We start from the raw sequence: 144,179 nt of genomic DNA on the forward strand, positions 1-144,179 counted from the left end.
GATGATAAGGGTATTTATAGGCTTCAAGTTGATTCAAACTTGGAGCCTAAAAACATCTCATCCCGGGTTCACCGAGCACAGGCGGTACCACTGCCTACGCTGGGAGGTACCACCGTATAGTGTCGGTCTTCGCTAACACTACCCTAAGCGGTACCACCGCCCAGGTCTGGCGGTACCACCGCCCAGGTCTGGCGGTACCACCGCCCAGGATACAGTGCTGGGCGGTACCACCGCTTGGCACCTTGCCAACGGCGGTACAACCGCCCAGACTAACAGTACCATCGCTTGACATAGTCTCGAAGACTATGCCACGACGGTGAGTCTTCTTGGGGCATTGTTTGGGCCTCTTATTGGGCCCAAAATAGTTTTTACATGGGCCTAGCTGGACCCTAATTGGGTTGACCCAAATCCAATCCCAATTACGTGCTAACTATGATTCCTAAGACATATTCTAAGCTAAACAAATCCTTATGTCAATTCTTCCGGCGATCTTCCGGCGAACCTCCGACGAACTCTCGGCAATGTTCCGGCGGACTCCCGGCAAGCTCTTGGACTTCACGACTATCTTCTCGGCAAGTTCCGATGAGTTTCTCTGGCAAGCTCCGCGACTTCTCGGCTGGTTCCCGTAGAACTTCTGACGAACGTCCGGACTTCCGACGAACTCTCGAACTCCCAACGTGATCTCGATCTTGACTTCGGGACTTCATTTTGCTTCATGTCTTGCTATCGTAGTTAATCCTACACATGTAAAACACACTTCGATCTAGACAATTAATACTAAGCATTAATCAAGTTGTCCGGCATGTCATTGATCCCTCGACGCTTCGTCCGATTCTTCGACGCATCGTTCTCTCCTACGGCCTATTGCCCAATCGACCAGTTGACTCTGCAACTTTGATATCCTTGGTGCAATACCCGCTCTTCTTGGCCCAATGCCCGAATCCACGGCCCGAAGCCTTTTGTCGATACGTCGGCCGATCCATCGGCCCGACGTCCAATCTTCTGACATGTTCCTCCGGCCCAACATGATTTTTCCTGCTTTAATTATTTCATCTTGATCGAAGCATCTTGCGTCACTCAAAATGCAGATTAAAACATAAACACATATCGATTGGTTTCATCATCAAAATCCGAGATTCAACACCGGCAAGCTCCCGGACTTTATGACGAACTTCATGGTGAGTTCCGACGAGCTTCTTTGGCAAGCTCTTGGACTTCTCGGTTGATTCCGGCAGAACTTTCGACGAACGTCCGGACTTTCGACAAACTCTCGAACTCTCAACGAAGTCTCAATTTTGACTCCGGCACAACACCTGCTTTACGTCTTACTACTATCATAGTTAATTCTACACACTTTTCTCAACATATAGATTAATTAGATCAAACAATTTATAATTGATTTCATCATCAAAATTCGATATTCAACATATATATATATATATATGTATATAAATATATATATATATACATATATATATATATAAATATATATATATGTATATATATATATATGTATATATACATATATATAAATATATATATATATACATAAACACATATATATATATATACACGTATATATGTGTATATATATACATTTGTATACATTTATACATATATATATATACATATAAATATATATATATATACATATATAAATACATATAGATATTCATATACATATATATGTGTATGTATATATATATGTATAAATATGTATATATATATATATATGTGTATGTATATATATATGTATATGTATGTGTATGTATATGTATATATATATATATGTATATATGTATATATACATATATATATATATATATACATATATACATTTGTATATGTATATATACATAAATATGTATATGTATGTATATATGTATACATATGTAGGTATACATATATACATACGTATATGCATATATATGTTTGTATATATGTATATATATACATTTATACATACATATTTATATACATATATATGAATCCAATCAATAATTTTTTTTAAATCTCCACCCTGCGCTTTTAATCAAGATATATTTCTAACATAACTAGAAGTGATATCATGTCTAAGATAAATTATGAAAAATATTCTCAATTGATTTTAACCTAAATTTAATTAAAAAAACTCCAAAATAACCCGAGATAAGAAACCAGGTATAACACGTGATCTGTGGGTTGAAACAGCCTAATTCAAAATAAGAATTTTCAGAAAAAAAGGTGCCTTTAGATAAGAATCAATTATGTAATACTGAAGGTTTTTTTAAGCTAAAATGCTCTATCATTTTTAATTATAAAGTTGAAATTAGTGATCAAATCAATCCTCGTATAAAATCGTGTTGCATCATATGTTCTTGGACATCTTGAATTCTCGATCGCCTCTTTGTAAAAGGACCTTCTGATAACCTCTACTTGCTTGGAAGAGGGGCGAGGATGAATTGTCAACGTTCCTCGTGGTGGCTACAGTCCATAACTTAAATAATACGTTGATACCTCGTTGGCGGCGGTAAAAAAGAAGAGCGAGCTGAAGGATGGAATCCCTGTAATGCATCAATCTCTCATCGAGAACTGACAGCTGATGCTGATCATCGATGGAGGAGAAGGAGCACTGTTCTTGGAATTGGTTCCTTGCTACCGCTCCCTCCTCCGCTCCTGTGCTCAGGGTCGCACGCATCCCTGCGCCGGCTACGGCCTCCACGGGGCCGCCATCAAGTCTGGCCTCCTCCTCCTCCTCTCCGCCCCTCTCTTCCATATGTACGCCGCCCTACGCCCCTCTCCCGCCACCCCCATCCTCCTTCACGCCTTCGCCGATGTCCCCCGCTCCGCCCGCTCTGCCCCCGAGTGGACCGCCCTCATCTCTGCCCTCCCTCCCTCCTCCCTCTCCCTCCTTCTCTTCCGTTCCATGCTCCGCGACGCAGTTGCCCCCGACACCGTCACTCTCCTCGCCCTCCTCTCAGCGTCTGCCCGCCTAGCCAACCCCGTCGCTGGCGCCTCCGGCCACCTCCTCTTCCTCAAGCTGGGCACCCCCTTCTCTACCCCTGCCCGCAACGCTGCCCTCCACATGTATGCTACTTGCGGTCGCATGCCCGACGCTCGCCGCCTATTCCTCGAGATGCCCCAGCCGCCAACCGTTGTCGCCTGGACCGCTCTTCTCGCTGGTGCACTGCGCTGGGAGGGGCTCTCGAGCGGCCAGGAAATATTCGACAAAATGCCTCACAAGAACGAGGTTTCGTGGACTGTCATGGTTTCTGCCTGCATCGAATCCGGTCTTCCCAAGGAAGCCCTATCGCTGCTTGCCCAGATGCTCTTCTCTGGTGATGATTACTATTTGGCCATAAGAAATCTCAATCACATTACCCTCTGCTCGCTCCTTTCAGCTTGCTCTCAGGCCGGAGATCTAAGAGTTGGCCGCTGGATCCATGCACACTTCACCAAAGCTGGTGGCATTTTGGATGGCAAAGATAACGATCTTGTCAAGGTGGGTACTGCTCTGGTTGATATGTATAGCAAGAGTGGAAAGGTCGATTTGGCACATCGAGCTTTTGAGATGATGCCGCGTAAAACTATTGTGACTTGGAATGCAATGTTGAGTGGGCTTTCAATGCATGGGATGGCTGCTGAGGTGCTGACATTGTTTAATCGGATGGTTGTGCATGAAGCTCAGCAGCCTGATGATATCACTTTTGTGAACATTCTTACTGCTTGTAGCCGCTCAGGTTTTGTGGATCAAGGTCGTAAAATTTTTCATGATCTCTACCCAGTTTATGGTCTGAAGCCCAAGCTTGAGCATTTTTCCTGCATGGTCGATCTTTTGGGCAGGGCAGGTCAGTTGGAGGAAGCTGAGGCTCTGGTTAGAAAGATGCCCTTTCAGCCGAATGTGGTTATTTTGGGTTCCCTCCTAGCTTCTTGTGTCCTTCACAGAAGGCTAGAATTAGGGCAACACCTCATGGATGAGCTAGTGCAGATAGATCCTTATAATACTGAGTATCACATGCTGCTATCCAACATGTATACTTCATCAGGTAGGCATGCAAAAGCTGATAATCTTAGAATGACAGTGAAGAAAAATGGGAGAAGGAGATATCCTGGAATTAGCTATATAGAAATTGATGGTCATGTTCATTGTTTTAGTGCTGGTGATAGATCACATCCTCGGACAGAGGAATTGTATATGATGTTAGATGAGGTGGTTCAGAGGTTGCAGTCGGCTGGGTACATTCCTGATGCAGCCTCTCAAGTTTCATGTGTTCCTGATAATTACCTAGAAAATGGTGATGGGCAAGAAGAGCGACAGCAGGTGTTATTAGCTCACAGTGAGAGGCTTGCCATATGTTACGGTCTCATTAGCACAAAGCCTGGCATGCCTCTCTTGATATTTAAGAACCTTCGTATTTGCACTGATTGCCATGTAGCAATAAAGCTTATTGCAGACATATATAACAGAGTCATTACCATCAGAGACCGGAACCGCTTTCATTGTTTTAAGGAAGGTGCCTGCTCCTGTTCTGATTATTGGTGATTTGTGATTGACGTCTCTATTGTTTCATGAGAAAGCCCTGAGAATTGTTGTTTCCCTGAGACCTTGAATCAGGTCCTGAAGAGACTATCACTATCAATTCAAGCAGGGTTAAGAGTGAAAAACTGAAGATGTGAAGTCAGTCTTCTCAGGCCTTATTATTCTTTTTATAATCAGAAATTTTGAGATTAATATGTACGGAAAAGGTAGAAAGGCCCAACAGCAGATGAGAAATGTAGTCAGATGATGGATTTCTCAAGTTGTCCCTAAAGGTAGCTTTCTCTTATAGACTAGGTTTATGCAACAATAAAAGAAATGAAAATGACTGTCAAGACAGAGTGTCATATTCTATTTGATAATAAATTATGAGATTTCATTGCAAAAGATGTTGATAAATGAAAGATCAAAAGAGGCCCTTGGATAGACATTCAGATGAGATGTATGTGTTGCCTTTTCTGCCACTGTTTTCATAATCTCAAGTTTAATCAAAATATGTTGCATAGCAAATAAACAGATATTGTGACTACATGTTATTTCCACCAGTTTAATTTTAATCAATATTGTTTTGCTGAAGGACAACTAGATTCAAGCAATCTTTGTGAACCAGGCATGTCAAAAGCCTGGGAGGCAAGATGCCTGTTGGTGTCGAGGATACCGTTGGAGTAAATGCTGATGTTGAATGTGAATATCCTTATAGACTGTCATTTACTTGGCATAAAGACTTCAGCAGCAATATATTCCTGTTGGAAAGCTGAGAACTTGTGAATAGTCCAGAGTGATGTGCAGGCTTTGTGAAGTTTCGAATGGATTGCTGGCTTTGTGGATAATTTAAAATTGGTTTCTGCTTTAAGTCTACTTCAATGCTGTATTATGTTGGATCTCTCTGTAGAAAGGAAAATGTTTTGGACACATGATTTACTGTTGATCTCTTGAAGATGGATATTCACCATTCTGTTTGCATAGTTCAAGCATCCAAAAAGATATCCAAATCTTTTTAGTTCTCTGTTACATCAGCTATCCAAATCTCCCTCGGTGAAATTCTTCTTTCTAACAACTTGGGTGTCTCAGGGACAACTTATTCCCATCTCGGGTCCAAATCTGGTTGTATCATTTTATTAGTATCATGTTGAACAATGGATGATCCACTTTGAGATTATCATTATGTCCTTTGTAATATTATTTAATAATCAAGAGATTCATTGAATCTGAGCAAACGGAAGAAAATGTAGGGGGAATTTTTAGCTTTGTCAAACTACCACTAGAGAAATAAAAATTGTTCTCAGTATTAAGAGTAAGAGTTGCATCTCTTTCTAGGAAACTTAAGGGCTTCGATACTAGAACGGCATATTAAATAAACATGTTTAAGACAAAGTTACTTCCTCTCTTTCTAGGAAACAAATTACCCGCCAGGAAAGTAATTAAAATTAAAAAGTATTTATCTTATTGTTACGACAAATTTTGTAATTGGAATGGTTGGGCTTGTGAAAACATTGAATGCTCAATTGATGGGCGGTTGTTGTCCATGATAAAAGATTTATGAAATGGAATAATTGACGATAGAACTGATTAATATTTTCCATGACTTGAAAAAATTATTGAATATAAAAATGGTAGAAGATGCAAAATGATGCTTTGACAACCTTAGAGTTTGGAAAAAAACAAAGCATCTTCTTCATTTCATTAACTGTCAATATATAAACAAAATATTTCTCTATAATATAGTACATTTGAATTCATATTTTGCTTTCAATACCCTTTTTTTTTTTTATATATCCATCTTTCTTTTTTTCCCTTAACTTATTTGAGCTCTTCTTTTCATATCTATTATTTTAAGGGAATTATATATATGTTTCTTACATTTTTCCCACATTATGGAAAATGACCTGATATTACTCTTCCCATTCCAGTCGGTAAAAAACACTTAAAATGTTAATGAGCCCCCTACATGAATGCAAATTCTATGAAGTGTTCCATGCATGTCAGATTTATTTTTTTTATAGACAAAAGAAATTAAACTTTACTAATTCTAATGAAAATAAACATGATTTTTTCGCATCACAACAAACCAAAAAATTGAACTCTAAGCAAAAATTAGTAGTTTTGGTGGTCCAAAGGATGCCAACTAATTAGCTACATCATTTTCTTCTCTAAATATATGAAATGTATTACAATTATTAAAAAATGATAAAAAATTTTAAATCTTCACAACCAAAGATTGGATTCTCTAACGAGGGGTGTGTTAAATTAAGATGTTGGTCAAGACTTTTGAGTTAGTCTCAATATGTAATATAGGTATATCCTCCTAAATGATGAAACTTTAGGGTTTTATCATAGAAGAAAAGAGAGAAAAGAGGATGATCACTTTGAGGGGATCGACTTCCTTGATCACTTCAAGGGGATTGACCTCCTAGGATTTATCAAAAGACTGAATAATATTTCATTGATTGTTGACCTCCTTATTTATAAAGTTTCACCTAGAGTCCACCTTAGACTCTTAATAAATAAATAATATCAAATACATTTTTATCCGACTCTTACTAGACTAGATCGACTTAATAAAATATTTATTCAAAGCTAAAAAAATAAAAGGATTCTCACAATTTCTGTCTCTTCAAATCAGCCTTATTCTCAAGTCTTAGAAGTATCAAACTCGAGGAGCTTAGTAGCACTTCAGTCATAGGGACTCGGCGGCGCATCACAACTTGTTAATCAAGTAAGTACGGTCTCCACTTTTTTATAGTGTAAGCAACGGCCTTTCAGTGTAGTAATCATCGCAGTCTTCTAAAGAACCTTCTTCATTTGATGGCTAGTGACAATTGTGACTTTACTTCCATGTTTTTCCTTTAGGATCACCTGCTTTTCATTAATAAAATACTTCATTATTAATTTAGAAAAAAATTTAAAAAATATCACCTAGGGTTGATAGTCATTCAATTCGAGCACCACTTCAAAGTCTTCCAAGGATAGCAAAATGAAGTCCACAAGTAACTCTTGGCCTTGTATACTCAATTTTAACTTTAAACATTTGCTATCACAAGTTAAAATCCATCCATCAACGACCTTTACTTAAATTTATCACAACTTTCAATGTGGTAGGCCAATCTGTCAATAACCATACTATCCATAAAATTGTTAGTGCTACCAGTATCAATCAAAACTGTAACATGTTGATATTCCAAAGTTCCTCCAACTTTCATAGTTTATGAGTTAGAGAAGCCGACTAATGCATGTATTGTATGTATGATAGGTCTAACATCTTCATCAGAATCCATACCTTCATGATCGGAGTCCACAATGCATTGTTACTTTCTAGTTCTTCCTCGATTAGTTCAATCATCAGAAGTTGCCCTTGTTTACATTGGTGCTTCTTCACTTTTCATCATAGTGCTAGTACAAACCCTTTGCTGATCTTTCCTTGAGTTCTTCTCGGGTTAGTCTTCAAGTGTTAGGGTTTTGGTTGGGAATAGATGAGGCGAGTGGCTTGCTAATCATCTATTTATTGTCACTTTTATTTTGATGATTTTCCCTACTGATTATCTCTTTATAGAAACGTGCAAATGAGATTATAGCTATCATAATGCGGGGTTGGCAAGCTTTAATTTCACACTAAATATCTAGATTAAGTCCTTTAATAAATGTTCCCACCAATTATCGTTCGGACTAGTCTCTCGCTTGATTTGACAATCGTTCAAATCTACTATGATATGTTAGGATCTAGAGCACTAAGAGGGGGGGGGGTGAATTAGTGCAGCGGAAATCTTACAGCAATTTAAAAACCGAAAGGTGTGTTCGTTCAATAAAATCTATTATGATGCAAAAGCCGATTCACAGTTTGTATTTAAGCGCAGTTTGCGTCTAAGCGCAGATTGCGTCTAAGAGCAGTTTACGTCTAAACGCAGTTTGCATCTAAACGCAGTTTTACGTCTAAACGCAGTTTTACGTCTAAACGCAGTTTTACGTCTAAACGCAGTTTTCGTCTGAACGCAGTTTTGCGTCTGAACGCAGTTTTACGTCCGAACGTAGTTTTACGTCTAAACGCAGTTTTGCGTCTGAACGCAGTTTTGCGTCTGAACGCAGTTTTGCGTCTGAACGCAGTTTTGCATCTGAACGCAGTTTTGCGTCTAAACGTGGTTTTACGTCTAAACACAGTTTTGCGTCTAAACGCAGTTTTACGTCTAAACGTAGAAACTGAACTTTGAAAATCTTTTTGTGAATGTGCAGAAAGCAGTTCGCAGTTATGAATGGAATCAAAGCGTAAGCGTAAACTGCGATGTAAAGATCGTACGAAAACACTGATTTACGTCTCAATGCAGATTCGGAAAGATCTGAACTTAGAGAATCGTTCGTAAAAGCGCAGAGGGCAGTAGCTATGTAGGAGGTTTGCAGTAATGATAAAGTGCTCAAAAATAAACGCAAACCAGAGATTTAGAGTGGTTCGGTCAGTCTTGACCTACTCCACTTTTGGCTTCCACCACCGATGAGGTTGCCGACGTCAACTAGAGGCCTTCCTTCAATAGGCGAAGGCCAACTGCCCTTTTACAGTTTCTCTCCTTTTGACAGGCTCAGGAGACAACCTTTACAGATCCTTTCTCTCCTCTCTTTACAACTGAAGACTTTGAAGAACAGAAAGAGGAGAACTTTTGGACTTTACACAATTTTGAGCTCTTAGAATCACAGAAAAGATCAAGAATTCGGAGTGGATCTGTATCCTTTCTGTGCTGAACGGGTGGGGTATTTATAGGCCCTAACCCAGTTCAAATTTGGAGCTCAAAACGATCAAATCCCGGAATTCCGGGATCAGGCGGTTGCACCTCTTGACTAGAGAGGTTGCACCGCCTGGCAGAGCTCGAAGACTGAGCTCAGGCGGATGCACCTCTCTATCAGGGGTGGTTGCACCTTTCTGCCAGAGCTCGAAGACCGAGCTCAGGCGGTGCATCTCCTGACCAAAGAGGTTGCACCTCTTTGCCAGAGGTGGTTGCACCTCTCTGCCAGAGCTCGAAGATCGAGCTCGGTGGTTGCACCTTTTGGCAGAGCTCGAAACTTGAGCTCTGGCGGTGCTACCTCTTGACAGAGGAGGTTGCACCGCCTAGTCTCGCTTGGAGACTGAGCCCTGGGCGGTTGCACCTCTTGGCTGGGGCGGTTGCACCGCCCAGTCTCGCTGGGAGACATAGCCTGGGCGGTTGCACCTCTTGGCTGGGGCGGTTGCACCTCTTTCACTATTCCAGCTCACTTGGTTTGGCTCCAAACTTGGTCCAAACCAGTCCGAACTTGGGCCTAATTGGCCCCTACTTGGGTTATAGGATTAACACCTAATCCTAACCCTAATTAACGTGCTAACTATGAATTTAAAGACATTTTCTAAGCTATTACAAAGTCCGCAAGTCAAGACTTCTTCTGGCGAGCTTCCGACAAACTTCCGGCGGTCTTCCGATGATCTCTCGGAAACCATTCTGCGGACTCCCGGCAAGCTCCTAGACTTCACGATTTGATCTTAGCGAGTTTCAATGAGCTTCGTCGGCAAGCTCCGATCTTTCTCGGCGAGCTCCGCGAACTTCCAACGAACCTTCCGGCGAGCTTCCGAAAAACCCTTCGGCAAGCTCCCAACTCATTCTCGGCTAGTTCCGGTAGCATTCCCGACGAACCTTCGGACTTCCGTCGAACTCTCGAACTCGCAACAAATCCTTCGCGCTTGACTCCGACACTTTGTTTCGCTTTATGTCTTCATTGTTATCATAGTTAATCCTGCACAATTAAAACAAAACTTCGATCGAGACAATTAATCCTAAGCAATTAACCAAGTTGTCCGATATGTCATTGGTCCCTCGACGCTTCGTCCGATTCTTCGGCGCATCGTCCTCTTCTGCAGCCTATTGCCCAATCGGCCAGTTGACTCCGCAACTCCGATATCCTTGGCACAATACCTGCTCTTCTTGGCCCGATGCCCGATTCCACGGCCCGAAGCCTTCTGTCGATACGTCGACCGATCCACCGGCCCGACGTCCAATCTTCTGACATGTTCCTTCGGCATAACATGATTTTCCTGCTTTAATTGTCTCATCCTGATCGAAGCATCCTGCGTCACTCAAAACGCAGATTAAATCATAAACATATATTATGTAGTTTCATCATCAAAATACGAGATTCAACAATCTCCCCCTTTTTGATGATGACAACCACTTGATGACGGAGTTAAACTTAACTCCCGGAGTTTAAACAAACTCCCCCTATCAATATGCCATATTGATAGAACCTTGAATTCAAACTGAATTCAAGTCATTGCAATATTCATCATGAATACTTGCAACACGTCAACATGAACATATGCATAAACTTTATGCATCACATGTCATGTCATCAACATACTTCTCCCCCTTTGTCATCAACAAAAAGGAGAAGTATCACAATTAATCGTTTGTGTGTGATATTGGTTCAACTCATTGCATGAAAATCATAATATCAAGTTTTATCATCATGCAATCTTGTAGCTAGAAGATTTAGCAAGTGTTACATCATGCTTAGAACATTCATGCTATCAAGTTTTAGATATGCAAGTTTTATAGCATATAAGATAGCACTTTTGGTAATGTTCAAGATAGCAAGTTCTACATCATGCAAGCTAGCAAATTAGAGATGTTCAAGAAGGCAACTCTTGCTTCTTGAAAATTTTGCTCACTTTGCTAGATGCGCAAGTTAGCATTTTTGCCTCTTGAGATAGGCAAGATAGCACATTTGCTTCTTTTGAGATAGCAACTTTTTGCTTCTCTTTAGACCAACAAGCTAGCAATTTTTACGATATACAAGTTTCACAATATATAAGCTAGCAAAAATTTCGAAAGCAAATGCAAGATAGCTTTCTTGTGTAAGCTCATGATTCTTGCTTCCTATTGCAATGTGCAAATTGCAAGTTTTGCTTCTTGAGATATTCAAGATAGTGATGTTCAAGAAGACAATTTTTCTTCTTGAAATAAGCAAGTTAGCAATCTTTGCTACTTAAAATAGGCAAGCTAGCAATCAAGTTTTTGCATCTTCTTGACTTGTACAAGCTAGCTATCTCCCCCTTTGTCATTGTAAAAAAGAAAGAGAGAATACAATTTTGTAGTTCTCTTTTCCTTTTACAACGATTTCAAAATCATGACAAATGATGAATAATCAAGTTATGAATGTCAAGACAATTTTTCATCATGAATATTTTATCATTGCATGCATCATTATTGAAGTATTACATGCATGATATCATATCACCATTCATAATTACATTAATGTTTCAATATAACAATTTCTTCTCAAAATGTGTAACTTGGCACTCATAGCATTTTAAATCATGATTTACATTATATGCAATACATCACATCATAATTAGAAAGCACAAGTATTGCATGCATAATTGCACATCATAAATGTTTCATATCATGATGGTATCAATTTTGTCAAATTATATCCTACCATGCATGATCAAAACTTCTCCCCATTTTATCATTGAAAACAAGAAGAAAGTAGGGGGAAGAGCATAAAAGTGTTAAATATTTCAATCATTTCAAAGCATTTACATCATAGATCAAGTCATGATTCGTGATTCATCATAAAGCAAGTTAGTTTTCAATCATCACATAAGGCTTTTAAGGAATTTTTGAAACATAGAAGAATGATTAATTTAAGCATACAATGTTTCAATCCATGAATACCACAAGATATTATTTGTGACTTCAATTTTGCAAGATCAAAATTATGATTTAGATAAAACTTATTCAAATCAAATCATTAACTTGAAATTCATAATCAAGTCATTAAAATTAATTTCGAGATTCACAAAATATCATGAAATCATTAATCTCGATCAGATGGGAAAAGCATTTTTTTTTTTTTAAGAGATTCTTTTTCATCTAAGCATGCCTTAGTCTTTATATGCCAAATTAAGATAAGCATGAAAGTTCAAGACATAAGGCAAATAAATCTTGTATTATGAAATATATAATATCAAGGCTCATGATTCATTCAAAAAGATATAGTACAAAGAGCAACTTGAAACATTCTTATCAAGATCACATTTTAAAATATTCCAAGTTTCAAGATATCAATATGACACTTCATTGAATTGCATTTCATTTGAAGAAACCCTTTTTGATAAATGTAGGGAGCATAATGAACGATCTTGATTTATAAAGAGCTTCATGTTATAATTATCAAGATCATGATTATGATTATTCTCTTTAGCAAAGAATCACAAAAGCACTTTATTTTTGCATAAGAAATCTCATTGTATTATGATTTATAAATTCTTTTTCTGCACATGAATCATAGGAGATATGAATGTGAAACAAATCTTTGCAAGCAAAAACACTATCATTCATATTTCAAGATGAAATTTATAAGCAGGAATCATTTCATCAAATCTATTTTAGAAAAATATTTTTTATAAGTGTATGAGAAAATCTGATTGTTAGGATATCAATTGTTAAGTGAATCCGAGAATGAAATTAACATTTTCATATATTCAGACATGATTTTTGCTATAGATCTTGAAATTAAATCAAGAAGATTAAACAAGCTCATGATCATGGATAACTTAAAATCTCATGCATAAAATTGTTAATAACCATTTAATATTACATCTTTATGCATTACTTTAAATCAAACGTGATTTCATTCAACAATGTTAATCAAACATGATAAACATTATTACTTCTTAACCATGATCAAAATCATTTTATTTGTTTATCATGCAATATTATCATTTTCGAAATTATCAGCATGATCATAATTTTTTGTATTTTTATTTTTAAACATGTAATTTTCAAGAAAATTAATTCTAAAAGAAAATATATCATGAAAGCATCAAGTAATTTTAAAATAAACCAAAGGCATTTTAATTACCTCAGTGTCGTAGGCTAGTAAGGCGTAGTTTGCCGCCTTGCTTTGGTTGACTTTCTCGTCTTCAGATGAGCTCGATTCATCCCAATTTTTGTTCTTCTTCTTGCGTTTAAAGCAAGTAGTTCCATTCTTTTTGCTTTTTAATTTTCGTTTCATTTGTAGTTTAAGTTCACCATCACTTGAGCTTACGCTCGAGTGGTCTTCAAATGTTCTATGTCCCAAATCCTTCCTGTTCTTTGGAAGGTTGGTTTGTTCATCATTGTCCTCATCACTTGAGTCATCGCTCAAGTGGCATTCATTTGTCCAGAGTTCCAAATCCTTCCTGTTCTTTGGAAGGTGATTGTGTTCAACATGTTCATCATGTGCATTGTGCACCATTTCATATGTCATCAATGAACCAATTAGTTCTTCAAGTGGTAAGTTGTTTAGATTTTTAGCTTCTTGTATTGCAGTTACTTTTGAATCCCACTTTTTAGAAAGAGAACGCAAAATCTTGTTTACGAGTTCAAAATCCGAAAAACATTTTCCAAGAGCTCTTAAACTATTGACGACATCCGTGAAACGGGTGTACATGTCGCCTATAGTCTCGCTTGGTTGCATTTGAAAAAACTCAAAATCATGCAATAAAAAGTTAACTTTCGAGTGTTTGACTCTACTAGTTCCCTCGTGCGTGATTTCAAGAATTCGCCAAATGTCAAAAGCCGTTTCACACGTAAAAATCCAATTGAACTCATTTTTGTCCAATACGCAAAATAAGGCATTCATAGCCTTTGCGTTTAAAGAAAAATTCTTCTTCTCCAAATCCGACCATTCGTTCATCGGTTTGGAGGGAAGTTGAAAACCGTTTTCAATGATACTCCATAGGTCTAAATTCGTAGAAATCAAGAAAACTCTCATTCGAGTTTTCCAATAAGTGTAGTCCAATCCGTTAAACAACGGTGGACGAAAGACCGAAAAGCCCTCTTGAAGAGCCATTTCTCTTAGGTGTAAATCCGAAATGAGAAATACCCCGCTCTGATACCAATTGTTAGGATCTAGAGCACTAAGAGGGGGGGGGGGGTGAATTAGTGCAGCGGAAATCTTACAGCAATTTAAAAACCGAAAGGTGTGTTCGTTCAATAAAATCTATTATGATGCAAAAGCCGATTCACAGTTTGTATTTAAGCGCAGTTTGCGTCTAAGCGCAGATTGCGTCTAAGAGCAGTTTACGTCTAAACGCAGTTTGCGTCTAAACGCAGTTTTACGTCTAAACACAGTTTTACGTCTAAACGCAGTTTTACGTCTAAACGCAGTTTTACGTTTAAACGCAGTTTTATGTCTAAACGCAGTTTTGCGTCTGAAAGCAGTTTTACGTCTGAACGCAGTTTTACGTCGGAACGCAGTTTTGCGTCTGAACGCAGTTTTGCGTCTGAACGCAGTTTTGCGTCTAAACGTGGTTTTACGTCTAAACATAGTTTTGCGTCTAAACGCAGTTTTACGTCTAAACGCAGAAACTGAACTTTGAAAATCTTTTTGTGAATGTGCAGAAAGCAGTTCACAGTTATGAATGGAATCAAAGCGTAAGCGTAAACTGCGATGTAAAGATCGTACGAAAACACCGATTTACGTCTCAATGCAGATTCGGAAAGATCTGAACTTAGAGAATCGTTCGTAAAAGCGCAGAGGGCATTAGCTATGTAGGAGGTTTGCAGTAATGATAAAGTGCTAAAAAATAAACGCAAACCAGAGATTTAGAGTGGTTCGGTCAGTCTTGACCTACTCCACTTTTGGCTTCCTCCACCGATGAGGTTGCCGACGTCAACTAGAGGCCTTCCTTCAATAGGCGAAGGCCAACTGCCCTTTTACAGTTTCTTTCCTTTTGACAGGCTCAGGAGTCAACCTTTACAGATCCTTTCTCTCCTCTCTTTAGAACTCAAGACTTTGAAGAACAGAAAGAGGAGAACTTTTGGACTTTACACAATTTTGAGCTCTTAGAATCACAGAAAAGAACAAGAATTCGGAGTGGATCTGTATCCTTTCTATGCTGAACGGGTGGGGTATTTATAGGCCCTAAACCAGTTCAAATTTGGAACTCAAAACGATCAAATCCCGGAATTCCGGGATCAGGCGGTTGCACCTCTTGACTGGAGAGGTTGCACCGCCTGGCAGAGCTCGAAGACTGAGCTCAGGCGGATGCACCTCTCTGTCAGGGGTGGTTGCACCTTTCTGCCAGAGCTCGAAGACCGAGCTCAGGCGGTGCATCTCCTGACCAGAGAGGTTGCACCTCTCTGCCAGAGGTGGTTGCACCTCTCTGCCAGAGCTCGAAGACCGAGCTCAGGCGATGCATCTCCTGTCCAGAGAGGTTGCACCTCTCTGCCAGAGCTCGAAGACCGAGCTCGGTGGTTGCACCTTTTGGCAGAGCTCGAAACTTGAGCTCTGGCGGTGCTACCTCTTGACAGAGGAGGTTGCACCGCCCAGTCTCGCTTGGAGACTGAGCCCTGGGTGGTTGCACCTCTTGGCTGGGGCGGTTGCACCGCCCAGTCTCGCTGGGAGACATAGCCTGGGCGATTGCACCTCTTGGCTGGGGCGGTTGCACCTCTTTCACTATTCCAGCTCACTTGGTTTGGCTCCAAACTTTGTCCAGACCAGTCCGAACTTGGGCCTAATTGGCCCCTACTTGGGTTATAGGATTAACACCTAATCCTAACCCTAATTAACGTGCTAACTATGAATTTAAAGACATTTTCTAAGCTATTACAAAGTCCGCAAGTCAAGACTTCTTCTGGCGAGCTTCCGGCAAACTTCCGGCGGTCTTCCGATGATCTCTCGGAAACCATTCTGCGGACTCCCGGCAAGCTCCTAGACTTCACGATTTGATCTTAGCGAGTTTCAACGAGCTTCGTCGGCAAGCTCCGATCTTTCTCGGCGAGCTCCACGAACTTCCAACGAACCTTCCGGCGAGCTTCCGAAAAACCCTTCGGCAAGCTCCCAACTCATTCTCGGCTAGTTCCGGTAGCATTCCCGACGAACCTTCGGACTTCCGTCGAACTCTCGAACTCGCAACAAATCCTTCGCGCTTGACTCCGACACTTTATTTCGCTTTATGTCTTCATTGTTATCATAGTTAATCCTGCACAATTAAAACAAAACTTCGATCGAGACAATTAATCCTAAGCAATTAACCAAGTTGTCCGATATGTCATTGGTCCCTCGACGCTTCGTCCGATTCTTCGGCGCATCGTCCTCTTCTGCAGCCTATTGCCCAATCGGCCAGTTGACTCCGCAACTCCGATATCCTTAGCACAATACCCGCTCTTCTTGGCCCGATGCCCGATTCCACGGCCCGAAGCCTTCTGTCGATACGTCGACCGATGCACCGGCCCGACGTCCAATCTTCTGACATGTTCCTTCGGCACAACATGATTTTCCTGCTTTAATTGTCTCATCCTGATCGAAGCATCCTGCGTCACTCAAAACGCAGATTAAATCATAAACATATATCAAGTAGTTTCATCATCAAAATACGAGATTCAACATGATATTCTAGCAATGTAGAAATCTAGCGAATTTAGCAAGCTGCCCATCAACATTCTCATATTTAGATGGTCCAAAGTGAATGAGAAGCCATTTCTTGAATTGCTCCCACGAGGGGACCTCGTGGCAGGTTTCGTACTAATCATACCATTGGATTGTATCTCTATCTAGTTGGATTGAAGCTATTTTCACCTTGAATTATTCTAGAGTTATATGAAAATAATAAAAAAAATTTGCCCTAGAGATTCAACTGGTTGGATCTCCATCTTCCGTTAGGACTGTATCGGTGTTAAATCTCAGATTTTGATGATAAAATCAATTGGTGAATTAATGATCTAATCCATATGTTGAGATAAGTGATGCGGGACTAACTACGATTGTGAGAAAGGCGAAACGATTAAAGTAGAATCGAAGTAGGGCCGAAGCCCCTATCCCCCAAGGTGTCACAGACAAACTTCTAAATAGGATGTTTGATGTAATGCTTATGTATGTCCGTGTCTTTTGGTATATTCATTCTTTGCCTAGTATGTAGAGGGACAACCGAAGGCTTAATAGTCTCATTTTAGTTGGGTTTGGTGGCCGCTTTAGGCTTGTAAATAAAGGTTGTGTCATGTGGATACTTGTGAGAGATTTTCGATCTATAGTGAACCATTTTGACCCTTTGTTGTGTAATTGTTCAGAGCTTATAAAGTTTGTTTATAATTTGCATTGTCTATGAAGTGTTTCTTAGAATGTTTGCTTGTGGATCCCGAGTGAGGCGCTTTCTCTAACCCGTTTTCTCTTTTGTGGGTCCTAAGGGACCATAGGAGGCTTCGGGGAGGCTGATCTTTGCAGATGGACACGCAAGGGTGCCGCACGACTTAGACAAAACCAACTAAGTCCGTGATAGATGGTCTCAGAGTGGGACAAGCACTTATAGAAACACTTGACATGCAAACGTGGGGGACCTAGCGGGGCTGCGTTGAGGCAGTCAGCACACGCGCTATCGTTTATGAGAAAAATGGGCATAGAGATGTAGGGAAAAGGAGTCGCTAAGAGGAGCGGGCATCTGAGATCGGCATTCAGAGGAATGGCCAACCCTTCACGCAAGAGGCACCACGAGAACAAGCAAGCTTGGAAGAATATGGAGCGCACAAAGGTTGGGATGGCTGAGTCTGAGCTACGGCTCAACGTTGACAACCATACTTGTTGGTGCTCAAGGCAAACAAGGCGCTTGGTAAAAGATGAGACCATGCAATATGGAAGTAGTTGCTCAGCGACCGAAAGAGTTGTGTAAAGCTCATAGAGGCGAGGGAAATTATTAACTCGAAGAATTCGGTACTCATGCATGGGCTTGTATACGGACGATGGAATATTCGCAGCCATCCCAAGGTGATCGAAACTCGATGCCATGGAGCATTGAAACATTCTCTTTGGCATATGAAGGATACGTCCAAAGGAGGCTGAAGTGTGCAGCAAGTTCAGCATGTTGCTAGGCCTTATGTGGTGCAACGGGAACTGTATTGACGTAGAGTCGCAATCTAGCAAGTGCGTTTGCAGGAGGCAGAATAACGCATAGTTTGTTCAGCAAATCGGAGTAGTCCAAGGGGATGGTGGTCTCCAAAACGAAGAGAGATGTTGCTCCAACGAGACAGTTATCCAGGAGGGATAAGTCCCGGCTCTCTAGAGGCAGAATCATGTGGGACAAACTGCACATATTGAGGAGGAGTACCTCAATAAATAGCAACTCCACGAAGCTCAATGGATCGAGCAAGCGGCGAGGAGTGGTCGCATGATCTCGCTTGAGAGAATGAATTGGTGGATGCATTGCGAGATCAAGTGGGAGAGCGACCCAAAGCAACACAAATGTAGGCACACTTGGAGTCGATATGGAGACCGGACTCAAGGGAGGGCTAACCCGTGGAATGGTGGGCGCGAGGGCCACCATCAACTCAATGCAAATAGAGGAGCGGAGCTACTTTGGTGTAACTTGGCGAAGTACCCAAGCTACATGAAGGGAGCCAACATAGAAGATGGTACATGGAGCAGAGGCACAGTGTTTTCCTTGGACAGAGGTCAAGGACATGAACTCTTGTAGAGGCAAGAGCAGGATCATGTTGTTCCATGGGCCCTTCATTCTGACGGAGCAGACTCATCTTGCAATGTGCTAAAGACGAAGGGAGCTTCTGGGCACATGCACCTTATCTCGGAGAAGCATTTGATGGAGGAACTAAGGTGACTCAACTTGCAGAGGCGAAGTTAGGATCAGAAGGCCTTGACACGGGACAAGAGGACGCGGAGGCGGGTACTCTTGAAGAATATGCCATAGTGTTACCAGTCAAGTTGCTAGGCAGGAAGCAGTGCGTAGCAAAGATTATGTTGGTAGGGGCAAAGGCCCAGGATCCAGACAATAGTACACCATTTTCAACGAAGTCAGTGGACTTCGGGAGCTACTAGGCAATGAACTGTCCTAGAATGGTGCTTCATCTAGGTGTGATCCAAGAGTGGGTGGATGAAGGTCGATTGCCAAAGGAACGAATAAAATCGAAGGTGGAAGAGACCCTGCGATGTATTAGCAAAGGCCACACATAGAGGGATCACAATTCGAGTTCATCCCACATGGATCATAATGCAATAGAGATGTCACTAGGAGGCGACATGGTGCAGCGGATCGTGGTGGAACAGTTCGTGGCAATGCGATACACATGACATAGTCCTGTGAGGGACTAGATCATACGGAGGTATGATCGGGAGCTATTAGAAGCTCCACTTTGGTAAACAACACGACGACAAGAAGGGCTATGGATTCAAGGAGTGAAGGCTATGGTACCACAGAGGCAGGTCTTCCGTGCATGTATCGAATTTTGCATCGGATGAAAGCCTTAGTCATCAGCATATGGGGGTTGTGTTCCACCAAGGAAAAAGTTTGAATGCATGTACTGTTAGGATCGGAGTGGCACTAAGAGGGGGGGGTGAATTAGTGCAGCGGATTAAAACGTTGATTTCGACAAATTTTTCGTACGATAAGAACGGAACTTGAAAAGCTTAACTTGAAAGCGTATTCTTAAAGTTGCGCAGCAAAGGTAATGATGAAATAAAGCAAGTAAGAAGATTTGCAGTAATGTAAATGACAATAAGAAATGCAAACCAGAGATTACGCCGTTTTTAAAGTGGTTCGGTCAAGTGACCTACATCCACTTGCGAGGCCCCTCTTCGATGAGGCTTCCACCTTCCACTAGCAAATCTCTTGAAAGTGAAGGGTGAATACCCCTCTTACAACTTTTACAAGCGGTTCACTCTCTTACAGATTTTCAACAAGAAAGAAGGAGGTGAACACTAGCAAATTGAAAACAAGACAAGCTAACACTTTTCTAAGGCTTTTCTCTCAAACACTTGCTGCTCAAAAAGTTGTTCTCTCAGCTGAGATTTGAGGGGTATTTATAGGCCTCAAGAGGATTCAAATTTGGGCTTCAAAATTTGAATTCTCTTTGGGTTCCCGCTGTTGGAGGTGCCACCGCCCAGCCAATACAGAGCTAAACCAGCTCTCGGGTGTTGGGCGGTGCCACCGCCCAGCTAGGCGGTGCCACCGCCTACAGTGTTTTCAGCCCGACTACAGTGTTTTCAGCCACTAGTTGGGCTTCAATCTTGGCTCTCTAGTTCGCTGGTTTAGCTTAATTTTTAGCCTAAACCAACTCTGACTTTGGGCCCAGTTGGCCCCTAACCAGGATATAGGATTATCTCTTAATCCTAATTCTAATTACAAGTGGACTACATAACCAAAACACATCCTAAGCAAATTTTCAACCGCGAACGTCGAGTCTTGTTCTGGCGAGCTTTCCGACGAACTTTCTGCTGACGGGCTTCTAGCAAGCTCCCGAACTTGTGATGACTTTAATGAGTAGCCGAGCCTTCTCGGTGATCTCCGTGAACCTCCGACGATCTCTTCGGCGAACTTCCGAAAATTTCGACAAGTTCCCGATTTCTTCTCGGTTGGTTCTGGCAGCATCTCCGACGATTCTTCGGACTCTTAAACGTCCATCGAACTTGACTCCGGTATTCTCGCTTTGTGTTTTCTGGTTATCGTAGTTAATCCTGCACACACAAGCAAACACTCTACTCCGATCTAGACAATTATTATAACGCAAATTGACATTCTGTTGCCCGGCACGTCATTGGTTGGCGCTTCATCCGATTCTTCGGTGCATCGTCCTCTCTTGCGGCTTGTTGCCCAATCGGTGGTTGACCTCCGCAACCCCGATATCCTTGGCGCAATTTCGCTCTCCTTGGCCCGATGCCCGACGCCCGAAGCCTTCTGCCATCCAATATCCTGACGTGATCTCCTCCGACGCAACGTCAATTCCTCCTGCGTTAATTGTCTAATCCTGATCGAGTAGACCTGTATCACTCAAAATGTAGTCAAACATTTAAACACAATCAATTAGTTTCATCATCAAAATCCGAGATTCAACATGTACCATTGAGTCCCATGGGAGGGACTTGATCATGCAGAGGTATGATCGAAGCAACTAGAGAGTTGGATTGCTCTAGAGCTTATATTCACTTAAGGGAGCCCGGCAAGTCAGAGGACAAGGTCGAGTAAGCGAACGTTGCTACCAAGGAAGCTAAGGAGAACAGAATCGATGCAAATCCTATAACGTGATAGCAGAGGCCATGCATGGGAGTTGTAGTTTGTCTTTCCATCGACCAAAGGGAGCTACTTGGAGAACTCAAAGGTGTTGAAGCAGGGGGTCGAAAGGGGTGAGGAAGCGACGATGAGTCCAGAGGGACTTAGCTACCCAAAATCAAGCATCAGTTAGAACGGAGGTAGACTCGGAGGAGTGCCATAGAGACATATCTACTGGTCGTGAAGAAAAGGGATGCAGATGCAAGACGACGGATAGTAGGGCCATGGGTATGGCAGCGCCATGGTACCGTAGAGGCGGGACTTCCCTGAAAGTTATTGATCCCTTGCTCTCATGGAGGGAGAGTGCTTGGTCTTGAAAGGGGTCGAGGAGGTGGAGCATGCAAAGGCAAACTCCAAGTATCGAGACAAGGCTGAAGGGCAGAGGCCAAGAAACTTCATAAGATCGGTGTCAACGAGCTTCTCATCAAGATAGCCGAAAGTGAAGAACTTCGGGTTATGCAATAGTGCACGACCAAGGAACGAAGCAAGCAGTACGCGGTGTTGTACCTTTGCTACTCAGTAGAGTAGGCGGCAGGGTTGATGGAGAAGACGGTACAATCCCAGTGGCGACCAAATCTATTAGAGAATTACTCTAAGTTGGGGTGAAAACTTCCTGCATTCCAGAAGTTTGATGGCATTGAGAAGGTGAATCATAGTAACTAACTCAACGCAAGGAGTGCAAACACTTCAAGTGCTTCAGAAGTGTGAGCAAAGAGCAAGCAAAGGCCAATAACCAGCTCGATGCATGAAGTACAACCTCGAGGAGGCGGGCAAAGTTGAGTAACCTTTGCCTTCTCAACTCTTAAGAGAATGGGCGAAACCGAGTACCCTAATTCTCTTATCATCGCTAGAAAGGAGGACAGTTGACTTTCTTCATCCTCTCCCATAGATCTATAAGTTTTCAGATATATACGATCTCCTTAGGTAATACATCTTTCTTATACGCGTAGTTTTCGATTTTGTAGGTTTTTGCGCACTAATCTTTGCATGACGATGAAACCTTCTTTTTCTGTAGGAAATTTTAGGATTTCATTTTCTATTCTTCCACTACACATGTGATGCTGTCCTAGATTTCCCTATTGAATCTCGAATTTTAATGATGAAACTAATTGATAGTATTTATGATTTGATCTGCATTTTGAGTGACACAGGATGCTTCGATCAGGGAGAGACAATTAAAGCAGGAAGAATTATGTTGGGCTAGAGGAAAACATGTCAGAAGATTGGACGTCGGGCCAAAGGATCGGTCGGCATATCGATAGAAGGCCTCGGGCCATAGATTCGGGCATCGAGCCAAGAAGAGCAAATATTGCACCAAGGATATCAGAGTTGTGGATGTCAACTAGCCAATTGGGCAATAGGCCGCAAGAGAGGACAATACGCCGAGGAATCGGATGAAATGTCGATGGACCAATCATGCTAGATGACATGATTCATGCGTAGTAATAATTATCTAGATTGAAGTGTATTTTTACATGTGCAGGATTAACTACGATAGCAAGGCGTAAAGCGAAATAAAGTCCCGGAGTCAAGAACACGATTTCGTTAGGAGTTTGAGAGTTCGTCGGAATTCCGGACGTTCATCGGAAGTTCTGTCTGAATTGACCGAGAAGTCCTAGAGCTTGCCAAAGAAGCTCATCAGAACTCGCCAAGAAGATCATCATGAAGTCGAGGAGCTCACTGGAAGTCCGCTGGAACATTGACGAGAGATCGTCGGAAGTTCATTGGAAGATCGCCGGAAGAAACCTAGACTTACGGACTTTGTTTAACTTAGTAAATGTCTTAAAATTCGTAGTTAGCACATAATAGGGATTAGAATTGGGCCAGCCCAATTAGGGGACAGTTTGGCTAAGTTTGAGCTATGTTGGGCCAAGAGAAAGGCCCAAATAGTGACCAAACAAGTGAAACCATCATGGGACAGTCTCCGAGACTGTGTCAGGCGGTGGTACCACCAATCTGGGTGGTGGTACCGCCTAGACTCAGTCTCCGAGACTATCTAGGTGGTGGTACCACCCAATGTCAGGTTGTAGGTGGTGGTACCGCCCAATGCAGGCGGTGTATCGCCCGTACCCTAAAATTTCGGGGGTTTAAATTTTGGGTTCCAAATTTGAATCCATTTGGGGCCTATAAATACCTCAACTATTCTTGCATAGATAAGCAAGAAATATTGAGCAAAACCCTGTGATTCTAAAGTTTTAAACCTTAGAAAGTTGAGTTCCCTCCTCTCAAAGCTTAGAGAGAGTTCTAAAGGAGGTGTGAGAGGGATACCATGTAAAAGAGGGTTGTAAAAGGTTGTCTCCTAAACCTGTGAAAAGGAGAAGAGGGGTGTAAAAGGGTAGTTGGTCTTCGCCATTGAAAGAAGACCGATAGTAGATGCCAGTGGCCTCGATGAAAGAGGAATCGACAAAGTGGATGTAGGTTACAACGATCGAACCACTATAAAAATCTGGTTTGCGTTTCTCTTGTGCAATTTACTTTACTGCAAACCACTTTACTTTCTTTACATCCACTATGCTCTTCCATACGCTTTCAAGGTTAATACCTTTATGAAATGGTTTTTCATCGAAAATGGATTTAATCGTAATGAAGTTTTGAACCGACATAATTTTTACCGCTGCACTAATTCACCCCCCCTCTTAGTGCCGACTCTTTTCCTAACAATTGGTATCAGAGCCTCATATTTCTCATTTGGTTTAACACCTAAGAGAAATGGCTCTTTTCGGCTTCCAAGAGGGTCGCTCTCTCATTCATCCTCCCTTTTTTAATTGGATGGATTATAGATATTGGAAAACTCAAATAAGAGGTTTCTTGCTTTCTTTGGATTTGAACTTATGGAACATTGTTGAAAATGGTTTTTGAAGGTCTTCTCTTCCAATGAACCATTGGAATGATTTGGAGAAAAAGACATTTTCTTTAAATGCTAAAGCTATGAATGCTCTATTTTGTGCCTTAGACAAAAACGAGTTTAATCAGGTTTCTACTTGCGAAACGACTTTCGATATATGGAACACTCTCGAAATCACACATGAAGGCACTAATAGAGTAAAAGATTCTAAAATAAATCTTTTAATGCACGATTTTGAACTATTTCGAATGAAGCTGAGCGAAACCGTTGTTGACATGTACACCCGTTTTACGGATGTCGTCAATGGTTTAAAAGCTCTTGGCAAATGCTTTTCTAATTTTGAGCCCGTTAATAAGATTTTACGATCCCTTTCTAAGAATTGGGATTCGAAAATAACGGCTATATAAGAATAAAAAAATTTGAATATTTTTTTTATTGAAGAACTTATCGGGTCTCTGATGACCTATGAAATGATGTGCAATGCACGTAAAGAACTTGAGAACCACCTTCCAAAGAACACGAAGGATTTCGAACTAAGAATAATTGAGGACCACTTGAACATAAGCTCAAGTGATGGTGAACTTTAACTCATCACTATGAAATTTAAAAAGTTCATGAAACAAAATTTAAAGAACAAAAAGAATGCAACTACTTGTTATGAACACAAGAAGAGGGAAGAACTTTGGGATGAATCAAGCTCCTCCGAAGATAAGGGCGAAGTGGCAAACTACGCCTTAACGACTTTCTACAACGAGGTAAACAACTCAAACGAAACTCCCTTAGTTTACTTTGAAATTATTTGATGTTCTTCATGAGTTGTTTTTAATTTAGTTTTCAAAAAAATTTATCTAAATTTCTTTTTAAAAATTACATGTTTAATAATGTAATGAAAATGTAAAAATTGGGATCATGCTAGTAATTTTGAAAATGATAATGAAAATTACATATTTTATGTTAAAGGAATAAAATATTAGATTTAAATCTATTAATAATCCTATGTATGTTTTTCAACAAGAAATAATGTGTATTTCTGATGTTGATTGAAATCATGCCTGATTGTTTAATGATGTAATAATGTAATAAAATATTAAATATAAATCAAATGCTTGTACACTTAACAAGATTAATCATATTGTTTCTTAATTTTAATTAAAGATGCTCTATGATTAATGAAATCAAGTTTTATTTGAAGTAATGATTTGATATCATGCTCAATAAGTTTATGTTTCGAATTTATGCATGATGATTCTTGAAATTTCTTATGCATAAATCAAGATACTGTATCATTTGATCCCTTATGTTTCTTTTTACTATTTATAAAAAAAAGAGATTTGATGAAATAAATCATGTCTTATGGCATTCATGATTTAATATTATTATCTTTCATAACATGATGTGTAAATTCCTTTGTATTTGTGGTTGCAAACCTCATGTTATAAGTAGAGTATTGATGTAAAATTTATATTCCACTCTACTTCTTCCTTATTTATAATAACAAAGGGGAGAAAAAAAATTGCTAGCTTAAATGAGAAACTTAGATATGTTAGATCTTCAAAATGCATAAATTCTTCTTATATATTTTCCTGATTATGATCATAATCTCTTAAATTTTAGACTTGATCTTTCATTTTTTATGATTGAAATAATGACTGAAACATTGATGATATGAATGCATGAAATACTCATAATATTGTTTTGATGCTCTAAAATAATATAAATTTGCTAGCTTATGAGTATCATATATAATATGATGATTGATTTATTTTTAGTATCATGCATAAAGTAAGGATGATATGTAAAGTTTTAAAATTGTGCATGTTGTAAATTGAAACTATAATAATGCACAAATATATTGAAATAATGATTGAGTAATTATGAATGATAATTTGATATTATGCATGTAATATTTCAACTTATGATAATGATGCATGTAATGATAAAATATTCATGATGAAAAATTGTTTTGACATTCATAACTTGATTTTTCATCTTTGATTATTCATCCTTTGTCATAATTTGAAAATTATTGTAAAGGGAAAAACATATACAAAATTGTATTCTTCTCTTCTTTTTTACAATGACAAAGGGGGAGATAGCTAGCTTGCACAAGTCAAGAAGATGCAAAAACTTACTTGCTTGCTTGCACATCTAAAGAGAAGATGCAAACGTACTTCATATAGCTTACTTCATGTAAAACATTGTATCTTGCTAGCTTGTTATCTTGCATTATTTTTCAAAAACTTGCTAGTATTCTTACTTCAAATAGAAGTAACATATGCCAAATTGCTAGCTTGATTGTTGTAAAATAATATAAAATTTTACTAGCTTGCACTTTGCAAAGGAAGCAAAAATAGCACTTCTCAAAAGAGAAGAAAGAGCTTGTGTTGGGTCCAAGCTCACATAAGCTTGTGTTGGGTCCAGCCCATATGTGGGCTTGGACAATTGGGCCTATTGAGCCCAAATCAGCAAATGAAAGAAATTAAAAAGAGAAGAGAGAAGGTGAGGAAAATAGATCAGATTGCAGCGTGCCGCAGTGTAGAGAAAAGAGGAGAGAAAAATAGAGAGAGAACAATTAGGTTTCTGAGTTTTCTGCTTGACGATCGGTGGCCAAATGTTATCAATTTCGGCCCAAATTTTATGTGGAGAATCCTTGTAGCAAACTCTACAATCCTAACGGTGTTGATCTGCAATTTACCCTCTCTAAGGTACTTTCCTGTGATATCCACTTTGTGAGACCTAGAATTCTCTTTTGAGGAGATCCATCATATATGATGAAGATATGCTATTCTTGAGCCAAGATCTATGATCTTGATGTTATTCTGATTCTCTAGTTATTCTAGAGAAGACCTACTATAAACCTGTTATCATTATTATTGATAGTGGAAGTTTGAGGTGGACTACGGTCCCGTGGTTTTTCCCACATTGGGTTTTCCACGTTAAAAAGATTTGGTCTCACTGTGTGATTGATTTTTGCTCTATTGTTTATGCTGTGCTGGTTGATATTTTCATTTGGATATCAAGTTGGTATTTTGATGAGGAACCTATTTTGATACACAAAGAGGGAAAGAATTATTCCGCTTTAGTAGGATTCTTCCCAACAAGTGGTATCAGAGCAACAGGTTGTTTGGTGCTAGTTTTCTTGTGTGATTGAAATGGAGTCTGATGGTATGATTAAATTGAACTCATCAAATTATTCAACTTGGAGGCGTATGATGGAAGATTTGCTTTATTGCAAAGATTTGTATAAGCCCATCAAGGTTAAAGATAAACCTTCTACTATTGACGATGAAGAATGGGAAGTTCAACATAGAAAAACTATTGCCTATATTAGAAGATGGATGGATATAAACTTGCATGAGCATATTTCTGATGAAACCAGAGCTGATGTTGTTTGGCAAATGTTAGAAAACCTCTTTGTGAAAAAGACAGTGGGAAATAGAATTTCTCTCCTCAAAAGGCTTGTAAATTTGAAGTATAAAGATGATTGTAACATTATTGAGCACATAAGCCTATTTCAGAGTCTTGCAAACAAGTTGGTTGCTATGAAAATGAATATAGATGATGAGATGTAGGGATTATTACTTCTCAACTCTTTACCAAAAAGTTGGGAAACATATGTGGTGACTATTTGCAACTCCACACTAGAGGGAACTCTAACTATTGATATGGTTAAAGACAGTTTACTAAATGAAGATGCCAGAAGGAAAGAACAGGGTGAATCTTCTTCTAGGGCATTTGTTATTGAAAAACAAGAAAGACGTGGAAGAAGTCATAGTAGAAACCCACATAGATATAGAGGAAGATCCAAGTTTAGAAGAAATATCAAATGTTTTCACTGTAATAGGCCAGATCACATGAAGAAAGAGTGTAGGTTTTGGAAGCGAGAACAGAATGTAATGAAGAAAAATGAGAAAGAGATCAATACAATTAGTGTTGAAGGTAATATCACTATTGTCTGTGATGAAGGTTGTGTTAGCCTTGTAGCTCAGGACAGTAATTGGGTAATTAACTCTGGTGCTTCATTTCATGTCACTTCTCATGGTGATTTCTTTATATCTTACACTGTTGGTGATTTTGGTAATGTCAGAATGGGAAACAATGGTACATCTAAGATTATGGGTATTGGAGATATTTGATTAGAGACCAGTATTGAGAGCAAATTAATACTCAAAGATGTAAGGCATGTTCCAGATATTCGTCTTAACTTGATATCTACAGGTAGGCTTGATGATGAGGGCTTTGCACATTATTTTGGTGAAAGTAAATGGAAACTCACTAAAGGTTCTCTAATTGTGGCAAAAGGAAAGAAGATTAACTCTTTTTATGTCATGGAAGCTAAGCTACACAAAGGAGAGATTAATGCAATTCAAAAAGGTGAAAGTATAGATCTTTGGCATAAGAGGCTTGGACATATCAGCGAGAAGGGACTTCAAACTCTTGCTAGAAAGTAGTTCTTACCAGAGTTGCAAGGTACATCTCTTAAATCTTGTGATCATTGCTTAGTTAGAAAAACACATAGTTGCATTTCAGACATATCCATCATCTAGAAGATCAGATGTTATTGATTTAGTTCATACTGATGTTTGTACTATGCAAACTAGAACTCTTGGAGGTGCTCTTTATTTTGTTACTTTTATTGATGACCATTCTAGAAAAGTGTGGGCTTTTGCTTTGAAATCTAAAGACTAGGTACTCGATGCTTTCAAGGAGTTTCATGTCAGTGTTGAAAGAGAAACTGGCAGAAAACTAAAGTGTATTCGATCAGATAATGGTGGCGAGTACAGGGGTCCTTTTGAGAATTATTGCAGGTTTCGTGGTATCAGGCTTGAGAAAACAGTTCCTAAAACTCCTCAGCAGAACGGTGTGGCAGAAAGGATGAACATAACCATTGAAGAAAGGATTAGGTGTATGCTTTCCCACGCCAAGTTACCGAAGTCATTTTGGGGGGAGGCTTTGAGAACTACAATTGACCTGATAAATCTTTCTCCATCAGTTCCTCTACAAGGTGATGTTCCAGAGAGAGTATGGAGAGGAAAAGATATATCTTATAATCACTTAAAAGTCTTTGGGTGTAAAGCATTTGTTCATATTCCTAAAGATGAGAGGTCCAAGCTTGATAGTAAAGCTAAAGCATGTATCTTCTTGGGATATGGTCATGAAGAGTTTGGTTACAGATTATGGGATCCAGTGAACAAGAAGATTATTAGAAGCAGAGATGTTGTGTTTCTTGAAGACCAATTGTTTGATGATGGTGATAATATTGAGAAGCCAGAAACCTCTGTTTATATTCCTTGGAGTTTGGGTCTAGTTCCTTCACCTATAGTTCATGATGATCATGGGGGAGATGAACAAGAAGATTGCGGTAAGAATACCAGTGATGATACACCTACAGTTGATGATGCTGAACCAACTGAACCAGCACCTCCACCACCAGTTGAGATTCCATTGAGAAGATCTACTAGAGAGCGACAACCCTCTACCAGATATCCTCCACATGAGTATGTTATGCTTACTAACGAGGGAGAGCTAGAAACTTACCAAGAAGCTATTCTACATGAGAATAAGAATGAGTGGGTTAAAGTCATGCAAGAAGATATGAGATCCTTGCTTGAGAATCACACCTATGACTTGGTAAAGTTGCCTAAAGAGAAGAAAGCTCTCAAGAATAAGTGGGTTTATAAATTGAAGGCTGAAAATAATAGCTCACAATAGAGATACAAGGCACGACTAGTTGTGAAAGGATTCAGTCAGAAGAAAGGTATTGACTTTGAAGAAATATTTTCTCCGGTTGTAAAAATGTCCTCTATCCGAGTTGTTCTTGGTTTGGTTGCCCGCTTGAATTTAGAAGTTGAACAACTTGATGTAAAAACAACATTTTTTCATGGTGACTTAGAAGAAGAAATTTACATGGAGCAACCAGAAGGTTACAAAGTCAAGAGAAAAGAAAATATGGTGTGTAAGCTTAGGAAAAGCTTATATGGACTCAAACAGGCACCTAGACAATGGTATAAGAAGTTTGATTCCTTTATGATGAGCCAAGGGTATGATAGAACCACATCTGATCATTGTGTGTTTATGAAGAAATTTTTAGATGATGATTTTATTATTTTACTGCTATATGTTGATGATATGCTGATTGTTGGCCATGATGTTGGAAAAATTGGAAAGCTTAAAAGAGAGCTAAGTAAGTATTTTGCCATAAAAGACTTGGGATCGATGAAACAAATACTTGGCATGAAGATTCTTCGTGATAGGAAGAAAAGAAAGATTTGACTATCTTAGGAGACTTACATTGAAAAGGTTCTTGAAAGATTCAATATGAGTAAAGCCAAAGCAGTTTGTTCTCCGCTTGCAGGTCATTTCAAGCTGAGTTCGAAACAATGTCCTACAAGTGAGAAAGAAAAAGAAGAAATGTCCAGAGTGCCTTACTCATCTGCAGTAGGCAGTTTGATGTATGCTATGGTTTGTACTAAGCTAGATATAGCTCATGCAATTGGAGTTGTCAGCCGATTTCTCTCAAATCCTGGAAAGGAACATTGGGCAGTAGTGAAATGGATATTAAGATATCTAAGATGTACTTCCAGGTTGTGTTTATGTTTTGGCAGTGATGAACCTGTGTTAGAAGGCTACACAGATGCAGACATGGCAGGTGACACTGATTCCAGGAAGTCTACTTCGGGATTCTTGATGACATTTGCAGGAGGAGCAGTCTCTTGGCAATCTAAGTTACAGAAGTGTGTTGCTCTATCAACCACAGAAGCAGAATATATAGCAATTACTAAAGCCTACAAGGAAACTTTATGGATGAAAACGTTTCTACAGGAATTGGGCTTGAAACAGGAAGGATATATTATTTACTGTGACAGTCAGAGTGCCATTCACCTCTCCAAGAATTCAACATATCATTCTAGATCCAAGCATATTGATGTGAGATATCACTAGATTCATGATGTGCTTGAGTTGAAAGAATTACAGTTGGAAAAGGTGCATACCAATTATAATGGTTTAGATATGTTGACAAAGTATTTGCCTAAGGAGAAGCTTGAAGCATGTAGGCGAAGAGCGAGCTTGGTACAGCCCACCATATGAGCTGGAGGGGGAGAATTGTTGGGTCCAGCCCATATGTGGGCTTGGACAATTGGGCCTATTGAGCCCAAATCAGCAAATGAAAGAAATTAAAAAGAGGAGAGAAGGTGAGGAAAATAGATCAGATTGCAGCGTGTAGGGTGCGCCGTGTAGAGAAAAGAGAAGAGAAAAATAGAGAGAGAAAGATTAGGTTTCTGAGTTTTCTGCTTAACGATCGGTGGCCAAACGTTATCAGTTTCGACCCAAATTTTATGTGGAGAATCCTTGTAGTAAACTCTACAATCCTAACGGTGTTGATCTGCAGTTTACCCTCACTAAGGTACTTTCCTGTGATATACACTTTGTGAGACCTAGAATTCTCTTTTGAGGAGATCCATCCTATATGATGAAGATATGCTATTTTTGAGCCAAGATCTATGATCTTGATGTTATTCTGATCCTCTAGTTATTCTAGAGAAGACCTACTGTAAACCTGTTATCATTATTATTGATAGTGGAAGTTTGAAGTAGACTACGGTCCTATGATTTTTCCCACATTGGGTTTTCCACGTTAAAAAGATTTGGTCTCACTGTGTGATTGATTTTTGCTCTATTGTTTATGCTGTGCTGGTTGATATTTTCATTTGGATATCAAGTTGGTATTTTGATGAGGAACCTATTTTAATACACTCCGCTTTAACAGGTTTCTTCCCAACAGCTTGCTATCTTGAACATCACTATCTTGCCAATCTTAAGAAGTAAAACTTGCAACTTCCACATTGCAATAGGAAGCAAGAATCGCAAGCTTACACACTTCAACAAGAAAACTATCTTGCATTTGCTTTCGAAATTTTTGCTAGCTTGTATGTTGTAAACTTACTATCTTACTACCTTACATATCTAAAACTTGATAGCTTGCATGATGTAACACTTGCTAAATTTTCTAGCTTACAAATTGCATGATGATAAAACTTGATATTATGTTTTTCATGCAATGATTTGAACTTATATCACAAACACTTGAGAGTTGGAACTTCTCCTTTTTGTTGATGACAAAGGGGGAGAAATCTGATCATGTTATGCATGATGATGTGTTGCAAATATTCATGATAAAATTTGCAATGACTTGAATTCAACTTGAATTCAAGGTTATATTAATATGGCATATTGATAGGGGGGTTTATTTAAACTCCGGGAGTTAAGGTTAACTCCGTCATCAATTGGTTGTCATCATAGAAAAGGGGGAGATTGTTAAATCTTGGATTTTGATGATGAAACCAATTGATAGTATTTATGATTTGATCTATGTTTTGAGTGATGCAGGATGCTTCGATCAGAGAGAAACAATTAAAGCAGGAAGAATCATGTTAGGCCAAAGGAAAACATGTCAAAAGATTGGACGTCGGGCTGGATGATCGGTCGACATATTGACAGAAGGCTTTGGGCCATGGATTCGGGCATCGGGCCAAGAAGAGCGGATATTGCGCTAAGGATATCAGAGTTGCAGAGGTTAACTAGCTGATTGGGCAATAGGTCATAAGAGATGACAATGCACCGAAGAATCAAACAAAGCGTTGATGGACCAATGACATGACGGACTACATGATTCATGCTTAGTAATAATTGTATAGATTGAAGTGCATTTTTATATGTGCAGGAATAACTATGATAGCAAGGCATAAAGCAAAATAAAGTCCCAGAGTCAAGAACACGATTTTGTTGGGAGTTCGAGAGTTCATCAGAATTCCGAACGTTCGTTAGAAGTTCTGTTAGAATTGATCGAGAAGTCCCAGAGCTTGCTAAAGAAGCTCGTCGGAACTCGCCAAAAGGATCATCATGAAGTCCAAGAGCTTGCGGGAGTCCACTGGAACATTACCGAGAGATCATCGGAAGTTCATTGGAAGATCGCTGGAAGCTTGCTAGAAGAAACCTAGACTTACAACTTTGTTTAACTTAGTAAATGTCTTAAAATTCATAGTTAGCATATAATAGGGATTAGAATTGGTCCAACAAAATTAGGGGATAGTTGGGCCAAGTTTTGGCTGTGTTGGGCCAAGAGAGGCCGAAACAGTGACCAAACAGGTCAAATCGTCGTGGCACAATCTTTGAGACTATGTCAGGCGGTGGTACCGCTAGTTTGGGCAGTGGTACCACCCAGACTCAGTCTCCGAGACTGTCTAGGCGATGGTACCGCTAGTTTGGGTGATGGTACCGCCCAATGTCAGGCTGCAGGCGATGGTACCACCTAGTGCAAGCTATGGTACCGCCCGTACCCTAAAATTTCAAGGGTTTAGGGCTTCAAATTTGAATCCATTTGGGGCCTATAAATACCCCAGCTATTCCTACATAGATAAGCAAGAAATATTGAGCAAAACCCTGTGATTCTAAAGTTATAAACCTTAGAAAGTTGAGTTCCCTCCTCCTATAGCTTAGAGAGAGTTCTAAGGGAGGTGTGAGAGGGATACCCTGTAAAAGAGGGTTGTAAAAGGTTGTTTCATAAACCTGTGAAAAGGAGAAAAGGGGTGTAAAAGGATAGTTGGTCTTCACCCATTGAAAGAAGACCGATAGTGGATGCCGATGGCCTCGATAGAAGAGGAATCGGCAAAGTGGATATAGGTCACGACGACCGAACCACTATAAAAATCTGGTTTGCATTTTTCTTGTGCAATTTACTTTACTGCAAACCACTTTACTTGCTTTACATCGACTACGCTCTTCCGTACGCTTTAAAAGTTAATACCTTTATGAAATATTTTTTCGTCAGAAATGGATTTAATCGTAATGAAATTTTGAAGCGACGTAATTTTTACTACTTCACTAATTCACCCTCCTCCCTCTTAGTGCCGACTCTTTTCCTAACATTCCCAACATGTATAATATGCTAAAAACTTCATAATTGTGCTAGATATGTGGTTGATTTTTAAAATCTTGATCGAGGTCTTTTAGGGTCAAATTAAGTTGGTATTGGGCGAAAACCATGCCAACTTGTCAAGGAACCCATTGGGCTCAAACCAAGATCGAATTAGGTCTATTAGAAGCTAAATCGATAACCTAAAGTATGCCTAAGTAGCGATACCGCCAAGCCCAGGTAGTAGTACCGCTTGAGTTAATCGAAAATCATTGTTTGTATTTTTTTTATGGTAGTACCACCTAGGGCGGCGATGGTATTACCTTGGCCTATGGTAATACCACCAAAGCCTTGATTCATGGCCTCATTATAGTAATAGTACCGCTAGTACCCTAAAATTTTTGGAATTTAAAATTTTTTTCCTCCATTCTTGTAGCCTTTTGCCCAATAAATACTTTTCTCATGCTTGATGGATGGAGCACTAATTCCTAAGTACAAAAGTATTGTAGACTATCTCTTTCAACATTATTTGAGTCTCTTCCTCCTTGAGATTAGAGGAGATTCTAAGTTATAGAAGGTAAGAGATTTTATAAAAGAAAGATTATGAATGTTCTCTCCAAAGCCTATTAAAAGCAGAAAATCTGTAATAAGGATAGTTGATCTTCACTTGTTTGAAATAAGATCGGTAATGAAAACCGATGGCCTCGACGGAAGAGGAATTGGGAATAGACATAAGTCGGGAAGATCAAACCACTATAAATTGGTTTGCAATCCTTTTCTTCCTTATGATTTGTTGTTGTTTACTCATTTATTTTACTCACAACCTTTACTCACATTCTTAATTAATTATATTTTCAATATGGATTTATCGATCAAACTTTGAAATCAGTTCAAATTTGCTATAACACTAATTCAACTCCTCCCTAGTGCCATTAAGATCCTAACACCCACTGCTATCACTTTCACTTTAAAATAATATAATGTTCTTTTGGTTTTTGGGTTAAAAGAAATCCCTACAAGTTATTAATAATATGAGTTGAAGTATCAAAATCTATCCACCAAGCATTAGAAGGGATTTTAGTAATGCTTAATTCAAAATGTACAAAGGTAAATATTTTACCTCATTTTTCAAACTAAGCTTTACATTTAGTGTAGTCCTTCGTATATCCTTTCTTACCAAAAAAAAAAAAAAAGTTGACACTTTATTATAAAGACTTTTTTTTCTTAAGTCTAAGCAAAATTTTTAAACCTAACAAACTTCTTTGACCTTTTCTTGTTACCAAGTCTTTGAGAAATAGTTAAAACATCATGAGCCTTTTTGTGCTTCAATCTTAATTCCTCTTGCTACATATACTTATTAACTCATTCAAGTTCCATATTATAGTGGATCTTAAACAACCCAAATTATGAATGAAAAGAATTAGGAATAAATTATATAAGAAAAGACTTAGCCAACATTCATGACTAAGGAATTAATCTTGTCAAATTTATTAGCCATATAAAGATATGATCTCTAGTTTTTTAGTACCATCATATTGAGCTATAGTCAACTCCTTCATCATAGTGCTAGATAATGATTTATTAATAATTTTGAAACGTTCTTCAATAGTCTTTAAGTATTTCACAACGCTATTTATCAATGATAATCAAATCTTCATATTATTTACAATTATCATTTTTAGAATATCAGACTAAGCTTATTAGATCTTTCCCAAGTATTAAGATCCAATACATCTAATGTAAACTACACATGCTAAAGAAGAATTACTAAAATTATAAATATATTTTTTTTGAGTTATCAAGTTATAATGAACTATTTATATTATAAATATTTCTCCTTTCAATGAATATTGATATATTTAATATTCACTTAATATCACAATTATCAAGAAATCCATGTCTTCGTGATGTTACCTTTAGGAATATAACCCTAATATGCCTGGTTATTCAAACAATAATATCCTTCCTCATCATATAATTAATTAAAAAATACTATCCTTGAAATTATCTAAATCTCTTAATTATGAGTATTATTATAAATATTATTTTTTTAATATAATTTTATTAATTTAGACCATTTTATTGACTATAAGATTAATAAAAATATAAAATAAATAATAAATTATTTATTTAATTTATCTCTCAAAAGTTTATCATCTAATGTCACTTTGATAACTACCAATCAAACAAAATTTAGAAATATAAACTATAAATAATATTCACTTATTTTTTTTAATACTATTATTATGTAAAATTTATTCAATAAAATATCATAATAATAATTGAATATAAATATTAATAAGCACAATCAAGTAATCAAGAATAAACAAAAGGCTTTCGTGTGAAACTAAATAGTATTTCATAAATTTCTTTTATACTCATATATTTAATAACTGCATAAATATCTATAATAATAATAGTAATAATAATAATAATAATAATTTCTAAATAATATAAATAATCAAATTAAACAATAATAAATTATGTTACATGGCTAATAATAATAAAAATAAAACTAAAATATCTATAATTTATTTTTCTTTAATTTTGATAAAATTATTTATCAAATTTTTTATGACATAATTTATATTATTGTTGATGAATTATGGCTATGGAAGAATGATGCTAAATCTGAAGGGCAAAAATATAAACAAAGGATATTGACAGAAAATAAACTATTCATAAGGGTCAGATTCCAATTTTGTCATTAAGGACATACTTCAAAATTAGATAATATCGATCGAAAACAAAAAAATTAATAAGGGTAAGATTGGAATTTTGTCATTAAGGATATAGATAAAAAATTGTTAATTTTGAAGGACAAAATTGAAACTAAGGATATAGATTGAAATTAATTGATTCCGAAGGGTAAAATTGACCTTAACCGGGCGGAAACTGAACCCACTTTTCTCCCAACCGCTACCGCAGCCCTAGTGCGATTCCCACGCGCGAGTCTCAACTCTTACGCACCATCGCCGGCGGATTGGCGCTGCCAGCCGACCATCACAGCACTTTGGACCACCGCGAGCAAGCCCGCAACTTTTGCTAGCTGTCGTCGTCCGTCACCTGCCTGCGCTGTGCAGGCCTACTTCACCCTCCGCGCGTGCCGTCAACGCAGCACCGCCGTCCGCAGTCAGCAGCGCACCCCGGGAGGGCCGTCGGAAGCGGCCGCCCTCAACAGGGCTGTCGCATCCGCCGTTGCCCACAGCAGTAGTCGGTGCCGCCAGCGCAACCGCTGCACGCGGCAAGGCCGACGACCAAGGCAGACCGCGGCTCTTGACAGTCCTGTCGCGTGCAGTAACAACCGCCCACAATAGGGCCGCCGCCCGCAGCAACGCTACGAAATCAATAGATCCTATGATGCGAACACCAAAATCGGAATAGAAAATATCTTTTCCCAAGCGAAGATGATAATAAACATATCTAATAAAAATAAATAAATCTTTTTACATGACTATTTTACGATGTGATTCAAATGATTAAATGATAAATAAATTTAATCACATACATAGATCTCAATTTTTTTTATTACATAAACTAAATAGATTTCATTAACTTATGATTCTGATATCATATCAATTGTTAAAAAATAACTATAATGTGAAAAACAATTATACCAATGATAGAAATTTGTTTGAGAAAAAGATGTCAACTTCGTCTCCGCTTATATCCAATTCCTCTCTGACGATTGTTATCGATGAAGTTAGGCTCTGCCTATTTTTAGGCAAGAAGACGGAATGCATAAAAGGAGGAGAAAATGTTTAAAAAGGTATCTTTGAATATTCTTTTCATCTGTATCAATATTTAATATTTAGATTTACATAAATATTAATAATTAGATATTTGATTAGAATTCAATCATAAATTTTAAAATATTTTATTTATTAAATTACGAGCCACATATGATTAACAGCTTATTATTCGATAAAATGATATGAAAATTACTTTTGTCTACTCATTCTCATCTTATATATATATTTTTTTAATTGATTAATTGTGACAACCGCAATAGATTCTGGATTTCGGAACAACAGTCACTAGCAAGAGCGAGAGAATGGTTATAACATCAATGCAAATTACGTTGTTCCAGTAAAATAAAAGACATCAGCAATTGAAATCCACAGCTTTCAGCATCAGATGAGTTTTAAGTACATCATCAGCACAAGTAACCCGAATACAGTGCAGTGCATTTCAGTCGAAGGAGAACAGCATCCCAAGAGAGGAGATAGGATTTAAGAGGGTAGCTTCCTTCTTGTTCCTTCTTTTGGTTAGCCTACCTCCCCCGGATAAGAGCCTTCTCGGCGGCGTCCACCTCTTCCAAGATGCGGGTCTTGCGCTTGGCGGGGATGGGCGACGTGGGGCCGAAGCTGATGTAGTGGCCGGAGACGGCATTGAGAGCGGAGTACATGTCTCTAAAGGAGGCCCGCCCCAGCAGCGCCTTCTCCCTCCGGTACTTGGCCACCCATGAGTTGGACGCCTCCCGCAGCTCCGCCACGGCCGCGGCCACGTTGGCGTCTTTCTTGTCCATGCCGATAGTGATCCGCAGCTTCCCGATCATATCTGCCGTCTCCCTAACGTACTCCTCGTCCGAGGCCGCGAACGCCGATGGGGGCACCGGGACGAGCAGCAGCGCCACCGAGGACGACAGGATCACGGCGAGCTCCCGGCGGCTTACGGCTTGGCTGCTGCCCGGAACCGCATTGGCTATGGTGGCAACGAGGGATGGAGATGGAGAGGCTGCAGGTCTTGAGGAAAGGGAGGTGGGTGCAGCAAGCAGCGAAGAACAAGCCATCCTGCTGTGCTTCGTAGAACATTGGATAGAGAGGATAAACGGGAGAGAAGGGTTACGAGTGCCACGTTGGCTTATCTTGTTATCCTGACTCACCGAGTTGGAATCGTGGATGTGGATCATGTGGATATCCAGCATTGTAATTAGGTTGGATCGTGAGCTGCTTCAAAGCATTATTTTTATCAAGGGTCATCTAAACAGCTAATTATTTGGAAATAATAAATACGTATACATCTTTTAAACTGGTCATCTTTTACTGCGTAAGTCATGAGAGTTTGAAAGAGTAAAGAATGTAATTACGCTCATGGGAGAAGAAAAGGCTACATTCCACGGGATGCTAATGGAAGATGTCTGCGGACTGGACACTAGTATGTCCAACATAAAAATCCTTGAAGCAAATCCAACTCAAGACAAATCCCGTCTTCAAATCGTAGGCGAGCTAACTAGCTTGGAATTTTTGTTAATATTTTTTTTCAGAAGATGTTAGCTACCTTAGCTAGCAAAGGCTTTAAAAGTTTTGACAGATTAAGTCAATATCCTGATATCAAATTCCCTTTCACCACTTACCCATTGTTAAAAAAAAAAAAAAAAAATCTAATTCTAGTCAAATTTTATGATACTCAGAATTTTGATGGATGGATAAGGCTCATTATTTTGTCTGCATTCACTAGTTTTGATAATCCAATCAAGCCATCATCTGCATTATCTCCTAAACTCTTTAGAAATAATTATTTGTGGGTGAATCACATTCCACCCGTGTTGCTTCTCCTTTGGATAAATGCCAGTAGGAACAACTTGCAATAGGATACACACAACACATTCATTCGTGAAGAAAGATGGAGGAGACCCTTCAACTTAAGCACATAATGTACCATGCAAGACACGAAATTACTACATCGGGCCATTAATGCTTTCTTGCAGTTCCTTTTACCAATGATCCTTTCATCTCTCACTAGCAACTTGAAGACTTCACCCATGCTGAGAAGAAAACCATCTCATATGGTTCTTGATAATGAGCCTCAGAATTTTTGGCAAGAACATTATAGAAATGGTAATGTTTATGACTCCTGCCAATCTTTTTCCTCGACCCAGTGGGAGTTAGAACTTCTGAGGATTCCTTATACCAGATGGACTAGGAACATTGGAACTCATGCTTGCAGTTCTTAGTAACTTACGGAATTCAGACAAGCTAATCTTTCAGTCTTTGTCAATATCAGCTTCCTCTAGTAATGGTTCGGTAGAACCCCTCAACCCTGTATGCTGCAAATGAAACACAATAGCCAATTAGAAGTTGTTTCTGACTAAAATACTGGTCCAATTCTTGGTCAATAAGTAGACTGACTTCTATTTAGGAGGAAGTTTCATAAGGTATAGAAATTTTTTTTTTCTAGAGTTAAAAATTTTATGGTGGCAGATATTGACAAACTATTATATTTTGGCATAATTCTTCAACATTAAGATGCATGAAGATGGAACCATACAAATATATATATAATTGTTTTTCGTTCTTTTGCATAACAACAGAGGGGATGATCCCCCAACCTACACAATTTCTAGGCGAACCACTTAAGGACCACCCCTAAAATTATTTGAAATTGAAAGCTCTTCAAAGTGAATAGGTAACCCAAGAACCCAACAACTAGGACAAGATTGCTCGACGAAGAACTATGTTGCTGGAGCACTCTATGGAACTCTAAATAAGGACTATACAACCAAAATTTACCATTCTAAGTTCCTCTGGTGTAATATATCCATCTCCATCCACATCAAATTTATCAAAAGCAGCTTTACAATGTAAATGCCATTTCTCAGAATCATGTTACTCCATCTGATGCACATGCAAAGTTGCTGCAACAAATTCAGTGAAGTCAACAAGTCCGTCGGTATTGCTATCAATCTGCAGAGTAACATTAGCAGTCCATTCATCATCACAAAATTAAATATATAATACTGAAGCAGAGACACTTAAATGCATTAAAATTAAATGGCTATCAAAATTCATGGATCTGAAGAACTGAACAAAATCTTGAATCTTCTTAATACCATTAGCATATAAAAGTGGAATTTTAAAAAATGAAGTGATAAATATCTTTACTACATAAGTGTGACAGCACTTCGTAATTTCTCTTCTTGGCACATCTTGCGAAACTTTGCAGCACAAGTGATAACTAACAGAAACTAAGAAGTGAAAAAGCAAAGTATTGCCAATGTTAACAAAATCTGAGGGCAATATCTGATGGTACTTGCTGGACTAGGAGGCAACCCAAGAGGGATAAATTGAAAAATAAAAGATAAGAATCTCAATTATTGTTCAATTACACATGGAATGAGCGAGAAACAAAAACAAAACTACTAAGAAATGAAGGGGAAAGAAGGGGCAAAATAGTCAAGGAAAAAAAATCAAAGACAAGTTGATTTACAGTGATTGCTAATCAACCAAACAAGTTAATTTATCGTTGTCACTATTCTGAAACGCAAACTTGGGATCCCACAAATAGACATTTAAGTAAACACCTTATATGGAATGCAATATGCAAAGATAACTTCGTAGGCTCTCAATAGTTGCGTCACAAAGGGTCCAATACAGTCCACCGCGTACAAACGTCCTTATGCACAAGTGCCCCAACGACACCACCAAAGAACCAAACAAGTTTTCGGGTGGTAACGGGGCAGAAACAGCCCCAATCGACGGTACCGCCCAATAGCGAGCAGTCCGCATACCGATCTACTGGCGAACTGGGCAATATCATTCGAAATTAAAATCCTTGCCTTCGGATAATCCGAGAGTGGAGCACCCCTCTTGTTTTATAAGCTTGAGGAGTAGAGTCCTAACTAGGTTAGGACTCTCTAGTTAGGACTCTCTCCTAGTGATTAAAAGGATGGTGTCCTAACTAGATTAGGACCAGTGTAGTAAAAAATGATAGGCGCCAAAAGGAGCCATGGTCCCAAAATGCCCGAGGCGCTAAATGCTCGCTTAGCACTCATCCGAGCGAGGCTAGGCGATCCCGAATATTATAATTTAAAAATTATATGTCATGATTAATAAAATTAAACTAAAATTAAAATAACACATCAAACATGCATCCATTTAAAGTATCAAACTACATTGTCCATATCCAATAGCAAAAATGACAAAATAAAACAAAATTAACATCAAGAATCATTAAAATTTAGTTCATCATCGTCAATCTTGTAACCATCTTCCTCTTCTTCCTCTCCGGATGATTTATATTCCTCTTCTTCCTCTTCTTCCACCTCTTCCATAATAATAGACATTTTACTTATTCACTACAGCAAAGATGGTACTGTTAACTACAGCAGAGAGCTGCAGTTCTTGTAAAACCAGATGCTTTTTCCTCTAAAAGCTATGCACCCAATAAACGATAAGTAATAAACCCTCATTTCATACGTTGCAGATTCTTGTAAAACCAAATTCCAAGCCGATTACCCGAAAACTCAAGCATAAAAACATCCAAAGAAACAATTCCAAAATCTGCAAATTTGACACACAGGGAAGAGCGAGGAACATAGGGCAGTAGGAGGGAAGCAGTGAATGGGGAAGAGGGGGAAGAGGGAAGAGGGAAGAGAGAAGAGAGAAGAGTGATTGGGGATGAGGGGGGAGACGGGGGGCTGCGGTGACACTATACGAGGGCTGCGGTGAACATTGGAAGATTGTGGTAGAGGGAAGAGGGAAGAGAAGGCTGAGGACTGCGGCGGAGGGCTACGGTGAACATAGGAGGGCTGTGGTAGAGGGGTGAAGAAGGAACATGAGAGGGCTGAAGAGGGAAGAGGGAAGAGAGGAGCGATTGGAGAAGAGGGGGAAGAAAGGGGGCAGCGGTGACACCATACAAGAGTTGTGGTGAACATAGGATGGTTACAGTGAACATAGGAGGGTTGCAGCAAATGGGGCAAAGGTAGGAGAGAGGAGGGAAGGGAAGAAACTGCCGCGGGAGGAAGACCCGCAGCTACCACCGAAGGAAGATGCCACTGCTGTCGCTGCTGCCATCATTTGCCGATGTGTCATGGACTTAGCTGGTTTTGCCTAAGTCGCGCGGCACCCTTGCGTGTCCATCCGCGCACTCTTGCGTGTCCGTCCGCAAAGGTCAGCCTCCCCGAAGCCTCCCATTGTCCCTTAGGACCAACAAAAAAGAGAACGGGTTAGAGAGAACGCCTCACTCAGGATCCACAAGCAAACATCTCCGAAAACACTTCATAGACAATGCAAATTACAAACAGACTTTACAAGCTCTGAACAGTTGCACAACAAAGGGTAAAATGGTCTACTATAGACCAAAAATCTCTCACACGTGTCCTCATGACACAACCTTTATTTACAATCCTAAAGCAACCACCAACCTAACTAAAATGGGACTATTAAGCCTTCGGCCGTCCCTCTACATGCTGTACAAAGCATGAACATACCAAAAGACACGGACATACATAAGCATTACATCAAACATCCTGTTTAGAAGTTTGTCCGTGACATTCTCCCCCACTTATTCCTTCAACGTCCTCGTCGAAGCCTTTGTCGACACTGCAACTCCTCGCCTTTGCTGAGTCTTTAATCTTCTACTCCAGCTGCAATGCGCCTCTTGGCTCCCAGCTGCTCTCCGCTGCTGTTTTTGAGTAGTCGAACCTTTAATCCACTATGCTGCTTCAACTCGCCAATGACTCTGACTCTAGTGTGGGGTTGGCTGAGTTGTGTTGATCCCTGTTGGTTCCTATGGATCCTCCGGATGAAGGAAAAGACCATCCTTACTATGCGTTAGTCTCTCAAATGCTCTTGCTGCTTGAACTAGGTGGATGCTTGTTGGAGCTTTAACGAGCATCGTCTCGCAAACTTCTGAAGTTTTTGGGTCCTTCCTCCACAAAATTTGCCCATTGACTCTTCTTTCACTTAGTTGTCACTTCCAAGTAGGTTCACATCACTTCCGTTTTCGATTGGCAGTTCGTTGGGAAATAAAGCGGACAATCTACTCTCAGTAGCACTGATCACCATTGGTGAGGATTTGACAACTATTGTCTTCTATTATCTTCGAAGGGTTTTTGAACATGTGCAGAGCTCCTCTGCTAGATAGATAAGAGAATTGGGGTACTCGATTTCGCCCAGTCTCTTAAGAGTTGAGAAGGCAAAGGTTACTTGACTTCGCCCGCCTCCTCGAGGTTGTACTCCATGCATCGAGCTGGTTACTAACCTCCGTCTGCTCTTTGCTCACACTTCTGAAGCACTTGAAGTGTTTGCACTCCTTGCATTGAGTTAGTTACTATGATTCACCTTCTCAATGCCATCAAACTTCTTGAATGCAGGAAGTTTTCACCCCAACTTGGAGTGATTCTCTCATAGGTTTGGTCGCCTCTGGGATTGTACCGTCTTCTCCATCAACCCTGCCGCCTACTCCACTAAGTAGCAAAGGTACAGCACCGCGTACTGTCTACTTCGTTCCTTGGTCATGCACTCTTGCCTGACCCGAAGTCCTTTACTTTCGGCTATCTTGATGAGAAGTTCATTGACACCGGTCTTACGAAGTTCCTTGGCCTCTGCCCTTCAGCCTTGTCTCGGTACTTGGAGTTTGCCTCTGCATGCTCCACCTCCTCGGCCCCTTTCATGACCAAGCGCTCTCCCTCCATGAGAGCAAGGGATCAATGACTTTCACGGAAGTCCCGCCTCTGTGGTACCATGGCGCTGCCATGCCCATGGCCCTACTATTCGTCGCCTCGCATCTGCATCACTTTTCTTCACGACCAGTAGATATGTCTCTGTGGCACTCCTCTGAGTCCACCTCCATTCTAACTGATGCTTGATTTTGGGTAGCTAAGTCCCTTTGGACTCGTCGTCACTTCCTCGCCCCTTTCGACCCCCTACTTTAACACCTCTGTGTTCTCCAAGCAGCTCCCTTTGGTCGATGGAAAGACAGACTACAACTCCCATGCATGGCCTCTGCCATCGCATTATAGGATTTGCACCAATTATGTTCTCCTTAGCTTCCTTGGTAGCAACATTCGTTTACTCGACCTTGTCTTCTGACTTGTCGGGCTCCCTGAAGCGAATATGGGCTCTGGAGCAATCCAACTCTCCAGCTGCTTCGATCATACCTCTGCATGATCAAGTCCCTCCCATAGGACTCACTGGTACTTGCATTCGAACTTTTCCCTTGGTGGAACACAACCCTCCTATGCTGATGACCAAGGCTTTCATCCGTTGCAAAATTCGATGCACGCACGGAAGACTCGCCTCTGCGGTACCATGGCCTTCACTCCTTGAATCCATAGCCCTTCTTGCCGTCGTATTGTTCACTGAAGTGGAGCTTCTAATAGCTCCCGATCATACCTCCGTATGATCTAGTCCCTCACGGGACTATGTCGTGTGTATCGCAGTTGCCAAGAACTGTTCCACCACGATCCGCTGCACCATGTCGCCTCCTGGTGACATCTCCATTGCATTCTGATCCTTGTGGGATGAACTCGAATTGTGATCCCTCCATGTGTGGCCTCTGCCAATACATCGTAGGGTCTCTTCCACCTTCGATTTTGTTCGCTCCTTTGGCAATCGACCTTCATCCACCCACTCTTGGGTCACACCTAGATGAAGCACCACTCTAGGACAATCTGTCGCCTAGTAGCTCCCCAAAGTCCCCCGACTTCGCTGCAATTAGTGCACCATTGTCTAGATCTTGGGCCTCTGCCCCTACCAATACAATCTTCGTTGTGCACCGCTTCCTTCATGGCAACTTGAATGGCAACATTGTGGCATATTCTTCAAGAGTACCCACCTTTGTGTCCTCTTGCCCCGTGCTAAGGCCTTCTGAACCCAACTTCACCTTTGCAAATTGAGTCGCCTTAGTTCCACCATCAAATGCTCCTCCGAGATAAAATGCATGTGCCTAGAAGCTCCCTTTGTCTTTGGCACCATGCAAGATGAGTCCGCTCTGTCAGAATGAATGACTCGTAGAACAACATGATCTTGCTCTTGCTTCTACAAGAGTTCATGTCCTTGACCTCTGTCCAAGGAAAGCACTGTGCCTCCGCTCCATGTTCCATCTTCTATGCTGGCTCCCTTCATGCGGCTTGGGTACTTTGCCAAGTTACACTAAAGTTGCTCCGCTCCTCGTTTTTGCATTGAGTTGATGGTGGCCCTCGTGCCCACCATTCCACGGGTCAACCCTCCTTTGAGTCCGATCTCATATCGACTCCAAGTGTGCCTTCATTTGTGTTGCTTTGGGTCGCTCCTCCACTTGATCTCGCAATGCATCCACCAATGCATTCTCTCGAGCGAGATCATGCAACGACTCCTCGCCGCTTACTCAGTTCATTGAGCTTCGTGGAGTTGTTGTTTGTTGAGGTACTCCTTCTCAACATGTGAGGTCCGTCCCACATGATTCTCCCTCTGGAGAGCCGGGACTTATCCCTCCTAGATAACTATCCCGTTGGAGCAACATCTCTCTTCGTTTTGGAGACCACCATCCCCTTGGACTACTCCGATCTGCTGAACAAACTGTGCATTGTTCTACCTCCTGCAAACGCACTTGCTAGATTGCGACTCCACGTCAATATAGCCCCCGCTGCACCACTCAAGGCCTAGCAACATGTTGAACTCATTGTACCCTTCAGTCTCCTACGGACGTATCCTTCACATGCCGAAGAGAAAGTTTCAATTCTCCATGGCACCGAGTTTCGATCGCCTTGGGATAGCCGCGAACATTCCATCGTCCGCATACAAGCCCATGCATGAGTACCGAATTCTTTGAGTTAGCAATTCCCCTCACCTCTGTGAGCTTTCCACAACCCTTTCGATCGCTGAGCAACTCATACCACCTTGCATGGTCTCATCCTTTACCAAGCGCCTCGCTTGCCTTGAGTACCATCAAGTATAGTTGTCAATGTTGAGCCGTAGCTCAAACTCAGCCATCCCAACCTTTGTGTGCTCCGCATTCTTCCAAGCCTTCCTGTTCTCGTGGTGCCTCATGCATGAAGGGTTGGCCATTCCTCTGAATGCCAATGTCAGATGCCCGCTCCTCCGAGCGACTCCTTTTCCCTACATCTCCATGCCCGTTTTCCCCCCAAACGGTCGCGCGTGTGCTGACTGCCCTCAACGCAGCCCCGCTAGGTCCCCCACGTTTGCATGCTAAATGTTTCTATGAGTGCTTGTCCCGCTCTGATACCATTTGTCACAGACTTAGCTGGTTTTGCCTAAGTCGTGTGGCACTCTTGCGTGTCCGTCCGCAAAGGTCACCCGCCATTGTGAGAAACATAGTGGGAGAGAGGACTTCAGCGTTAGGGCACTCATGAGTGGGTTTCTATGTTATGGCACTAGCAAGTGGGTTTCTACGATGGATACTTGGTTCGATTGAACCAGATGAGTATTTTGGTTTGACTCAGGCCTGAGTTAAACTAGGTGAGTGCCTAGGCCGTGCCTGAGTTAAGTCGCTCACCTAGCCCAATAGGTGGGCGCTCAGGCCTTGCCTCGCCTCGCCTAGGTGCCTAGGCGAGTGCCCGGGCACCCCGTGACTTCATTGGTCAAGACTCTCTCTTCCTAGTGCTTTTAGAGATGGAGTCCTAAGTAGGTTAGGATTCTCCCGTGCAAGGGCCAACGCCCCAAGCTCTCTTGCTCAATTTGGAAGCCTCCCCCCTCTCCCAAACACAGATTTGTTGAATTTGACTTTTGGGCTTGGAATTGAACTCGAGTTGGGTTCAGTAGGATGGAGATTGAATCAGATTGATCAACACTTGGTTTAAGTTGAACCCGAGAATTAAACTGTGTATGATCTGGTCCATGAGCTCAGATTTGAGTTGGAGCTTGGTTCAATTAGATCATGATCAATTTAGAGTTTGATTCAAACTTCGATTGAGCTGATATGCAGTTTGACTCGACCTCAACTTGATCATCCCTGATCATAGCTCCCCCAATTGGGTGATTCAACTCTTGTTGAATCTTAATTTGAGGTTTTGCTTCTCGCCATCAGCGGGTTTGAGCAACCAGAGGTTTTGCTTAGGTCCGTTATTGTGATCGACGTGGTCACACCCGACCATGCCATCTTCTTGTGTCGTTTCAATAAGGTTCTCCTTGTTGCCTATCACCGTCGACTTGAGGGGTCTCGTTTTTCAGACTTCTCGAAGCTGCAAGCTCGCTGCTACCCCTCTTGGTTTCTCCTCTTTTGTCATTTTAGAGATCAATTTTAGTTTCTTGCGTGCCAAATAGAAAGCCACAAGCTTTTAGCAAGCGTTCACCATCCTTTTTTTCTAGGCCAATGGTTTCCTCCATCGAACCAAGCAGATCTCAGATGACGAAAAACTTCCTTCCATCCATCTATAGTCGATACTTCTAGGCTCGACATAAGTAAAATCCCAAAGGTAGGGGCTCCTAAGGATGCCTTAACAAATGTCGAAGTGGTGCCACTTTGCACATCACCTCATTGATGTATTGACTTGTGATAGTGAAGCATATCTTGCATTGTCAGTTAATCTTCATCTTCATATCCTCATGGAGTAAACCTAAAGGAGGATATGGGTTTGGATGTGATGTTGTCCATAGGTTGAGCTTTTGGAGTAAGCTCGTCGAGACGAGGTTCTTTTGACAACCGGTATCGAAGATAGTGCTATCGACCTTTTGCTTCACTGAATCTTTATAGTGAAGAATTGTTCTCAAAACTTTTGGACCGAGGGATGGACTTAAGTCTATAACCTTAGGCCGTGCATCAACAATAGACTCGGATCTGCATGAGATACTGGTGCAAGTTCAGTGGAGATATCGCCAACTAGCGTAGTCATTATCCATTGACTTTGGTCATTCTTCATCCAGTTTTTCAATAAGAGTTTCGGGTGAAACTTTTAGCCCTTCTTCTTGACATGACTTGCAATTATACAATGATAGTAGAATAGGTCACTTATTTCCGATGACAAAGAATTCTATCGTTCCCTAAATTTTTCTTAGCTTTCAAGGAGCCCTCTTTAGCCTTCTCCACAACCTTCTTGATCCAGGTTATATTCTTCTTCTTGATTGTCATAGTCGTCACGCTAGTGCTCGAGATGTCATAAGTCAATTTGGTGCTAATTTGATTATGCAAACAAGTGATATATTTCATGATTGTCGAGTGGTCGTCAAAGGAAAACATGCACACCACCGCTTGTCAAAATTCAATGCAGTCTTGCAACGATTAGTCTCTCCCTTAGCATAAGCTATGTCATCTTCTCCACCAATCTTTAAGGTAACCCATTAGATAGAATTCTTCTCAAATGAGTTTTAATTGTCCCCATGTCACCACTTCGTTGTTATAAGATTGAAAGTATGTGTTCCACCATACAAGCGCATGACCGATCAACTTGAGTAGCACAAGCGCAACTTTATTTTCTTTGTTGTACCCATAGAGAATAAAATAAGTCTCTAGTTGATCAAGTCATGCATCTAATACCTCAGCATTGATGAAGTCTTCATTGAGGGTATGTCAATCTAGACTTCAATTCGGAAAGGTCAAACCTTGTTGCTACCACCAAAATCGCAGCATCATCGCCATTGTTGTCATTGTGCATCTTCAACAAACTGATTTCGGAATTTGACGATGATGGCTCCTTCTCTCAAGCTACGACGTGCTTGTCTCGATCTTCTTTCGTTGTTAGATTGGCTTGAGATTGAATCCAAACCATCACAACCTTCATTTTTGCGAAGGTGTCATGACTCGGGCAGCAAGGCCCGCCAGGGCTGCTAGATTGCTCATTATTACGTTGTCTCTTCTTTTCGTTGGAGATCGAGGTTGAAACTCTAACTCTTGTGGTTCTTTGCCCAATGCCTTGTATCTTTGCCTAGCGGTAACCATTAACAAGTGAAGGATCTTTGATCTGACACCACCTAATCCATATGGGGAAGGACTTGACCACGTCGAACCTCCCTCCAAGTGGATTTATGTCTTTGTGGAGGAGTTGCATCTTTTGCTGCAGAATACAGAAATTTGGAAAGGGAAATCGATCTACTTTACTTCAAAACAGAAGTACTTAAACACAGAACTAATTAAAAGACTTCATGAGTGACAAATGCTTGGACTTCTTGCACACAAGTGCAGATTAAAGAAGTCGTAGCTTGTTGCCAACTTCTCTCCCTTTCTCTCCTTTTCTTCTCAACTGACAGCACCTCTCCGTAGTGCTGCGGAAGGGGCTACTTCTGTCGGAGTTGTTGATGCATCTTTTGATGTCGGAGACGAAGACGAAGCTATTGTTTAAATGGTTCTCTGCTGTAAGGTTCTATCGTAGCAGAGGAAGAAACTGGAATAGAACTCTCGTTGTTGCTACGAGGAAGAAGATGAAGCTTCGGTTGTTGCTTAAAGAAAGGCTGCTAAAGCTCTTCTCCTTCTCTTCTTGCTGTTGCCCAAGGCTCCTTTTGCAAGTTATTAGGGCCAACTAGCCCTGATGCTAAGGTTGTTGAACCCTCTTCTTTTGTCCCTTCTTCTCTCAGCTTGGACTCTTCCTAGGGTCAACTGGGACTTGAGGAAGCTCTCGACTTCTTATACCTTCAGATGGTCTAAGAATGGTGCACCTCCCCTTGTTTTATAGGCTTGAGGGGTGGAGTCCTAACTAGTTTAATACTCTCTCTTCCTAGTGCTTGTAGGGGTAGAGTCCTAACTAGGTCACGACCCTCTCTTCCTAGTGCTTTTAGGGATGAAGTCCTTACTACATTGGGACTCTCCCTTGCTACGATCAGTGCCCCTAGCTCTCTTTCTCAATTTAGCCACCTACTCCTCTCCTAATCCAAGTGGGACTTGGATTGAGTATGTTGCATGTTGGAGTTGAGGTTGGAGCTGGTTCAATCTGACTTCTGGGCTTGAAATTGAGCTCAAATTGGGTTCAGCAGGATTGAGATTGAATTGGAGTTCGACTCAAACTCTGGCTGAGCTACATTGAACTTCGACCAAAACTTGGTTTGAGCTGAACTCAAGCGAGAAATAAGTTGTGTTTGATCTTGTCCTTGAGCTTAGATTCGAGCTTGAGATTGGTTATATAGGATTAGGATTGATTTGGAGTTCGACACGAACTCCGATTGAGCTGAATTGAAGTTTAACTCAAATTTGGCTTGATTGTCCCTTATCACATTAGGAGGTATAGAAAGCATTGGATAAGGGACAACTCCTCAACTCAATAGATCCATGGTGTCAGTCCCAGGATGTGTTTGGTTAGAGTTATATCGTTATCATATTATGGCTAATATAAAGAAGACACGAGTCATTAATCAGAAAACCGAAGTTACCTATTTTTAACCCCAATTTGGAAACCTTTAAGGCACAATAATTTTGTTCCTTAAAGAATATCAATGAGCTTGATTGTCACTACCAAGTCAGCATCCCGAAGTTGCTAATTTTGATCCTTTGGAAGAACTTTAACAAGAGCTAATAAGACTTTTACCCTCATACACATGACTACCATGAGCTCTAAATATTATATGCGACAATGAAAGCAAAGAACATAAGATGATCTTATGGGGCATGAAAAACATTCTTAACATTGATCAGGAGAAGTGAAAAAGACATTGGTAATAGAACATAGTTATGATGGAACCAAGGTTCCTTCTTTCATCCAGACTGATATATATATACAAGGCGACATTTACCAGTACATGTGTCAGTCAAGATTCAAATTGCCCCTTGTTAGGTGGTCTGGTCCCGTTCATTCCTTTGCTATTCTAGAGTTAAATAGTAAGCCTCTCTCTCTCACACACATCAGCCCACCCATTTGTTGTTCACACAGCCCACTAGTGGGTGCTCCTCTTTCACTTCTTCTCCTTCCCTCCTCCCACTTTTGTTACTGTGTTATGTGCCAGCATACCAACCATGGTATACCAGTCCATATGGCTCTAGCTAGGGACCAATACAGGTCTAGTACCTGAGATCTCAAACAATGGATATGAGTTAACTATGGTGCTTATTATCCTAGCAGCATGAGGAGGCTATTATGTATATAAATGATCTTAGCACATACTAAACAAGCTTATTGACCTCAATAGATGCCTGTATATACAGAGTTTTAATAGGGAATTGACAGGTTTCTAAAACAAGGATACTTGTATTTATATTATGGTATCAAAACAATTTGACAATGGAGAAAGACCATTTGATAATGGCACAATGTGTAGTATCATTATACCATTCCTTTGATCATAAAATCAACCATATTTATATGATGACTACAACATTAACTTGGCATGCAACCCCAAAACTTAGTACCACTGACTTTCAATATGGAGATAGACTCATATTGTTTCTAGCTGATAGATTGGAAAATTATCTTAAAGGGATGCATTCATCTTATTATTATGATTTTACCCTTTACAACTACAATATCTGTAATAATTTCTAAAGTTGGCATACTTTATTGAATGTCTCTATGTTTATTTTTCTTCTCATTTTAAAAACTTAGGCCACATATGATTTATTATTTGACCATATATAATCCAAGAGCCATATTAGAAATTTGCATTAGGGTTTGACCTGTGTTTTTAGTTTAGAAGATATGTATTCTCAAAATCTTGAACATATAAATCCATGACATATTTTACACCATAATTTACACAATTTACAACAAGAAAGTCAAAATCTAGTTGTGCAGCCCCAACAAATACTCAAACTCTATTGGCATGGCCTCAAAGCTTCTCCAATTAATCCCTAATCCTGGTAGAACAATTCAGCAAGTTCTATGTGTTAGTTTGGCAAGTCTCATAGTCCCACATCGGGAAAATTAGACTTGTTGTCTCGTATTGGAACTATAAATAAGGATCTGGGCTTTGAAGTCAAATGCACCACAAGTGACACCACAAGAGGCACCACAAGAAAAACCTAAGTGTTTACTTTGGGTTTAAGTCCACACTCAGCTAAATAGTTTGGGCTTATAGTTGAGGTTTTTCTTGTTTAGTATTTTCGGGTGTTTTATGGCCTAGGAACATCTTCCTAAGGCATTTGTAATTCCCTTTTTTATAGTAGTGATTTGCTCCTCTTTCGTCCGTGGATGTAGGTCAAAGTCAATTGATCGAACCACGTAAATCTGGTGTTCTTGTCGCTTTTATCTTTTCCGTTTTATTGTCTATGTTGGGTTGCCAAAATTATCCTTTGGTAAATTTCCTGGGGCTAGCTCTAACAAACTGGTATCAGAGCCTGGTTTCGGGATCTTTTGGCAACGATGACAATAACAAATAGTGTTGTCGAGAAATTCGACAGAAATGTCAACTTCGGCATGTGGCAACTCAAGATGGAGGTCATTCTGGTTCAAGATGGAGTTGATTTGGCACTACAAGGAGCTGAGAATATTCTAGATGATACATCAAAGAAAGATCTTGCGGCAATAGATAAGAAGGCCCGATCAAGCATCATTCTAAATATCTCTGACGAGGTTTTACGGGAGGTAGCTACGGAGACTACGGCTAAGAGCATGTGGGACAAGCTTAAAGCCTTGTACATGAAGAGGACAGTGGAGAATCGTCTCTACTTGAAGCAGAGTTTGTATATGCTTCGGATGACTGAAGGTACATCTATACTCTCACATCTTGATAAATTTAATTCCTTGATTATGGATTTGGAGTATATAGATGCAAAAATTGATGACGATGATAAGGCCCTATAACTCTTGTGTTCTCTTTCCCAATCTTTTAAGCATTTCCGTGATACTTTGATTTATGGAAAAGAAACAGTTTCGTATCAAGAAATTAAATCTGCACTGAAATCTAAAGAGCAGATAGACAAGAATATCACTGGGGAAAATAGAGGGAATCAGGCTGAAGGTCTAGTTGTTAGGGGAAGAATTGATAAAAAAGAATTTGACAGTAGTAGATCTAAATCTATATCTAAATCCAGACATAGAAATTTGGAATGCAGATATTGTCATAAAATGGGGCACATTAAGACTGATTGCTTTAAATTGAAAAATAAATTAAAGCAAAAGGAAAAACTTGTTGAGGAAACTACTGAGTCCGCTGAAGCTAGTGTAGTATCTGATGAGAATGTTGAAAATATTTTCTTTGCTACTGATGACAGGACGATGTCTAAAAATGAATGGATTTTAGATTCGGGTTGTTCTTATCACATGTGTCCCAATAGGGATTTGTTTTCCACATATGAATCTTTTAATGGTGGAATTGTTTTAATGGGCAATAATGTCGCATGTGATGTTGTTGGTAGAGGCACAATTCGAATTAAAATACATGATGGTATTGTGAGGACGCTCACTAATGTTAGACATATTCTTGATTTAAAAAAGAATCTCATCTCTTTAGGCACCCTAGAGGCCCTTGGGTGTAAATACACAGCTGAAGGTGGAGTTATGAAAGTTTCTAGAAATGCTCTTGTTGTTATGAAAGCTTGCAGGTCTGGTAGCTTATATATTTTGCAGGGAACTACTGTCACAGGCTCAATTGCAGTCTCGTCATCATCATTGTCTGATTCTAACATCACCAAATTATGGCATATGCATTTGGGTCATATGAGTGAAAAATGTTTGAACATATTGAGCAAAAGGGGTCTACTTTGTGGACAAAGTACTGGGCCACTGGATTTTTGTGAACACTGCGTTTTTGGAAAGCAAAAAAGAGTCAGCTTCAATTCTCCGGTAGTTCACAAAACAAAAAGTACTCTTGACTATATTCATTCAGACCTTTGGGGTCCAGCTCATGTTCAGTCTAAGGGTGGTACTAGGTATATGTTGACTTTCATTGATGATTATTCCAGGAAAGTTTGGGTTTATTTTTTGAAGTATAAAAATGATGTTTTTCTAACCTTTAAACAATGGAAGGCTTTGATTGAGAAACAAACAGGTAAACAGATTAAGCGGCTTCGAACAGATAATGGCATGGAATTTTGTGAATGTGACTTTAATGAATTTTGCAAAAATGAAGGATTCGTTCGGTATCGCACTGTTAGAATGACGCCTCAGCAAAATGGTGTGGTCGAACATATGAACATAACACTCTTAGAGAGAGCAAGGTGTATGATCTCAAATGCAGAGTTGACAAAAGACTTTTGGGCAGAGGTGATTAATATGGCCTGTTACGTTGTCAACCGCGCTCCTTTTGCAGCACTTAACTTTAAAACTCCGAAGGAAGTTTGGTCAGGTACTCCTGTTGATTACTTTGATTTAAAAATTTTTGGGTCTCCAACATACATGCATGTAAATGAAAGAAAATTAGAGCCTCGAGCTAAAAAGTGCATTTTCCTTGGGTATGCTTCTGGGGTGAAAGGATACAGATTATGGTGTTTTGATCCCAAATCCCCAAATTTGTAATCAGTAGAGATGTTACTTTTGATGAATTATCTATGTTATCTTCTAAAGATGATTCTACTAGTTGTACAAATGATAGTGCGCAGAAGCAGGTGGAGCTTGAGATTGGTAGGTCTGATTCTTTTCAGTCGAACTCTTCTACTCAAAGAATGCCAGTAGATGGTCCCGAGTCTACTGACGCAGATGATCTAGAGGAAGAGCAATATTCCATAGCCAAGGATAGACCACGGAGAGATATTCGACCACCACAAAGATATGCAAATTTGGTTGCATATGCTTTGTCTGTTGCAAAAGAAACAAGTGAAGTTGGTGAGCCTACTTCCTACTCAGATGTAGTTTCTTGTGATAATTCCACTAAGTGGTTGATTGCGATGAATGAAGAAATTGAATCTCTCCATTGGAATAGAACTTGGGATCTTGTGAAGCCGCCTTCGGGTAAGAAAATTGTTGGATGCAAATGGGATACCATTGCTGAAAGAAAGGTCCTTGTTCAGAAAATTCATACGAAGGACGATTCAGCTGATATGCTTACGAAGCCTCTTCCAGTTTACAAGTTCAAGCAATGCTTGGACTTAGTCGGTATTTATTGTTGGTGATTGCCCATTGGGGCTTTTATGAAGAAGGTAGAGCAAGTTTTGTTTGGACATGCCAAGGTGGAGATTTGTTAGTTTGGCAAGTCTCATAGTCCCACATTGGGAAAATCAGACTTGTTGTCTCGTATTGGAACTATAAATAAGGGTCTGGGCTTTGAAGTCAGATGCACCACAAGTGACACCACAAGAGGCACCACAAGAAAAACCTAAGTGTTTGCTTTGGGTTTAAGTCCACACTCAGTTAAATAATTCGGGCTTATAGTTGAGGTTTTTCTTGTTTAGTATTTTCGGGTGTTTTATGGCCTAGGAACATCTTCCTAAGGCATTTGTAATTGTCCCTTTTTTATAGTAGTGATTTGTTCCTCTTTCGTCCATGGATGTAGGTCAAAATCAATTGATCGAACCACGTAAATCTGGTGTTTTTGTCGCTTTTATCTTTTCCGTTTTATTGTCTTTGTTAGGTTACCAAAATTATCCTTTAGTAAATTTCCTAGGGCTAGCTCTAACACTATGACCTTATGTCCCTCATCTGTAACTCATCAAAAATTTCCAATGATCTTCTTCATCAACTTACCTTTCAAGTCCATTAATAATCAACTTGGCACATTCAGAGGTGGTTGTCAACTACTTTATAAAATACTCGTCAACCTGTTAGATAAGCAAATTTTGATTATTCATGCATGGTACGACTATCCATAGTAGTCATATCCACAAATTTGTCTTCTTCAATTCTATTTTTCTGCCTATCTTTTCCAATAACATGCAAACACATATCAAGTCTTTGTTCTTGTTCTGAAGTTTCTGTAATTGTCATACAGTGATAATCCAATATGTTGTCATTGTTGTTCTAGCCAAGGTTCGCATTACCGTACCATACCAGTATTTCGACCTGGGCTCGGTATGGTACGGTACGGTATACCGAACGGTACACCTGATTTCACAGATTTAACCTTCCGAAAATACCTTAAAATTAAAAAAAAAGTTAGGATAGGGTTTTTAAGTTACAAATAAATATAGTAATAGTATAAGTTTAGCAAAATTAATGTAAATTAGGTAAGAATAGTATCATATATCTTTTTCGGGCTTTGAAGTAGTCTTGTTCGAGGTTCGTATTTCAGCCCGTTATAGATTGAAATATCTACAGAAAAATCAGTTGAATTGTTAGACTATTTTATTACAATATAAACTCTAAAATTCAAATGAATTAAATAATCACATATGTAGATATACATTATTTTTGATTACTTGATTCTACCACCAACACGAACGACGGGCCTCCACGGGTAGTGGATCGGGGTCCTCGATCCGATACATCTGCATATCAATATGATACGTTTGTTGAACCCAATCATGAAATTGATCCCATGACATAGTGTATTGATATACCGTATGCCATTGATGCATCAATGTGATGCTGATCGTAGACTGATCGTTATGAATCATATTTGTCCGAGGCAACTCTTGAGGCATATATTGGTGAATGTCAGAGCTTCTACTTTCGCTACTGATCTGCTATTCTATATCATACTGTTGCTCAGAGAAGGATGACCAACTATCACCATACTGTTATTGCCTGTATGATTCTCCATAATACGATGGCTGTGAATACGATGAGCCTCTTTCTGTGTCTATCATGTATGCTCTATCGTATTTGTTCATATTCATCCACTGCCTTCCCCTTCCCCTTCCGCGCATAAACTTGACCAGTACCTTGTCGAGTTCCATGATCTAAATCTTGAGTGGTATGTGTAAAATATTGCTCCTCAGTCCATTCACCACCCTCAAGTTGTGTAGACGAGACCAACGACTGCCCGGCATCACCGCCATCATCTGTCGAGGCACTACTATCCATGTTGCTGTCATGTCTCTGGACCGATCGAGAAAGAGAATGTGATTGTGAAGGTCTCTCGTCGCCGACTCGATTCTTTCTAACGATGCAACTGATGCTACTGCCTTCCCCTTTGGCTTAAATAGGGGAGAGAAGAATGGCTAAAAATAAAATGAGAAAGGGCTCCAACGGTCAAATTGACCGTTAGAGCACTGTAGCACTACAACAGTGCGGTAACGGTCGATTTCGTGTTAGAACCCTTGCAGATTCTAAACTTGGGGTTAATCTCTTTAGGGAAACGGCCTCCTTGGAACTCTATAGGGGTTCCTCCCTCCAAGTTGCTGCTCAAAGGCTGCAGAAAAGATTCATCTATTGCTTATCAAAAGAGGAGGAATACATGGCTATTTATAGAGCTTCTAAACCCTAACTCCTAATAGGACTCCTACTTCTAACCAACTCCTACTAGGACTCTTACTCAAGACTTCTATTCCTTTACAACTCTTAATTCTTCTTTAAGAAACAACCTCCTAACCCTAGCCGGCCTCTTCACCTCTTTAATAGGGGTCGGCTTAGGTAGGTTTTGCATGAATGTCCCTCTCAATTAGGACTCTCCTAGCTAGAGTCCTAACAGACCCGCCCTCTTCAAATCAGCCTTGTCCTCGAGGCTGAGGAATTAATGAATTCTGGGAATTTGATCTTAAAGTTGTCATAGTTCTCCCAAGTTGTCACGGACAAACTTCTAAACCGGATGTTTGATATAATGCTTATGTATGTCCGTGTCTTTTGGTATGTTCATGCCTTGTACAGCATGTAGAGGGACGGCCGAAAGCATAATAGTCTCATTTTAGTTAGGTTGGTGGTCTCTTTAGGCTTGTAAATAAAGGTTGTGTCATGTGGACACGTGTGAGAGATTTTCGATCTATAATGGACCATTTTACTCTTTGTTGTGCAACTGTTCAGAGCTTGTAAAGTCTGTTTGTAATTTGCATTGTCTATGAAGTGTTTTTCGGAGATGTTTGCTTATGGATCCCGATTGAGGCGTTCTCTCTAACCCGTTCTCTATTTTATTGGTCCTAAGGGACAATGGGAGGCTTCGAGGAGGCTGACCTTTGCGGACGGACACGCAAGGGTGTCGCACGACTTAGGCAAAACCAGCTAAGTCCGTGATAGATGGTATCAGAGCGGGACAAGCACTCATAGAAACACTTTGCGTGCAAACGTGGGGGACCTAGTGGGGCTACGTTGAGGGCAGTCAACACACGCGCGACCGTTTGGAGGAAACCGAGCATGGAGATGTAGGGAAAAGGAGTCGCTCGGAGGAGCGGGCATCTGACATTGGCATTCAGAGGAATGGCCAACCCTTCGCGCAAGAGGCACCACGAGAACAGGCAAGCTTGGAAGAATACGGAGCGCACAAAGGTTGGGATGGTTGAGTTTGAGCTACGGCTCAACGTTGACAACTATACTTGATGGTGCTCAAGGCAAGCGAGGCGCTTGGTAAAGGATGAGACCATGCAAGGTGAAATGAATTGCTCAGCGACCGTAAGAGTTGTGCAAAGCTCACAGAGGTGAGGGGAATTGCTAACTCAAAGAATTCGATACTCATACATGGGCTTGTATACGGATGATGGAATGTTCGTGGCTATCCCAAGGCGACAGAAACTCGGCGCCATGGAGCATTGAAACTTTCTCTTTGGCATGTGAAGGATACGTCCGTAGGAGGCTGAAGTGTGCAACGAGTTCAGCATGTTGCTAGGCCTTGAGTGGTGCAGCGGGGGCTGTATTGACGTGGAGTCACAATCTAGCAAGTGCGTTTGCAGGAGGCAGAACAATGCACAGGTTGTTCAGCAGATCGGAGTAGTATAAGGGGATGGTGGTCTCCGAAACGAAGAGAGATGTTGCTCCAATGGGACAGTTATCCAGGAGGGATAAGTCTCGGCTCTCCAGAGGGAGAATCATGTGGGACGGACCTCACAAGTTGAGGAGGAGTACCTCAACAAACAACAACTCCACGAAGCTCAATGGAGTGAGCAAGCGGCGAGGAGTCGTCACATGATCTCGCTCGAGAGAATGCATTGATGGATGTATTGCGAGATCAAGTGGGGGAGCAACCCAAAGCAACTTAAATGAAGGCACACTTGGAGTCGATATGGAGATCGGACTCAAGGGAGGGCTGACCCGTGGAATGGTGGGCGCGAGGGCCACCATCGACTCAATGCAAAAACGAGGAGCGGAGCAACTTGGGTGTAACTTGGCGAAGTACCCAAGCCGCATGAAGGGAGCCAGCATAGAAGTTGGAACATGGAGCAAAGGCACAGTGCTTTCCTTAGACAGAGGTCAAGGACATGAACTCTTGCAGAGGCAAGAGTAGGATCATGTTGTTCCATGGGTCCTTCATTCTGACAGAGCGGACTCATCTTGCATGGTGCCAAAGACAAAGGGAGCTTCTGGGCACATGCACCTTATCTCGGAAAAGCATGTGATGGAGGAACTAAGGCAACTCAATTTGCGGAGGCGAAGTTGGGTTCGGAAGGCCTTAACATGGGGCAAGAGGACGCAGAGGCGGGTACTCTTGAAGAATATGCCACAGTGTTGCCATTCAAGTTGTCATGAAGAAAGCGGTGCGCAGCGAAGATTGTACTGGTAGGGGCAGAGGCCCAAGATCCAGATAATGGTGCACTAATTGCAGCGAAGTTGGAGGACTTCGGGAGCTACTAGGCGACGGACTGTCCTAGAGCGGTGCTTCATCTAGGTGTGACCCAAGAGTGGGTGGATGAAGGTCGATTGCCAAAGGAGCGAACAAAATCGAAGGTGGAAGAGACCCTGCGATGTAAGGGCAAAAGCCACACATAGAGGGACCACAATTCGAGTTCATACCACAAGGATCAGAATGCAATGGAGATGTCACCAGGAGGCGACATGGTGCAACGGATCGTGGTGGAACATGTCGTGGCAATGCGATACACACGACATAGTCCTGTGAGGGACTAGATCATATGGAGGCATGATCGGGAGCTACTGGAAGCTCCACTTTGGTGAACAACACGACGGCAGGAAGGGCTATGGATTCAAGGAGTGAAGGTCATAGTACCGCAGAGGCGGGTCTTCCGGGCGTGCATCGAATTTTGCATCGGATGAAAACCTTGGTCATCAGCATATGGGAGCTGTGTTCCACCAAGGGAAAAGTTCGCATGCAAGTACTAGTGAACCCCATAGGAGGGACTTGATCATGCAGAGGTATGATCGAAGCAACTGGAGAGTTGGACTGCTCCAGAGCTCATATTCGCTTAAGGGAGCCCGACAAGTCAGAGGACAAAGTCGAGTAAGCGAACGTTGCTACCAAGGAAGCTAAGGAGAACAGAATCGGTGCAAACCCTACAACTTGATGGCAGAGGCCATGCATGGGAGTTGCAGTCTGTCTTTCCATCGACCAAACGGACTGCTTGGATAACACAGAGGTGTTGAAGCAAGGGGTCGAAAGGGGTGAGGAAGCGACGACGAGTCCAGAGGGACTTAGCTACCCAAAATCAAGCATCAATTAGAATGGAGGTGGACTCAGAGGAGTGTCACGAAGACATATCGACTAATCGTGAAGAAAAGGGATGCAGATGCGATGCGACGGATAGTAGGGCCATGGGCATGTCAGCGCCATGGTACCACAAAGGTGGGACTTCCGTGAAAATCATTGATCCCTTGCACTCATAGAGGGAGAGTGCTTGGTCATGAAAGGGGCCGAGGAGGTGGAGCATGCAAAGGCAATCTCCAAGTACCGAGACAAGGCTGAAGGGCAGAGGCCGAGGAACTTCGTAAGACCGGTGTCAATGAGCTTCTCATCAAGATAGCCGAAAGCGAAGGACTTCGAGTCATGTAAGAGTGCATAACCAAGGAACGAAGCAGGCAGTATGCGGTGTTGTACCTTTGCTACTCAGTGGAGTAGGCGGAAGGGTTGATGGAGAAGACGGTACAATCCCAAAGGCGACCAAACCTATAAGAGAAAAGTTGGGGTGAAAACTTCCTGCATTCCAGAAGTTCGATGGCATTGAGAAGGTGAATCAAAGTAACTAACTCAACGCAAGGAGTGCAAACACTTCAAGTGCTTCAGAAGTGTGAGCAAAGAGCAAGCGAAGGCTAGTAACCAGCTCGATGCATGGAGTATGACCTGGAGGAGGCGGGTGAAGTCAAGTAACCTTTGCCTTCTCAACCCTTAAAAGAATGGGCGAAACCGAGTACCTCAATTCTCTTATCTATCCAGTAGTGGAGCTCTGCATAAGTTCAAAGACCCTTCGAAGATAATGGAAGATAATAGTTGTCAAATCCTCACCAACGGTGATCAATGCTACGGAGAATAGATTGTCCGCTTCATTTCCCAACGAAATACCAATCGAAAGCGGAAGTGATGCGAACCTACTTGGATGTGACAACTAAGTGAAAGAAGAGTCACTAAGCAAATTTTGTGGAGAATGACCCAAAACTTCAGAAGTTTGCGAGACAATGCTCGTTAAAGCTCCAACAAGCATCCACCCAGTTCAAGCAGCATGAGGTATTTGAGAGACTGGCGCAGTAAGGATGGTCTTTTCCTTCATTTGCAGGATCCGCAGGAATCAACAAGGATCAACACAACTCAGCCAACCCCACACCAGAGTCAGAGTCATTGGTGAGTTGAAGCAGCATGGCGGATCAAAGGTTCGACTACTAAAAAAAAAAAAAAACAGCAGTGGAGAGCAGTTGGGAGCCAAGAGGCGCATTGTAGCTGGAGCGGAAGATTGAAGACTCAACAAAGGCGAGGAGTTGCAATGTTCACAAAGGCTTCGATGAGGACGTCGAAGGAATAAGTGGGGGAGAATGTCACGGACAAACTTCTAAACAAGATGTTTGATGTAATGCTTATGTATGTCCGTGTCTTTTGGTATGTTCATGCCTTGTACAGCATGTAGAGGGACGGCCGAAGGCTTAATAGTCTCATTTTAGTTAGGTTGGTGGCCTCTTTAGGCTTGTAAATAAAGTTTGTGTCATGTGGACACGTGTGAGAGATTTTTGGTCTGTAATGGACCATTTTACCCTTTGTTGTGCAACTGTTCAGAGCTTGTAAAGTCTGTTTGTAATTTGCATTGTCTATGAAGTGTTTTTCGGAGATGTTTGCTTGTGGATCCCGATTGAGGCGTTCTATTTAACCCGTTCTCTCTTTTGTTGGTCCTAAGGGACAATGGGAGGCTTCGGGGAGGCTGACCTTTGCGGACAGACACGCAAGGGTGCCGCACGACTTAGGCAAAACCAGTTAAGTCCGTGACAAAGTGGCATCTTCAATTGGTAGGTTCGCCCACTGTATTAGCACTTCAGTAGTGGGTCATCGTCGTTAAGTCACGATCCGTCAATCAATAATGGCACTTGGCTGGGTCTGGAGTTCTCCTTGGATAGTCATATTTGGTGGGTGGCTTTGGACTATCTCCAAGCACCAATTACAACTTTCGTCTGGCCGTCGGTTTGTGGGTGATATGTCATACTCCTTTTCAATTTAGTACCCTGCATACGGAAAAACTTTGTCCAAAATCTGCTCATGAAGATGCAAGTAGAATTTGTCACAAACACAATGCGTCCCTTATAGTGTAATTCTTTTGAGTCCCAATTGTAATGAGCCACGGAGCTTGGTGCTTCCTCCAATTTTCTTATAATCTTATAGGTCTCCAGATCTTCTTGTCATTCCCTCTTAATATCCTTAAGGAAGTCACTAGTCAAAATTGAAATGGCCAAAAATTCAGCTTGCTTAGATAGCCATGAAAGCGCATCTGCAACAATATTCTCTTTCCTCATTTTGTAAGTTATTTCATAATAATATCCAATAAGCTTTGTTATCCATTTTTGCTGCTCAGGGGATGATATCTTTAGCTCCAAAAAGTACTTGAGACTTTTATGGTCGGTTTTAATTTGAAATCGTCGACCGATAAAGTAGGGTCTCCACCTCGTTGCTGCGTGCACAATGGCGAGCATCTCCTTATCATATGTTGACATATTTTGATGAGAGGGAGACAATGCCTTATTAGTGTACGCGAGTGGTCGACCATCTTGCATGAGAATGGCTCCAATTCCGACTCCAGATGCGTCGGCCTCAATAATAAAGGGTCGACTGAAATCTGGTAGTGCTAGCACCGGCATCGTCGTCATGGCTGCCTTAAGTTTGTCGAAGGCAGCGGAGGCTTTGTCCGACCATTGGAAGACATCTTTTTTCATTAAGGAAATAAGTGGTGTACTGATCTTTCCATAGTTTTTTATGAACTTGCGGTAGTAGCCTATTAAACCCAGAAAGCCATATAGCAATTTTATGTTCATCAGGGTCGGCCAGTTCTGCATTGCTTCTATTTTGGAGGGGTCCACAATCACACCTTCCTCTGATATGATATGCCCAAGATATTCCACCTTTTGTTGAAGAAAGTAAAAATTAGTAGTGGTCGTTGTACGTTCGAAAAGCGATTTTTGGTATGTCTTTTTCGCACACTCGTATTTGATGATACCCGGATCGAAGGTCCAGCTTTGTGAAGATTTGTGCTCCCTTTCATCTAGCAATTCATCTACTACTGGAATAGGGTATTTATCCTTGATGGTTATGCCATTGAGAGCTCGGTAATCAACGCATATTCACCATGTTCTATCCTTCTTGCGTACAAGTAGCACCGGTGAAGAGTAGAGGCTGCAACTTGGCCAAATAACTCCTGTTTTAAGCATCTCTTTTACAATCACTTCTATTTCATCCTTCTGGAGATGTAGATACTGATATGGCCGAGTATTTGCTGGAGGTTTACCCGGAAGAATCGTTATATAATGCTCATGCCGACGGGTAAGAGGTAGGTTGTGCGGTTCGTCAAATATATCTGAAAATTCAGCAAGCAAAGGAAGTAGGTTTGGATCTTCAAATTCTATTGGCTCTCCCTTAGTTTGCTGCTCTAGTTGTATCAAAAAGACGCTGCATGCTTTATACAAAACCTTCTCCATTTGTTGTGTGCAAATCGTCGTAACGTCGCCCCCACGTTTCCCATACAGTATCACCTGTTTCTCCTTACTATAAAATTTCATAATTAGTTGCATAAAATTCCAAGAAACATCACCTAATATCATCAACCATTTAATTCTAAGCATAGCCTCATGATCATCAAGAGGGAGGAGGAAGAAATATGCAATTATCTCTTGGTCCTGCAACAACAGTTTCACTCGTGGGCGCCTACGATCATACTTCAAAATCCATCCGTCGGCAACCTTAACGTCAAATCTGTTGTAATTCTCGATAGGTAAGGCCATCCGGACAGCAACCTTACTGTTTAGGAAGTTATTAGTACTACCTGTGTCGATGAGAACAGTGATCGGTTGTTGTTTGAGAAGGCCTCCAACTTTCATCGTTTGCGGGTTTGAGTAGCCGGCTAGTGCATGTACCGTAACTTCGGTCGGTTGTGGCTCTTCTTTTGTATCTTCTTCTTCATGTTCAAGACTCTATTCTGGATGTTCAATGACCTCTTCTTCTACTAGTTCAATCATAAGAAGTCTCCCTTTACTACAGCGATGCTCACGACTCCACGGCTCGTCGTAATGCCAACATAACCCCTTCGCATATCGCTCCCGAAGCTCTTCTCTTGTCAACCTCTTTTGTGCAGGGACTCGGTCGATAATAGGGGGGCTAAGGGCTTCAGTATTGCTGGTCGAGGAGTGACCCTAGTCCTCCGAGCTTCATAGTTCAATCGCTCCTGTTGATGTCGTGCGAAAGAGATAGCTGTCATGAGCGTGTACGGTTGTCGCGCTTTAACTTCTCCCCGGATCTCCGGCTTCAAGCTCTCAATGAAGGTCCCCAATAGCTATTTTTGAGACCAATTACGAGTTTGATTAGATAACCTTTCAAACCTAGTTTGGTACTCCTGAATGGTGGAGGTTTGTCGGATCTTTGCTAGTTGTCCGTCAATGTTCTCGTAATCTGTTGGTCCGAAGCGGATCAGCAGTCCTTTTTTGAATTGTTGCCATGGGTGCATTCCATAAGTGTGTTCAAACCAGTCAAACCATTGTATGGCCTCCCCTTCAAGATGTATAGCCACAATTTTCACTATAGATGCGTCCGAGGTTTTGTGGTACCGAAAATATCGCTCCACGCGCGAGATCCAACCAATCGGGTCTCCTTCTTCCCATCTAGGGAAGTCCACCCTCATGTATGGATAGTTGGGGTTGGTCATAGAGCCTCCCCTCCCTTGGAAGTCACCTCTTCGGGGTTGGTGTAATTAGGCAAAGCTCTCTCCTTGATGTGATTTATTCGGGCTTAGTGGTCGGCCCAATCTGAGTTCGGTAAAGAGCGTCTGAATCTTATCCTCCATTCGTGCCTCGAATATTTCGAATTTAGCATTGATTGCCTCCTCATATACCATAGTATATGCCTCCAAATATGTGATGGTAAAATCTCTCTTTTGTTGTTGGGTTAAAGGCATGTATGGGTTGAGAGAAGTAATGGTCGAAAGGGTTGGTGGATCGGTGGATGTAGGCTACGGTTTAGGCTTGTTTTGTGGATGTTTTGGGTGCAGTTTGAGGGTGTGATTTGGTGGAGTTTTAGGGCTGTGGATGAAAGTTTTAGATCCGTGGTAGATAGCAGCAAAGGTTTGATAGAAATCAGTGGAAGTTTGCTGCAAAATTGTGTTGTCTTGTAAGAGCAGAATTGTCGTCAAAGAAACAGCGGTTTCTCGACGAAATTTTCACCAAAAACTTGAGAGATTTGAGGAGGGAATTGACAGCAATATCGCAGTTTATATAACAGCAAGTATGTCCACTTTAATCAAGAAAATTTCGACAATAACAGCAAGAAAATTGGTGCAAGTTGCGATAGCAGAATTCTCGTAGAAAAATTTTAGTTGTTTACGACGAAAATTTGCAACAACACAAAATCATTTTTAGAGATGACTTCCTCAATAGATCAACCTTAGATGGAAGCCAAGATAATCTATGAAGGGTATAAGAAATTTCATTCAAAAGAGATTGCAATAGATGGGTTAAGGCAACAATATGTGGCTGTAATTTCCTGCAGTATAGATTTTCAAGTGTAGTAGATGAGACGTAAAAGATCAGTGGTTTATATTGAGAATTTTTCGATGAAACTAAAGGGAAATCCACTGTTAGGAAGTGTCAAAGCTATCATAAAAATTTCATAGAGATTTGGACAGAAAAAACGTTGTGTCAAGATCAAACAAATAGTGCTATGCGGCTGAAATTTTACAGTGCAAATTTTCAAGTATAGCAGATTAGATGTAAAAGATCAATGGTTTATATTGAGAATTTTTTGACAGAACTAAAGGGATGTCATAAAAATTTCATAGAAATTTGGATAGAAAAAATATAGTATCAAGATCAAACAAATAGTGCTATGCAACTGAAATTTTACAGTGCAGATTTTCAAGTATAACAGATTAGACGTAAAAGATCAATGGTTTATATTGAGAGTTTTTTGACAAAACTAAAGGGAAATCTGCTGTTAGGAAGTGTCAAAGCTGTCATAAAAATTTCGTAGAAATTTGGATAGAAAAAATGCAGTAGCAAGATCAAACAGACTATGCTATGCGGCTAGAATTCTGCAATGTATCTTTCGTCGTAGAGATGAAAACTTTATGACGAAAAGTTTATGCAGTAATATAGGAATAATTTTTTTTGGATTTTTGAATAAGGATAACTAAATTACAGTGGCAGTAAGGTAGGAAACCAGAACCTGTTGCAATTCACGAGGAGATCAAAGGATGATCCACGGTAGTGGAAATGATGGCGATATTCGGCAACGATGTTTTAAGCAATTGTGGGAATTGTTTTGGGCGGTTGTGAAGGTCTGATGGACGGCTGTGGAAGGGCAGCGAGACGCCAAGAACGTTGCTCTGATACCAGGTGTTAGAAACCTTGCAGATTCTAAACTTGGGGTTGATCTCTTTAGGGGATCGGTCTCCTTGGAACTCTATAGGGATTCCTCCCTCCAAGTTGCTGCTCAAAGATTGCAGAAAAGATTCATCTATTGCTTATCAAAAAAGGAGGAATACATGGCTATTTATAGGGCTTCTAAACCCTAACTCCTAATAGGGCTTCTACTTCTAACCAACTCCTAATAGGACTCCTACTCAAGACTCTTATTCCTTTACAACTCCTAATTCTTCTCTAAGAAACAACCTCCTAACCCTAGCCGGCCTCTTCACCTCTTTAATAGGGGTCAGCTTAGGTAGGTTTTACATGAATGTCCCTCTCAATTAGGACTCTCCTAGCTAGAGTCCTAACATTTCGATCGTTACTGAGTGGTACCGGGCGGTAATGATCGATTGAGTTGTGCCGGGCGGTAACGGCCGAAATTTCAATCATTACCGCCCGATATTACCCCATATCGTCTAATATGAGGTTTTTTGAACATACCGTCCGGTAGCGGGCGGTCCGCGTACCGGTAGCCTATCGGACCGGTACGTACCGCCCGTATCGGGCGGTACGATTCGGTATGGCAGACCTTGGTTCTAGCATTAGTTCAAACCTGATTTTGGCAGCAATGTCTATCCATTTATTGTTGTTATGTTCTGAACTAGATGATCAAGTTGAGTTTGTGAAATTATAACATTTTTTCTTCCAACAATTCTGTGAAAATCTATATAACGAATATATAATTTTCAGCATGTTCCTTAAATTAAAAACAAATAAGCCTTCATTGGTCAGTCTAACATTTGCGAAAGATCTTGGATTGTAATAAAGATGTAATAACCTCGTGATTTTTATAAATTTAAAAGATATCCTTGACACAGGAGTATCTAATTTACTACAATCTGATCATATGAACCTTGATTATAATATGATATTTTTTTCAGTCAACAATGATGCCTCATAATCTTCAACTCAGCCCACTCAAATATGACAGCTCATAAGCATATTCCCTGTACAAAGTTAAAGCTGTTTCAAGGTGCTTTTCTTCATGACAAAGGAATGCATTAACAGAGTTGGTTAGCAGCTGTGAATATTTCTTCATGACCAAGAAATGCATTAAAGGAGTTGGTTAGCAGTTGTAAACACTTAATTTCGAAATTCCCTATACATGAAGGGTTGTTTCATGCACTAGTATTTATTTTGGTATTTAGGACTTAGAAAAGACTTTAGAAACTGATGATATTTTGCAGAAGCTCACTTGGAGTTCTCGCTTAAACTCTGTATCTCTTGGATGCTTCCTTAAGTGGTGAGTCTTTTATTTTCAATTCTGTGTCTTTGTTTAATTTCCTTAGAGTGATGAACTTTCTGCATCCCTTTGTGATTTTGAACTGGGTGGTGAGTTGTTTTTCGATTTTATTGAGTTCGTACATTTTTCATCCGAAAAAATTGTACTATCGGTTTTCTTTCGAGTTCTATTCTACTTTACCCCCATTCTACATCACGCTGGTATCAATTTGGTATCAGAGCTAAAAGCTAGAGATCATGGCAAGGCGGAATGGAAAAGATGTAGTTGGTGAAGTTAGCGGCCATGAAGATGACGCCGAGTCGTTGAGGTTGCAGCTACAAAGATTACTGCGTAGTCTACAAGAAAAAAATGAAATAATTGAAGAACTTCGAAGTAGAAACAACCAGCATAAAAATGATGTCCGTGAGTTAACTTCTTATGATGATACACCTCTTCCAAGGGAGTCGAGAAGATGTCCGATAAGGCATGGAGTCCAAGACGAGTGGCAGAATAAATATAACCTAAGATTGGAGATTCCAGAATTTGAAGGTAAAATAAATGTTGATGACTTTATCGATTGGTTTAATACAGTAGAAAGAATTTTCGATTTTCATGAACCAACAGAACAAAAGAAGGTCAAACTTGTGGCACTCAAACTCAAACGGAATACATCTTTTTGGTGGGAAAATCTGAAGAAACAAAGAGAACGTAAGGGGAAGAGTAAGATCGTGACATGGGAAAAAATGAAAAGGGAGCTGAAGAGAAATTATTTACCTGACAATTATAGGCAAGAGATCTTTCTAAAAATCCATTATTTTAAGCAAAAAGATCTTAGTGTAGAGGAGTACACTACAGATTTCGATAATCTGATGTTAAAAGGTGAGTTTGTGGAACCGAAAGAGCAAACCATTGTAAGATACTTAGGAGGTCTGAAATATGAGATTGCTAAAGTGGTTCAACTACAGCCATATTGGTCTTTAAATGATGTGAGTAAGCTGGCATTGAAAGTTGAAAAGCAACAGAAGTTTGAAAAGAGTTCTCGGTACGGCTCAAAAAAAGACTATACAAAAGGAGGAAGTTTCAAGCCTAAATGCACTTCTCTTGGCAAGGTGTGCTTGGTGATCATCGACAGCAGCAGTTTTGAGAATGTGGTTTCTTTGGAGATGGTGCAGAAGCTGAAGTTGGACACAATCCCTCATCCACATCCATACCAATTATGTTGGTTGCAAAAAGGAAATGACATCAAGGTAACTAAAAGATGTTTAGTTCCATTTTCTATTGGCAAGTATTATAAAGACGAAGTGTGGTGTGATGTTGCTCCTATGGATGCTTGTCATTTGCTGTTAGGAAGACCTTGGCATTATGATATAAGGGTGTTGTATGATGGCTATAAACATACTTATTCTTTTAAGGTGAATGAAAAAAATATTATCTTAGCTTCATTACAACCTTTCGAAATTAGTGTATCAAAGAAGGAAGTTAGTGTTTTTATGTCTTATGGTGAATGCAAATATGAATTAGACAAGGGTGGTCATGTTTTGGCACTAATGGTAGTACAAGAGAACGAACAACATAAGGAGACACCGGAAATCATGAAACCAATCCTAAAGGAATTTCAAGATGTTATACCGGAAGAGATTCCACATGGCCTTCCACCTTTGAGAGACATTCAACATCAAATTAATCTTATTTCGGGGGTTGTTCTACCTAATAAGGCAACGTACAGAATGAGTCCCAAGGAGCATAAGTCCTTGTGCAGTTCCAGCCTTGTTGGTGCCTAAGAATGATGGTTCTTGGCAAGGTAGGCAATACCGAATGATACCGCCCAGTACAGGCGGTACGAACCGGTCCGACGGCAAACCGATACGCGGACCGGCCGCTACCAGGCGGAACGAAAAATAATAATAAAATTATATATATATATATATATATATATATATATATATATATATATATATATTAGAAAAAGGTGACGTTCAACGATGTCGCCTTTTTCAGATTATATATATATATATATATATTTATTTATTTATTTATTTATTTAAATAAACGAGGTGACGTCGCGTCGCCTCGGTGACGTCGCCCCGCGTGGGGAAGGAAAAGGCGATGTCGCATTTTAAATAAAATATATATATATATATATAAATATATATATAATCTTATATATATATATATATATATTTATATTTATATTTATATATATATTTATATATATATATATATATAAACGAGGCGACGTCGCCGAAGCTTCGGCGACGTCGCCCCACCTGGGAGAAGAGAGAGGCAACGTCGCTTCGACGACGTCGCCGAGTTATATTATATATAATATATATATATACCGAGCCGTATACCGAACGGTATATCGCTCGGTATACAATTTCGTATCATATCGAGCCAACGTCAAAACTCCAGTACTGTACGAAATTGCAGACCTTGGTTCTTGGAGAATGTGTGTGGACAGCCGTACTATCAACAAAATCACAATGGATTATCTTTTTCCCATTCCAAGATTAGATGATTTACTTGATCAATTATGTGGTGCTTTTATTTTCTCTAAAATTGATTTGAGGAATGGCTATCACCAATTAAGAATGAGGTCCGGAGATGAGTGGAAAACAGCATTTAAAACTAGATAAGGCTTATATGAATGGTTGGTTATGCCATTTGGGCTATCTAATGCTTCTAGCACTTTCATGAGATTTATAAATCACATCCTTAAGCCATACATTGGAATATTTGTTGTAGTTTACTTTGATGATATATTGGTGTACAGCAAGAGTGAAAAGGAGCATATGAATCATTTGAAAGAAATCTTTCTTATTTTGAGGCAGCAAAAGCTTTATGCTAATCTAACGAAGTGTGATTTCTTTACATCTAGTGTTGTGTTTTTGGGGTATGTTGTTTTAAAAGATGGAATCATGATGGATCAAAGTAAGGTAGAAGCTATTCTCAATTGGCCAACACCTGTTTCATTGCATGATGTGAGGAGTTTCAATGGCTTAACTTCTTTTTACAGAAGATTCATCAAGAATTTCAGCATTATTGTCGCTCCAATCATCGAATGTCTGAAATGTGATAAATTCAAATAGACTAATGAGGCTAATGATGCTTTTGAGCTTTTAAAAAGAAAGATGACCGAAGCTCCTATCTTAGTTCTACCAAATTTTGACAACGTGTTTGAGATTGAATGTGATGCATCTAATGTGGGAATTGGTGCTGTTTTGAGTCAAGACGGAAAGCCGATTGTATTTTTTAGTGAGAAGCTGAATGATACAAGAAGGAAATATTCTACCTATGATAAGGAGTTTTATGCCATATATCGAGCTTTATCTCATTGGAGTCAGTACCTTCTTGCCAAGCCATTTGTGCTATATTCAGATCATGAAGCATTAAAGTTCATAAATCACCAACACAAACTAAACAAGAGGCATACAGCTTGGGTGGAGTTTTTGCAATCTTATAACTTTACAATTAAGCACAAATCTGGTGTTCAAAATGTGGTTGCTGACGCATTGAACAGAAAGCATTCTTTATTATCAGCAATGGAAGTCAAAGTTGTTGGATTTGAGACGTTCAAAGATCTCTATGAGAATGATGTGGATTTCGGCTCAATATGGCAGAATTGCAAATCAGGTTCCTTTCAACAATTTTCTATCCTTGATGGTTTTCTATTTCGAGCTAATGCTTTATGTGTTCCATCTTGTTCTTTGAGACAAGTAATTCTAACTAAAGCTCATGGTGGTGTTTTGGGTAGACATTTCGGTAGAGATAAGACTTTAGCTCTTATTCAATCAAACTTCTATTGGCCTAAGATGTTTAGAGATGTGGAAAGACATGTAAAGCAATGCCGAGTGTGTCATTTGACAAAAATAAGAAGTCAAAATTCTGGATTGTACACTCCATTGCTTGTGTCAAATGCTCCATGGGAGGAAGTGAGTCTTGATTTCGTTTTGGGACTGCCAAGAACTCAAAGGAACAAGGATTCTATCATGGTTGTTGTTGACAGATTTTCAAAAAATGTCTCACTTTGTTCCTTGCAATAAATCGAATGATTCATCTCATATTGCTAATTTGTATTTTAAGGAGATTGTTAAATTGCAAGGTATTTCAAGAACTATGGTGTCTGATCGAGATTCAAAATTTGTTAGTCATTTTTAAAAAACTCTTTGGAGGAAGCTGTGTACTTCTTTGAATTTCAGCAGCTCGCATCATCCACAAACCGATGGGCAAACTGAGGTAACGAACAGAAGCTTGAGAAATTTACTTAGAAGCTATGTTGGCAAGAATATTAAGCAGTGGGATCTCATTCTTCCACAAATTGAGTTTGCCTACAATCGTTCTATCCATCATAGTATCGGTAAGAGTCCTTTTGAGATTGTTTATGGTGCTAATCCTGCTAGTCCTTTGAACTTAATCCCTCATTCTACAACAAAGCAATTTAGTGGAGATGCTGATGAAAGAGCTAAGCAGATAAAGAAGCTGCATGAGGGTGTGAAAGCAACCATTGAGAAGCAAAATGAGAGGTACATGCATGCTGCCAACAAACACAGAAAACATGTGGAGTTTAATACAGGTGATTTGGTCTGGATTCATCTAAGGAAGGAGAGGTTTCCACCGAGAAAATTTGGAAAACTAAAACCAAAGGTTGATGGTCCATTCAAGATGCTTAAGAGAATTGGCAAAAATGCTTATAAGATTGAACTACCAGAAGATTACGGAGTATCCCCAACATTTAATGTGGCTGATTTAAGCCCTTTTTATAATCAAGTTGTTGAATTAAACAAGGACTTGAGGACAAGTCTTTTTCAACCGGGGGAGATTGACACGGGAGTATCTAATTTACTACAATCTGATCATATGAACCTTAATTATGATATGGTATTTTTTTCAGCCAACAATGATGCCTCATAATTTTCAACTCAACTCACTCAAATATGATAGCTCATCAGCATATTTCCTGTACAAAGTTAAAGTTGTTTCAAGATGCTTTTCTTCATGACAAAGGAATGCATTAACGGAGTTGGTTAGCAACTGTGAACATTTCTTCATGACCAAGGAATGCATTAAAGGAGTTAGTTAGTAGCTGTAAACACTTAATTTTGAAATTCCCAATGCATGAAGGGTTGTTTCATGCACTAGTATTTATTTTGGTGTTTAGGACTTAGAAAGGACTTTAGAAACTGATGATATTTTGCAGAAGCTCTCTTGGAGTTCTCGCTTAAACTCTGTATCTCTTGGATGCTTCCTTGAGTAGTGAATCTTTTATTTTCAGTTCTGTATCCTTGTTTAATTTCCTTATGGTGGTTAACTTTCTGTATCCCTTTGTGATTTTGAACTAGGTGGTGAGCTATTTTTCGATTTTATTGAGTTCGTACATTTTCCATCCGAAAAAACTGTACTATCGGTTTTCTTTCGAGTTCTATTCTACTTTACCCCCATTCTGCATCACGCCGGTATCAATCCTCAACCAAATGGTTTATCAACTGTTGACCAGGGTCCAAGTCACAGAACAGCCTCTCTATATTTAGAGGTAAGGTTGAGTACATTAACTACATTAACACCCAAAACCGCGCATTGGCGAGAGCCTCGTGCACCGATTACATCATTTTTTACAATAACTAGCAAATTCATAGTAATTATAGTCTCCCGAACTACATTCCCCAAATTTGACATTCATTCACACGATCTACAATCATGTTAAGGCAGAAAGAAAACATTTTATGAGCAACCAATATTAAAATAGAAAGACAACTTTCTATGAATTTGTAAAATATATGAATTAAGGCGAATTGAAATTTTTTTTTTTTCTTGCCAAGAATAAATAGTGAAGGTAGGTTTTTGATCTCAGGACATTATAATGACCTCACAATGACAAGGTCTCGAACATAATCCAAGTGTTAATTGTCAGAAACATATTCTGGCAATAATCTTTCTCTCCCCCTCCCTACCTCCAATATAGACTACAAGATAGACCGAGACTATCATCTCCTTAATAAGCTAAAATTCTTCATTCCTCTTCAGATATTAACTGGACTTCTCCAACTTTATTATTAAGGTGTTAACAGTTAGCAAGTACTTGCCAACTTGAGGAATAATCTGTCCTCCAATTAATTTGAGTTTATCTTGATCACTAATTGAGATGATAAATAAACTTTGGAGCTTGGAAGCACTTGCCAACTTGAGGAGCCAGCTATGTGGTCGAAGTTGGACACTGAGCAGGTGGCAAGTAGCTAGTCAAGAATCTCCTTAATTCACAATGATTAATCATGAATAAAGTTACTGCATCACAAAGATTATACACTTTTGGCTGATCACATTTTTCACTCAAGACATAAGTTTGAACTGTGTTGCAGGGAAACAGAACCAAACCTTTCCAGGGTATCCTACACACTGCTAATTGCAATCCTACCATTTCAAATGATTGCTATTTGGATAAAAATCCACATAAGAAAGTACAAGCTTGCTGAAATTTCCAGGATAAACTGATCCTACAAAAAGCTCACATAAATGAAGAGGAAGCATTTTTCATTTCACTCAGAAGGGATGCACAGTCGGTTAATTTTGCAGAGCTTATTATCCTATTCAAAGACAAGCACAACTCGAGATGGATGTTTTGTTCATCATCAACAAAGCTATCGTACCATAACAAAAGGTTGTATACCTAGCAGCTCCAGCATACACCTTATTATGGAAACTGAACCTGGGAACTCAAGTCAATTAGAAGATATCAACTGCAACAGTGAATGTCCAAATTTGCCCAAAATGATCTCTTTCTTGAATCACATCAATTCATTGGGTGACATAAAGAAGAACTTCCAACCTATCAACGAAGTTCTGAACAAAACCATACTAGAATTGCAAACGAGTGAATCCTACTTTGTGTGTGCATCAGAAAAATGATAGTATCAATTTACCACCCCAATCCCAATTGCAAAGCTCATGCAGTTCACGATCAAAAACAAAAATAATAATAAAAAAACCAAATTAGCCTAAACCAAATCAAGAATAAGCGTTTGCAGAATTACCTTACTCTTGTCTATCCTCTTCACCGCCACCCGCTCCTCGGTGGAGTTCTCGGTGGCGACAAATGTATACCCAAACTGCCCATGCCCAAGCAGCTTCCCGATCGAATACCGGCTCTCGAAATCCTTCGCATACCCAAAATCGGTCCTCTTGCCACACGACAGAAGCCCGCACGGCCGCCGCTTATTGCCTCTGTCATTCTGCTGTTGCTTCTCCCGCGGTGCCTGATTATTCTGCTCTGGCTGCGGTTGCTGCTGCTTCTGCGGCTGACCTATCGGCCTAAGGCGAGTAGGCACGATGCCGCCGCTTACTTTGGTGTCCGCGGAGAAGCATGCGCCCATTCTTTCCTGCCCTGGGGGGTTAGGCTTGGAGGGATAACCATCAATGGATCAAGAAAGTAGAGAGATGATGTCTTCTTATAAAGGAGAATTAAGTGCTCGGAGTGATGATTGGAGGAGGAGGAGGAGGAGGGAAGGGTAGAGGAAGATGGGGGGAAGGGAAGGAGGGGGTGGAGGTGGGGAGGTGGTCAAAGGAGGAGACTGTCCTTTGAAGACGGGGTGGGATTGGGATTGAAGGCAACCCCTCTGTCCTCCTATTCACTTCGTCTCATTCTCCTGGCTTCGGTGCGGAAAATTTTTTAAATTGATGATTTTTCTAAAGAACTCTCAGAAAATTCCTTTTTTGGATTTTTTTTTTTCTAATCCATATCCCATCTTTATATTTTTCAGATAATACCTACAACTCCTTTGTTATTTATAGATATGCCCATAGGTGAACCGATCTCATTCCTCAGTTATAAGTTTTTAAATAAATTTATAATATTTTAAAAACTATTATAAATCTATTTCAAAATATTATAACAGAGAATTTTTTTCTATTTGGTTGTTATTATTCTTAAACCAACAAACATACTTATTCGAAATCATATTTTTGCAAGAACTGATTTCATTAAGTTTTGAATCAATTTATCTTCGTTATAATATTTTTAATATATATAATGTTTTAATGAAAATATCAATAATACTAAATTTATTTTAAAATATTATAACTAACGGATGAATCTTATATATGAAGGGATTGGACAAATTCACTATCTTATTCGGGGTACAAGTATTTCGGGATTATGATAAATAAGAAATATTTTTAAAAAATATATAAAAAGAAAATCTATTGAGAAAAACCCAAAAAAAGTGTTTTTTCCGAGAATTCATCTAATTTTTTATATTTTTAAAAATATTTTATCAATTTGTTTAAGTTTGTTGTACGGATTTGGACTTAAGATTTATTAATTATATAATATAACAATCTACTAACTACTAAAATATTTCAAATAAAATGAATGAATTTTTATGTTGGGTAAATGTTTTTTTAATGTCAATTAGTTTATTCCTAGATCGTCTCCTGTAATGCTAATTGGAACGTTTATATTTAAAGAGCTACCCGCTTACCTGAATCGTGATCGGAGAAGTCATTATCGCAAGTGGTTCACACACTGGCCCCACGTTTGCTGTAATTTTAGGAATGGTATAACAATCGGTAAGACCACGTTGGTAGGGATAAAGGTGCCATTAAGCAATTTTCCTGTTTTTGCTAATTGAAGCAGTGTTCTACTTTCCTTGTTTTTGCTGTTAAATTTAAGCAGTGTTTGCAACGAGCAATTTTAAAAGAAATTTTTTTTAGATTGAATTTTAAACGAAATTTTTAAAAGAAAGGCTGCAATTATATTTCAAAATGAGTTCATAGAATCTAATAAAAAATAAGATCTAAGTATAAATATTCATAATAAATACTTTCTGTGATTTCAACATTTTTTAACTTTTCTCAATTTTTACTAATTTCAACATCTAAATATAAACATTCATAATAAATACACAAATAATCACGGAAACCATCTATTGTATAATGAGGATGAAACAACAAGATAAATACATGGAATATTTAGAAAATAAATAATTTATTTAGTTGTCATTCACATAATAATCATATTTAATTCATTATCATTTTTCTATTCTTCTAATGCTTCAATAATATCAAAATATTTTATTACAAATAAATGAGCAAGAGGATAATAAACAGTGGGTAAAGTATAAGTAACATCATTACAATTTTTAAAAATATTTAATTTTTTATAAATATTTCAATGTTAAATTTATTTGCCTTATAATATTTATAATAAAAATACGTAAATAATTCATAATATTCAAAACTCTCCTTAAGTAATTCATGTTAGGATCAAGAGCACTAAGATGGAGGGTGAATTAGTGCAGCGGAAAACTTTCGATGTTTAAAACTACGTTCGTACGATAAAATCGTTTCCGACATAAAATCGTTTTCGGAAACTTAACTTGAAAGCGAGTTCGTAAAGGAGTGTAGCAAAAGTAAAGAGGAAGTAAAGCACATATGGAGGTTTACAGTAAGGTAAGCAGCAAGAATAAATGCAAACCATAGAGCACCGCAATTTTAGAGTGGTTCGGTCAATCTTGACCTACATCCACTTTTGGCTTCCTCCTTCGACAAGGTCATCGACGTCCACTAGAGGCCTTCCTTCAATAGGCGAAGGTCAACCACCCTTTTACAGTTTCACTCCTTTTAACAGGCTTAGGAGACGACCCTTACAGAATTTCTTTCCACTCTTGATAGATCAAAACTTGGAAGAAAAGAGGAAGGAGAACTTTTAACTCATACAACACTTTTGAGCTCTAAAAATCACAGAGTAAGATTGGATTTTTGGTGCCCTTTCATGCAGGAAAGGGTGGGGTATATATAGGTGTTGAATCTCGGATTTTGATGATGAAGTCAATTATCATTTGTTATCTAATCTATATGTTGAGATAAGTGTGCAGGATTAACTACGATGAAAGTAAGATATGCAGCAGGAGTTGCGCCGGAATCAAGACAATGATCACGTTGGGAGTTCGAGAGTTCGATGGAAGTTCGGACAGTCGTCGGAGGTTCTGTGGGAACAAATCTGAGAAGTCCATGAGCTTGCCAAAGAAGCTCATCGAAACTCGCCAAGTGGATCGTCGCAAGTCCAGGAGTTTGCCGGAAGTCCGCAGGAGCAACATTGAGGGTTCATCGGATGATCGACGGAAGTTAGCCGGAAGCTCACTAGAAGAAGCGATTGACGCACCGGAACAAGTTGCAGTAAATGTCTTAGGAAATATCATAGTTAGCACAATAATTAAGTTGGAAATGGGAGGTGATCCCATTAACTTAATCTTGGGGTAATTGGGCCCCTGAAAAACCCAAATTGGGCCGAAGGGATCAACCCATTCGGACCCTGATTTCTGCCAGGCGGTTGAACCGCCCCAGCTAGGCGGTGGCACCGCCTGAGCTCGGTCTTCGAGCTCTGGCAGGAGGTGCAATCGCCTCAGTCAGGCGGTGGCACCGCTTGAGCTCGGTCTTCGAGCTCTTGCAAGAGGTGCAATCGCCTCAGTCAGGAGGTGGCACCGCCTGAGCTCGGTCTTCGAGCTCTGGCAGGAGGTGCAATCGCCCCTGACAGGAGGTGGCACTGCCCAAAGGCTCAGTCTTCGAGCTCTGCCCGGCGGTGCATCCGCCTTAGTCAGGAGGTGCAACCGCCAGATCCCGGAATTCCGGGAATTGACAGTTTTGAGCTCGAAATTCAAACTGGGTTGGGGCCTATAAATACCCCACCCTTTCAGCACTAAAAGGGCACCCAGAAACCACCGAAATTCTGATTTTACTTTGTGATTTTTAGAGCTCAAAAGTGTTGTATGAGTTGAAAGTTCTTCTTCCTCTTTTCTTTCAAGTTCTAATCTGATAAGAGAGGAAAGAAAATTCTGTAAGGGTTGTCTCCTAAGCCCATCAAAAGGAGTGAAACTGTAAAAGGGTGGTTGGCCTTCGCCTATTGAAGGAAGGCCTCTAGTGGACGTCGGTGACCTTGTCGGAGGAGGAAGCCAAAAGTGGATGTAGGTCAAGATTGACCGAACCACTCTAAATCTCAGTTTGCATTTACTTTGAGCATCTTATCTTTACTGCAAACCTCCTCAAAAGCTTATTGCCTTCTGCGCATATATGATCGTGTTTCAAAGTTTAGTATTTTCCGAATCGACGTTTAGACGTAAATCAGTTTTATCGTACGAACATCATATTTCAGTTTGCGCTTACATTTTAACTTTCATCATAACTGCAAACTGTCTTCATAGATTTCCTTTAACTACATATTGCTTAATTACAAGTTAAAGAGATTTACGAATTGGCTTTTCTACCGAAATCGCTTTTATCATACGAACACTTTTTTAATCGTCGAAAGTTTTCCGCTGCACTAATTCACCCCCCCCCCCCTCTTAGTGCTCTTGATCCTAACAATTGGTATCAGAGCGGGGTTAACTCTCAAACGGATTAAAACCCAAGAGAGATGATATACGTCGGAAACCAAGAGGGCCATTCTATTACACGTCCACCCATGTTCAATGGGACGGACTACACCTATTGGAAGACCCGAATGAGGATTTTTCTTATTTCTATGGATTTTGAACTTTGGAATCTTGTTGAAAATGGATTTTCGAAGTCTTCTCTTCCAATGATCGATTGGAATGAATTGGAGAAGAAGGCTTTTGCTCTTAATGCAAAGGCTATGAATGCCTTATTTTGTGCGCTTGATAAAAACGAGTTCAACCGTGTTTCGGTTTGTGAAACTGCATTTGATATTTGGCACACACTCGAAGTGACTCACGAAGGCACAAGTAGAGTGAAAGAGTCAAAAATCAATCTTTTGATACATTCTTTCGAACTTTTCTGGATGAAACCGAGTGAGACTATTGGCGACATGTTTACCCCCGTTTCACGGATATCGTCAATAGTCTAAAAGGACTCGAAAAAAGTTTTTCGGATTTTGAGCTCGTAAATAAGATTCTAAGATCCCTTCCTAAGAGTTAGGATCCTAAAGTCACTACTATTCAAGAGGCGAAAGATCTAAACAACTTCCCTCTTGAAGAACTAATCGGGTCATTAATGACCTACGAGATGACTTGCAAAGCTCATGAAGAGCAAGAAGACATCCTTCCAAAGAACAGGAAGGATATGACACTTAGAACTTCAGAAGACCACTTGAGAGAAAACTCAAGTGATGAGGCCTATGACGATGACTTGGCACTTCTAACAAGAAAATTTAAAAAATTCATTAAAAGAAATAAGTTAAAGAATGAAATAAAAAATAAATTTGAACCCAAGAAGGACCAAGTTATTTGCTATGAGTGTAAAAAGCCGGGACACTACAAGAGTGATTGTCCCCAAGTCAAAAATAGAACATCAAAGAAGAAGGCGCTCAAAGCAACGTGGGATGACTCGAGCGCGTCCGAAGAAGAGGAGTCCAACACCGAGCAAGTTGCTCATTACGCCTTAATGGCCATCGGGGAGGAGGTAACGAATTTAATGGATGCAGATTTATCATTTGATGAATTATTAAATGTCTTCCATGACTTATTTGATGAATGCAAGATTATTAGTAGAAAATATAAATTGCTAAAAAAGGAGCATGATAGTCTCACTTGTAATTTTGATAAGTTAAAAACTGAATATCATGATAGTTTAGGTTCATGCATAAAATATTATGGTCTAGAAACTCTCCAAAAGGAAAACTTGCTACTTCAAGACACCTTGAAGAAATTCGAGGTTGGTAACAAGTCTTTGAACATGATCCTTGCAAACAAGGGTCACGTTTCCAAAACAAGTGGAATCGGATTTGTGAGAAGTCCTCACCAAAATCCAACCACCTTCATAAAAGGCCCCATCTTACATGTTCGACACCAAAGCAAATGCAACTTTTGTTGCAAACTTGGACATAAAACGTATTATTGTCCATTCAAGAAAATTAGTCCGAACAAATTAATTTGGGTTCCTAAAGGAACCATGATAAAGTCTATGCAACATGATAAACAATGTATATCTATTTTTGAGGCACCCAAAAGCAAATGGGTACCTAAAAATCATCCTTTCTTATTAAGATGTAAAACATCATAAGTTGGGAGCAAGAAATAATATCCTGCTCTTTGGATTCTCGATATTCATGATCCGAGATCCAAAAAGAACACGTGATGCTCTCTAGCCTAAATAACAAAAAGAGGATTAGAAAATTAAAATTACAAATGTGATATGGATACAATCCCATTTGATCCCTCAGAATTGGAAACCCATGATTCTCCCTTCACATATCCTCTGGATTTTCGAACCCATCGATTTCATCCGTTCATAACTTTCGAATCCAACTATATCATGAACTGACTAAGTTTGTCATGAACTTGCAAGGCTTACCAACTTGAACGATCTGTCATAAATATGTGTACGACATTGAGAGTATGCACGTCAAAAGATCTATCTTGATCGTGCAAAAGTTCTTATCTTAAAATGAAAATTCTTACGTAATTACGTAAGTAAAGTTGATTGATCCACAAATAAAAATTCATCTCAAAGTCAAAAATATTCAAATCAGACCACACAGCAATCAGAACCATGCTCACTGCTTGCAGCGGTTGCACTGCCTCAGCTGGAGGTAGCACCTCCGGCTATCACGTATTACAAGCAGTTGCACCGCCCCAGCAAGCGGTGCAACCGCCCGCAATCCTACCCCCTTTTAACCCGAGCTAGGGCCGGCGGTGGAACCGACCCCAACTCACTCCCTTCTCCTCTTTACTCTTCCAAAGCTTCTCCACCTCCATTTCTCCCCTCACAGCATCCCAAATACTCCTCATTTCGAAGCAAAAGATCAACAATCTCTCCTTCTCTTGAAGATCTCAGGTATTCTCTAAGAAGCCCTTAAATTCTATTTTTGATTCATTTACTCTTGCTCATTACTATCCTCCTAAACAACAGTAGTTATGAGGTCTAGAAGATCATCAAGGGACAAAGGGAAGATGAGATTAGTGGAAGACTTTGATCTTACCCTTTTCGATTCAAAATATCATGTTGAAAAGTTTTCCTCTTTCAAATTTAGAAGTGTCAATAAGGGAAAACATGTAGATTTAGATGAACTAAGAGACTTAGAGATAATCCAATGGTTTGCAAACCTAGATCTACTCCCTATTTTACAAATTAATGAACCCATCTATCCAAGACTTGTTATATTGTTTTACAACAATATACAAGTAGATGAAGAAGAAAGAATGTCTACCTATCTCTTAGGACAACACATCTCCATTATGGATAAACTCATTTGCGACATGATAGGCATTCCCATAAAAAATAGAGGACTTTACTTTAAAGGATCATGGGATGATGAAACTGTTGGGACAACATATGTTGAAGCCTTAGGAATAATTTTTGCCAATCCCAATTTAGCGATTGTTCCTAAAAGTTGTGAACATCTATTACCACTAAACACTAAGGTACTTCATCATATCCTAACTAGCATCATTCTCCCTAAACAATACCATCATGATGAAGTAAGCCAAATAGAATTATGAACTATGTATTGGATCATGAAAGGATATGACATCTGTCTTGGTTATCTTATCCAATAAAACATGTTAGAACTATCTGAGAAAGACATGATGCTTCCATATGGTGGTATAATCACTAGAATACTGAAAGCCTACGATATTCCAATACCATCCGACAAAGAAGTAATAAAAGTAGATAGGTTTAGCATAATAAATAAAAATCTACTTCACCGATTGAGATGTGTTTATAGAAACGGTAACTGAGTTAGAATGCCTAGAAGAACCGATCCCCCTCAACCTGAACCAGAACCAAAAACACCAGTCTTTAGGGGTACTCAATCTCCTCCGATCTGTCCCTTTGAGGAAACACATTCATTTGAGCAAGCTCCTGCATCATCTGTTGAAGATATTGGGATTCGGATGGACCGATTTGAACAAAGACAAGAACGGCTTGAACATCGATAAGATCAAATCCTATCTGAGCTGCAGCAAATTCATCGACAATTTGACTCTTTATTTAGGCATTTTAATTTTTCACCTCCTGAATGAGCTTATATGTGTATTGTAAACTCTTTATGTTACTCACCATGATCACAATGCCCTGTGCCTTGATCTTTGATATGGTTACCTGATGTATTTATTTGTGAGAAGAGTTACAAACATCACTAATTGTTTAATCTCGTTACTCACTATCGGATTTTACATTGAAACTAAATGTTTTTATAACCACCTTGAAAACCTTGTGCCTTGGTTTCCATGATAAATATGATTTGAGAAAATGATATACCAATGTAGTTTATGCATCATTTTATTATATTGCCATAATATTAAACATCAACTAGCTGATATTTTTATAAAACCTCTAAGTGAAGAACAATTTGATTTCATAAGAAAAGAATTAGGAATGTTGATGTGTCCGAATACATAAACTAGTTAAAATTATTTTTCGGACTTTATTGAATGATCAAATCACTTGATTGTCATTACATGCCTAAATAACATGTTGAAAATTATGTGTTGAATACAAAAATTTCCATAACAATAAGCATGTTTTGTCTTCATGATTGTATTTGAAAATCTATAGCATAGTCTTGTCCGACTGCATGAAAGTGTTAATTTCATTTTCGGATTCGCTTAACAATTGGTATCCTAACAATCGGATTTTCTCATACACTTATTATATGAAAAATATTTTTCTGAAATTGATTTGATGAAATGATTCCAGCTTATAAATTTCATCTTGAAATATGGATGATAGTGTTTTTACTTGCAAAGATTTGTTTCACATACATATCTTGATCCTTGTAAAAATGAAGCATGATTTAATCTCTCATCGATTTTAACTTCACTCAAAGTAAACTCATAAATAGCCTTCCTCCTTCATGCAAAAAGATTATAACAAATAAAAAGGAAGAAGTACTCAAAGCAATCTACATATCATGCTTTCCCTTATATACATGTATAATTGATTTCCTATCACTCACTATTGGAAAATAACATGAACCTAGTAAAGGCATGAACAATTATCACACTTATGCTCAAAATTTGCTTATATTATTCTCCTGGTATCACAATTACCACACTTTTTGTTGATGACAAAGGGGGAGAAATATATGAGTATTAATGCTATGCTATGCCTTGTTTGTATCGTGTCAAGATATCAAACAAAAAACTTGCATCGTAATTTTACGTATTGATATCTTACCATGAGATGAAATGCAATAATTACTAAAACATTTGAAATGTGTGCATCATGTAATGATATAAAAATCTTACTTCACAGTTTTACATGTTGACATCTTACAATATGATGGATTGCTACTATTACCATCATTCAAACTTGTAATGTAAAATTTGAAAATGAATGTCAAGCCTTGACATCATCTTCAGAGAGAAACATCATGATGGGAATCATGATGGGAATATTTATAAGTTTAAATGATTTTAACTTATCAATATGTCTCTTGAATTCAAAGGTTTTGAATTAAAGAATGACTTATCTCAAGTATGGCATATAGATAGGGGGAGTTAAGGTTAACTCCATTATCAATTGATTGTCATCATAAAAAAGGGGGAGATTGTTGAATCTCGGATTTTGATGATGAAGTCAATTGTCATTTGTTATCTAATCTATATGTTGAGATAAGTGTGTAGGATTAACTATGATGAAAGTAAGATATGCAGTAGGAGTTACGCCGGAATCAAGACAATGATCACGTTGGGAGTTCGAGAGTTCGACGGAAGTTCGGACAGTCGTCGGAGGTTCTGCGGGAACAAATCTGAGAAGTCCATGAGCTTTCCAAAGAAGCTCGTTAGAACTCGCCAAGTGGATTGTCGCAAGTCTAGGAGTTTGCCGGTCTTCGAGCTCTAGCAGGAGGTGCAACCGCCCCTGACAGGTGGTGGCACCGCCCAGAGGCTCAGTCTTCGAGCTCTACCCGGCGGTGCAACCGCCTCAGTTAGGAGGTGCAACCGCCTCAGTTAGGAGGTGCAACTGCCAGATCCCGGAATTCCAGGAATTGACAGTTTTGAGCTCGAAATTCAAACTGGGTTGGGGCCTATAAATACCCCACCCTTTCAGCACTGAAAGGGCACCCAGAAACCACCGGAATTCTGATTTTACTTTATGATTTTTAGAGCTCAAAAGTGTTGTATGAGTTGAAAGTTCTTCTTCCTCTTTTCTTCCAAGTTCTAATCTGATAAGAGAGGAAAGAAAATTCTGTAAGGGTTGTCTCCTAAGCCTGTCAAAAGGAGTGAAACTATAAAAGGGTGGTTGGCCTTTACCTATTGAAGGAAGGCCTCTAGTGGACGTCGGTGACCTCGTCGGAGGAGGAAGCCAAAAGTGGATGTAGGTCAAGATTGACCAAACCACTCTAAATCTCGGTTTGCATTTACTTTGAGCATCTTATCTTTACTGCAAACCTCCTTAAAAGCTTACTGCCTTCTGCGCATATATGATCGTGTTTCAAAGTTCAGTATTTTCCGAATCGGCGTTTAGACGTAAATCAGTTTTATCGTACGAACATCATATTTCAGTTTGCGCTTACATTTTAACTTTCATCATAACTGCAAACTGCCTTCATAGATTTCCTTTAACTACATCTCGCTTGATTACAAGTTAAAGAGATTTACGAATCAGCTTTTCTATCGAAATCACTTTTATCGTACGAACACTTTTTTAATCGTCAAAAGTTTTCCGCTGCACTAATTCACCCCCCCCCCCCCCCCCCCCTCTTAGTGCTCTTGATCCTAACAATAGGCCCCAAATTGGTTTGAATTTGGAGCTCAAAAATGTCATTTCCCGAATTTCCGGGGTCCTGGCAATACTACCTCCTGACTAGGGTGGTACAACCGCCTAGCAGCTCGGAGATTGAGCCTTGGGCGGTGCCACCACCAACCCAGGCGGTGCCACCGTTGGCCAAGAAATCTAGGTCCGAATGGGCTGATCCATTCGGCCCAATTTGGGTCTGTCAAGGGCCCAATTGCCCCAAGATTCGCTTCTTCCAGCGAACTTTCGTCGATCATCCGATGAAACCCTCGGTGATGCTCCTGCGGACATCCGGTAAACTCCTGGACTTGCGACGATCCACTTGGCGAGTTCCAATGAGCTTCTTTTAGCAAGCTCTTGGACTTCTCGGATTTGTTCCCGCAAAACCTCCGATGACCGTCCGGACTTCCGTCGAACTCTCGAACTCGCAACTTGATCAAAGTTTTGACTCCGGCGCAACTCCTGCTGCATGTCTTACTTTCATCGTAGTTAATCCTATACACTTATCTCAACATATAGATTAGATAACAAATGACAATTGACTTCGTCATCAAAATCTGAGATTCAACAATCTCCCCCTTTTTGATGATGACAATCAATTGATAACGGAGTTAACCTTAACTCCCCCTATCTATATGCCATACTTGAGATAAGTCATTCTTGAATTCAAGGCCTTTGAATTCAATAGACTTATTGATAAGTTAAGAATTCTTAACCTTATCAATTACTCCTATCATGATTCCTATCACGATGTATTTTACTGAAAATAATGTCAAGACTTGACATCCATTCTCAAGTTTTACATTTTAAATATGAATGATGGTAGCAGTTCAACATAAGGTATCAACATGTAAATTTACAATTTAAGCTTTTGATATCTTAACGTAAAGCAAACATTTCAAGTGTTTAGCAATCGTAGCATCACATGGCAAGATATCAACAAGTAAAGTTGCTATACAAGTTCTTGATATTTTATCATGATATGGCAATAACATAGTGCAAATATGGCACTCATAGCATCAATTCATATATTTCTCATTCAAATATGGCACTCATAGCATTAATTAATATATTTCTCTCCCTTTGTCATCAACAAAAAGGAGAACGATATAAGTAAATTTTAAGCATAAGTGCGGTAATTATGCCATAACTAGGTTCATGTCATTTTCCAACCATGAGTGATAGGATACTAATTATGCAAACATCTCAAGGAAAATATTACATGGAGATAGCTTTGAATACTTCTTCCTTTTTATTTGTTATTATCTTTTTGCATAAAGGAGGAAGGCTATTTGTGATACCAGCTATTTGTGAGTTTCCTTTGAATGAAGTTAAAATCGATGAGAGATTAAATCATACTTCATTTTTATAAGGATCAAGATATGTATGTGAAACAAATCCTTGCAAGTAAAAACACTATCATCCATAAAAGAAGGAATTTACAGGCAGGAATCATTTCATCAAATCCATTTCTCAAAAAATACTTTTCACATGATAAGTGTATAAGAGATGTATTTGCTAGTTGATTTCATATGTCAAAAATCAATGATGAGAATCAAACTCGATATGACATATGCTTATTAAGTTCGAAAGAGAATAATGTATCGAGAAAATCCGATTGTTAGGATACCACTAGTTAAGAGAATCCGAAAATGAAATTAACACTTTCATGCATTCGGACAAGACTATACTATAGATTTTCAAATACAATCATGAAGATAAAACATGCTCATTATTATGAAAATTTTTGTATCAAAAATACATAATTTCCAACATATAATTTTAGGCATGTAATGGCAATCAAGTGATTTGATCATTCAATCAATAAAGTCTGAAAAATAATTTTAACAAGTTCATGCATTCGGACATGATCCTAATTCTCTTCTAATGAAATCAAATTGTTCTTCGTTTAGAGGTTTTGTAAAAATATCAACTAGTTGATGCTTAGTATGAATGAACTCTATGATTACATCATGATTAGTGACATGATCTTATATAAAGTGATGTCTAATATCAATATATTTTGTTTTTAAGTGTTGAATGAGATTCTTTGTTAAACATATTGCACTTGTGTTATCACATTTAATGGGAATGTTTTTAAGATGGACTTTATAATCTTCTAAGGTGTTTTTTATCCACACAACTTGTGCACAGCATGTACTAGCTGTAATATACTCAGCTTCGGTTGTTGGTAGTGCAACCGAGTTTTGTTTCTTAGATGACTAGGAAACAAGGGAATGTCCCAAAAATTGACATGTTCCTGATGTGCTTTTTCTATCTAGTCTACACCCAGCAAAATCCGCATCAACATAAGCAATTAACTCAAAATTCTTGGATTTTGGATACCATAATCCTAGATTTGTGGTACCTTTAAGAAATCTAAATATTCTTTTAACCGCTTTGAGATGAGATATCTTATGGTTCGATTGAAACATAGCACAAAGTCCTACACTGAACATGATGTCTGGTCTAGTTGCAGTGAGGTAAAGTAAACTTCCTATCATACCCCTATAGATTTTTTGATTGAAGTTTTCTCCACTTTCATCAACTTCTAACTTAGTAGAGGTGTTCATAGGGGTGTTAATAGCTTTTGAGCTATCCATTTTAAATCTTTCCAGCAGATCTAAAGCATATTTAGTTTGACTAATAAAGATGTCATTGCTTAGTTGCTTAATTTGTAAGCCTAAGAAAAATGTTAATTCTCTCATCAAACTCATTTCAAATTCGAGACTCATGGTTTTAGCAAAAGATTCACAAAGGGATTCATTCGTAGAACAAAAAATAATATCATCAACATAAATTTGAACAATGAGAAAATTATTTTCAAAATTCTTGATAAACAATATAGTATCGACCTTGCCTTTTGTGAAATTATTTTCAATAAGAAAAGTACTTAGTCTATCATACCAAGCCCTTGGGGCTTGTTTTAAACCATAGAGAGCTTTGGTTAATTTAAATATATGATTAGGGAGGCTATTATTTTCAAATCTGGGAAGTTGTTCAACATAAACTTCTTCAGAAATAAAACCATTAAGAAAAGCGCTTTTAACATCAAGGTACTATCTCTTGCTCCTAGCTTGTGATGGTGAATGTCTCTACAAGAAAGGATAATTTTTAGGTACCCATTTGCTTTTGGGTGCCTCAAAAACTGATATACATTGTTTATCATATTGCATAGAGTTTATCATTGTTCCTTTAGGAACCCAAATTAATTTGTTCGGACTAATTTTCTTGAATGGACACTTATGCATTTTGTGTCCATATTCGTAATAAAAGTTACATTTACTTTGGTGTCGAACATGTAAGATGGGGCCTTTTATGAAGGTGGTTAGATTTTAGTGAGGACTTCTCACAAATATGATTCCACTTCTTTTGGGAATGTGACCCTTGTTTGCAAGGATCATGTTAAAAAACTTGCTACCAACCTCGAATTTCTTTCAAGTGTCCTTAAGTAGCAAGTTTTCCTTTTGGAGAGTTTCTAGATTATGACATTTTTCACATTGAGCTAAACTTTCATGATATTCAGTTTTTAATTTATCAAAATTGCTAACAAGACTATCATGCTTATTTTTCAGCAATTTATATTTTCTACTAATTGTTTTGCATTCATCAAATAGGTCATGGAAGACATTTAATAATTCATCAAATGATAAATCTGCATCAATTAAATTTGTTACCTCTTCTTCGATGGCCATTAAGGCGTAATGAGCAACTTGCTCGGTGTTGGACTTGTCACGCCCCTTAAAATATCCATAATATTAAAAATTTTTCAACGCAAACCAATCCAGGATCCAAACACACATTTGAGGACACTGAAAAAGCATTCTATCAAATTCACATCTATAAAACCTGTGTAATTTATAATCATATATCACATCACTCGATAATTCACATTTATGGCAACCCAAGCTAACTTGACAAACATGAACAACATTTATAAATCCACAAGCTATGTAATTTATACAATCATAACTCGAACCATTTACCACAAGTTCATATCATCATAAATTAGACTTAACATTCCGAAATTCCAAATAAGAGAGATCTTCTAACACTTTTACACAGTATATCCATTTCGATTCATCGACAACATTTCATTTCATACAAAATATGTTTATACAATAATAACATAATAACCAACAAGACTTGCCCATAATTCAGAATAGCTCTCCACTGCCTCAGCCCAATTCAAACATCTCAAAGAGTGACAAGCTGACCTGAAAGATTTATATAACAACGGAGTGAGCTAAAAACAGCTTAGCAAGTAGCAAAGCATATTCAGAACAAAATGAACGATTTCAAATAAGTAAGATATTATAATGCAAGGCAGAATACAAGAATTCTCAAGGATACCATCTCATTAGATACAAAATCATATGTGTCATGTCATTCAAAACCTATTTGGTTCATAACAGATGGAGCATAGAGTAATTGGAGCATATCAATAGCGTACGAGATGTTCCGGAGCATATCAATGGCAGATATGACATTTCAGAACATATCAGTTCATAGCAAATGGAGCATAGAGTAATTGGAGCATATCAATAGCATATGAAATGTTCCGGAGCATATCAATGACAAATGAAATATTTCGGAATATATCAATGGTATGTGAAGCATTTTGAAGTATATCAATGGCATAGGAAACATTTTGGAGTATATCAATAACGAATGAAACATTTCGGAGCTTATCAATGGCGTATGAAATGTTTCGAAGTGTATCAATGACAAATGGGACATTTCGGAACATATTAATGGCATATAGACAATTTCGGAGCATATCAATAACGAATACGAAATAGAAGCTCAAACGTCGAATTTGACGTTGCATTCATATCATTCGTATCCAAAGCACGTATAGAAACACATAACCAAAGCTTTGGATATCATATCAAACATACAGAAGGTGAAGTGGGACCATAACATAATATGGTACATCCATTTCTGAATGACCACCAAACATAAGTCTCCCACGTCTGGGAGCTCCATCCACCCACATCTGAGTGAAGTCATAGGGGCTGGTAGAGCATCTCAGGCTCTATGCATAACTCCCTTCACCATTTCTGGCAAAGGTTCACAATATCCCACAAACACCAGAGTACAAAAGGGATAGTATGAACAATAAATAGCACATATCGGAAGCACACGCGGAACAACAAAACGTACATGTGCCTTTACGAGTCAATACGAAGTAAACAATAATCTTTCACAATTGTATTCAGATTTGAAAGGAAATGAAAGCAAGAGCATTCAAGGATTCCAAGCAATTACATATAACTCAATTCAAATAAGAAGGTTAGATGAATTCAATGTCCAAAGGAATGAAACTGGAATAGGCACATATCGAAAGCAAATGCAGAACAATGGGATATACATGTGCCTATATGAGTCAATACTATATAGCATAAATGTTACACAATAGTTTTCAAGAATGCAAATAACTTTAAGGACAAGAGCATACAAGAATTCAAAGCAGTAATATAAAGCTCAATTGAATAAGAAAGCCAAAGGATATCAATTTCCAAAGGAATGAAACCAGAATATGAGAAATCGACCAAAGCTCGATTTCTGGCAGAATACAAGAGGCACATTGAACAAATGAATCAAACTATCAATCGTGCTCCAATTTTACTCAGAAAATATATCATTGGAAAGATTTTTCAATCTAGTTTCTGATGAAATAAATTTCGTACGAATCAAGGTTTCCAACAAGGAGTTACCATAGATTTAGTAACCTAAGATCAAAGAACAAATCTCAATTTTATAGAATTCACAGGTTCGGTTTCAACAGAAAACTGGGCAAGTGTTTGGAATCCAAATCTTTCAATCTATATATCAAAAGAAAGATCTGCAAGTCTAGTTTCTAATGAAATCAGTTTTGAACAAATCAGAGGTCAATACATGAAGTTATAACCATAAAAAGGTAGAAAGGTCAGAATCTCAAAAGTTGCACAGATTCGAATCGTTTCGTCTAAACAGGAGATATATCAAATGCAAGGCTAGAACAATTCAAAGTTCCTCATATTCAAAGCAAATATATAGATCAAATTACAGTAAGGAAAGATCATGACACTTGCAATAGGAAGGATCGGAACACTTGCAATAAGAAAAAATAGAATAATTACAGGAGAAACGATCGGGAAACTTGCAATAAAAAGGATCAAAACATTTGTAATAGAAAGGAATCGAAACACTTGCACAAGGAAGATCATAATACTTGCAATAAGAAAAATTAGAGCAATTATAGGAGAAACGATCAAGAAACTTGCCTTTTGAAGGTTTTGATCCAAAGATTCGAAGAAGGTGGCAGCCCAAATCCTTCTACTTTTCCTCCGTCCCCTCCCTGTTTCGTTTTGTACACTCGTTTTCTTTCTTTCTTCGCAACTACACCACATGTCAAACATCGAGGCACAGTCACCTGCTCTCTCTTACTCTCATTCCTTCTTTTTCTTTCCCAAACGCAGCTGCCACAATCGCAGTCCCTTCCACTGCACTACCTTCCTTCCTCCCTTTTCTTGCAGACATAACTGCTGCATACGCAATCGCTACCGCTGCGGCCACAATCCCGTCTGCAACCCCTTTTTCCCCCTTTCCTTTCTTTTCTTTCCCAGCTGCAACTGCCGCAGTCGTAGTCGCAGCCATGGCCACAGCCACCACAGCCGCAGCCTCTTCTTCCTCCCCTGCTCTATTTCCTCTCCTTCTCTTCCAGTTGCAGCTGCCACTACCGCAACTGCCTCCCCTTCTCCTCTTCCTCTCTTCTTCCCTTTTCCTTTCTCTTCTTCTTCCTTTCCTTCTCTTCTTTCCCAGCTGCACTGCTGCAGTCGCAGCCTCAGCCATGGCCACAGCCTCTTCTTCCTCCCCTGCTCATCTTCCTCTCCTTCTTCTCTTCCAACTGCAGTTGCCATCGCCGCAGCCGCAGCCCCTTCTCTTCTTCCTCTTCTTCTTCCTTTCCTTCTCTTCTTTCCCAGCTGCACTGCTGCAGTCGCAGCCTCAGCCACGGCCACAGCCTCTTCTTCCTCCCCTGCTCATCTTCCTCTCATTCTTCTCTTCCAACTGCAGCTGCCATCGCAGCAGCCGCAGCCCCTTCTTCCCCTTCTCTTCTTCCTCTCCTTCCCTTCTTCCTTCCTCTTCCTCTTTCCCTGCCACAGCTGCAGCTGCCACAGCCGCAGCCGCAACTACTTCTTTCCCTTCTACTCTTCCTTCTCCTTCCTTTCTTCTTCTTCTCTTCTTCTCCTTCATCCCCTTCTTCTCCCCGACGAACAGCACCTCCTTGTTGAATCTCGGATTTTGATGATGAAGTCAATTGTCATTTGTTGTCTAATCTATGTGTTGAGATAAGTGTGCAGGATTAACTACGATGAAAGTCAGACAAGCAGCAGGAGTTGCGCTGGAGTCAAGATCATGATCACATTGGGAGTTCGAGAGTTCGACGGAAGTTCGGACGGTCGTCGGAGGTTCTGCGAGAATAGATCCGAGAAGTCCGGAAGCTTACCAAGCGAAGCTCGTCGGAACTCGCCAAGTGGATCGTCGCAAAATCCAGGAGTTTGCCGGAAGTCCGCAGAAGCATCACCGAGGGTTCATCGGATGATCGACGGAAGTTTGCCGGAAACTTGCCGGAAGAAGCGATTGACGTACCGAAGCAAAGCTGCAGAAATTGTCTTAGATTTAATCGTAGTTAGCACGTTGATTAAGTTAGAAATGGGAGGTGATCCCATTAGCTTAATCATGGGGCAATTGGGCCCCTGAAGAACTCAGATTGGGTCGAATGGTTCAACCCATTCGGACCCAAGTTGCTGTGGGCGGTGCAACCGCCCCAGCCAAGAGGTGCAACCGCCCAGGCTATGTCTCCCAGCGAGACTAGGCGGTGCAACCGCCCCAGCCAAGAGGTGCAACCGCCCAGGGCTCAGTCTCCAAGCGAGACTGGGCGGTGCAACCTCCTCTGTCAAGAGGTAGCACAGCCAGAGCTCAAGTTTCGAGCTCTGCCAAAAGGTGCAACCACCGAGCTCGGTCTTCGAGCTCTGGCAGAGAGGTGCAACCTCTCTGGACAGGAGATGCATCGCCTGAGCTCGGTCTTCGAGCTCTGGCAGAGAGGTGCAACCTCTCTGGTCATGAGATGCACCGCCTGAGCTCGGTCTTCGAGCTCTGGCAGAAAGGTGCAACCACCCTTGACAGAGAGGTGCATCCGCCTGAGCTCAGTCTTCGAGCTCTGTCAGGCGGTGCAACCTCTCCAGTCAAGAGGTGCAACCGCCTGATCCCGGAATTCCGGTATTTAATCGTTTTGAGCTCCAAATTTGAATTGGGTTAGGGCCTATAAATACCCCACCCGTTCAGCACAGAAAGGAAAGAGATCCACTCCGAATTCTTGATCTTTTCTGTGATTCTAAGAGCTCAAAATTGTGTAAAGTCCAAAAGTTCTCCTCTTTCTGTTCTTCAAAGTCTTGAGTTGTAAAGAGAGGAGAGAAAGGATCTGTAAAGGTTGTCTCCTGAGCCTGTCAAAAGGAGAGAAACTGTAAAAGGGCAGTTGGCCTTCGCCTATTGAAGGAAGGCCTCTAGTTGACATCGGCAACCTCATCGGTGGAGGAAGCCAAAAGTGGAGTAGGTCAAGACTGACCGAACCACTCTAAATCTCTGGTTTGCGTTTATTTTTGAGCACTTTATAATTACTGCAAACCTCCTACATAGCTACTGCCCTCTGCGCTTTTACGAACGATTCTCTAAGTTCAGATCTTTCCGAATCTGCATTGAGACGTAAATCGGTGTTTTCGTACGATCTTTACATCGCATTTACGCTTACGCTTTGATTCCATTCATAACTGCGAATTGCTTTCTGCACATTCACAAAAAGATTTTCAAAGTTCAGTTTCTACGTTTAGACATAAAACTGCGTTTAGACGTAAAACCACGCTTAGACGCAAAACTGCATTCAGACGCAAAACTGCGTTCAGACGCAAAACTGCGTTCAGACGTAAAACTACGTTCAGACGTAAAACTGCGTTCAGACGTAAAACTGCGTTTAGACGTAAAACTCAGTTTAGACGTAAAATTACGTTTAGACGTAAACTGCTCTTAGACGCAATCTGCGCTTAGACGCAAACTGCGCTTAAATACAAATTGTGAATCGGCTTTTGCATCATAATAGATTTTATTGAACGAACACACCTTTCGGTTTTAAATTGCTGTAAGATTTCCGCTGCACTAATTCACCCCCCCCTCTTAGTGCTCTAGATCCTAACAATTGGTATCAGAGCAAGGTTAACTCTCTAACGGATTAAAACCCAAGAGAGATGGCATACGCCGGAAACCAAGAGGGGCATTCTATTACACGTCCACCCATGTTCAGTGGGACGGACTACACCTACTGGAAGACCCGAATGAGGATCTTTCTTATTTCTATGGATTTTGAACTGTGGAACCTTGTTGAAAATGGATTTTCAAAGTCTTCTCTTCTAATGATCGATTGGAATGAATTGGAGAAGAAGGCTTTCGCTCTTAATGCAAAGGCTATGAATGCCTTATTTTGCGCACTTGATAAAAACGAGTTTAATCGTGTTTCAACTTGCGAAACTGCATTTGATATTTGGCACACACTCGAAGTGACCCACGAGGGCACAAGTAGAGTGAAAGAGTCAAAAATCAATCTGTTGTTATATTCTTTTGAACTTTTTCGAATGAAACCAAGTGAAACCATTGGCGACATGTTTACCCGTTTCACGGATGTCGTCAACGGTCTAAAAGGACTTGGAAAAAGTTTTTCGGATTTTGAACTCGTAAATAAGATACTAAGATCCCTTCCTAAGAGTTGGGATCCTAAAGTGACTGCTATTCAAGAGGCAAAAGATCTGCGCAACTTCCCTCTTGAAGAACTAATCGGGTCATTAATGACCTACGAAATGACTTGTAAAGCTCATGAAGAGCAAGAAGACATCCTTCCAAAGAACAGGAAGGATATGACACTCAAAACTTCTGAATGCCACTTGAGAGAAAACTCAAGTGATGAGGACTGTGATGATGACTTGGCACTTCTAACAAGAAAGTTTAAAAAGTTCTTTAAAAGAAACAAGTTTAAGAATGATACAAAAAATAAACTTGAACCCAAGAAGGACCAAGTAATCTGCTATGAATGCAAAAAATCGGGACATTACAAGAGTGATTGTCCCCAAGTCAAAAGGAGAACGTCAAAGAAAAAGGCGCTTCAAGCAACTTGGGATAACTCAAGCGCATCCGAAGAAGAGGAGTCCAACACCGAGCAAGTTGCTCATTACGCCTTAATGGCCATCGAAGATGAGGTAACAAATTCAATAGATGCAGATTTATCATTCGATGAATTATTAAATGCTTTCCATGAATTGTTTGATGAGTGTAAGATTATCAGTAGTAAATACAAACTGCTAAAAAGGGAGCATGATAGCCTTATTTGTAATTTCGATAAGTTAAATACTGAATATCATGATAGTTTAAGCCCATGCATGAAATGCCATGATCTAGAAACTCTCAAAAAAGAAAACTTGCTACTTAAGGACACCTTGAAGAAATTTGAGGTTGGTAGCAAGTCATTGAACATGATCCTTACAAACAAGGGTCACGTTCCCAAAAGAAGTGGTATTGGATTCGTGAGAAGTCCTCACCAAAATCCAACCACCTTCATAAAAGGCCCCATCTTACATGTTAGACATCAAAGCAAATGCAACTTTTGTTGCAAGTTTAGACACAAGACGCACTATTGTCCATTTAAGAAAATTAGTCCAAACAAATTGATTTGGGTTCCTAAAGGAACCATAATAAACTCTATGCAACATGATAGAAAATGTAGATCTATTTGTGAGGCACCCAAAAGCAAATGGGTACCTAAACATCATCCCTTCTTGTAGAAAACTAAACCATCGCAAGCTAGGAGCAAGAGATGGTACCTTGATAGTGGATGCTCAAGGCATATGACCGGAGATTCATCTCAATTCTCTAAGCTCACTAGCATAGACGAAGGATATGTCACCTTCGGAGACAACAACAAGGGTAAAATCATTGGCAAAGGAACCATAGGTAACAAATCCAACTTCTCTATTAAAGATGTTTTGCTAGTTGATAGTTTAAAACATAACCTCTTGAGCATTAGTCAATTATGTGATAAATGATATATTATCAGATTTGAATCTAATGCTTGCATCATTGAAAAACCACACAAAAACATATCTATGATTGCATTAAAACAAAATAACGTATACACTATTGACATCAATAATTTATGTAATGAAATGTGTTTTTCTGCTTTGAATGAGGATGCTTGGATATGGCATAGAAGATTAGGTCATGCTAGCATGAAACTAATCACTCAAATATCATCCAAAGAACTTGTAAGAGGAATTCCTCATATCAAGTTCATCAAAGACAATGTATGTGATGCTTGCCAATTAGATAAACAAATTAAGAGTAGCTTCAAATCTAAAAACCAAATAAGCACCTCTAGGCCCTTACAATTGATCCATATGGATTTGTTCGGACCTATCTCCACATCAAGCCTAGGAGGTAGCAAATACGCCTTTGTCATCGTGGATGACTATAGCAGATACACATGGACTTACTTCTTAAAATAGAAGAATGAATGCCTTAGATATTTTACCAAGTTTTGCAAACTTGTTCAGAATGAGAAAGGTTCTATGATTTTGTCAATTAGAAGTGATCATGGTGGTGAATTTCAAAACCATGATTTCCAGGAATTTTGTGAACTCAATGGATACAATCATAATTTCTCTACTCCTAGAAATCCTCAACAAAATGGAGTTGTAGAAAGAAAAAATCGAAATTTACAAGAAATGGCAAGAACCATGTTGAATGAATACAACTTACCCAAATATTTTTGGGCTGAAGCCGTAAATACTGCATGCTACATTTTGAATAGAGTTCTAGTAAGACCTCTACTAACCAAAACTCCCTATGAGTTATGGAACAATAAAAAACCCAATGTTTCATATTTTAAAGTCTTTGGGTGTAAGTGTTTTATCCTAAATGAAAAGGACAACTTAGGAAAATTTGATGCTAAATCTGATGAAGGAATCTTTCTTGGTTATTCTACTGTTTCTAAAGCCTTTCATATCTTCAATAAAAGAACTTTAATCATTGAAGAATCCATTCATGTTGTTTTCAATGAGATTTCCGAAATCACGAAAAATGATCTTGACGGAGATGTTAATTTTGATTCTTTGAATTTAAACGAGACCCCTTCTCCAACGAACAACTTGGATGCATCCACTTCCGAAATATCCTTACCCAAGGATTGGAAGTATGTAGATGCTCATCCCAAGGAGCTAATCTTAGGAGACACGTCAAAGGGGGTTCAAACACGATCTTCTCTTAAAACCTTTTGTGCAAATGCCGCCTTTCTCTCCCAAATTGAACCCAAATGCGTTGACGAAGCCATGAAAGATGATTCATGGATTATCGCAATGCAAGATGAATTGAATCAATTTGAGAGAAATGAGGTGTGGAAGCTTGTTCCTAGGCCAAATGACCATTTAGTTATTGGTACTAAATGGGTCTTTAGAAACAAGCAAGATGAAAATGGTATCGTGGTTAGAAACAAGGCTAGATTAGTGGCCAAAGGTTTCAACCAAGAAGAAGGTATCGATTACGAAGAAACCTTCGCTCCTGTGGCTCGATTAGAAGCCATAAGGATGCTCCTTGCCTACGCTAGTAGTAATAATTTTAAACTGTTTCAAATGGATGTTAAAAGCACTTTTCTAAATGGCTTTATTTCCGAAGAAGTTTATGTTGAACAACCTCCTGGATTTGAAAATAATAGCCTCCCTAATCATGTGTTTAGATTAACTAAAGCTCTCTATGGTTTAAAACAAGCCCCAAGGGCTTGGTATGAGAGACTTAGTTCATTTCTTATCGAAAATAATTTCACAAAAGGCAAGGTTGATACTACATTATTTATCAAGAATTTTGAAAATAATTTTCTCATTGTTCAGATTTATGTTGATGATATTATCTTTAGCTCTACAAATGAATCTCTCTGTGAATCTTTTGCTAGAACCATGAGTCTTGAATTCGAAATTAGCTTAATGGGAGAATTAACATTCTTCTTAGGTTTACAAATCAAACAATTAAGCAACGGCATCTTTATTAGTCAAACTAAATATGCTATGAATTTATTAAAAAAGTTTAATATGAACAACTCAAAGGTTATTAGAACCCCTATGAGCACCTCCACTAAGTTAGAAATTGATGAAAGTGGAGAAAGCTTCAATCAAAAGACTTATAGGGGTATGATAGGAAGTTTACTTTACCTCACTGCCACCAGACCTGACATCATGTTCAGTGTAGGACTTTGTGCTAGATTTCAATCAAACCCTAAGATATCTCATCTCAAAGCAGTCAAAAGAATACTTAGATATCTTAATGGAACCACAAATCTAGGATTATGGTATCCAAAATCAGAAAATTTTGAGTTAACAGCTTATGCTGATGCGGACTTCGCTGGCTGTAGACTAGATAGAAAAAGCACATCAGGATCATGTCAATTTTTAGGACATGCCCTTGTTTCCTGGTCATCTAAGAAACAAAGCTCGGTTGCTCTATCAACAACCGAAGCTGAATATATTGCAGCAAGTGCATGCTGTGCACAAGTTGTATAGATGGAAAACACTTTAGAAGATTACAAAGTTAATCTTAAAGATATTCCCATTAAATGTGATAACACGAGTGCAATATGCTTAACTAAGAATCCTATACAACACTCAAGAACAAAACATATTGATATTAGACACCACTTTATATGAGATCATGTCACTAATCATGACGTAACCATAGAGTTCATCGATACTAAACATCAACTGGCTGACATTTTTACAAAACCTCTAAGTGAAGAACAATTTGATTTCATTAGAAGAGAATTAGGAATGTTGATGTGTCCGAATAGATAAACTCAGTTTTTCGGACTATATGATTGCCATGTTTATATGTGAAAATGTGCAACAAAATTTTGTCCAAATGCATCTTATTTGTTCGAATGCTATAAAACAGATTTATTCGTACACTTTCATGAAAAATAAGTTCCTGAAATAAATCTGATAAAGTGATTCCTGTGTATGTATTTCATCCTGTAATATCTTTACGGGTTAAATGGATTATAACAAAAAGGGGGAAGAAGTGTTCAAAGCAATCTATGCAAAATTCCTCTATAAGCTTGCTAATATTGTTTTCCTCGTATCACAATTACAATGCTTTTTGTTGATGACAAAGGGGGAGAAACATATGAATTGATAAACACTGCCATGATCATGTCTATGTCATAGTTGCAAATACTTGAGTGATGCTATAAACTATGTTATGGTTATGCCATCCTTGCATCACCAAGAGATATATGAACGTGTGCTATAATTTGCATTATGTCTTGAGTTGATATCCTATCTTGTGAAGTAAATGCAAACTTGCTAGAATGATAATATGTGTGCATCATGTAATAGTCCCTCGCAGCTTTAAATGATAATGTTCAATTACATGGTGAATAGTTACAAACACTATCATACAAACTTGATGATGTATGTCAAGCTTTGACATCATTCTTGAAGAGATACATCATGATGAGTATCATGATGGGAGTATTGATAAGTTTAACTGATCTAACTTATCAATACGTCACTTGAATTCTTAGGTCTTGAATTCAAGGTTGACTTATCTCAACAATAGCATATAAATAGGGGGAGTTAAGGATAACTCCATTATCAATTGATTGTCATCATCAAAAAGGGGGAGATTGTTGAATCTCAGATTTTGATGATGAAGTCAATTGTCATTTGTTGTCTAATCTATGTGTTGAGATAAGTGTGCAGGATTAACTACGATGAAAGTCAGACAAGTAGCAGGAGTTGCGCCGGAGTCAAGATCATGATCACATTGGGAGTTCGAGAGTTCGACGGAAGTTCGGACGGTCGTCGGAGGTTCTGCGAGAACAGATCCGAGAAGTCCGGAAGCTTACCAAGCGAAGCTCATCGGAACTCGCCAAGTGGATCGTCGCAAAATCCAGGAGTTTGCCGGAAGTCCGCAGAAGCATCACCGAGGGTTCATCGGATGATCGACGGAAGTTCGCCGGAAACTCGCCAGAAGAAGCGATTGACGTACCGAAGCAAAGCTGCAGAAATTGTCTTAGATTTAATCGTAGTTAGCACGTTGATTAAGTTAGAAATGGGAGGTGATCCCATTAGCTTAATCATGGGGCAATTGGGCCCCTGAAGAACTCAGATTGGGTCGAATGGTTCAACCCATTCGGACCCAAGTTGCTGTGGGCGGTGCAACCGCCCCAGCCAAGAGGTGCAACCGCCCAGGGCTCAGTCTCCAAGCGAGACTGGGCGGTGCAACCTCCTCTGTCAAGAGGTAGCACCGCCAGAGCTCAAGTTTCGAGCTTTGCCAAAAGGTGCAACCACCGAGCTCGGTCTTCGAGCTCTGGCAGAGAGGTGCAACCTCTCTGGACAGGAGATGCATCGCCTGAGCTCGGTCTTCGAGCTCTGGCAGAGAGGTGCAACCACCTCTGGCAGAGAGGTGCAACCTCTCTGGTCAGGAGATGCACCGCTTGAGCTCGGTCTTCGAGCTCTGGCAGAAAGGTGCAACCACCCCTGACAGAGAGGTGCATCCGCCTGAGCTCAGTCTTCGAGCTCTGCCAGGCGGTGCAACCTCTCCAGTCAAGAGGTGCAACCGCCTGATCCCGGAATTCCGGGATTTGATCGTTTTGAGCTCCAAATTTGAACTGGGTTAGGGCCTATAAATACCCCACCCATTCAGCACAGAAAGGAAAGAGATCCACTCCGAATTCTTGATCTTTTCTGTGATTCTAAGAGCTCAAAATTGTGTAAAGTCCAAAAGTTCTCCTCTTTCTGTTCTTCAAAGTCTTGAGTTGTAAAGAGAGGAGAGAAAGGATCTGTAAAGGTTGTCTCCTGAGCCTGTCAAAAGGAGAGAAACTGTAAAAGGGCAGTTGGCCTTCGCCTATTGAAGGAAGGCCTCTAGTTGACGTCGGCAACCTCATCGGTGGAGGAAGCCAAAAGTGGAGTAGGTCAAGATTAACCGAACCACTCTAAATCTCTGGTTTGCGTTTATTTTTGAGCACTTTATAATTACTGCAAACCTCCTACATAGCTACTGCCCTCTACGCTTTTACGAACGATTCTCTAAGTTCAGATCTTTCCGAATCTGCATTGAGACGTAAATCGGTGTTTCGTACGATCTTTACATCGCAGTTTACGCTTACGCTTTGATTCCATTCATAACTGCGAACTGCTTTCTGCACATTCGCAAAAAGATTTTCAAAGTTCAGTTTCTGCGTTTAGACATAAAACTGCGTTTAGACGTAAAACCACGCTTAGACGCAAAACTGCGTTCAGACGCAAAACTGCGTTCAGACGCAAAACTACGTTCAGACGTAAAACTGCGTTCAGACGTAAAATTGCGTTCAGACGCAAAACTGCGTTTAGACGTAAAACTGCGTTTAGACGTAAAACTGCGTTTAGACGTAAAACTGAGTTTAGACGTAAAACTGCGTTTAGACTCAAACTGCGTTTAGACGTAAACTGCTCTTAGACGCAATCTGCGCTTAGATGCAAACTGTGCTTAAATACAAACTGTGAATCGACTTTTGCATCATAATAGATTTTATTGAACGAACGCACCTTTTGGTTTTAAATTGCTGTAAGATTTCCGCTGCACTAATTCACCCCCCCCTCTTAGTGCTCTAGATCCTAACACTCCTTTCCTCTATTTCCTCCTACAGGAAACAGAGGTGCCGCCTCTTCACCCGCTTCTACTTCTTCTCTTCTTCCTCACCATCTCTTCCTCTCCTTCTCTTCCAACTGCAGCTTCCACCACCGTATCCGTAGCTCCTCCTTTCCCTTCTTTTCTTCTTCTCCTCTTCTTCTTCCCTCCTCCTCCCCGGCGTCACACACACCCTCTCCTCTGTTTCCTCTGCAGGAAACAGAGGTATCACAACCTCTTCTCCTGCTTCCTCTTCCTCTTCTCTTCCTCTTCTTCTTCTTCTCCTCTTCGAACGCCCCACACCTCTCCTCTGGTTCCACCTGTAGGAAACAGAGGTGCTGCAACCCTAGCTACTGCCACCTCTCGCTCCTCTCCCTCTTCCCTCTCTTTTCCCTCTTCTTCTCCTTCTCTTCTTCTTCTCTTCCCTTTTCCTCCCCAACGCCACACATCTCCTCGCTGCAGCCTTGCCACATCTATCCTCCTCTCTTCTTCTTCTTCTTCTTCTTCTTCTTCCTCTTCCCTTCTCCTCCCCAATGCCCCACACATCCTGTCCTCTGTTTCCACCTGCGGGAAACAGAGGTGCTGCAGCCCTAGCTGCAGTTGCTGCCTCTCTCTCTCTCTCCTCTCCATCTTCCCTCTCTTCTTCTTCTTTTCTTCTCTTCTCCCTCTTCTTCCTCCTCTCTTCTTTTCCCTCTTCTTCTTCTTTTCTTCTCTTCACCCTCAACTTCTCTTCTTCTTCTCCCCACGCCCCACCGCTCCTCTCTCTGTGACCAGAGAGAGCGTGGGAGGCGGTGGGATAAAACCGAAATTTTCGGTTTTCTTTATTTTTTTTTTCTTTTTGCAACTTAACAGTTTAGTCCTTGAAATTTCTATATTTACATATAGGTCCTCCAATTTACATATAAATCCTTATTAATAATTTTCAAAAGTGAGGGATATTACAGGACTCCTCTTCTTCGGATGTGCTCGAGTCATCTCACGTTGCTTTGAGCGCCTTCTTCTTTGATGTTCTCTTCTTGGCTTGAGGACAATCACTTTTTTAGTGTCCTGACTTTTTGCACTCGTAGCAAATAACTTGGTCATTTTTGGGTTCAAGTTTATTTTTTTGTGTCACTTTTAAACTTGTTTCTCTTAATGAATTTTTTGAATTTCCTTGTTAGAAGTGCCAAGTCATCATCACAATCCTCATCACTTGAGTTTTCTCTCAAGTGCTCATCTAAAGTTCTAAGTGCCATATCCTTCCTGTTCTTTGGAAGGATGTCTTCTTGCTCTTCATGAGCCTTGCAAGTCATTTCATAGGTCATTAATGACCCGATTAGTTCTTCAAGAGGAAAGTTGTTTAAATCTTTAGCCTCTTGAATAGCAGTGACTTTAGGGTCCCAACTCTTAAGAAGGGATCTTAGAATCTTATTTATGAGCTCAAAATCCGAAAAACTTTTGCCGAGTCCTTTTAGACCATTAACGACATCCGTGAAACGGGTGTACATATCGCCAATAGTCTCGCTCGGTTTCATTAGGAAAAGTTCAAAAGAATGTATCAAAAGATTGATTTTTTACTCTTTCACTCTACTTGTGCCTTCGTGAGTCACTTCGAGTGTATGCCAAATATCAAACACGGTTTCACAAACCGAAACACGATTGAACTCATTTTTATCATGCGCACAAAATAAGGCATTCATAGCCTTTGCATTAAGAGCGAAAGTCTTCTTCTCCAATTCATTCCAATCGATCATTGGAAGAGAAGACTTCGAAAATCCATTTTCGACAAGATTCCAAAGTTTAAAATCCATTGAAATAAGGAAGATCCTCATTCGGGTCTTCCAATAGGTGTAGTCCGTCCCATTGAACATGGGTGGACGCGTAATAGAGTGGCCCTCTTGGTTTCCAGCATATACCATCTCTCTTGGGTTTTAATCCATTTGAGAGTTAACCCCGCTCTGATACCACTTGTTAGGATCAAGAGCACTAAGAGGGGGGGGGGTGAATTAGTGTAGTGGAAAACTTTCAACGTTTAAAACTGCATTCGTACGATGAAATCGTTTCCGACCTAAAACCGTTTTTGGAAACTTAACTTGAAAGCGAGTTCATACAGGAGTGCAGCAAAAGTAAAGAGGAAGTGAAGCACATATGGAGGTTTGCAGTAAGGTAAGCAGCAAGAATAAATGCAAACCAGAGAGCACTATAATTTTAGAGTGGTTCGGTCAATCTTGACCTACATCCACTTTTGGCTTCCTCCTCCGACGAGGTCACCGACGTCCACTAGAGGCCTTCCTTCAATAGGCGAAGGCCAACCACCCTTTAACAGTTTCACTCCTTTTGACGGGCTTAGGAGACAACCCTTACAGAATTTTTTTTCCTCTCTTGACAGATCAAAACTTGGAAGAAAAGAGGAAGGAGAACTTTTAACTCATATAACACTTTTGAGCTCTAAAAATCATAGAGTAAGATTGGATTTTCGGTGCCCTTTCATGCAGGAAAGGGTGGGGTATATATAGGCCCCAAACTGGTTTGAATTTGGAGCTCAAAAATGTCATTTCCCGGATTTTCGGGGTCCTAGCGGTACAACCGCCTGGTAGCTCGGAGACTGAGCCTCTAGGCGGTGCCACTGCCTGACAGGGGCAGTTGCACCGCCCAGTCTCACTCGGAGACTGATCCTAAGCGGTGCCACCGCCTGATTGGGGCGGTTGCACCGCTTGGCAGAGCTCGGAGACCGAGCTCAGGTGGTTCCACCGCCTGTCAGGGGCGGTTGCACCGCCCAACCTAGCTCGAAGACTAAGCCCTGGGCGGTGCCATTGCCGACCCAAGCGGTGCCACAGCTGGCTAAGAAATCTAGGTCCGAATGGGCTGATCCATTCGGCCCAATTTGGGTCTGTCAAGGGCCTAATTGTCCCAAGATTAAGTTAATGGGATCATCTCCCATTTCTAACTTAATCATCATGCTAACTACGATATTTCTTAAGACATTTACTACAACTTGCTCCGGTGTGTCAATCGCTTCTTTCGGTGAGCTTCCGACGAACTTCCGTCGATCATCCGATGAACCCTCGGTGATGCTCCTACGGACTTCCGGCAAACTCCTGGACTTCTGTCGATCCACTTGGCGAGTTCCAACGAGCTTCTTTTGGCAAGCTCCTGGACTTCTCGGATTTGTTCCCGCAGAACCTTCGACAACCGTCCGGACTTCCGTCGAACTCTCAAACTCCCAACGTGATCATAGTCTTGACTCTGGCGCAACTCCTGCTGCATGTCTTACTTTCATCGTAGTTAATCCTGCACACTTATCTCAACATATGGATTAGATAACAAATGATCATTGACTTCATTATAAAAATCTGAGATTCAACAATTCATAAGTTGAATTCTAATGGATAGGAACATCCCGAGCAAATTCTTTTGGGCCTTTATCATTTAATTTACAACATCTTGCGCATTTTGTTATTACTTGTAGATGAGTTCGGAAAAGAAATTTTACTACAAGAAATATTACAAAATTTTAAAATATATAATAAATCTCTAAACATGATCCATGCTAATAAGAGTCATGTTGAAGAAATTGGCTTTGTGAGTAACCCTCAAAAGCTAACTATCTTTGTTAAAGGACCTACATTACATATCTCACCGAGAGAAAAATATATTTTTTGTGAAAAATGTGATCATTTTGCTTATAAATATCCATTTAAATGGTTTAGTTCACACAAATTAGTTTGAGTTCATAAAGGAATCATAAATCACTTAATGATAGGTAGATCTATTTACGAGGGATCCAAAGTTAAATTAGTACCTAAAAGAAAACCTCCTTTCTTATAGATGAGTTTACAAGCAAAAGCTATGAGCAAGAGATTGTACATTGATAGTGGATGCTCGAGGTATATAATCGGAGACTCAATATACTTCTCTAAGCTCACTAACCTAAACGAAGGGTATGTTATCTTTACAAACAACAACAAAGGGAAAATTATTGGCAAAGGAACTATAGGTAACAAGTTAAAACTTTTAATTAAAGATGTGTTATTATTAGATAATTTAAAATATAATCTACTAAGCATTAGTCAATTATGTGATAAATGATATATCATCAAATTTGAATCTAATACTTGTATAAATGAAATACCATATAAAAATAAATCTATGATTACCTTAAAAAATAATAATGTGTATACTATTAATATTGATTATTTTTACGATGAAACGTGATGATGCATGGCTTTGGCATAGGAGATTAGTGTTGAATCTCATATTTTGATGATAAAACCAACTGATAATTGTGTTAATGTTTTAATCTACGTATTGAGTGACGTAGGATGCTTCGATCAGGATGAGACAATTAAAGCAGGAAAAATCATGTTGTGCCGGAGGAGCATATCAGAAGATTGGACGTCGGGCCGGTGGATCGGTCGACGTATCGACAGAAGGCTTCAGGTCGTGGACTCGGGCATCGGGCCAAGAAGAGTGAGTATTGTGCCAAGGATATCAAAGTTGCGGAGCCAACTGGCTGATTGGGCAATAGGCCGCAGGAGAGGACGATGCGCCGAAGAATCGGACGAAGCGTCGAGGGACCAATGACATGCTGAACAACTTAGTTAATAGCTTAGGATTAACTGTCTCGATCGAAGTTTTTTTTTAAGTGTGCAGGATTAACTACGATGAAAGAAAGACATGCAGCAGGAGTTGCGCTGGAGTCAAGACAATGATCACGTTGGGGGTTCGAGAATTCGATGGAAGTTTGAACGATCGTCGGAGGTTCTGCGAGAACAAATCCGAGAAATCCAGGAGCTTGCCAAAGAAGTTCGTCGGAACTTGCCAAGTGGATCGTCGCAAGTATAGGAGTTTGCCGGATGTCCGCAGGAGCATCACCGAGGGTTCATCGGATGATCGACGGAAGCTCGCTGTTAGAAGCGATTAACGCACCGGAGCAAGTTGCAGTAACTATCTTAAGAAATTCATAGTTAGCACGATAATTAAGTTAGAAATGGGAGGTGATCCCATTAACTTAATCTTGGGGAAATTGGGCCCTTGACAGACCCAAATTGGGCCGAATGGATCAGCCCATTCGGACCCAAATTACTTGGCCAAAGGTGGCACCGCCCAGGGCTCAGTCTTCGAGCTCTGGCTGCGCGGTGCCACCACCCTAGTCAGGCGGCGGCATCGCCTGAGCTCGGTCTCCGAGCTCTGGCAGGAGGTGCAACCGCCTAGAGGCTCAATCTTCGAGCTCTGACAGGCGGTGCAACCGCCCCAGTCAAGCGGTGCAACAGCTAGACCCCGGAATTCCGGGAATTGACAGTTTTGAGCTCGGAATTCAAACTGGGTTGGGGCCTATAAATACCCCACCCTTTCAGCAATGAAAGATGAACCAAAAACCACCGAAATCCTGATCTTACTCTGTGATTTTTAGAGCTCAAAAGTGTTGTATGAGTTAAAAGTTCTCCGTCCTCTTTTCTTTCAAGTTTTGATCTATCAAGAGAGAAAAGAAAATTCTGTAAAGGTTGTCTCCTAAGCCCGTTAAAAGAAGTGAAACTGTAAAAAGGTGGTTGGCCTTCGCCTATTAAAGGAAGGCCTCTAGTGGACGTCGGTAACCTCGTCGGTGGAGGAAGCCAAAAGTGGATGTAGGTCAAGATTGACCGAACCACTCTAAATCGCGGTTTGTATTTACTTTGAGCATATTATCTTTACTGCAAACCTCTTCAATAGCTTACTACCTTCTGCGCATTTACGATCGTGTTTCAAAGTTCAGTATTTTCCGAATCGACGTTTAGATGTAAATCAGTTTTATCGTACGAACATCATATTTCAGTTTATGCTTACATTCTAATTTTCATCATAACTGCAAACTGCCTTCATAGACTTGCTTTAACTGCATCTTGCTTGATCACAAGTTAAAGTGATTTACGAATTGGCTTTTCTACCAAAATTGCTCTTATCGTACGAACGTAGTTTTAATTGTTCAAAGTTTTCCACTGCACTAATTCACACCCCCTTCCCCTCTTAGTGCTCTTGATCCTAACAAATGGTATCAGAGCCCGGTATTTCTCATTTCAGATTTACATCCGAGAGAAATGGCTCTTCATGGCTTTCAAGAGGGTTTTTCGGTTGTTCGTCCACCGTTGTTTAATGGATTGGACTACACTTATTGGAAAACTCGAATGAGAGTTTTCTTGATTTCTATGAATTTGGATTTATGGAATATTATTGAAAACGGTTTTCAACTTTCCTCTAAATCGATGAACGAAAGGTCAGATTTGGAGAAGAAGTATTTTTCTTTAAACGCACAGGCTATGAATGCCTTATTTTGCGCTTTGGACAAAAATGAGTTCAATCGGGTTTCTTTGTGCAAAACGGCTTTTGACATATGACACACTCTTGAAATCACACACGAAGGCACTTCTAGAGTTAAAGATTCAAAAATTAACTTTTTGATGCATGATTTCAAGTTTTTTCAAATGAAGCCAAGTGAAACCATTGGTGACATGTACACCCGTTTTACGGATGTCGTCAATGGTTTAAGAGCTCTTGACAAATGTTTTTTAGATTTTGAACTCGTAAACAAGATTTTGTGTTCTCTTTCTAAGAAGTGGGATTCAAAAGTAACTACAATACAAGAAGCTAAAAACCTAAATAACTTACCACTTGAAGAACTAATTGGTTCGTTGATGACATATGAAATGGTGCACAATGCACATGATGAACATGATAAACAAAACAACCTTCCAAAGAACAGGAAGGATTTGGAATCCCAGACAAATGAATACCACTTGAGCGATGACTCAAGTGATGAGGATAATGATGAACTTAAACTTCGAACACTAAATCTTAATAGGTTTATTAAACAAAAATCTAAAATAAACAATGAACTTGAACGAAGGAAGAGGCCAAAGAAGAAGAACACAAAGTTGGATGAATCGAGCTCCTCCGAAGATGAGGAGAAAATCAAGAAAGGAGAGGTGACAAACTACGCCTTAACCGCTTTCAATGAAAAGGTAATCGAAATCCCCCTGATTTATTTTGAAATTACTTGATGCTTTCATGATGTATTTTCTTTTTTAGTTTAGAATTAATTTTCTTAAAAATTACATGCTTAAAAATAAAAATACAAAAATTATGATCATGCTAGTAATTTCGAAAATGATAATATTGCATATTTTATGACAAACAAACAAAATGATTTTGATTGAAAATATGAAATCATAGTTAAGAAGTAATAATGTGTATCATGTTTGATTAACATTGTTGAATGAAATCATGTTTGATTTGAAGTAATGCATAATGATGTGATGAAAATATTAAATGTTTTTGATACAATGATTGACAATTTTATGCATGAGATTTTAAGTTATACATGATGATAGCATGTGTTATTTTCATGAGTGTATTTGAAAAACATAAGGCAAAATCATGTCTGAATACATGAAAGTGTTAAATTTCATTTTCGGATTTTTCTTGATCCTAACAATTCATTTTTGAGAATCTATTGATCTTGTGGTTTTATGACGAAATTCATTTTTCGATCCTAAACGTTGATGCATGTTTTTATTTAACATAAATGAAAAAGCATGCTAACATGAAATCAATTGTATGAAATGGAAATAATTTTCTATCCTATTGAGATTAATGAATTTATTTTACCAATCTTGTGAATCTCATGAAAATAAACATGATGAATATTTTGAAAATAAATGAGTGTATCATGCATTTGGTCTTAATGATTTCTCTTTAACATACTTTTTGAAATCATACTTGATGATGAATATCAAGATATTAAAAGGATGTTATCATGGAATCATGCTTGATGATTTGTTTTTCACCTTTCCATCTTAAATGTTGACACTTGTTTTTTTAAAGGTAAAGGCATGCTTATATGAAGTAAATCACATGAATAGAAATTTATAAAAATGAAATGTAATCCTCTATATTATCATCTTTTCAATAAATCTATGCTTGTCATGTATGAATTTATTGAATGTGACTTTGAGGATGATTTCGGATTTTACAAATGCTTGATTCATACTTATGACATGAGACACATTTTAAATATGAATCATGTTCAATGCTTCAATCATGTTACATATCCTTAATTCAGTTTGTTCTCCTACATTTATTTACCATAGAGGAGAATCTTCCGAATGAATGAAATGATACAAATGAATCACTTATTGATATATCTTTTTGAAATATATTTTTAATGTGATGTTGATATTTTGAGATGCCTATTGGAATTTATGACATGAGATAATTGAATCCTTGACTTACTCTTTATATGGCTTGAAAATGGATGTTTAAAATCTTGCTTGATGAGTTGTTTTATAAGATTTTACCTTTACGTCTTGAACTTTCATGCTTATCTTGATTTGGCATATAAAGACTAAGGCATGCTTAGATGAAAAAGAATCTTTTAAAAAATGCTTTTCCCATCTGATCAAGATTAATGATTTCATGATATTTTGTGAATCTCGAAATTGATTTTGATGACTTGATTATGAGTTTCAAGTTAACAATTTGATTTGAATGAGTTTTATCTAAATCATAATCTTGATCTTGCAAAATTGGAATCACAAATAATATCTTTTGGTATTCATGAATTGATACTCACAATATGAAAGTATTGGCATTCATGAATTGAATTTGATTGAAGCATTGCATGCTTAAATTAATCATTCTCCTATGTTTCAAAAATTCTTTAAATGCCTTATCTGATGACTGAAAATTAATCTGCTTTATGATGAATCATGAATTATGACTTGATCTATGATATTGATATATTTTAATCATGATCCTCGATTGTATTTCTTTTGCTCTATTAAAAGGATTTGTCATGAATCATGTCCTTCTTAAATTTTCTTGATATTATGACATGATTTTGTAATATGGCCTATATAATGATTAAAATTTTTTGGCCATTGATTTCTCCCTTCTTTTCGGTAATAATATAGGGGGAGAAAGATTGCTAGCTCAAGGCAAATGCTAGCTAGCTTGTACTCTTCCATTCTTTTCAACAAAAATAAAGGGGAGAGCTTTTGCTAGTTAGAACATGCAAAGAAAAGCAAAGTGCAATCTTGCACAAGAAGCAAGTGTTGAATTTCCATGATTGAACTTAAGAATCTTGCTATGCTTTTGTGCTTATATGTTGTGATAAAAATCTAGCTTCATGTTATAAAAACTTGCATATCTTTTAAAATAGCTAGAGCTACTTCTCCTTTTGTTGATGACAAAGGGGGAGAAATATATGAATTGATACTATGAGTGCCATATTTGAATGAGAAATATATGAATTAATGCTATAAGTGCCATATTTGAATTTGAATTATGTTAAAATATCAAAAGAAGCTTGTATCGAAATATATGGTAAATTGATAATCAAAATGCTATGATTGTCATATGCCATGTTTGAATATATCAAGAACTTGCATTGTAATTTTACTTGATGATATCTTGCCATGTGATGAAATACTACGATTTGTTGCTAAAATGATACATGCAATACTTATGCTTTTTATGTGATGTATTGCATATGATATGAATCATGATTAAAATTGCCTTAATTTGAATTCAAGGTTTATCTCAATTATGGAATTTTGAAATAAGAATGATTACTCACCTTTGTCATGATTTAGAAATTGACATAAAGGGTCTTCCCTTCTTTAGAAAGGGTCTTCCCTTCTTTTTGACAATGACTAAGGGGGAGATAGTTAGTTTGCACAATTCAAGAAGAAAGAAAAAATTGCACTTCTCAAAAGAGAAGAAATTGCTATCTTGAATATCACCGAGAATTGCTAGCTTGAAACATTAAGAAAATGCAAAAATATACTATCGTGCCTATCTCAAGAAAAGCAAATATGCCAACTTGCATATCTTTGAATTTGCTAGCTTGTAAAACTAGCATATTTCAAGAAGCAAGAGTTGATTTCTTGAACATCTCTAAATTGCTAGCTTGCAAGTTCTAAAATGATGTAAAATTGCTAGATTGCATGATGATAAAAATTTAATATTATGTTTTTCATGCAATGAGTTGAACTTATATTACAAACACAAAAATAGTTGTACTTCTCCTTTTTGTTGATGACAAAGGGGGAGAAGTATGTTGATGACATGACATGTTATGCATAAGTTTATGCATATGTTCATGATGACGTGTTGCAAGTATTCATGATGAATATTGCAATGACTTAAATTCAGTTTGAATTCAAGGTTCTATCAATATGACATATTAATAGGGAGAGTTTGTTTAAACTCCGGGAGTTAAGTTTAACTCCGTCATCAATTGGTTGTCATCATAAAAAAGGGGGAGATTATTGAATCTCGTATTTTGATGATAAAACCAATTGATAATTGTGTTTATGTTTTAATCTGTGTTTTGAGTGATGCAGGATGCTTCGATCAGGATGAGATAATTAAAGCATGAAAAATCATGTTGTGTTGGAGGAACATGTTAGAAGATTGGACGTCGGGCCGATGGATCGGTCGACGTATCGATAGAAGGCTTCGGGTCATGGACTCAGGCATCGGGCCAAGAAGAACGGGTATTGCGCCAAGGATATCGGAGTTGCGGAGTCAACTGGCCGATTGGGCAATAGGCCACAGGAGAGGACGATGCGCCGAAGAATCGGATGAAGCGTCGAGGGACCAATGACATGCCGGACAACTTAGTTAATTGCTTAGGATTAATTTCCTCGATCGAAGTTTTGTTTTAAGTATGCAGGATTAACTACGATGAAAGAAAGACATGTAGCAGGAGTTACGCCAGAGTCAAGACTATGATCACGTTGGGGGTTCGAGAATTCGACGGAAGTTCGGACGGTCATCGGAGGTTCTGCGGGAACAAATCTGAGAAGTCCAAGAACTTGCCAAAGAAGCTCGTCAGAACTTGCTAAGTGTATCGTCGCAAGTCCAGGAGTTTGCCGAAACTCCGCAGGAGCATCACCGAGGGTTCATCGGATGATCGACGGAAGCTCGCCAGAAGAAGCGATTAACGCACCGGAGCAAGTTGCAGTAAATGTCTTAAGAAATTCGTAGTTAGCACGATAATTAAGTTAGAAATGGGAGGTGATCTCATTAACTTAATCTTGGGGAAATTGGGCCCTTGGCAGACCCAAATTGGGCTGAATGGATCAGCCCATTCGGACCCAGATTACTTGGCCGTATGTGGCACCGCATGGGTCGACGGTGGCACCGGTCAGGGCTTAGTCTCCGAGCTCTGGCTGGGCGGTGCAACTGCCCCAGTCAGGCGGTGGCACCGCCTGAGCTCAGTCTCCGAGCTCTGGTAGGAGGTGCAACCGCCCCTGATAAGAGGTGCAACCGCCTAGAGGCTCAGTCTTCGAGCTCTGCCGGGCGGTGCGACCGCCCTAGTCAGGCGGTGCAACCGCTAGACCCAAGAATTCCGGGAATTGACAGTTTTGAGCTCAGAATTCAAACTAGGTTGGGGCCTATAAATACCCCACCCTTTCAGCATTGAAAGATGAACCAAAAACCACTGAAATCCTGATCTTACTCTGTGATTTTTAGAGCTCAAAAGTGTTGTATGAGTTAAAAGTGTTGAATCTTAGATTTTGATGATGAAGTCAATTGTCATTTGTTATCTAATCTATATGTTGAGATAAGTGTGCAGGATTAAATACAATGAAAGTAAGATATGCAGAGGAGTTACGCCGGAATCAAGACAATGATCACGTTGGGAGTTTGAGAGTTCGACGGAAGTTCGGATAATCGTCGGAGGTTCTGCGGGAACAAATCTGAGAAGTCCATGAGCTTGCCAAAGAAGCTCGTCGGAACTCGCCAAGTGGATCGTCACAAGTCCAGGAGTTTGCCGGAAGTCCGCAGGAGCATCACCGAGGGTTCATCGGATGATCGACGGAAGTTCACCGGAAGCTCGCCGGAAGAAGCGATTGACGCACCAGAGCAAGTTGTAGTAAATGTCTTAGGAAATATCATAGTTAGCACAATGATTAAGTTGGAAATGGGAGGTGATCACATTAACTTAATCTTGGGGAAATTGGGCTCCTGAAAAACCCAAATTGGGCCGAATGGATCAACCCATTCGGACCCTGATTTCTGCCTGGCGGTTGAACCGCCTGGACTCAGTCTCCGAGCGAGACTGGGCTGTGCAACCGCCCCTGATAGGAGGTGGCACCACCCAGAGGCTCAGTCTTCAAGCTCTGCGAAGTGAAGCAACCGCCTTAGTCAGGAGGTGCAACCGCCAGATCCCGGAATTTCGGGAATTGACAATTTTGAGCTCGAAATTCAAACTGGGTTGGGGCCTATAAATACCCCACCCTTTTAGCACTGAAAGAGCGACAAAAACACACCGAAATCCTGATCTTATTATGTGATTTTTAGAGCTCAAAATTGTTGTAAAGGCCAAATGTTCTTCTCCCTCTTTTCTTCCAAGTTCTGATCTTTAAAGGGAGGAGAGAAAATTCTCTAAGGGTTGTCTCCTAAGCCCGTCAAAAGGAGTGAAACTGTAAAAGGGTGGTTGGCTTTCGCCTATTGAAGGAAGGCCTCTAGTAGACGTCGGTGACGTCGTCGGTGGAGGAAGCCAAAAGTGGATGTAGGTCAAGATTGACCGAACCACTCTAAATCTCGGTTTGCATTTACTTTGAGCATCTTATCCTTACTGCAAACCTCCTCAATAGCTTACTACCTTCTGCACATTTATGATCGTGTTTTAAAGTTCAGTATTTTCTGAATCGGCGTTTAGACGTAAATCAGTTTTATCATACGAATATCATATTTCAGTTTGCGCTTACATTTTAACTTTCATCATAATTGCAAACTGTCTTCATAGATTTCCTTTAACTACATCTCGCTTGATTACAAGTTAATGAGATTTACGAATCGGCTTTTCTATCAAAATCGCTTTTATCATACGAACACCTTTTTAATCATCGAAAGTTTTCCGCTGCACTAATTCACCCCCCCCCCCTCTTAGTGCTCTTGATCCTAACAATTGGTATCAAAGCGGGGTTAACTCTCAAACGGATTAAAACCCGAGAGAGATGGCATACGCCGGAAACCAAGAGGGCCATTCTATTACACGTCCACCCATGTTCAATGGGACGGACTACACCTATTGGAAGACCCGAATGAGGATCTTTCTTATTTCTATGGATTTTGAACTTTGGAATCTTGTCGAAAATGGATTTTCGAAGTCTTCTCTTCTAATGATCGATTGGAATGAATTGGAGAAGAAGGCTTTTGCTCTTAATTCAAAGACTATGAATGCCTTATTTTGTGTGCTTAATAAAAACGAGTTCAACCATGTTTTAGTTTATGAAGCTGCATTTGATATTTGGCACACACTCGAAGTGACTCACGAAGGCACAAGTAGAGTGAAAGAGTGAAAAATCAATCTTTTGATACATTCTTTCGAACTTTTCCGGATGAAACCGAGTGAGACTATTGGCGACATGTTTACCCGTTTCACGAATATCGTCAACGGTCTAAAAGGACTCAAAAAAAGTTTTTCGGATTTTGAGCTCGTAAATAAGATTCTAAGATCCCTTCCTAAGAGTTATCCTAAAGTCACTGCTATTCAAGAGGCGAAAGATCTAAGTAACTTCCCTCTTGAAGAACTAATCGGGTCATTAATGACCTACGAGATGACTTGCAAAGCTCATGAAGAGCAAGAAGACATCCTTCCAAAGAACAGGAAGGATATGTCACTTAAAACTTCAGAAGACCACTTGAGAGAAAACTCAAGTGATGAGGACTGTGACCATGACTTGGCACTTCTAATAAGAAAATTTTAAAAATTCATTAAAAGAAACAAGTTTAAGAATGACGCAAAAAATAAACTTGAACCCAAGAAGAACCAAGTTATTTGCTATGAGTGCAAAAAGCCGGGTCACTACAAGAGTGATTGTCCCCAAGCCAAAAAGAGAACATCAAAGAAGAAGGCACTCAAAGCAACGTGGGATGACTCGAGCGCGTCCGAAGAAGAGGAGTCCAACACCGAGCAAGTTACTCATTACGCCTTAATGGCCATCGAGGAGGAGGCAACGAATTTAATAGATGCAGATTTATCATTTGACGAATTATTAAATGCCTTCTATGACTTATTTGATGAATGCAAGATTATTAGTAGAAAATACAAATTACTAAAAAAGGAGCATGATAGTCTTATTTTTAATTTTGATAAGTTAAAAACTGAATATCATGATAGTTTAAGTTCATGCACAAAATGCCATGATCCAGAAACTATCCAAAAGGAAAACATGCTACTTAAAGACACCTTGAAGAAATTTGAGGTTGGTAGCAAGTTTTTGAACATGATCCTTGCAAACAAGGGTCACGTTCCCAAAAGAAGTGGAATCGGATTTGTGAGAAGTCCTCACCAAAATCCAACCACCTTCATAAATGGCCCCATCTTACATGTTCGACACCAAAGCAAATGCAACTTTTGTTGCAAACTTGGACACAAAACACATTATTGTCCATTCAAGAAAATTAGTCCATACAAATTAATTTGGGTTCCTAAAGGGACCATGATAAATTCTATGTAACATGATAAACAATGTAGATCTATTTTTGAGGCACCCAAAAGCAAATGAGTACCTAAAGATCATCCTTTCTTGTAGAAACTTATACCATCGCAAGCTAGGAGCAAGAGATGGTACTCTGATAGTGGATGCTCAAGGCATATGACCGGAGATCCATCTCAATTCTCTAAGCTCACTAGCATAGACGAAGGCTATGTCACCTTCGGAGACAACAACAAGGGTAAAATCATTGGCAAAGGAACCATAGGTAACAAATCCAACTTCTTTATTGAAGATGTTTTATTAGTTGATGGTTTAAAACATAACCTCTTGAGCATTAGTCAATTATGTGATAAAGGATATATTGTCAGATTCGAATCTAATGGATGCATCATTGAAAAACCACACAAAAACATGTCTATGATTGCATTAAAATAAAATAACGTATACACTATTGACATCAATGATTTGTGTAATGAAATGTGTTTTTCGGTTTTGAATGAGGATGCTTGAATATGCCATAGAAGATTAGGTCATGCTAGCATGAAACTAATTACTCAAATATCATCTAAAGAACTTGTAAGAGGAATTCCTCATATCATGTTCATCAAAGATAATATATGTGATGCTTGCCAATTAGGTAAACAAATTAAGGGTAGTTTCAAATCTAAGAATCAAATAAGCACCTCTAGGCCCTTTCAATTAATCCATATGGACTTGTTCAGACCAATCTCTACATCAAGCCTGGGAGGTAGCAAATACGCCTTCGTCATTGTGGATGACTATAGTAGATATACATGGACTTACTTCTTAAAACAGAAAAATGAATGCTTTAGATATTTTACCAAGTTTTGTAAACTTGTTCAAAATGAGAAGGGTTCTATGATTTCGTCAATTAGAAGTGATCACGGTGGTGAATTTTAAAACCATGATTTCCAAGAATTTTGTGAACTCAATAGATACAACCATAATTTCTCTACTCCTAGAAATCCTCAACAAATTGGAGTAGTAGAAAGAAAAAAATTGAAATTTATAAGAAATGACAAGAACCATATTGAATGAACATAGCCTACAACAAAACGGTAAATCAGTTTTATCGTACGAATATCATATTTCAGTTTACGCTTACATTCTAATTTCCATCATAACTGCAAACTACCTTCACAGACTTGCTTTAACTGCATCTTGCTTGATCACAAGTTAAAGTGATTTACGAATCGGCTTTTCTACCGAAATCGCTCTTATCGTACGGACGCAGTTTTAATAGTTGAAAGTTTTCCGCTGCTCTAATTCACCCCCCCCCCCCCCTCTTAGTGCTCTTGATCCTAACAATTAGGTCATGCTAGCATTAAACTAATCTCTCAAATTTCAACTCGAGAACATATAAGAGGAATGTCTAATATCAACTTCGTTAAAAATAAAGTTTGTGATACATGTTAACTAGGAAAACAAATAAAAGTAGTTTCAAATTGAAAAATTAATTAAGCACCTTTAGACCATTATAATTGATTCGGATGGATTTATTTGGACCAATTGATACAATAAGTCTAGGAGGTAGTAAATACGTATTTGTAATTATTAATGATTTTAGTAGATACACTTGGACATATTTCTTTGCTCACAAAAATGATTGTTTTAAATGTTTCTCAAAATTTTGTAAACTTGCTCAAAATAAAAAGGGTTTTATGATTTAATCTATTCGTAGTGATCGCGGTAGTGAATTTCAAAACCATAATTTTTAAAATTTTTGTGAGTCAAATTGGTACAACCATAATTTCTCTACTCCAAGAAATCCACAACAAAATCAAGTCATTGAAAGAAAAAATAGGAGCTTATAAGAAATGGCAAGAACCATGTTAAACGATCATAGCCTACCCAAATATTTTTGGGTCAAAGTTTTAAATATGCCATGCTATGTCATGAATAGGGTTCTTGTAAGACCATTACTTTCCAAAACTCTATATAAATTATGAAATAACAAAAAACCCAATGTTTCATATTTTAAAATTTGATGCTAAATCAGATATAAATATTTTATTTTAAATGAAAAAGATGCCTTAGGAAAATTTGATGCTAAATTTGATAAAAATATATTTTTTTTATATTCCTTTATTTCTAAAACCTTTCGTGTTTTTAATAAAAGAACATTGGTTATAGAGGAATATATTCATGTTGTTTTTAATGAGTTTCCCAAATTTAAGAAAAATAATTTTGATGATGATTTTGATTTTGATGCTTTAAAAGTGAATGAACACTCTCCTCCTCTAAGTAACTTGGATGCATCTTCTTCTAAAGAATCCTTACCTAAGGATTAGAAGTATGTAGATACTCACCCTAAAGAGTTAATCATTGGAGATACATCAAAAGGTGTTCAAACTCGTTCTTCTCTTAAAAATTTTTATGCGAATGCAATCTCTTTATCTCAAATTGAATATAAATGCATTGATGAAGCCCTAAAAGATGATTCATGGGTCTTTGCAATGCATGAGGAATTAAATCAATTTGAGATAAATGAGGTGTGGAAGTTTGTTCCTAGACCTAGTGACCATTTGGTGATTGGTACTAAATGAGTCTTTAGAAACAAGCAAGATGAACTTGGTATCATGGTTAGAAACAAAGCTAGATTAGTGGCCAAAGGTTTTAACCAACAAGAAAGTATCGATTATGAAGAAACCTTCGCTCTTTTGGCTAGACTTGAAGCCATAAGGATTCTCCTTGCCTATGCTAGTTGTAATAATTTTAAGTTATTTCAAAATGATGTTAAAAGTACTTTTTTTAATTGCTTTATTTCCGAAGAAGTTTATGTTGAACAACCTCTCAGATTTGAGAATGTTATTTTTCCGAATCATGTTTTAAAGTTGTCTAAGGCTCTCTATGGTTTGAAACAAGCCCCAAGGGCTTGGTATGAGAGACTTAGTTCTTTTCTAATTAAGAATGATGTTTTGAAAGGCAAGGTTGAAACCATAATATTTATTAACTATTTTGAAAATAATTTTCTTATAGTTCAAATTTATGTTGATGATATCATTTTTGGTTTTTCAAATGAGTCTTTATGTGAGTCTTTTACTAAATGTATGAGCCAAGAGTTTGAAATGAGTTTAATGGGTGATTTAACATTCTTCTTAGAATTACAAATTAATTAGCTAAGTGATGTAATTTTTATTAGTCAAACTAAATATGCTTTAGATCTATTAAAATAGTTTAATATGGATAGCTCTAAGGCTATTAACACACTAATGAGCACTTCCATAAAGTTAGATATAGACCATGATGAAGAAAATTTTGATCAAAAGACTTATAGGGGTATGATAGATAATTTATTATACCTCACAGCAACTAGACCTGATATTATGTTTAGTGTTGGACTATGTGCTAGATTTCAATCTAATCCCAAGTAATCTCACTTAAAAGTTGTTAAAAAAAATTTTAGATACCTAAAAGGAATTCCTAATCTAGGATTATAGTATCCAAAAACTAAAAATCTTGAATTGATTGCTTATGCCGATGCTGATTTTGCTGGTTGTCAAATAGATAGAAAAAACAAATTTGAAATATGTCAACTCTTAGGTCATGCACTTGTCTCTTGATCGTCCAAGAAATAAAACTCGGTTGTGTTATCTACAAGCCAAGCTAAGTATATAGTAGCAGGTGCATATTATGCACAAGTTATATGGATGAAAAATACATTAGAAGATTATGAAATTCACTTGAAGAACATACCTATAAAATATGATAACACTAGTGCAATATGTTTAACAAAAATTTCCATTCAAAACTCTAGAACTAAATATATTGATATTATGCATCATTTTATTAGAGATTATATTAATAATCATGATATATCTTTAGAATTTATTGATACTAAACATCAATTAGCAGTTATTTTTATAAAACCATTGAATGAGGAATAATTTAATTTTATTATAAGAGAATTAGGCATGCTAAATCTTCCTAATGCATAAATTCCTCTTATATATATTTTTTGGATTTCTCGATTTTTTGTAACTTGTTTTCCTTTTAAATCAAGATCATTTCCTTCATTCATACCAAAGAAGAGATTTGATTCATAAATTTTTAGTATACACATTTTGATCTTTTATGATGAATCCTTTTTTTTTGCTAAAGTAGAAGCTTGATTCAATGAAACTTTCTTTATGGATTTGATTTGGTTCAAATCCTTTCATGGATTTGGTTGTTATAAACTTGATTTTTCTTGTGTTGAATGAATTCCTCCCCTTTTCTTCTTCCTCTTCTTCTTATAACAAAAGGAAGAAGGAAGAAAGAAACTTGCACATCTCAAGAAGAACCAAAAAAAATTTTTGCTTGCACATCTAAAACAAATATGCTAGCTTGCCCATTTCAAGAAACAAAAGTAGTTATCTTGCAAAGTTTTTGCTTAAACTTCTAAATTTCCCAAATTTGCTAGCTTGCATAAATTAGTCTAAAACTTACTTGCATAAGTTTAAGATACTTGTTGAATGATTCTTCTTTTTGTTGATGACAAAGAGAGAGAAATAATGAATGTTTGGAATCATGCCAAAATGATGTTGAATGTGGTATCATGCATGAAGCGATAATGGTTAAAAAATCCTTTAGTATCATGTATGTTATATTAAATTTGGTATCTGAAGTGATAAATGATGCATTAGTATCATGCTTTAGTACCATGAATGTCATGCCCAAAATGATGTTAATTTTACTATCATGCATGAAGTGATGAATGTTTTAGTATCATATAGGTCATGCCTAAAGTGATGTTGATTTATTATCATGCATGAAGTGATAAAATTATGCATGCTATGCTTTAATGACTTGAAACCAAGGTTCGCATTATCGTACCATACCGGCGTTTCGATTTGGGCTTGGTACGATATGGTATACCGAGCGGTACACCCAGATGTATCGAGCGGTACACCTGATTTTATAGATTCAACCATCCAAAAATACTTGAAAATAAAAAAAAAGGTTAGGATAGGGTTTTCAAGTTACAAATAAATATAGTAATAGTATAAGTTTAGCAAAATCAATGTAAATTAGGTAAGAATAGTATTACATATCTTTTTCGGGCTTTAAGGTAGTCTTATTCGAGGTTCGTATTTTAGCCCATTATACATTGAAATATTTACAGAAAAATCAGTTGAATCGTTAGACTATTTTGTTACAATATAAACTCTAAAATTCAAATGAATTAAATAATCACATATGTAGATATACCGGATTGTTAATTACTTGATTCTACCACCAAAACGAATGACGGGCCTTTTACGGGTGGTGGATCGAGGTCCTCAATCCGATACATCTGCATATCAATATGATACGTTTGTTGGACCTAATTATGAAATTGATCCCATGACATAGTGTATTGATACACCGTATGTCATTGATGCATCAATGTGGTGCTGATCGTCATGAATCATATTTGTCCGAGGCAACTCTTGAGGCATATATTGGTGAATGTTAGAGCTGTTAGTATAAAATCTGTAATCATGCTATCTGTAATGCGAAAAAACTTTTATGCCAAAATTGAAATCAAATAAATTGGATCTAACAATATTACGATGCATACCTTTCTTGTTGTTCAAAGGAATAAACCTTATCTGATCTACAAGCACTTCATCTTCGGATCTAAAATATCAATATGCAAGGATCTGCAAAGAGAATTAGATCCTTCTCCTCTCTTCACAGGACCACTACCACTTAGATTGATGGATCAGGGGATTAGGGGAGAGGGAGATTGAGAGAAAAACCTTAATCTCTCAATTGTTGAAATGCTACTCAGATGCACACTTAGCTCCTAGAGGTTCTTGTTGAATCTCGGATTTTGATGATGAAGTCAATTGTCATTTGTTATCTAATCTATGTGTTGAGATAAGTGTGCAGGATTAACTACGATGAGAGTAAGACAAGCAGCAGGTGTTGCGCCGGAGTCAAGATCATGATCACGTTGGGAGTTCGAGAGTTCGACGGAAGTTCGGACGGTCGTCGGAGGTTCAGCGAGAACAGATCCGAGAAGTCCAGAAGCTTGCCAAGCGAAGCTCGTCGGAACTCGCCAAGTGGATCGTCGCAAAGTCCAGGAGTATGCCGGATGTCCGCAGAAGGATCACCGAGGGTTTATCGGATGATCGACGGAAGTTCGCCGGAAACTCGCCGGAAGAAGCGATTGACGCATCGGAGCAAAGCTGCAGAAGTTGTCTTAGAGTTAATCATAGTTAGCACGATGATTAAGCTTGAAAATGGGAGGTGGTCCCATTAGCTTAATCTTGGGGCAATTGGGCCCCTGAAAAGATTCAAATTGGGCCGAATGGAGCGAACCATTCGGACCCTGATTACACCAGGCGGTGCAACCGCCTAGGCCAGGAGGTGCAACCGCTAGGGCTGCGGGACTGGGCGGTGCAACCGCCCCAGTCAGGCGGTGCAACCGCCTAGGCCATGTCTTCCAGCGGGACTAGGCGGTGCAACCGCCCCAGCCAAGAGGTGCAACCGCCCAGGGCTCAGTCTTCGAGCTAGACTGGGCGGTGCAACCTCCTCTGTCAAGAGGTAGCACCGCCAGAGCTCAAGTTTCGAGCTATGGCAGAGAGGTGCATCAGCCAGAGCTCAGTTTCGAGCTCTGCCAGGTGATGCAACCACCGAGCTCAGTCTTCGAGCTCTGCCAGGCGGTGCAACCACCGAGCTCAGTCTTCGAGCTCTGGCAGAGAGGTGCAATCGCCTGAGCTCAGTCTTCGAGCTCTGCCAGGCGGTGCCACCTCTCCAGTCAAGAGGTGCAACCGCCTGATCCCGGAATTTCGAGATTTGATCATTTTGAGCTCCAAATTTGAATTGGGTTGGGGCCTATAAATACCCCACCCATTCAACACTGAAAGGTTACAGATCCACACCGAATTCTTGATCTTTTCAGTGATTCTAAGAGCTCAAATTTGTGTAAAGTCCTAAAGTTCTCCTCCTTCTGTTCTTTAAGTCTTGAGTTGTAAAGAGAGGAGAGAAAGGATCTGTAAAGGTTGTCTCCTAATGCCTGTCAAAAGGAGAGAAACTGTAAAAGGGCAGTTAGCCTTCGCCCATTGAAGGAAGGCAGCTAGTTGACGTCGGTGACCTCGTCGGAGGAGGAAGCCAAAAGTGGAGTAGGTCAAGACTGACCGAACCACTCTAAATCTCTGGTTTGCTTTTACCTTGAGCACTTTTCCATTACTGCAAACCTCCTACATTGCTACTGCCCTCTGCGCCTTTACGAACGAGTTTCTAAGCTCTGATCTTTCAGAATCTGCATTCAAACGTAAATCGTGTTTTCGTACGATCTCCACACTGCAGTTTACGCTTACATTCGTATTCCATTTATAACTGCAAATTGCTTTCTACGTAAAACGCTTTTCAAGGTTCAAAACTGCCTTTAGACGCAAAACTACATTTAGACGTAAAACTGCATTTAGACGCAAAACTGCGTTTAGACGTAAAACTGCGTTTAGACGTAAAACTGCGTTTAGATGTAAAACTGCGTTTAGACGCAAAACTGCGTTTAGACGCAAAACTGCGTTTAGACGTAAAACTGCGTTTAGACGTAAAACTGCGTTTTGACGTAAAACTACGTTTGGACGTAAAACTGAGTTTAGACGCAAACTGCGCTTAGACGCAAACTGCGCTTAGACGCAAACTGTGCTTAGACGCAAACTGCGCTTAGACGCAAACAGTGTTTAAACGCAAACTGCGCTTAGACGCAAAACTGCGCTTAGAGGCAAACTGCACTGTGATTCTGCTTTTATATCGAAATCATTTTTTATCGGACGAACGCAGCTTTAGCTTTTTAATTGCTGTAAGATTTCCGCTGCACTAATTCACCCCCCCCCCCTCTTAGTGCTCTCGATCCTAACAATTGGTATCAGAGCAAGGTTAACTCTCTAAAGGATTAAAACCCAAGAGAGATGGCATTCGCCGGAAACCAAGAGGGGCATTCTATTACACGTCCACCCATGTTCAGTGGAACGGACTACACCTACTGGAAGACCCGAATGAGGATCTTTCTTATTTCTATGGATTTTGAACTGTGGAACCTTGTTGAAAATGGATTTTCAAAGTCTTCTCTTCCAATGATCAATTTGTTGAATCTCGGATTTTGATGATGAAGTCAATTGTCATTTGTTATCTAATCTATGTGTTGAGATAAGTGTGCAGGATTAACTACGATGAGAGTAAGACAAGCAGCAGGTGTTGCGCCGGAGTCAAGATCATGATCACGTTGGGAGTTCGAGAGTTCGACGGAAGTTCGGACGGTCGTCGGAGGTTCAGCGAGAACAGATCCGAGAAGTCCAGAAGCTTGCCAAGCGAAGCTCGTCGGAACTCGCCAAGTGGATCGTCGCAAAGTCCAGGAGTATGCCGGATGTCCGCAGAAGGATCACCGAGGGTTTATCGGATGATCGACGGAAGTTGGCCGGAAACTCGCCGGAAGAAGCGATTGACGCATCGGAGCAAAGCTGCAGAAGTTGTCTTAGAGTTAATCGTAGTTAGCATGATGATTAAGCATGAAAATGGGAGGTGATCCCATTAGCTTAATCTTGGGGCAATTGGGCCCCTGAAAAGATTCAAATTGGGCCGAATGGAGTGAACCATTCGGACCCAGATTGCACCAGGAGGTGCAACCGCCCCAGCCAGGAGGTGCAACCGCCTGGGCTGTGAGGTTGGGAGGTGCAACCGCCCCAGCCAGGAGGTTCAACCGCCAGGGCTGCGAGGCTGGGAGGTGCAACCGCCCCAGCCAAGAGGTGCTACCGCCCAGAGCTCAGTCTTCGAGCTAGACTGGGCGGTGCAACCTCCTCTGCCAAGAGGTAGCACCACCAGAGCTCAAGTTTCGAGCTCTGCCAGGCGATGCAACCACCGAGCTCAGTCTTCGAGCTCTGGCAGAGAGGTGCATCAGCTTGAGCTCAGTCTCGAGCTCTGCCAGGTGATGCAATCACCGAGCTCAGTCTTCGAGCTCTGGCAGAGAGGTGCATCAGCCTGAGCTCAGTTTCGAGCTCTGCCAGGTGATGCAACCACCGAGCTCAGTTTCGAGCTCTGCCAGGTGATGCAACCACCAAGCTCAGTCTTCGAGCTCTGCCAGGTGATGCAACCATCGAGCTCAGTCTTCGAGCTCTGGCAGAGAGAAGCAATCGCCTGAGCTCAGTCTTCGAGCTCTGCCAGGCGATGCCACCTCTCCAGTCAAGAGGTGCAACCGCCTGATCCCAGAATTCTGGGATTTGATCGATTTGATCGTTTTGAGCTCGAATTTTGAATTGGGTTGGGGCCTATAAATACCCCACCCATTCAGCACTGAAAAGATACAGACCTACACCGAAATCTTGATCTTTTCTGTGATTCTAAGAGCTCAAAAGTGTTGTAAAGCCTTTAAGTCTCCTCCTTCTGTTCTTCAAGTTTTCAATTGTAAAGTGAGGAGAGAAAGGTCTGTAAAGGTTGTCTCCTAAGCCTGTCAAAAGGAGAGAAATTGTAAAAGGGCAGTTTAGCCTTCGCCCATTGAAGGAAGGCACCTAGTTGACGTCGGCAACCTCATCGGTGGAGGAAGCCAAAAGTGGAGTAGGTCAAGGCTGACCGAACCACTCTAAATCTCTGGTTTGCGTTTATTTTCGAGCACTTTATCATTACTGCAAACCTCCCTCATCACTACTGCTCTCTGCGCTTTCACGAACAAGTTCTAAGTGCTGTTCTTCCAAATCTGCATTCAGACGTAAATTCGTATTTTCATACATTACAGTTTACGTTTACGTTTGATTCTGCAGAACTGTTTTCCGTGCTTTTACGAACGAGCTTCTTTGCAGTTTACGCTTACATTTTAATCCTATTAATAACTACAATCTGTCCTCTACGATTTTACGAACGAGTTTTAACATTTAGACGTAAAACTGCATTCAGACGTAAATCGGCTTTCCTCGCTCAATCATCAGATTTCAGTTCACGTTTACGTCTTGATTTCAACTGCATACTGCCTTCTGCGAGTATACAAACGAGTTTCAAAGTTTAGACGTAAATCTGCGTCTAGACGTAAAACTGCGTTTAGACGTAAATCTGCGTTTAGACGTAAAACTACGTTTAGACGTAAATCTGCGTTTAGACGTAAAACTGCGTTTAGACGTAAATCTGCGTTTAGACGTAAATCTGCGTTTAGATGTAAATCTGAGTTTAGACGCAAAACTGCGCTTAGACGCAAAACTGCGCTTAAACGCAATCTGCGCTTAGACGCAAACTGCACTTAGATACAAACTGAGAATTTGCTTTTGCATCATAATAGTTTTTGAACGAACGCAGCTTTTGGTTTTTAAATTATTGTAAGATTTCCGCTGCACTAATTCACCCCCCCCCTCTTAGTGCTCTCGATCCTAACAATTGGTATCAGAGCAAGGTTAACTCTCTAAAGGATTAAAACCCAAGAGAGATGGCATACGCCGGAAACCAAGAGGGGCATTCGATTACACGTCCACCCATGTTCAGTGGAACGGACTACACTTACTGGAAGACCCGAATGAGGATCTTTCTGATTTCTATGGATTTTGAACTGTGGAACCTTGTTGAAAACGGTTTTTCAAAGTCTTCTCTTCCAATGATCGATTGGAATGAGTTGGAAAAGAAGGCTTTCGCTCTTAATGCAAAGGCTATGAATGCCTTATTTTGCGCACTTGATAAAAACGAGTTTAATCGTGTTTCAACTTGCGAAACTGCCTTTGATATTTGGCACACACTTGAAGTGACCCACGAGGGCACAAGTAGAGTGAAAGAGTCAAAAATCAATCTGTTGCTGCATTCTTTTGAACTTTTCCGAATGAAACCGAGTGAAACCATTGGCGACATGTTTACCCGTTTCACGGATGTCGTCAACGGTCTAAAAGGACTCGGAAAGAGCTTTTCGGATTTTGAGCTTGTAAATAAGATACTAAGATCCCTTCCTAAAAGTTGGGATCCTAAAGTCACTGCTATTCAAGAGGCAAAAGATCTGCGAAATTTCCCTCTTGAAGAACTAATCGGGTCATTAATGACCTACGAAATGACCTGCAAAGCTCATGAAGAGCAAGAAGACATCCTTCCAAAGAACAGGAAGGATATGGCACTTAAAACTTCTGAATGCCACTTGAGAGAAAACTCAAGTGATGAGGATTGTGACGATGACTTGGCACTTTTGACAAGAAAGTTTAAGAAATTCTTCAAAAGAAACAAGTTTAAAAACGATGTGAAAAATAAACTTGAACCCAAGAAGGACCAAGTAATCTGCTACGAATGTAAAAAGCCGGGACACTACAAGAGTGATTGTCCCCAAGTCAAGAAAAGAACAACAAAGAAGAAGGCGCTCTAAGCAACATGGGATGATTCGAGCGCATCTGAGGAAGAGGAGTCCAACACCGAGCAAGTTGCTCATTACGCCTTTATGGCCATCGAAGAGGAGGTAACGGATTTATTAGATGCTGATTTATCTTTCGATGAATTATTAAATGCCTTCCATGATTTATTTGATGAATGCAAAGTTATAAATAGAAAATACAAGTTGCTAAAAAAGGTACATGATAATCTTACTTGTGAGTTTGATAAGTTAAAAGTCGAACATCATGATAGTTTAAATTCATGTATCAAATGTCATGATTTAGAAACTATACAAAAAGAAAACTTGCTACTTAAGGACACCTTGAAGAAATTCGAGGTTGGTAGCAAGTCATTAAACATGATCCTTACAAACAAGGGTCATGCTCCCAAAAGAAGTGGGATTGGATTTGTGAGGAGTCCTCACCGAAATCCAACTACCTTTGTAAAAGGCCCCATCTTACATGTTCAACACCAAACCAAGTGCAACTTTTGTTGCAAATCTGGACACAAGACACATTGTTGTCCATTCAAGAAAATAAGTCCAAACAAATTAATTTGGGTTCCTAAAGGAACCATGATAAACTCTATGCAACATGATAGAAAATGTAGATCTATTTATGAGGCACTCAAAAGCAAATGGGTACCTAAACATCATCCTTTCTTGTAGAAAACTAAACAATCGCAAGCTAGGAGCAAGAAATGGTACCTTGATAGTGGATGCTCAAGGCATATGACCGGAGATCCATCTCAATTCTCTAAGCTCTCTAGCATAGACGAAGGATATGTCACCTTCGGAGACAACAACAAGGGTAAAATCATTGGCAAAGGAACCATAGGTAACAAATCCAACCTCTCTATTGAAGATGTTTTACTAGTTGATGGTTTAAAACATAACCTCTTGAGCATTAGTCAATTATGTGATAAAGGATATATTATAAGATTTGAATCTAATGCCTGCATCATTGAAAAACCACACAAAAACATATCTATGATTGCATTAAAACAAAACAACGTATACACTATTGACATCAATGACTTATGTGATGAAATGTGCTTTGCCGTTATGAATGAGGATGCTTGGCTATGGCATAGAAGATTAGGTCATGCTAGCATGAAACTAATCAATCAAGTATCATCTAGAGAACTTGTAAGAGGAATTCCTCATATCAAGTTCATCAAAGATAATGTATGTGATGCTTGCCAATTAGGTAAGCAAATTAGGGGTAGCTTCAAAGCTAAGAATCAAATAAGCACCTCTAGGCCCTTACAATTGATCCATATGGACTTGTTCGGACCAATCTCTACATCGAGTATAGGAGGTAGCAAATACGCCTTTGTCATTATTGATGACTACAGCAGATATACATGGACCTACTTCTTAAAACAAAAAAATGAATGCTGTAGACATTTTACCAAGTTTTGTAAACTTGTTCAAAATGAGAAGGAATCTATGATTTCGTCAATTAGAAGTGATCACGGTGGAGAATTTCAAAACCATGACTTCCAAGAATTCTGTGAACTCAACGGATACAACCATAACTTCTCTACTCCAAGAAATCCTCAACAAAATGGGGTAGTAGAAAGAAAAAATCGAAATTTACAAGAAATGGCAAGAACCATGTTGAATGAACATAGCCTACCCAAATATTTTTGGGCCGAAGCTGTAAACACTGCATGCTATATTTTAAATAGAGTCCTAGTAAGACCCTTACTCACCAAAACTCCTTATGAGTTATGGAATAACAAAAAACCCAATGTCTCATATTTTAAAGTCTTTGGGTGTAAGTGTTTTATCTTGAATGAAAAGGATAACTTAGGATAATTCGATGCTAAATCTGATGAAGGAATCTTTCTTGGTTATTCTTCGGTTTCTAAAGCTTTTCGCATCTTCAATAAAAGAACCTTAATTATTGAAGAATCCATCCATGTTGTTTTCAATGAGATTTCAGAAATTAAGAAAAATGATCTTGATGATGATGTTAATTTTGATTCCTTGAATTTAAACGAAACCCCATCTCCAACTAGCAACTTGGTTGCATCCACTTCCAAAACATCCTTACCCAAGGATTGGAAGTATATAGATGCTCATCCTAAGGAGCTAATCCTAGGAGACACATCAAAGGGGGTTCAAACACGATCTTCTTTTAAAAACTTTTGTGCCAACGCCGCTTTTCTCTCCCAAATTGAACCCAAATGTGTTGATGAAGCCATGAAAGATGATTCATGGATTATCGCAATGCAAGATGAATTAAATCAATTTGAGAGAAATGAGGTGTGGACGCTTGTTCCTAGGCCAAATGACCATTTAGTAATTAGTACTAAATGGGTCTTTAGAAACAAGCAAGATGAAAATGGTATCGTGGTTAGAAACAAGGCTAGATTAGTGGCCAAATGTTTCAACCAAGAAGAAGGTATCGATTACGAAGAAACCTTCGCACCTGTGGCTCGATTGGAAGCTATAAGGATGCTCCTTGCCTACGCTAGTTGCAATAATTTTAAGTTATTTCAAATGGATGTTAAAAGTGCTTTTCTAAATGGTTTCATTTCCGAAGAAGTTTATGTTGAACAACCTCCTGGATTTGAAAATAATGGCTACCCTAATCATGTGTTTAGATTAACTAAAGCTCTCTATGGTTTAAAACAAGCCCCAAGGGCTTGGTATGAGAGACTTAGCTCTTTTCTCATTGAAAATAATTTCATAAAAGGCAAGGTTGATACTACATTGTTTATCAAGAATTTTGAAAATGATTTTCTCATTGTTCAGATTTATGTTGATGATATTATCTTTGGTTCTACAAATGAATCTCTTTGTGAATCCTTTGCGAAAACTATGAGTCATGAATTCGAAATGAGTCTAATGGGAGAGTTAACATTCTTCTTAGGCCTACAAATCAAACAACTAAGCAATGGCATCTTTATTAGTCAAACCAAATATGCTGTGAGTTTGCTAAAGAAGTTCAAAATGAATAATTCAAAAGCTATTGACACTCCTATGAGCACCTCCACTAAGTTAGAAATTGATGAGAATGGAGAAAGCTTCGATCAAAAAACCTATAGGGGTATGATAGGAAGTTTACTTTACCTCACTGCCACCAGACCAGACATCATGTTCAGTGTAGGACTTTGTGCTAGATTTCAATCAGATCCTAAGATATCTCATCTCAAAGCAGTCAAAAGAATACTCAGATATCTTAATGGAACTACCAATCTAGGATTATGGTACCCAAAATCAGAAAATTTTGAATTAACAGCCTATGCTGATGCGGACTTCGCTGGCTGTAAACTAGACAGAAAAAGCACATCAGGATCATGTCAATTTTTAGGACATGCCCTTGTATCCTGGTCATCTAAGAAACAAAACTCGGTTGCCCTATCAACAACCGAAGCTGAATACATTGCAGCAAGTGCATGCTGTGCACAAGTTGTATGGATGAAAAACACTTTAGAAGATTACAAAGTGAATCTTAAAGATATTCCCATTAAATGTGATAACACGAGTGCAATATGCTTAACTAAAAATCCTATACAACACTCAAGAACAAAACACATTGATATTAGACATCACTTTATACGAGATCATGTCACTAATCATGATGTAACCATAGAGTTTATTGATACCAAACATCAACTAGCTGATATCTTCACAAAACCCCTATGTGAAGAACAATTTTATTACATAAGAAGAGAATTAGGAATGTTGATGTGTCCGAATACTTAAACTAGTTAAAATTATCTTTCGGATGTTATTACTATTACATGCCTTGACAACGCTTGATCAAATAACATGTTGCAAATTATGTGACAAATATTTTTAACCAAATGCATGTAAAAAGTTCATTTTTCGGTTTGTATGCTAAAAATGGAATGTTCCCGTACACTCTTATGAAAACTCTTTGGAAAATGACTTTCCTCCGTCAAGCAAAAACAATAAAGAGATATATGTGTCATGACTTCCTTTATATAATGCTATCATGCTTTTTGTTGATGACAAAGGGGGAGAAACATATGAATTGATAAACACTATGTCATAGCTGAACTGCCATAATCATATCTATGTCATAGTTGCAAATACTTGAGTGATGCTATAAACAATGTTATGCCATCCTTGCATCACCAAGAGATATGTGAACATGTACTATAGTTTGCATCATATCTTGATTTGATATTGTGAAGAAAATGCAAACTTACTAGAAAATCTCAAATGTGAGCATCATGTAAAAAGTCCTTCGTAGCTTCATATGATTACATGATGAATGGTTACAAACACTATCATACAAACTTAATGATGTATGTCATGCCTTGACATCATTCTTGAAGAGATACATCATGATGGGCATCATGATGGGAGCATTGATAAGTTTAACTGATCTAACTTATCAATACGTCACTTGAATTCTTAGGTCTTGAATTCAAGGTTGACTTATCTCAACTATGGCATATAGATAGGGGGAGTTAAGGACAACTCCTTTATCAATTGATTGTCATCATCAAATAGGGGGAGATTGTTGAATCTCGGATTTTGATGATGAAGTCAATTGTCATTTGTTATCTAATCTATGTGTTGTGATAAGTGTGCAGGATTAACTACGATGAGAGTAAGACAAGCAGCAGGTGTTGTGCCGGAGTCAAGATCATGATCACGTTGGGAGTTCGAGAGTTCGACGGAAGTTCGGACGGTCGTCGGAGGTTCAGCGAGAACAGATCCGAGAAGTCCAGAAGCTTGCCAAGCGAAGCTCGTCGGAACTCGCCAAGTGGATCGTCACAAAGTCCAGGAGTATGCCGGATGTCCGCAGAAGGATCACCGAGGGTTTATCGGATGATCGACGGAAGTTGGCCGGAAACTCGCCGGAAGAAGCGATTGACGCATCGGAGCAAAGCTGCAGAAGTTTGTTAGGATCAAGAGCACTAAGAGGGGGGGGGGGTGAATTAGTGCAGCGGAAATCTTATAATAATTTAAAACCAAAAGCTGCGTTCGTTCAAAAACAATTATGATGCAAAGGCAAATTCTCAGTTTGTATCTAAGTGCAGTTTGCGTCTAAGCGCAGATTGTGTCTAAGCGCAGTTTTGCGTCTAAGCGCAGTTTTGCGTCTAAGCGCAGTTTTGCGTCTAAACTCAGATTTACGTCTAAATGCAGATTTACGTCTAAACGCAGATTTACGTCTAAACGCAGTTTTACGTCTAAACGCAGTTTTACGTTTAAACGCAGTTTTACGTCTAAACGCAGATTTATGTCTAAACGCAGTTTTACGTCTAAACGTAGTTTTACGTCTAAACGCAGATTTACGTCTAAACGCAGTTTTACGTCTAGACGCAGATTTACGTCTAAACTTTGAAACTCGTTTGTATATTCGCAGAAGGTAGTATGCAGTTGAAATCAAGACGTAAACGTAAACTGAAATCTGATGATTGAGCAAAGAAAGCCGATTTACGTCCGAATGCAGTTTTACGTCTAAATGTTGAAACTCGTTCGTAAAATCGTAGAGGACAGATTGCAGTTATTAATAGGATTAAAATGTAAGCGTAAACTGCAAGGAAGCTCGTTCGTAAAAGCGCGGAAAACAGTTCTGCAGAATCAAACGTAAACGTAAACTGTAATGTACGAAAATACGAGTTTACGTCTGAATGCAGATTTGGAAGAACAGCACTTAGAACTTGTTCGTGAAAGCGCAGAGAGCAGTAGTGATGAGGGAGGTTTGCAGTAATGATAAAGTGCTCGAAAATAAACGCAAACCAGAGATTTAGAGTGGTTCGGTCAGCCTTGACCTACTCCACTTTTGGCTTCCTCCACCGATGAGGTTGCCGACGTCAACTAGGTGCCTTCCTTCAATGGGCGAAGGCCAAACTTCCCTCTTACAGTTTCTCTCCTTTTGACAGGCTTAGGAGACAACCTTTACAGATGTTTTCTCTCCTCTCTTTTCAACTCAAACTTGAAGAACAGAAGGAGGAGGAAAACTAGCAGTTTTGAGCTCTAAGAACCACTGAAAAGATCAAGATTTCGGGTTAGTTCTTTCTCAATTCAGTGCTGAATGGGTGGGGTATTTATAGGCCCCAACCCAATTCAAAATTCGAGCTCAAAACGATCAAATCGATCAAATCCCAGAATTCTGGGATCAGGCGGTTGCACCTCTCGACTGGAGAGGTGGCACCGCCTGGCAGAGCTCGAAGACTGAGCTCTGCCGATTGCTTCTTCTCTGCCAGAGCTCGAAGACTGAGCTCGATGGTTGCATCACCTGGCAGAGCTCGAAGACTGAGCTTGGTGGTTGCATCACCTGGCAGAGCTCGAAATCTGAGCTTGGTGGTTGCATCACTTGGCAGAGCTCCAAACTGAGCTCAAGCTGATGCACCATTCTGCCAGAGCTCGAAGACTGAGCTTGGTGAATTCATCACCTGGCAAAGCTCGAGACTGAGCTCAGGCTGATGCACCACTCTGCCAGAGCTCGAAGACTGAGCTCTGTGGTTGCATCGCCTGGCAGAGCTCGGAACTTGAGCTCTGGCGGTGCAACCTTGTAACACCCCTCATTTCCGAATGTTCGTATAATTTTTTTGGTGATAATGTAAGCATCTATTTTAATTGACAAAAGAAATAGAGTATGAATCAGAGGTAACTTATTTTTAAGATTTGGGAGATCTGTTCAAAAAAAAAAAAAGAAAAGAAAAAGAAAGAATCTGAGGACCTATATGTAAACCCTAAGGACCTAATCGTGAATATGATAAAAACGAGGACTAAACTGCAAAATGCACCAAATGACAAATTCCACCGCTTAAGCCTCTCTGCCTTCGTTGTTAAGGAAGCAGAGGAGGCAGCTCGTGGGTGATCAGGGAAAGAAAAGAAGAAGAAGAAGAAGAAGAAGAAGAAGGAGAAGAGAAAGAAAATTTGGGGCTTTTAGGGTTTTTGCTTAAATCTTGTTACTTCGGGTCAAAATTTGCAAAGGCAAGTGTTCTAACCCCTTCCTACATATGTATTAGACTCTGTTTTCATGTTGATTTAAAATAAATTGGAAGATTTTTATTTAGAAACTGATAAGTTCCTCTTTGGACATAGAACTATGGATTCTGAAAGTTTTCGGTAAACTGACCCCTAAGCACTGTTTCGGTCCTAAGTTTTAGTACAGAATGAGAATTCAGGCAGGAACTATTTTTGTTTGAAATTAGACTCGTATGTCTTTCTTTTGACACCGATTTTGTAGATTTTGGACACCGAATACTTACCCAAAAATTTGTTTCAAAAGAGCCTATAGACGCTGTAAAACAGAGTTCAAGATTTCTGACCTTTCGAAACTAAAACGCCTATAACTCCCTGTTGAAAATTCTGATTTGTACCAAACTGAGTTTATTTGAAACTAGACTTGAAATCCTCTCTTTTGACATATAGTTTGAAAATTTTGGAGTTCAATTGCTCACCCTATCGTCTGTTGAATCCGATCCTATAAAGTCTGCAAACCAGTGATTGTGATTTTGACCTTACGTTACCAAATCAGAGGTAACTCTGTGTTGGGAGACCTGTTTCATATGAAATCTGTTCCATCCGAATATAGACTGATATATGGTTCAACCATAGCCTTCTTATGGGTATTGGAGCATATTTGTTATTCTGAAATATTTGTTTGATGTGCCACTGGAATTCTGTTCGAAATCGAGCTTTGGTCGATTTCGCGTATTCTGTTCCATTTCCTTTGGATACTTGAATTTGCCTAACCTTCTTATTGGAATTGAGCTGGTTATGATTGCTTGGAATCCCTGTACACTCTTGCTTTCAATTCTTTCCCTAAAATGAATATTTTGTGAGAGATTTGTTCCTTGCATCACATTGTTTTTGAAAAGGCACATGTACGTTTGGTTGTTCCGCGTGTGCTTCCGTTATATGCTGCAATTTGTTGAAACTGTCCTTTTGTACTCTGGTGTGTGGGATTGTCTGGACCTTTGCCAGAAATGGTAAAGGGTATGCGCTGATTTGCCCGCTTTGTGGGGTCCCGCTTTGTGGGATATTCTGATATGCGCTATTTGCCCGCTTTGTGGGGTCCCGCTTTGTGGGATATTGCTTAGAGCCTGCGATGCTCTGCCGGCCCCTTTGACTTCACCTAGACGTGGGTGGATGGAGCTCCCAGACGTGGGAGACTTTTGTCAGGTGGTCATTCAGAAATGGATGAATCACATTCTGACTGAGATCCCACTACACCCTCTATATGTTTGATATGACATCCAGAGTTTTGGTGAGTTATTTCTGTTCGTGCTCTGGATAGTTATGATATGATTGCAACGTCAAGGATGACGTTTGAGCTTTGGTACGACATATGAGTTTGATATGCTCTGAAATGCTTCATTCACTGTTGATTTTGCTTCGTAATGTTCCATATGTCGTTGATGTGATTTGGAACATTTTATATGCCATTGATAAGCTCCGATATGTTTCCTTTGTTTCTGATATGCTCCAATTACTCTATGCCCCATCTGTCAGGAACCAAATATGTATGATTAAAAAGGACAATTATGATTCTGCTCCTAATGATATTATGTATACGAAATCGTATATTCTGCTTTGTGTTTGAAACTGCATCTCTTTGGAAATTGTACTATTTTGATATGGATATGTTAGTCACTTGCTGAGCTCTTTATGCTCACCCCATTTGTTGATAAATTTTTCAGGATAGCGAAACTCTTGCTTAAATGTTAAGAATGGGCTGAGGCAGCGGAAAGTTTAGAAGACGTTGGGCAGAACTTTTGTTAGCATATATGTAGTTGTGTATAAGCTACCTTGTATCTAATGAAATGTGACTATGAATCTAAACCTGTGGATTTTGTGTAAGTTAAAGGATCCCTCATGTATAGGGTTTTGGTATGTTAAATTAAATTTGTGTAAGGATATGAACTTATGGTAAATCGATGATTGTGGTGACTGCATAGATTTTCCCCACTTGTGGATTTATATTGTGGTTTTTATTTTGATGAGTCGAGTTCAGATTGTATGAATTATCGAGTGATGTGTGCTATGTTAATGAATTGCACAGGGATATGAATTGGTAGATTATAGAAGTGAAATTTTTGATCTGAATGTTTTCTTAGTGACCTCAAATGTGTGTTTGGATCCTGGGTTAGTTATGATGAAAATTTTTTTAATATCATGGATATTTTTGGGGCGTGACAGAGGTGGTATCAGAGCATGATTTGAGAATCACTAAGAATATTATCTTTATTTGAGGTTTATTGACTGTCATTAGAGATTGATCAAAGAAAATGTTCTTTTGATGTTTTAGGAAGCGAGGATGACGAGATCATCTGGTTCTCCTGTTGCATCTACTGCTGATCAATTGAGTGGTATTATGCGGACCTTGGAGACTATGGCACATGTGATGCAACAACAACAACAACCTGCCCAACAAGGAAATAATGATGGGACAGAGACATCAAACCAGACGGGGTTGGGAATTGGACAGTTTAAGAAGCTTAGTCCTCCCAGTTTCAGTGGTGAGTCTGATCCAATGGTGGCGGAACGATGGATGATGCAGATAGAGAAAATATTTGATGCCTTAAATTACTCTGATGAACGAAAGGTTTTTCTTGCCACCTTTATGCTGGAGGGAGAAGCTGAACACTGGTGGAGAATGATTAAGAGGATGTCTGAAATCAAACATGAGCCAATGACATGGAAGTTATTCCAAGAAAAGTTTAACGATAAATATTTTTCAGAATGTATGAGAGAGCAAAAAGAATTGGAGTTCTTGAATCTTATCCAGGGAAGTATGACGGTTACAAAGTATGAATCGAAATTTACTGAGCTTTCCAGGTTTGCCACACATATGACTGATGATGAATCTAGAAAGGCAAGAAGGTTTGAAAGGGGATTACGGCCGGCAATAAGAAGCCGAATGTCAGCTTTAAAATTACAAACATATGCTGATACGGTAGAAAGAGCTTTGAAAATTGAAAGAGACATGGAGGAAATTCAAGAAATCATTGGCAAGAACCAAAGGGACAAATTTACTAGCAAAAGCAGGAGAGTAAATGAATACGAAGATAGTAACAAGAGGTTTAAGACATCTGGATTTGAGAAAAGGAAACCATGGGGGAGGACTCAGTTATGTGAAAAATGCGGGTTAAATCATGAGACAAGTCGGTGTTTTCGGGTGACTGGAGCATGTTTTAATTGTGGAAAGCTAGGTCATCAAATAAAAGATTGCCCACTGAACAGGAAAAGAGAGCCACTGTCTCCTAGACCCTCAGCCCATGCTAGAGTATACGCTATCACTGAACAAGATTCTAGAGCTTCTAAATCAGTGGTGGAAGGTATTCTTCATGTTTCTAAAAGAAATGCAAAAGTTTTGTTTGATCCCGGCTCTAACTTATCGTTTGTTTCAAAATACTTTGCTTGTCACTTGGATATTCCACCTAAACCCCTGGATTATATGTTATATGTAACAACTGCTGTTGGAGATTCATTGGCAACAAACTTGGTCTACCCATCTTGTTTGATCTCTATTGGAGGCCACGAATTCCTTGCTGATTTGATTCTTCTAGAGATCCAGGGCTTTGATATTATACTCGGCATGGATTGGTTATCTTCTCATCACGCTAGTATTGATTGTTACAAAAAAATAATTACCTTCTGCATACCAGATCAGCCTATATTTTTCTTTGAGGGCATTAAGCATGATTTGCCTCCTTGCTTAATATCCGCACTTCAAGCTTACCATCTTATGCAGAAAGGTTGTTTTTGTTATATGGTGTGTGTAAAGGAGCATTCAAATCAGGAAACCCACCTAGATGAAATTTCAGTGGTCAAGGAATTCCCTGATGTATTTCCAGATGACTTGCCTGGTTTACCTCTAGATAGAGAGGGTGAATTTGCTATTGATCTAGCCCCCAGTACAACCCCAATATCTAAGCCTCCCTACAGAATGGCACCACTTGAGCTAGAAGAATTAAAGAAGCAAATACAAGAATTATTAGATAAGGGTTTCATACGACCCAGTGTATCCCCATGGGGTGCTCCGGTACTATTAGTGAAGAAGAAGGATGGAACATTGAGGCTTTGTATTGATTATAGACAGTTGAATCAGGTGACCATCAAAAACAAATATCCTATACCTAGAATTGATGATTTGTTTGATCAACTGCAGGGTGCACAAGTATTCTCTAAGATTGACCTGAGGTCAGGTTACTATCAGTTAAAGATCAAGGAGGAGGATATTTCAAAAACAGCTTTCAGAACTCGATATGGTCATTATGAATTCTTGGTGATGCCTTTTGGTTTGACTAATGCCTCTGCAGCTTTTATGGAACTAATGAATAGGATATTTCAACCGCTCTTGGATATCTGTGTGATTGTATTTATTGATGACATATTGGTGTATTCAAAGAATAATCAGGAGCATGAGGAACACTTGAGAGATGTGCTGTCCATACTAAGAGAAAAGAAGTTGTATGCGAAGTTCAGCAAATGTGAATTTTGGTTGAATGAAGTTGCTTTCTTAGGCCATGTGATTTCAGGGAAGGGCATATCTGTTGATCCAAGGAAAATAGAAGCTGTAGTTGAATGGGAAGTACCAACAAATGTAACAGAAGTTAGAAGTTTCTTGGGCATGGCAGGTTATTACAGGAGATTTGTGGAGGGATTTTCTCGAATTGCTCAACCTCTCACCAAACTCACTAAGAAGAATATGAAATTTGTATGGGGCGATGATTGTGAGCAAAGCTTTCAAGAGTTAAAAAGAAGATTAACTAGTGCCCCTATTCTCACTATTCCAAGTGGTAGTGAGGGATTTGTAGTTTATACTGATGCTTCAAGAAAGGGCCTAGGATGTGTTTTGATGCAGGAAGGGAGAGTAATTGCTTATGCTTCTAGGCAACTTAAAGGTTATGAATTGAATTATCCAACTCATGATTTGGAATTAGCAGCAATCATTTTTGCTCTAAAGATTTGGAGACATTATTTGTATGGTCGACAGTTTGAAATTTTCACTGATCACAAGAGTTTAAAATATATTTTCACCCAGAAGGAGTTGAACATGAGGCAGCGAAGATGGATAGAACTTCTGAAGGATTATGATTGTGCCATCCGTTATCACCCAGGCAAGGCCAATGTTGTAGCTGATGCACTTAGTAGGAAATCTACAAGTTTTATGGCTAGTCTGGTCGTGAAGCAATGGAAGCTAGTAGAAGAAAATTTTGATTTGAAAGCTTTGAGGAAAGAGCAAGACTCGATGATTCTGATGGCCTCCATTCAAGTGCAGTCTGATCTTATGCAACAAATTAAGGAAGGACAATTACGAGATCCACATTTAATCTACTTGAGGAGTGAAGTAGAAAAGGGATTGAAGCCACAATTTCAAATTTCAAAGGATGGCCTATTGAGATTTGGGGAGAGAGTATGTGTACCAAATGAACTAGATATCAAGAATCAAATCCTAAATGAAGGTCATACTTCAAAGTACGCCCTACACCCTGGGAGCACTAAGATGTATAGAGATCTTCAAAGTTATTATTGGTGGGAAGGCATGAAGAAGGAAATTGCAATGTATGTTTCAAAATGTTTAACATGTCAGCAAATCAAAGTAGAACACCAAAGACCTGGAGGGTTGTTGCAACCTTTAGTTATTCCTGAATGGAAATGGGAATGTATTACTATGGATTTTGTTTCAGGACTACCCAGAACCTCGAGGAAGCATGATGCTATTTGGGTTATCATTGATAGGTTAACAAAATCTGCACATTTCCTACCGATTAATATGACTTATTCGCTTGATAGACTTGCAGATTTATATGTCAGTGAAATAGTAAGACTTCATGGTGTTCCAAAGGAGATCATCTCTGATAGAGACTCTAGATTTCTCTCTAGATTCTGGAGAAGATTGCAGGAGTCGATGGGCACTAAAGTTAAGTTTAGTACTGCATATCATCCTCAGACTGATGGTCAGTCAGAAAGAACAATTCAAACACTTGAGGATTTGCTTAGAGCCTATGTTATGGATTGGAAAGGCGAATGGGATAAGGATATTTCACTTGTTGAGTTCACGTATAACAATAGTTATCATTCAAGTATTCAGATGGCTCCTTATGAAGCTTTATATGGGCGAAAGTGCATAACACCTATATGTTGGGAGGAAGTTGGGGACAGAAAGTTGTTAGCACCGGACCTGGTACAAGAAACTACCGAGAAAATTCAAGTTATAAGGAAAAGGTTAAAAGCTGCTCAAGGTCGTCAAAAGAGTTATGCTGACAATAGAAGACGAGATATTGAGTTTGAAATCGGAGATTTTGTATTCTTAAAAGTCTCCCCTTCCAAAGGCATTATAAGGTTTGGGAAGAAAGGAAAATTAAGCCCAAGATTTATTGGACCTTTTGAGGTTCTTGAGAGGGTTGGTTCTGTCGCTTACAGGATTGCCTTGCCACCAGCATTGAGCCATGTCCATGATATATTTCATGTCTCGATGATTAGAAAGTATATGTATGACCCTTCTCACCTCATTAAGTATGAGCTGGTGGAATTCGATAAAGATTTATCCTATGTGGAAGAGCCTATTCAGATTATTGATAAGAAAGAAAAAGTCCTAAGGAATCGGGTCATCCCACTGGTTCAAGTAAATTGGAGACATCATTCTGGAGAAGAGACAACTTGGGAGCTAGAAGAGGAAATGAAAAAGGTGTATCCTCGTCTTTTCATCGAATAGAGGTACGATAAATTTAGAGGACTAAATTTTTCTTTTAAGGGGGGGAGAGTGTAACACCCCTCATTTCCGAATGTTCGTATAATTTTTTTGGTGATAATGTAAGCATCTATTTTAATTGACAAAAGAAATAGAGTATGAATCAGAGGTAACTTATTTTTAAGATTTGGGAGATCTGTTCAAAAAAAAAAAAAGAAAAGAAAAAGAAAGAATCTGAGGACCTATATGTAAACCCTAAGGACCTAATCGTGAATATGATAAAAACGAGGACTAAACTGCAAAATGCACCAAATGACAAATTCCACCGCTTAAGCCTCTCTGCCTTCGTTGTTAAGGAAGCAGAGGAGGCAGCTCGTGGGTGATCAGGGAAAGAAAAGAAGAAGAAGAAGAAGAAGAAGAAGAAGGAGAAGAGAAAGAAAATTTGGGGCTTTTAGGGTTTTTGCTTAAATCTTGTTACTTCGGGTCAAAATTTGCAAAGGCAAGTGTTCTAACCCCTTCCTACATATGTATTAGACTCTGTTTTCATGTTGATTTAAAATAAATTGGAAGATTTTTATTTAGAAACTGATAAGTTCCTCTTTGGACATAGAACTATGGATTCTGAAAGTTTTTGGTAAACTGACCCCTAAGCACTGTTTCGGTCCTAAGTTTTAGTACAGAATGAGAATTCAGGCAGGAACTATTTTTGTTTGAAATTAGACTCGTATGTCTTTCTTTTGACACCGATTTTGTAGATTTTGGACACCGAATACTTACCCAAAAATTTGTTTCAAAAGAGCCTATAGACGCTGTAAAACAGAGTTCAAGATTTCTGACCTTTCGAAACTAAAACGCCTATAACTCCCTGTTGAAAATTCTGATTTGTACCAAACTGAGTTTATTTGAAACTAGACTTGAAATCCTCTCTTTTGACATATAGTTTGAAAATTTTGGAGTTCAATTGCTCACCCTATCGTCTGTTGAATCCGATCCTATAAAGTCTGCAAACCAGTGATTGTGATTTTGACCTTACGTTACCAAATCAGAGGTAACTCTGTGTTGGGAGACCTGTTTCATATGAAATCTGTTCCATCCGAATATAGACTGATATATGGTTCAACCATAGCCTTCTTATGGGTATTGGAGCATATTTGTTATTCTGAAATATTTGTTTGATGTGCCACTGGAATTCTGTTCGAAATCGAGCTTTGGTCGATTTCGCGTATTCTGTTCCATTTCCTTTGGATACTTGAATTTGCCTAACCTTCTTATTGGAATTGAGCTGGTTATGATTGCTTGGAATCCCTGTACACTCTTGCTTTCAATTCTTTCCCTAAAATGAATATTTTGTGAGAGATTTGTTCCTTGCATCACA

At 39.4% G+C, this 144,179-nt stretch overlaps 3 protein-coding genes and 1 long non-coding RNA gene across 6 annotated transcripts in view; 2 read left to right on the forward strand and 2 right to left on the reverse strand.

The window, feature by feature from the left end:
• The first annotated feature begins 2,403 nt into the window (after positions 1 to 2,403).
• Positions 2,404 to 5,527, forward strand: LOC135673875 (pentatricopeptide repeat-containing protein At5g15340, mitochondrial-like). The gene is made up of 2 exons (XM_065183275.1): positions 2,404 to 4,791; positions 5,094 to 5,527. The coding sequence occupies exon 1, from the start codon at positions 2,582 to 2,584 to the stop codon at positions 4,520 to 4,522; it is 1,941 nt and encodes a 646-aa protein (XP_065039347.1). The 5' UTR covers positions 2,404 to 2,581; the 3' UTR covers positions 4,523 to 4,791; positions 5,094 to 5,527.
• A 32,898-nt stretch (positions 5,528 to 38,425) lies between these two features.
• On the reverse strand, positions 38,426 to 39,161 carry LOC135673876 (photosystem II repair protein PSB27-H1, chloroplastic-like). Its single transcript, XM_065183276.1, has one exon. It carries the CDS (start codon positions 39,111 to 39,113, stop codon positions 38,595 to 38,597), a length of 519 nt encoding a protein of 172 aa, XP_065039348.1. The 5' UTR covers positions 39,114 to 39,161; the 3' UTR covers positions 38,426 to 38,594.
• A 776-nt stretch (positions 39,162 to 39,937) lies between these two features.
• On the reverse strand, positions 39,938 to 76,508 carry LOC135673877 (calcium-dependent protein kinase 18-like). 3 transcript variants are annotated; one of them, XR_010513479.1, is made up of 3 exons: positions 75,981 to 76,507; positions 40,834 to 41,007; positions 39,938 to 40,370 (listed from the first exon to the last, which is right to left on the reverse strand). XR_010513479.1 is itself a non-coding variant. In XM_065183278.1 (2 exons), the coding sequence occupies exons 1-2, from the start codon at positions 76,317 to 76,319 to the stop codon at positions 40,308 to 40,310; spliced, it is 402 nt and encodes a 133-aa protein (XP_065039350.1). In that variant the 5' UTR covers positions 76,320 to 76,508; the 3' UTR covers positions 39,938 to 40,307. The 3 variants fall into 3 exon arrangements, 2 of the variants coding, with proteins under 2 accessions (XP_065039350.1, XP_065039349.1); XM_065183278.1 differs by lacking the exon at positions 40,834 to 41,007 and having other exon boundaries at positions 75,981 to 76,508; XM_065183277.1 differs by lacking the exons at positions 39,938 to 40,370; positions 40,834 to 41,007 and adding an exon at positions 42,176 to 43,241.
• Positions 76,509 to 142,526: 66,018 nt separating this feature from the next.
• LOC135673878 (uncharacterized) overlaps positions 142,527 to 144,179 on the forward strand; it is a 2,783-nt gene continuing 1,130 nt past the window's right edge. Inside the window, exon 1 of the long non-coding RNA XR_010513480.1 lies at positions 142,527 to 143,303. This is a non-coding gene — a long non-coding RNA (uncharacterized LOC135673878). The remainder of the gene's footprint in view (positions 143,304 to 144,179) is intronic.

Source organism: Musa acuminata, chromosome BXJ1-5 (assembly GCF_036884655.1).
Source record: "Musa acuminata AAA Group cultivar baxijiao chromosome BXJ1-5, Cavendish_Baxijiao_AAA, whole genome shotgun sequence".
NCBI classification, from domain to species: Eukaryota; Viridiplantae; Streptophyta; class Magnoliopsida; order Zingiberales; family Musaceae; genus Musa; species Musa acuminata.

What these genes read in the sequence shown, in the direction of transcription:
- LOC135673875 (XM_065183275.1), top strand. Translation starts at nt 2,582, where the DNA reads ATGCTGATCATCGATGGAGGAGAAGGAGCACTGTTCTTGGAATTGGTT.
- LOC135673876 (XM_065183276.1), bottom strand. Translation starts at nt 39,113, where the DNA reads ATGGCTTGTTCTTCGCTGCTTGCTGCACCCACCTCCCTTTCCTCAAGA.
- LOC135673877 (XM_065183277.1), bottom strand. Translation starts at nt 76,319, where the DNA reads ATGGGCGCATGCTTCTCCGCGGACACCAAAGTAAGCGGCGGCATCGTG. An exon ending in AGAGGATAGACAAGAGTAAG is followed by an intron (nt 43,242 to 75,980) that starts GTAATTCTGCAA and finishes GTTGGTCCTAAG; the next exon opens with GGACAATGGGAGGCTTCGGG.